Source organism: Podarcis erhardii, assembly GCF_964252035.2.
Source record: "Podarcis erhardii genome assembly, chromosome: 10".
Classification (NCBI taxonomy): domain Eukaryota; kingdom Metazoa; phylum Chordata; class Lepidosauria; order Squamata; family Lacertidae; genus Podarcis; species Podarcis erhardii.
In genome coordinates, this window is record NC_138500.1 from 36,162,149 (window position 1) to 36,306,327 (window position 144,179).

Sequence of the window (144,179 nt, forward strand, 5' to 3'; positions counted from 1 at the left end):
GTCTTCTGAACGTCAGGTAATTCTTTATCTCTTTGACATCTGATGGGAGGGCGTTCCACAGGGCGGGCGCCACTACCGAGAAGGCCCTCTGTCTGGTTCCCTGTAACCTCACTTCTCGCAATGAGGGAACCGCCAGAAGGCCCTCGGCGCTGGATCTCAGTGTCCGGGCTGAACGATGGGGGTGGAGACGCTCCTTCAGGTATACAGGACCGAGGCCGTTTAGGGCTTTAAAGGTCAGCACCAACACTTTGAATTGTGCTCGGAAACGTACTGGGAGCCAATGCAGATCTCTCAGAACCGGTGTTATGTGGTCCCGGCGGCCACTCCCAGTCACCAGTCTAGCTGCCGCATTCTGGATTAATTGCAGTTTCCGGGTCACCTTCAAAGGTAGCCCCACGTAGAGCGCATTGCAGTAGTCCAAGCGTGAGATAACTAGAGCATGCACCACTCTGGCGAGACAGTCCGCGGGGAGGTAGGGTCTTAGCCTGCGTACCAGGTGGAGCTGGTAGACAGCTGCCCTGGACACAGAGTTAATCTGCGCCTCCATGGACAGCTGTGAGTCCAAAATGACTCCCAGGCTGCGCACCTGGTCCTTCAGGGGCACAGTTACCCCATTCAGGACCAGGGAATCCTCCACACCTGCCCGCCTCCTGTCCCCCAAAAACAGTACTTCTGTCTTGTCAGGATTCAACCTCAATCTGTTAGCCGCCATCCAACCTCCAACCGCCTCCAGGCACTCACACAGGACCTTCACCGCCTTCACTGGTTCTGATTTAAAGGAGAGGTAGAGCTGGGTGTCATCTGCATACTGATGAACACCCAGTCCAAACCCCCTGATGATCTCTCCCAGCGGCTTCATATAGATATTAAAAAGCATGGGGGAGAGGACAGAACCCTGAGGCACCCCACAAGTGAGAGCCCAGGGGTCTGAACATTCATCCCCCACCACCACCTTCTGGACACGGCCCAGGAGGAAGGAGCGGAACCACTGTATAACAGTGCCCCCAGCTCCCAGCCCCTCTAGACGGTCCAGAAGGATGTTATGGTCGATGGTGTCAAAGGCCGCTGAGAGATCCAGCAGAACTAGGAAACAGCTCTCACCTTTGTCCCTAGCCCGCCGGAGATCATCAACCAGCGCGACCAAGGCAGTTTCAGTCCCATGGTGAGGCCTGAATCCCGATTGGAAGGGATCCAAATGGTCCGTTTCCTCCAGGCGTGCTTGGAGTTGTTCAGCAACCACCCGCTCAATCACCTTGCCCAAGAATGGCAGATTTGAGACTGGGCGATAGTTGGCCAAATTGGCCGGGTCTAAAGATGTTTTTTTAAGAAGCGGTTTAATGACCGCCTCTTTCAGCGGGTCTGGGAAGGCTCCCTCATGGAGGGAAGCGTTCACCACCCCGCAAAGCCCATCGCCCAGCCCTTCCCGGCTCGCTTTTATCAGCCAGGATGGGCAAGGATCAAGGAGACAGGTGGTCGGTTTCACTCGTCCAAGCAGCCTGTCCACATCCTCGGAGGTAACAGATTGGAATTGATCCCATGTAACAGGACCAGACAGAACTCTAGCACTCTCCCGCCCTGGCCCTGCTCCCACGGTGGAGTCTACCTCCTTCTGAATCTGAGCGATTTTATCTGCAAAAAACTTTGCAAAAGCATTGCAGGAGATCTTGGGGTCCCTACCAGGCCCCGTTGGTACAGGTGGTTCTGATAGATTGCGAACCACCTGAAAAAGTCTCCTGCTGCTGTTTTCTGCAGATGCAATGGAGGCGGTGAAGAAGGCCCTCTTCGCCGTCGCCATTGCCACTTGGTAGGCTCGACGTTGAGCTCTAACCCGTGTCCGGTCTGATTCAGAATGAGTTTTCCGCCACCGGCGCTCTAGCCGTCTCAACGATTGTTTCATCACCCTCAGCTCCGGGGAAAACCACGGGGCTGTCCGGGCTCCATGCAATCGGAGAGGGCGCTTCGGAGCCAGACAGTCAATAGCCCTGGTTAACTCCGCATTCCAGCGGGCCACCAGGGAATCAGCTGAAAGGCCATCAACTTGGGATAGAGCATCCCCTACCACTCTCTGGAAGCCAATTGGATCCATTAAGTGGCAGGGGCGGACCATCCGAATCGGTCCCACCTCCCTGCGGAGGGGAAGGGTTGCGGAGAAGTCCAGTTGCACCAGGAAGTGATCTGACCACAGCAGTGCATTAATTAGCAGAGACGTAAAACATTTGCTGTTGGTCTTACACAGGGGTCAGCAAACTTTTTCAGCAGGGGGCCGGTTCACTGTCCCCCAGACCTTGTGGGGGGCTCGACTATATTGGGGGGGGGATGAACGAATTCCTATGCCCCACAAAAAACCCAGAGATGTATTTTAAATAAAAGCACACATTCTACTCATGTAAAAATGCCAGGTAGGCCCCACAAATAACCCAGAGATGCATTTTCAATAAAAGGACGCATTCTACTCATGTAAAAACACGCTGATTCCCGGATTGTCCGCAGGTCAGATTTAGAAGGCGATTGGGCCGGAGCTGGCCCCCGGGCCTTAGTTTGCCTACCCATGGTCTTACACATACACACTCACCCTCCCTGATACTCAGACATAGAGAATCACTTTATTTCCTTGCCTCAGCTCTAACCAGAGACATGCCCAGATCAGGGTGACCAGATGTACGTAAGTCTACAAAGGTGGGGATTTTAGCTGCTGCTGCTGTTTGTCATGCTGGACCAAGTAAAGACTGTGGTTGTTCATCTGTACGGCTCTCTCAGCAGTCATGAGACCTGTCCTCTTTTGCATTTGGTCACCCTAACCCCCATGCCTGCACCACAATGTTTTAACTCACCTCATCTCACAGCTACAAACAACAGCCTGTCTTAGCATTAGCATTTTTGCTAACAGTGCCTCACCCTCAACCTAAATTCTGTCTTCCTGCTGAAAAGCAAACTCATATTAAGCAACATAGCCATTCTGCCCCCTAGTGGGATGCTCTTCATAACAACATTGTAAGAGATCAAGAACTGTGGAACCCATGGTGTTTTGTTTTGTTTTGTTTTGTGTTTTGTGTTTTGTGTTTTGTGTTTTGTGTTTTGTGTTTTGTGTTTTGTGTTTTGTGTTTTGTGTTTTGTGTTTTGTGTTTTGTGTTTTGTGTTTTGTGTTTTGTGTTTTGTTTTGTTTTGTTTTGTTTTGTTTTGTTTTGTTTGTCCCTATAGCACCTGTATTCCTAGAACCTGAGTCTCTATCCATCAGACATGGCCTCTGAGGGAGCAAAGACATGTTTTCGTAAAGGAATGCCTACTGTTCCTCCTATGCCTTTTAGTAAAGATAACCCATGTGAGATTCCAAGCTCAAAAGAACTTTGTCGATTTATGATGTGGAATGCTCAATTTTGCTGGGAAGGTCTACCACTGAGAGGGCCGGAAAAGTCAGACGTCAATAAGAGGAAGAGCTGTTGCATTATTCAGTGGAATGGTATTTTGTTGAACAGACAGACTGACAGCCCTGTTAAGCTGAAGAACTTGGATTTAATTAGTTCCATTTTAACAACTCCTTCAAAGTAGCTCTTGCCAATTGCTTGTTTTGCTCCAAGGAATGATGCTCAAGTACAATGCTGCTGGCCAACAGCAGAAGCAAAGCCACCACCTGCTGTGTCATCATGCCAGGAGTGCCTGCTGCAGTTATGGAAATGCCTTTGAGAGGGCAGAGACAGGAAGGAAGAGCACGATGCTCCCAGCCATATTGGACTTTTTTTTTTCTATTACAATGTGCACCTATTACTAAAAGGTGCTGTTGTTATGCTGCTCAGCATATGGTGAAATTGTGTGTGTAAGTGCATCACTCATCAGATGGGAGCTTTGTGGTCATCCTTTTTTTTTAACCTACCTAGATATATGTGAACAGGAAGCTGACTCTTTCCCAGTCACCCTACACACACAATTTTTTGACACAAACAACATGTATATTGTGTAAATTATTGTAATAATTTACAGTGGTACCTCGGATTACAAACACCTTGGGTTACAAACACTTCGGGTTCAGACTCTGCTAACCCGGAAGTTGTACCTCAAGTTAAGAACTTTACCTCAGGATGAGAGGCAGCAGCAGTGGGAGGCCCTTTTAGCTAAAGGGGTACCTCAGGTTAAGAACAGTTTCAGGTTAAGAACAGACCTCCGGAATGAATTAAGTTCGTAACCAGAGGTACCATTGTATATGAATCGTGTTTGGTTGCAATACTAAGCAGATTTTACCTGTTTAGGAGTTCAGGGTGGGGATTCAGGCAAGAGATTACTTCCGAGATCAGGATCAAGGTGTCAGACAATAGTCCTAAACACACTTGGAATAAAATTCTAGACACCACAGGGGCATATTACTAAAATCAATGTATTTAGGACTGGAGTGCCAAATTTTAATACCTGAGCTCTTATTCTGTTCTAGGGACTAGGCTTGCTGGCTGGAGCATTTCAGAATAAGTGATTTGTCAATTGTAGCCTTAGCATATCTCAGAGTGAGACACCTTTGATAATGACTGAGCCACAGAAAATGACAAGTTGTAACATATCCAGGCACTTTCACAAAAAGCTTAGACAAAAGGAAGGAAGTGAGCTCTCCTTTCTGTCTTTTCACTGCTTTTGCTTACATAAATAGTCTTAAATCACTTGGCTGAGACAGGGCACCTCACCCCATCTTCCGGCCACAAGGCAATAATATGCCAGCTCAAATGCTATTGAAGTCAATGGGGTATTCCTCAGAGGATTTCATGGTTTCGGGTTGCATACTAAATATATGCAGTGTTTGCATTGAACCTAGTCAGAGCCATCATAAAAATATGTCATCTACAGTTTTAATGGAAAAGGTTTTCTTAAAAAAAAATAAAAAATATTATGGTAAGCCATCATATGAGTATCGAGATTTCTTATATATCTCCATGGCAATGTAACCTATGTAAATAACCACTCATATTTATCCCAGCCTCTGGTTTTCCAAATTGCATTTTCCAAATGTCTCCTGGGCCATTCGAATAAAATAGGTTACGCTGACCATACGCACAAGCCACTCCTGGAAATGAAAGACTCACTCCAGCCTTACCTAACAGATTATTGTTTTGATTATGCCGGGTAAAATATTCTGTTCTCATTTACGTCAGGCCTGCAAACGTTTAATATCAGTAGTTCACAGCTCAAGAAAGTTTGACTTGGACAACGAATATTTATTTCTTGCTCTTCCAAAGTAAATGCCTCTGACAAAGGGCCTGGATCAGGCCCTCTGTTTCTGTGTCTGCAGGTGGAGGGGGCCAGTAAAGCAGGCACCAACTTTCCATATCCATTATAAATGTGCAGCCAGAACCATTATTTCAAGCAAAGTCTATTTATTAAAAAAAAGAAAACGAAAAATGAAGGGGAGGGAACAAAGAGTGGAGTCTTTAAATGTATTATATGCACTGCATTTTCTTCCTCTTCTTCCTCCTCCCCCCCATGCTTTTTCATATTAATTGCAAAGTACAAAATAGGTATTTTGGACTATGGTTTATGACCATATTTTATCTTTTATTAATTTTGCAGTGGCTTCTTTCGACTTTTCTCCTAGGAGCTTTCTCCCTGCTCCAAACGCCTCTCTCCCCTGCTGTTTGCATCTGCTGCATGTCTCTCTCGCTTGCTCTCCCCCTGCTGCATACATTCACTATTTCTCCTCCCCCACTCCCACAAGCCTAGTTGCCATCTATCTCTTTCCCACTCCCCGCTGTGTCTATCCATAGGTTCTCTCCCCCCTCTGATATGTGCATCCACTGTGTCTTTTCTCTCTGTTCCTGCTGGGCACATGCGCCATTTCTTCACAGCTCCCATAGATGCTTCCCAATACACTCCTCTGTCTCTGTACCTTTGCTTTTAGTCCTGCACACCTCATCCTTGCCTTAGTGTGACACCCGCCCCCAGATGCCTTGACCATTCTTTCCTCTTTCTGTGCTTGTTTTCACTCTGTGCAACTGTCCTCACATACCTGTGCTCCTTTTTTCCCCTTTTGGATAATGCCAAATGAAAACATTCCATAGCATTTCAGAATATATTTTTGTGTGTGTGTGTGTGTGTGTGTGTGTGTGTGTGCGTGCGTGTACACATGCACACACACGCACACACACTCCCTTTGCATTCTGAGATGTTATCGTGGGGTGACATCACTGAAATGAATTGCTTCTTTACTAAGGCTGTGTACATACTACACATTTAAAGTGCATTCTACACACACCTCAAAAAATCCTGGACTGTAGTATGTTAAGGGTCCTGGCAACCACTGCCATTCTAATCTGAAATACTTTAAAGTTGTGGCCTATGCATACTTACTTGGAATCATGTTCAATTATAAATCAGGTAAATGTGTTTAGAGTCAAGTACTTCCTATAGTTAGTCCTTGATTTATTTATTATCAATGCAATTTGTGCTTTAGAATCAGAAGCTTAAAGCAAAGACAATAGTTATCAAATCAATAGAGCAACTCTTGATGCATAATTCCATTGACAAATTCCTTCCATTGCCTGTACATTAGTTTCAAGTGTTCTGCCGAATCAAAATGGGTTGATAGAAAATTCATTGCCTAGAAACAGAATGGAAACACATTTAGTATTGCAAGATAAAACCACTACCTGGCTAGGTCCCCACTTCCAATCTTATTGACTCGCCTCCTCCTCCCTGCTGTCACTCCTTGCTGTTCAGCTGCCCTCTCCAAATAAGTGAGCAGCGATGGGAGCAAAGAGTAAAAGCAGCAGCAGCAGCAGCAGCCTCTGCTCACACTGCCCTCCTTCCTCTCCCTTCCTGGGCAGATTGGGCTCAGAGGCACAGCATGGCAGCAACAAAAGCCACAAGGAGAAGGGGATGGGGTACCGAGAAAGGGAGCCTTTTGCCCCCAATCTTCCCCTAAAGCTAGATCCAACCCTGACAAAAGGGCACACAGAGAAGCCAAGGGTGGGAGCCAGGGGGTGGATGCCAGGGAAAGCCCAGAAATAGATTTTAAAAATTCCCTCCAAATCTTGCTGAACTACAACTCCCATCATCCCTAGCCATTTACCATGTTTGCTCAGGCTCACTGGAGTCGCCATTCAGCAACATCCGGAGGGCCAAAGGTCTCTGCTTTACATCAAAACCAAAGGCATCCATGTTTACTCAGAAGTATAGCCAGTTGAGTTTAATAGGATTCATTTCTTGTTCCACGTTGTGGACTGAAGAGTTGCTGGCAGAGACATACATTGCAACCTTCTCTGTAGTCCTGGGGAAGCTCACCTGTCCCCCTTCTTAAGATTTTTGAGGGGGTGGGCATTTGACCAGATGAAGTGAAAGCTTTTACTGATCTCACTATTCCACTTTGTTCTCTCCTATGCCCATTTCTGAAATTCTTGCCTTCAAGCTCTTTAGAAAAAAACACACATTGCAAGCTAATTTGTATATTTTTGTTTTGGCACATAAAGATGACGTATAAGTACATTAAAAATATAAGTAAAATCTTCTTGGACTTTGGCTTGCATCAATAGACTCAGTTTTCAATATGTGTAACCCCACTAGAGGATGCTCAAAAGCTACTGCAGTTTTGATCCATAACAACTCAGTCCTTCATTTATATAGAGAAACAGCCCTGTCCTGCCCTGTCCAAATTCTTATAAGCTTTGTAGTTTCAGTAAGACAACATGTACTCTTTGCCATTATTAGCATTATTACACATGCTTCTCTATTTGCACACAAGCACAAGCAATAAAGACAAAGGTGTGAGTCATACAGCATCCTTGTGCAGATCTTCAGCCTTGAATCTACAAGGCAGGTCCTTTGAAACATCACAAAATCAGCACTGCCTGATGCATGTACAGGCAGGTTCTTGCTAACTGGTATTCCACTACACTGTTTGGGAATGCAAAAGCTAAAAAAAAATTAAAAAAATCATGAAAATGGTCAGAAAGCTAATTAACTGGAATATAACCCAATTTAGCTTAAAATTAAATACAGGCTGAAAGCAGGTTTAAAATGGGGTGCGAGTATGCAATTATGTAATTTTTTACTAAGTGCCAGACATTCAGTTTTCCAATACAATGATACCTCATTTGCTAGCCGAAGAAAAGAGATTACTAGAATTGAAAGAGCAAATCCAGAACCTTCCCGAGCGTGACTATGTGCAGAGTTAGCCAGTGGGTCAAACTGCAAGTAGCCACTGCATGGCCATCAAAATTGTCCTAATCAAAATTTAAGCAGTGGAAGAAGGCAGGAGGTATTGAGCACAGTTGTGGCCTAGAGAGTCCTCCCTGCTTACATTGACAGCCTGTATTCATGCCAGGGTGACTAGCCAATTAGCAACTGCAAAAATAGCAATGAGACCCCAGAAACTCAATTCAATGTTGTTTCGCTTCAAGATAATTACTTTGTAATGCAGGGATGGGGAACCTGTGGCCCAATAGAAGTTGTACTATAATTCCCACCATTAGTCATGCTGTCTTGGGTTGATGGGAGTTGCTTGCCCCCATCCCTGTTGGAAGGTATGACTAGCCATTATCTTAAAGGTAAAGGTAAAGGGACCCCTGACCATCAGATCCAGTCACAGACGACTCTGGGGTTGCGGCACTCATCTCGCTTTATTGGCCGAGGGAGCCGGGGTACAGCTTCCGGGTCATGTGGCCAGCATGACTAAGCAGCTTCTGGCGAACCAGAGCAGCGCACGGAAACGCCGTTTACCTTCTCGCCGGAGCGGTACCTATTTATCTACTTGCACTTTGACATGTTTTCAAGCTGCTAGGTTGGCAGGAGCTGGGACCGAGCAACAGGAGCTCACCCTGTCGCAGGGATTTGAACCGCCAACCTTCTGATCGACAAGCCCTAGGCTCTGTGGTTTAGACCATGGTGCCACCCATGTCCCACATCTTAGGTGAGTAGAATTGTTCAAGATTCAGAATTCAATGCAAGCAGTTAGTAAACTGTAAATATCCCAAGACTGTGAATGAAGAGGTGTTTCAGAACTACCCAGGAAATATTTGTAAATTAATTCTGTTGATTCACAGCAACAGTCGTGAATCAGTAAGCCTCAGCAATCCCTAGCCATATAAATAGGTTGGTGTTTGTGATTTCCCCAGTCACTGCCTCTCAGCCTAACCTACCTCACAGGGTTGTTGTGGGGAATAAATTAAAAAAGAGAGAACCATGTACACCACTTTGAGCTCCTTAGAGGAAAAAGTGGAATATAAATGCAATAAACAAATAAATAGTAAAACCTCCAAAATCTCTCTTCTTTGAAGTAGCAAACATACCCAAACACAACACCAAACTTCTACCTTAGCAAATAAGCTAACATACAAAGACAAGTAGACTAAAAAGAGCATTATCTTGGTCATCTAGAATTAGGTCACGGGCAGTTTTGAATTTCCTTCCACCTTTGCTAAATAAGACAGTCTTCACACAAGAATAAATTTCTATGCCCCAGAAGAATTAGCTGATCACAGGAGAGCATTCTAACAAAAATGACTGAAGCTCAGGATATGAATGTAAAACTGATTGCTTGACCTGCTCGGTAACACAGCTCATATCATGAATATGCACCTGAGAAGCTATTATGATTTTCACATCTTCCGTCTCAGCGACTACTATCCTATCAGTAATAACTTTTACCAGTCAAATCCCCATCTCTGTCTCAGACTTCCTAATGTTTATGGCTCGCTTCTTAGCCATAGAAAAAGAACGAAATTGTTTTTGCTTTCCGCTTTTCTTTTCTTTTCTTTTCCTCTTTCTTATGGACAGAGAATGTATCCCTCTGTTTGAAATGAGACTTGTGTCCAATTATCTATCCTGAGAAATCAGGCAACGTATTTGGGAACAAAATGAAATTTGCCATCCTGCATGCTCAGTAAAGCAGCCCCATAGGAAGATGCTGCCCCAATATTGGAGAGGAGCCCAAATATTTTGGGCAACACTGTTTCGAGCCATTTTATCCAAGGCTTAAAATGAACGTCATTCTAAAATTTTAAATGTCAATAGATAATTGACACCAGCAACTAGGATCTGTGACCAGATTTAAAAATAGGGTGGAGGCAGTATTCCTTCCTGCACAGAAGGTGGAGATAAATGGAGAGGTTTCACAATAGCAGGAAGTCAAAAGAAGGAGCCTCCATGGACCATTGCTTTTAAACATATTTATAGCTGACTGAGAGTCAGGAATGAACAGTGATGAAGCCAGATTTGCAGGCTATTCTAAGTAATGAAAATCCAACAAAAAAGTTCTGTAGAATTCCCAATGGATCTTTCCACACTAGAAAGTTCAGGAGACAAATTTCACATGACTTTGCCCAGAAAGGAGAAACGTGTATTGAAACTTCACTGAGAATGACAGTGTCACACTGAGCATCACATCTAGCTTGACCTACAGTGTGCTATGGCAGCATAAAAGGCAAATTCAAAATTAGGAATTGCTAGGGGAAAGTTTGAAACTAAAACTCAGTGCCACTGCAGACACACACAATGTCAATCACCTTTAAAAACAGAAGAGTGCTGTTGTTGCTGCGGCTCGAAAAACTTTAATCTTTCCCTCCAAATTAAATGTCCTCTGAAGGTGACCTTGTAGTCTGAGATGCCTGCTACCTCTAAGCTTGCTATAAAAATGGAGATTTTAAAGAGGTATCCCCAACCACAATTCTGACATAAAACAGCACTATATCTAATCCCACTAGATTATAAAGATATCAAACTTTATATGGGGTTTTTTTAAAAAAAATCTAAAACACACACATTCCCATATGCATAATGTTTGAGGCAAACTATTTGCTATTCTGCTCTCACCAAGATGCAGAAGGACCACATTCAGCAAAGTACCTGTGAGCAGCAACCCTAACACAGTGGAATTGCTTTCTTGCTTGAATGCTGGCTTAAGTGCTGCTACGCTAACTAGGAAGCTTGCATTCAACTCCAATGAAGCTGAAACTGTTTAAGACCCAAGGTGTGTTTACTGGGGCCAAAGCTAAACAGAAATCGATGGGGCTTACTTCCAAGTAAACAAGTTTAGGGTCAGTTGTGAGTTCCACTAATGTTGATGTGAAATAGTGGGATTTTATATTAATCAGGTTGGGTATAAGGAAATTGTTCAGCAAAAATAAAATCTACTTACCTTACCTAGTCCATTAAATTCTAGATTGCACATCTAGAAAATATTTTAAATGTCTTGTTTAAAACAGTTTATGCCAAAAACCCAGGCCTTTGGGTCAAATCTACCATCAAGAGGGGTGCTAGAAGAAGTGAAGTGAAAGTGACTGTGGCAACAAAACTGTTGAGATGCCAGTTTAGAGGTTAGAGGAATTAGTCGCTGATAGTAGCCCCTGCTCTTATCTGAAAAAGACCTTTCAAGAAAACTAGTTCCTGATTATATATGGCAGAATGATCAACTTTCTTGATTCCCAAAGTATGAGATGCCTTTCCTAAAATATCTTGATTAAATGGTAGCACTTATTTAAGCAGGCTTGGGGCGATCTGATGTTCTATCACAGCACTAGGCTAAACCTCTCTTCCCATCTCAACACTGTGATGAAGATTTAATTCAGCAGTAGAGGGAGATATGTCTGCTGTGTGTGAGGGAGTGAGACACAGACAGACAGACAGACAGACAGACAGACAGACAGAGACAGCTGGCATGGCATGAGGCTCCTTGGTTGGTTAGCCAAAAGCATATGCAGCCCTGCACCAAACCATCTCCATTAGTCATTGTCATTTCCTGATCTCTCCCTAGACGTTCACTTGACGTAGACTGGATGCACATGTGAAGGAAGGGAGCATAAGAATAGAAACTTAAGAACAGCCCTGGAGGATCAGACCAAATGCCTATCTGGTAAAGCATCCTGCATTCCACAGTTGCCCACCAGATGCCTAAGAGAAACCCAGAAACAGGGCATGGGCTCAACAGCCCATGATCCCAAACTACTGGTATTTACATGTATGCTGCCTTTGATCCTGGAGGTAACATATATCTAGCATGATGACTAATCATAGAAAAGCAGGCCCCATCCTTAGCCTACACACCTTCAGTGTACTGTCTGCTCAGAACCTAAATCCCTCAAAAGAGGACATGCATGGGCTCTTTGGTGTGATGGGGAGCCCTTTTTCAGGTTTCCCAGCCATATCTTCAGAGGCTATATATGTTCTGTTTACAGACAGAGTCTGTGAGACTAGTAAATTCAACATGCACAGATTTCTGCAGAGCTTTCTGTACAGCATCTAGCACTCTGTTGACACCATATGATATATTTATTCATTCAGCACTTGGCAGCATTATATATAAGGGAAACAATGTTTGTGTCCTAAGGCAAGATGTAATGAACAAGATAGATCTTTGGTCTGTACCAGTAGAGCTTGTGCGTTCTTATGTGCTTACAGTCTAAATGTCAGTGGATTAATATTTGGGACAGACCAAGGAAGACAGGGAAGGAAAGCAGAGGAAACAAAGCACAAATTGTATGTAAATAATATAGTGCCATACAAATTTAGGAAACAATTTGGGTCCTGTTTGAATCTATACTTGTTGCTGAATCAATTAAATCTATGCAAAATGACAAAGCTCTGTTGAATAGGGATCATATGATAAATCAATGATACTGAAGTTACATAAGGCAGAGTGATTTAATACCCAACTGTAAATCCAGCTGTCTGAATGAATTACCAGTTGCACACCCCCTACCAGTCTTCACCATATTAATGAATAGTTATATAAAGCTTTCTGGAACTAAGACTTGCCCAATTTCCCAGTGGCAGTAATGGCACATTTAAAACTTAGAAAAACCAACAACAACAAATAGTTGAGACACATATACTTGAGAGGTTGATTAATCCAAAACTCTACATAGCTAGCAACCAGGCAACAGCCATTCATATAATAGGCTATAGGAAAAGTGGTTTTATTTACAAGCAAGCATTTTACAGATAAGCATTTGCTCTGTATCGAACTTATTTTGTGATACAATAAATCTGAAAAGTTGATCTGCATCTCTATTAGTTATTAAATTGCCTAGAGAGATCCTTCTCTGACGGCATTTTGGATCAAATTTTCATACAGTCTCTGCTCTGCCTAATTGCTATGTACTGCTGGCAGCTTGCCTCAAAGCACAGAGCATATGGCATTCTCAGAGGAGAAGATATCATTTTCCCCCTTAAAACATTCAAGTCAGTTGGTCATTGTTACTCCTCTGTGGAATTATTGAAACAGCTGCTCCCTCCAACTTAGAAGGAAGACAATCTTTTGTCTTCCTTTATATAAAAATGATTTTCCTTTGCATAGATCTGTCAGGTAATGAACAATTGGTTTCAGGCTTTGAAACTTGCTTGTGGCACAGGTTTGATCCACAGAGTGAACAAAGAGAGCTGCCATGAAACATGCCATAATCCCCCCCCCTATATATTTTAGTTCAGTCTCATTAGTCTGGTTTACTTGCTGCAGTTCAAACAGGGGTGTCTGGCACTGGCTGCTGCAATGGAGTCATATGCTTACAGAAAGGAGGAATCTTTTGCACACTTTCTAATGGATTAGCTACAGGTGGGAAATCTAGGATTCTGGGCTTTGAGGAAGCCCCACCCACAAACAGCCTGAAGCTGGAAACCCAATTACGCTCTGACTGCCCTCCGTCTCTGTGTAGTCCTCAATATTATAGCTTATAAAGAGGTGTGGGATATAGCTATTAATGATAAATTAACATGGGGGGCTTTGCCCTGCCAGACTTAAAGTTGTACTATGAAGCCGCAGCTTTTTGCTGGCTAAAAGACTGGCTACTTCTCGAAGACACTGACGTGCTGGACCTGGAAGGTTTTAACAATGCTTTTGGTTGGCATGCATACTTATGGTATGATAAAGTTAAGATCAATAAGGCCTTTAAGAACCATATTGTCAGGAAAGCAGTGTTTAATGTCTGGACAAAATATAAAGACTTACTGGAAAATAAAACTCCAAGGTGGCTCTCACCTCTGGAGGCTAAGGCCCTAAAAAGACCCAATATGGAGGCCAAATGGCCAAAATATTGGGAAATATTAGAAAAAGATGGAGACAATTGGAAATTGCAGAGTTTGGAGAAAATGAAGGATAAGGTGCGAGACTGGTTACATTATGCTCAGATTAAAGAAGTTTTTAAAAATGATAAAAAGTTAGGGTTCCAGGTGGAGAAATCGAAGTTAGAAACTGAATTGTTAGAACCAAAGACTAAGGTTCTATCTAGAATGTATAACTTGCTGTTAAAATGGAATACACAAGACGAAATGGTTAAATCGGCTATGATAAAATGGGCACAGGACATTGGGCATAACATTATGTTTGAGGATTGGGAAAGGTTGTGGACCACTGGGCTGAACTTCACCGCATGTAATGCTCTGAAGGAAAATGTTATGAAAATGATATATAGATGGTACATGACCCCAGTTAAACTTGCTAAAATATACCATTCGTCTGATAATAAATGTTGGAAATGTAAAGAAAATGAAGGAACATTCTTTCACCTCTGGTGGACATGCCCTAAGGTGAAGGTCTTCTGGGAAATGATATATAATGAACTGAAAAAGGTATTTAAGTATACCTTCACAAAGAAACCAGAGGCCTTCCTCCTGGGTATTGTCGGCCAGAAGGTGTTAAAGAAGGATCGAACATTTTTCATGTATGCAACAACGGCAGCAAGGATTCTTATCGCAAAAAACTGGAAAACTCAAGATCTACCCACACTGGAAGAGTGGCAGATGCAGCTGATGGACTATATGCAACTGGCCGAGATGACCGGCAGAATCCGTGATCTGGGAGAAGAGAAGATGGAGGAAGACTGGGAGAAATTCAAAATGTATTTACAAAAACATTGTAATTTGGTTGAATCTTAAGAAGGATGCTGGATTATAAAAAACTGCTCACCACTAAATTAGATCTAAATTTGATGATAAGTTGAGACTAAAGAAAATATAAAATTTTTTGGGAAGAAGTGCTAGATTATATTTGAATGAATGGACATGAGATTGAAAACAAGTTGATAATTTGTGTGGAAAAATTTTTAACAATGCAAATGGGAGCGGGGGACGTGAGGGAGTCCAAAGAAGCAATGAAATTGTTATGACAGAAATAAGATTGTTTATTATGTGTGTATTTATATTTTAAAATCTTAATAAATATTTATTAAAAAAAAAAATAAAGCAGACATTTCAGGGGAACTTCCATTCCTCACTACTATGAGCTGAATAAAGAGCATGAAATCCAAAATAATAATAATAATAATAATAATAATAATAATGATAAATTAACATGTACCATTAAGGTAAGACAGGGAATATGCAGGAGCAATGATTTGGAGGGTGTTTGTAGAATGTGTACTGTTAAAATGGAAAGGGGGGAAACCATCGCAAGAGGTGTTGAAATTTCTGGAGGTTGGATAGTTACAATGGAATGGTCCTCAGTGGTGGGGTGAACATTTTTATTTATGATTATTACTTTGTCAAAAATTAAAATTAACATTAAAAATATATATAGCTGAAGTATTTATATCCTACCTCTCAATTTTATTTTCCAAGACAGCTCGCAACAATTTTTTTAAAAAATCCATATATGAAATGAAACAAAATTAACTAAAGCAATGGTACAAACAAGGGAAACAGTATAAATAAAGCAGAAGGGAAGCATGCCACTGAAACCATAAAACAGGTGTGGGAGCCACAGTCTCCCCTCCTCCTATTCCTGCTCTCTCATTACAATCCTTGCAGGTAAAGTCTTATCAGGACTGGGATCTTCAGAAATCCTCAGTAGCAGCCAAGACCTAACCAGTGCAGCATTTCCCCTGCTTCATCCCTTGCTTTCTTTACTACAAGGCTGGACAGCTCCCTGAATGGCTCAGTCTTTGGATGTTCTGGTCCTGCTGGACAGCTCCTCTTCCACAATGAGTAAAATTGTGTGCATGAATGGAATGGGCAAAAGGACCCATGCCACACAGAAACCTATGAAAACCAGGCCTTTATTCATTATTTTCCTTCTGATTTTTAAAAAAAGCTTATTGAATAAAATTATGTACATGTGATTACAGACACCTAGGAGAGAATTTTTCAAGGACAACTTTTTATCATACAAGCATGAATCACAACAATGACTATTGGAGAATATCTATCTATCTATCTATCTATCTATCTATCTCTATCTATCTATCTATCTATCTATCTATCTATCTATGGTATTTGTTAGGATGAGCATTCATGTAATGATTCCAATATCACATACATGTGTCAATACTTTTCATATCTCACAGAACATCATAGTGGTGACCCCTGTGATATCCTAAAGATTTATTTTACTTTTCTCTTTTTAGTTGCCAATAATGGTTTTCTAGAATGTACTTTAAATTTGTTCTTTAGAACATGGGCATGTCCAATATGTAGGCTGTGGGTTTCAGCTCCCCACTTCTTTGGATCCTTTCTTTCCAAAGTGAAGCTGGATTCCCCTCCAATACTATCTCACTCACACTGCGAATTTTCTATAAATTATTTTTATTTAAGAGTGGATTAATGAAAATAATAACCAAACTGAAGAAAGAACACAAGGTCTACATGAAGACGAATGGGTAAATAAGCAGAAGTCGCCCGATAATATAAAAAACAAATGGAAATATGAAAGTGAGAAAGTCAAAACATAATTACGCAGTAATAAGCACCATATGTGATCATCAGATGCTTCTGAAAGAAACAGAGGGAGATGGTATTTATGAATGTGAAACAAATCTTTCTGCTTCACATGTTTAGACAGGAATCCTTCCCACCATACATTCAGATAATTCAGACATTCGTTTGTCTGAATATGTTAGCACTGCAGCAGAAGTTAAAGTAAGCTTAGCAAGCTTCCTTTGCTAGTGCTTTCCCCAAGAAACTGAAGTGCTACTCCAGGGAGTGAGGCAGGACCTTGGCGCACCTTCTTTACAATGGAATGAATGCACACATACTAAGCATGAATTAGAGCGCAAAATTGAACTTTAAGTACCTGAAGTTTGCCTTTCTCCTGTTTATGTAGATAACCTTGAATTTGTAGCCCCCAATAAAGCTGACATGGAGGTTAAGCAGGACCCAATCCACCCTTACTTGTGAATTGTTAAGGCACTTACCTGGCTCCTAGAACACTGCTATATTCTGCTACAGTCTACATTCTTACAACTTCATGAAATGTACTGATTATGGCCCATACATTTGCTTAAGATAGTCATTCCCTGTAGCCCATAATCATTATTTGTGCACTAAATGTGAATGCCAAACACAGACATGCTTGGATACACCCCACACTTCTGGAATCCTATTAACCTGGAGGTCCACCAGTTCCAAGTGTGAGAAGCTTCTAGAAGCAACCCAAATCAGTAATGGTTCCTGTATGGTCCTACATCACAACCAATGGGATGTAAATTTGAAGATTAAGATGGCACAGATAGCATGCTGCCCACACCCTACTCTGCAATTGGCTGTTTATCAAGCCATAACAATTAACTAAAAATCATCAACCAGCTCCACACTCATGGCTATGTAATACTGAAATGGACAAGACAGCACAATGAGCTAAAATGTGGAATGATGGTGGAAACAAGTAGTAGGTTTTGTAATTTGTAATTTATTTCTTATGTGGATTCATTTTTGTTGGGATTTGTAAACCACTGTTCAAATATGAAGCAATATATAAATAAAATTAAATAATGACACCTACCTTGCAGACAAGTAGGAATAATTTCACAAGGAAGTAAAGTGGGAACTTTCCACTCTTGTCACTCCCTGTTATTTTCACTCAAGTTTCTACTCCATCCCATTTAAAAAAAGCTCTGCTTCTGCTTTCACTTCAGATGTTTGCCCCCATTCCAGCTCATAAGAGGGACTCTTCTGTCTCCATGAGATCCCTCACTGCCTGTAGGCACCTCCCTCCTCAAGGTGAAGCTTTTTTTATTTTGGCATTTGGGGGAGCAGAAGCTACAGTTTGCTTTTTGAGTGTACACTTGAAACTCCCATCCAGGTTACTGTGCATTCAGCATAAACACTTGAAAAACCAAATCTATTTTTGCAGGAAGACACTCAGCCCTTCATTTACCCCCAGTTTACTTCTTCCCTCACTCTCGGCTCCAGTATAATCAAACTGGAGTCACTGGAGCATGGTGGAACTACAGAATTGCCCCTCAGAGTCCGTCAGAGGGATGATTGGGAGATTTTTGCCCCTAGCTCAGTAGATACTCAACTACAAAGCAGAATAATACATTGTCTTGACTGAATATTGAATAGAATTCCTAGGGTTTATCATGGCGGAGCATTGAAAAGGCTGCCTGCTTTAACTATATAGCCACTTGCATAGTTGTTTAATAGCAAATTAGGTATGTCATGTGAACCTGTTTCTTTTCTGGTAAGGAAAAAAATACTTGTGGTTAACACCCAACCCTTTAAATGCTGTCACTGGTTTTGAGGTAGGGAAGGGAGAGCCAATCATAGTTTTTGAGAAGATTGATATTGTTTTTTGACTGGGAAGAATGGCAGGTCCAATAATAAATTGTGCAAGGGAGACAGGAGTTTGATGATGAAAAACTTCAAGTTGCAAGACTTCAAGAGATCAAAAAGAGGATTGTTTGAGAGCCTCGTTATATGTCTGACCTTTCTACAATCTTTCAAAAAGAGAACATTGGGAGGGGGGAACCCTAGTTCATTGCAGAGATTATAGGAATGCTGAAGAAATACCGAGAATCGTTACAGATCCAATCTAATTTGGAGAGAATGTGCACTGTAAAACGAGCACAAATCTATAAATGCAATCAACTTGGTTAGTTCTTTTCTTTTCTTTTTAATCAAGTTCTGTTGACCACACCATATGGAAGAATAATATTCTTTCCCCAATAGACTGACCTTCACCTAAGATTCTGGAATTTAAAAAAGAAGTCACAGCTTTGGAAACAAGAGCATGGGATAGAATTCTCCATAAATGTCACAGGTCATTGTCCCTCAGCAATTGTACTTAACTTTGCCATTGCTTCTGGCAAGATGCCACTAACACCAATACTACTTTCAAGCATACAGGATGACCATCTTAACATATGTTAGGAATGGGGCTCATCCCCTTACTATCTTAGAAAATGCTTTCCTGATGCTAGAACATGATGGATGAAGAATGGTTCAGATGTCAAGGAAAGGAATAAGGCTGGTGTGCCAAGCAGCAACCAATAGCAGCTTTCATTTACAGATTCCTGTTTCATGCACAATGCTAAACCATCACTTACTGCAAACATGTGAATGTGCAGCTTCCCAGAGAGGAGACTGCAGCTGCTGTGCTTCTCCCAAGGTCCTCTGCTGTTATGCTACCAGAGACTAAGCCATGGTTTGATTTAGCATGCTGTCCCACCCTAGGCTCACAATTTGTTTTGTCAGAGCTCATTGTTTGTCTGGAGAAGGCAAACCATGAGCCCAGGGTTCAGTCAGCATGCTAAGCCAAAGCATGGCTAGCCCTGGGAAGGACAGCAGCTAGAAGGTCACAGGAGACACAAAGCAGCTGTGATCTCTTCTCCAGGAATCCACACATATGTCCTAAGCCATGGTTTGATTTGGCTTGGAATGGCATTATATGCTAATGGAACCGTTCTCTCCTTGCTTTCCTCCCTATGCCTTGTGGCTCTGAAACTGTACACCACACACATTGTATTTGGTTGCAAATGAAAATGAGTGAAGGAGATATTGCAGATTGCAAACATTCAAAGTAACACTATGAGCTTGTTTGAATAAAAGAAACAGTATTCTCCTCATAAATAGTATGGGCCATGAAAGCTTCTCAGAAAGCAGCCCTTCTAGCCAAACCCAGCCAAGTGCTATCCAGATCCATCCATCCCAAGTATCTATGAGTGCTGCTCTCACAGGTGGTGACAGCGCTGCTCTACGGGACAGGTAAAAGTAGGTACCACTCATTGAAAGATGTGAAACTTAGAGGCAGGGGAACTTTGTGGCTTCCTCAGAGATGGGTATCCAAAAAGGGGAGGATCAAAATCTGTTCTTAAAGCTGCTCAACCTGAATTCATGAATCCAGATTGCATTGAATTAATCAGTTGTTCCCTAACTGTGCATTGTGTGAGAAAATAATTCCTTAGCACTGAATATTTAGAAGGCAGTTCACACCACCATCAACACCAACACATACTGTAAAGCAACAGAGATTTTTCATTTCTTCATTAGAGTAAGAAGAGACCAATAGTGCCATTAGGGATTCTGTGCACTATGGATGCCATATGTCTCCATCAACTAAATGCATTCTTAATGGAAAGCTCCTGTTGAGAGAAATCTGTACTAAAGATTTGGATGTTTTGTCCAGAAGCAAAAACCACTTTGCCCAGATTAGTTTTGAGTCTTGCTTCATCTGTGCATCTTTAGATGTAGGAACTGAATCTGTCCATTGGTTCATCTAGCTCAGCATTGTTTCAGCAGACTCGCAGTAGGTCTCCAGGATACAGGCAGGGTTCTCTCCTAGCCCTAGAGATGCCAGGGATTGAACCTGGGACCTTCTGCATGCAAAGCAGATGTACCACCACTGAGCTACAGGTCTTCCCCATCTTGAGATGCTCATAAGTGTTGGTGAAGAGAATGAGACGTTGACACGTCATCAACAGAATGTCCCATTATTTGACACAACCTATGCTTGACTCTTGGGACGTGGGTGGTGCTGTGGGTTAAACCACAGAGCCTAGGACTTGCTGATCAGAAGGTCGGCGATTCGAATCCCCGCGACAGGGTGAGCTCCCGTTGCTCGGTCCCTGCTCCTGCCAACCTAGCAGTTTGAAAGCACATCAAAGTGCAAGTAGATAAATAGGTACGACTCCGGAAGGAAGGTAAACGGTGTTTCCGTGCGCTGCTCTGGTTCACCAGAAGCGACTTAGTCATGCTGGCCACATGACTAAGAAGCTGTACACCGGCTCCCTTGGCCAATAAAGTGAGATGAGTGCCGCAACCCCAGAGTCGGTCACGACTGGACCTAACAGTCAGGGGTCCATTTACTTTTTACCTTTTTATGCTTGTCTCTTAAGATTCTAATATTTTGGAAGATTCAACATAGCCCGACAACTCTGTACTTTTAAACCTGATCTGAATTGGAGTACTCTAATATCAAAACATTTGTAGAAAAGATCTGATGTCTTTTGTTAACCTGCAAATGGCTTATCCAGTCAGAGGCTGGGAATGATTGCTTCTTTCAAACACTGCCATGTCTGGTCTGTGCAGTTGTCTTTCAGATTAGCTTTCTTAGACATCATTTACATTCTCTTCTCACTGAAAATTTAAAACTCAAACATATTTTTCTGTTTTGTGGGCATCTGGGGCAGGGAGGGAATTCTTCCACAGTGGATTTCAACAAAACCAAAAGTATGAAGTTCGTGCCTGCACTTTTGCCCTAGCAAAGTAAATGCAACAGCCCCATGACAACATTTGTGTTTGTGTGTGCACTCAGTGAGATTTATTTAGCCATGGAATAATTTTCATCAACACTGCATTTCCTTATCTGTTAATTTTTACCACCCCTTATCATAGTTTTTTCTTTGCTTTTTATGAAATGGGACTTGTGCAAAAATTTCAGTTCACAATGACCCCACCCCACCCCAATGAAGAGAATTATGCAGCCCTTTATTCAGAAGTATTTTGGATCATGGCTATCACATCACACAGTGCCACAAGGTGTGCTTATGCTCTGAACCTTCGCTATTTCTTTAAATATTTATATCTATCATAATACTGTGCATGTCTACTCAAAAGTAAATTGCACTGAAGTCAATGGAACTTATACCCAGGAGCCTGGGCCAACAGTCAAGTTCAGATGCCTATAGATATAGATATATAAACCTATGATAGTTAATGAGCTAGTTGTCATGTAATGGTAAAGAGACCCCTGATCATTAGGTCCAGTCACAGACGACTCTGGGGTTGCGGCGCTCATCTCGCTTTATTGGCCGAGGGAGCCGGTGTACAGCTTACGGGTCATGTCACCAGCATGACTAAGCTGCTTCTGGCAAACCAGAGCAGCACAGGGAAATGCCTTTTACCTTCCCACCGGAGCGGTACCTATTTATCTACTTGCACTTTGACGTGCTTTCGAACTGCTAGGTTGGCAGGACCAGTTGTCATGTAAGCATGATATATTAAGAAATGTGTTCAATTTTTCCTTGAGTGGTGTGTGTGTTTTCTCTATTTTTAACTCTATTTCAGTATTAGAACATGTACAGTACAATTCTACTGAGGTTTACTCAGAAATAAGCCCTACTAAATTCACCAGGACTCACTCCCAGGTACATGAGATTCATCCTCTTTGAGCTAAATAGGACCTTCGTCTAAGCATACAAGAATAGAGTGGTACTGTTAGAGAGTGTGCTGTTTTGGTACCCTCCACTTTTAAATGACCTCTTGACATTGTAAAGGCAAAACATGCCTCCTGCCTTTATGTGTTGTGGTAATTTAGTGATATGAAGGATAAATGGGCTTCTCCTGCTGCTATCTAGCTGATCAAAGAAAACTCTGTCATTTTGCAAGCCAAAAAAAAAAAAAAAAAAGAATTCCATATTTCAGGAATACTGCTGACACGATTTTATAGCCCAACACCAGTGATAAAATTCAGCTTGAAATCTCCTTACATATAAACATTACTTTTCTTCTCCTGGAGTTCTGTGAAAAGCAATCATGGTATTACTGTCAACCATGGTAAAAGTAATCTAACAAATATCCTCTGTGCTTACCTTTTTATTAGTGTTTCAGCAGCAGTGCTATATACTGCAGTTATGGTTGAGATGGCCATTCCATTCTAAGCCTCTATTTTCAAGGCTTACAATTTTCTTTTAAAAATTACCTTTTGCACTGAAATTTGTTGTGCCTAGTCAGCCTAACAATGATGATTCGTGTTTGTGTGTGAGAAAGAGAGAGAGAGAAAGAAAGAGAGAGTGCACATGCTGCTAGGTTTTGAAAGAAAAACCTTTTGGATATTTGGTGGGGAGGTTCTAGTCAAGATCTTTTTGATATTTTAATGCTATTTTGCTCTGCGCATCAATTAATCTAAAACTTACCACTCAGGAATCTGAACATCATGGTCTTTGCCCAAATTTGGGTTTAAAAAATGGACTGCATCATACATTTGTAGCATTCACTATGCATTAATTCATCTACAACAAACATAACAGGAGTACAATAATAAAAACTCCAAAAGTTCTACTATAGTGATTTAATTTTTCTCCAGTGTGCACAAACCACAGGAACTGATTAGATCAAGAACTGGGCTCCATTAGGAGAAAGGACTGGATATTCATTTAATAAACAGAAAAAGCATCAAGCAGCTAAATTGGCATCAAAACTAAAATTTAGATGTATTAATTTTTCGCAACCACCAACCACTCTTACATTTATCTCACATAACAGACCTATAATACATGTATAGAAATATGTCAGTGGGGCTTACTTTCAGGGCATATGCTAGTTCTTGCCAGATAACCCCAAACTGAAACCATACCAGCCCACAACTGGTACAGTGAGAAATACCGAACTTCTGAAAAGATGCAGACTGAGCAGGTTTGTCTCATTCCTTTCACCTTAATCTGCTATTATAATAAAAGTTTTGCATAACGTGTTCCTGTTTTGCTAGTCATGAGAAGCTATAAAGGGCACTGAAATTCTGCCCCAACCATAGGATTCCATCTCTCTTCTGGCTTGTTAAGATTCCAGCAGACATGGCCTATAAACCTTCAAGAACATCTTTGCCGCCACAAGAGCAAGAAACAGGCATTTTTTTATAAAAAGAAAAAAAGAAAAAGCTGAAGTTCTACAGCGGATAGCACATTTTGCTCATTTCCTGTACTCTAAAAGAACTCTATAGCATACAACACACAGGATGCAACCCTTAGGACCTAACCCATCTTACATGCAAATGAGTGCAGCCGAAACCTTATGACCCTTATTTTCTTTCCCGGGGAAAAATCACTTTGGGAGGGAGAGATTTGAAGTGAAGAAGTAAGAGGATGTCTAATTCTTTCCCTATGTGCCATTACTCCACTCTAAGCTTGCAATCCTAACCACGTCTGCTCAGAAGTAAGCCCCACTGAATTCCATGGAGCTTTCTCACAGCTATGTGGGACTAGGGTTGTAGTTTAAATCATCATCTAAGCTCCTCTCCCAAGCCCCATCAGGTTGCGAATGTATATTGAGAACCATTCAGTTCAGAGTGCTAAACTGAAGGTCAAACACTCTCTCTCTCTCTCTCTCTCTCTCTCTCTCTCTCTCTCTCTCTGTGTGTGTGTGTGTGTGTAAGTCTTCTCCATCTGTGCCATTTTCCAAATTGAATTATCTCCCTCAACCTGAAGCTGTGGGTGGGGAGGTGTTTTTCATCTTGAGAAGATCTAAGTGATTTCTGTACCTGATGAAACTATTTGATCCTTGAGTAGCATGACAGCTTGTAACGAAATCTGGGCAAGTCATTCTCTAATTTTAAGTGACTAGACAATACACATGTAGTTGACTTTGTCATAAATCATAGCATCAGGCTAATATGACTCACATCTGTGTCATATTAAGAAATTCTCTATGATCTAAAACAGTTCGTGTTGATCCATATGCGTGGTATGCCATAGCTTCTTGCCTCATGGAACCTCATCAGCTTCATTCTCTACTACTAGTGAGACCCCGCAACAAAATTTTGTAGCGTATCCTCACCTCCTATCAAATATTGTTGAACTTCAGCTCCCATCACCCCTGACCATTGGCCACACTGACTAGGCATGACATGAGCCCAAGAACTTCTGGAAGGCTATAAGTTCCTTGTTCCTTTCCTAACAGGTGTGTTGCTGTTCAGCCATACACTCCATTCCACTACCCATCTCTTCCATTCTACTTTTCTACTTGACATTCAACATTCCATGGCTACTGAGCATGCTCAGTTCGGAAAGTGATCAATGCAATCTTACAATGAAAAATTATACATTCACTTTCTGGCTGCATTCACATGGCATTATATTCCATTTCCCAATGTTTCCCTAACTGTTAATTTTTGGATTTCACATGATATAAAAGCCACTTCCAGAAATCTAGCAGAATGTGCAGGAAGTTTAGTGCTAATTTCTAGTTGAGCTGGTTTAAAAAAACAACAACATTTGCAACCATACTGAACCAGAAAATCACAGGAGGGAAGTGACAAAATTTGGGGAGGTATGCCAGCAGACAGCTCCTCCCTGTCATTTTCATGGCACAGATGTGTGGAAAGGGTGGGGAGTAGTGACGTTTTTCAATTATGTTCAAGGTCGTGTCGCACCGCTCCCACTGGTGTGAAAAATTCTTAACGTGATATGCCAGTAAATTGGTCAAAAAGCAACACTTCCATAATGCAACAGGCCCTGCAATGTGAAAGGAACATCGGGAAATGGGACAGAAGTACAGTGGTACCTCGGGTTAAGTACTTAATTCGTTCCGGAGGTCCGTTCTTAACTTGAAACTGTTCTTAACCTGAAGCACCACTTTAGCTAATGGGGCCTCCTGCTGCCGCCACGCCACCGGAGCCCGATTTCTGTTCTTACCCTGAAGCAAAGTTCTTAACCTGAAGCACTATTTCTGGGTTAGCGGAGTCTGTAACCTGAAGCGTATGTAACCCGAGGTACCACTGTACTACAATGAGGAAAACTGATGCAATGTTCCCCACATGCCTCATGATGCTGATTACTCAGTCAGTCTAGACCCCCTTTAGGAATCCTTCACTCCAGACATTTAATATGCATCCATTAGCACTCAGGCTTTCACAAGAGGTCATTACAGTTCAAAACACTCCACAATTTATTTTACTTACTTTGCTGCGCACTGCTGTAACTGTTTTAAAATCTGTTTTACCTCTATGCCCCATTATATGGAGGAAAACAAAAGAATAACTTAATACATCAAGATACACTGAGTTGTCATAAACTGTTTTAGGTTGCATCCTTCCATCTTCTAGCAGGGCAAGCACCCCAAAGGGAACAGCAATTCCATTCCTAGGAGTATTCAGAAACCCATGCATATATACCTGACGTGGCATAAATATGCAAACGGCACTTCATTTTACAATATAAAATGGGTAGAAGTGTGAGTAAGCATCTGGGTAAGCTGTGGCCTTCCAAATGCCTTTTACAATAAATGCATGGATAACTCCAATACTAAGACACATTAGGATCCTTGGCATCAACTTTTCCATTCAAAACAGAAGATGCAGACTGAACATTATAATACCATTTGAAAATTAAGGGAGGACACATTATTGGTAGGAAAAACATTCTTGGCCTTAAGCATTCAAAGTCTTCACACATCACAATTTCCCGGTTCCTCAAGGAAACCAAAAGACAATAAAATATTGTTGTGGTAGCCTAGCTTTGTTACAGCCATCAAGACAGATCAATGTTACTCTGTCTACCGCAGTCTCAAAGGGGGGGAAATGTTACAACATCCAATATTAAAAAGGTTGCAAGAGATTATTTTGTTAAAATAACACTACGGCGAAAGTGTCACAGCAAATTAAGCCCAAGGTTCTATGCCAACATACTGTACAATGTTAGCGTATTCAAGAGATTTAGATGACAGCGGATTTCAGCTTGAGGTCTATATTTGTTTTCTACACCACGACTCTTTTTCACTTCCCCTACTTTCAGCGGGAGGTGTGGAGCAAAATTTGCACAAGTCAAACCTTCAGAAAGCCAAAAATTTACAGTGCAGTCCTAGGCATATTTAGTTGGTCAGTGAAGGAGGTTAGCATGCAAAGGTTTTTAGCCTCACAATGCAATTCTATGCAACAGAGTTTGTTGGGACTAACTCTTGAGTAAGTGGGCATAAGATTACAGCCTTAAGCTTATGGTTCAGACAATGCTGGCATCCATCTGTCTCAGGAGACGATGGAGGAGTGTGCCTTTGGGAGTGAGATGTGTTTTTTCCCTTGTGAGCAGTGGATAAATTATTTTTACAAATATATATTATGTTTGTATGTATTATTATAGTTTATTACCTGCCCTTTATCCTGAGGTTCCAGGGTTGGTGCCAATTAAAACACAATTAATATGAAAACACAGCATTACACAATATCCAAAACAGTTTAAAACAAAATTCATAAATAGGTGGGTCCTAAAAATTTCCATCCCAGTTGCCAAAAGCCAATATAAAGAAGTGTGTCCTCATCGTTCACCAAAAACTGTATAATGAAGGTGCCAGGCACAACTCTGTGAGAAGTTTCACAACATAGGGGCTGCCACATAGGGGCTCCCAAGCATCATGCAATAGGTGACATGAGAAAAGTATGGTACTAAGAGTATGGCAAAGGTTTTGCTTCGTTTTACAGAGTGGCTCAGAACCGTGAACAGAGATTAAAACAGAGAGACCACAGGGCACCTCAGAAACAGGTCAGGTTTTCAAAATAAGTAAATAAAAATGCTCAGATACAAGGCAAATCTCGGGAGCTGTGCACATCTCTACTAAATTGTGTGGTGCTGCATGGATTGCCTGTACCTACAGGAACCTGTCCAGTAGTTCAGATATTAATTTAAGCCCTTCTCTGGTGCTTCTGCTTGAGGTGGTTATTGGACTCAAGGTCCTTCCTGTGCCTGAGTCCTAACTATTATGAAGCTACCTTCTAAGGAAGTCTTCTAGACAAGTCTCTGGGTGCCTTTGTTCCTACTCCTGAGGCTCCAGGCAGAGTATGCCTTCTTTATTCATGGTTTTGATAATTAAATTTGTAGTTTCCTTTGTTAGTTTAGGGAGTGAATTAGCTTGCCTTTGGGTTGATTTGTTCGGCTACTGGTTGGTATTACTGCAGCTTTCATTCTTACTATGTATGTATAAATGTTTATGGCTTGTATTTGATTACATTTTTATTTTATAATGTTGGTGCAGTCGCTTTACTTTTTAATTATTTTGTGCTGGCTGCTTTGGATGCCGTTTTTGGCAGGAGGACAAAAATTTGCAATATAATAATAATTTCAGTTATTTAAACTGAGTGAAGCACATTTATATTTAAAAATTTAATAAATATTTATAAAAAAAATAAAAATAAACTGAGTGAAGCACAACAGACCATAGGAACACAAGGTCCCCTGTTGCTTCTTTCAAGGTTTCATCAGCCTTAACTCTGTGAAGATTCATTCTCTGCCATTCTTAGCAAACCTCTATTCATATGCTTATGTTCTATGCATTTGTCTGGTCGGGTCTACTCCGAATCTGATCCTGCTACTGGAAGAAGAGCTTCCTTTCTTGCCACAAATGCAATCAACTTTGAAATTAAGGAATCATCAATAACTGCCTCCAAGAGGGATAAGCAATGTGGTTCCTACCCACCCACCCGAGGTTGTGGCATTCTTGGACACGTCCCTTGGTGTCCGCTCAGGGCATAAGCCTGAGATCTCCATGCCATGGATAGCACTAAAGTGCTGGTGAATTTTCATGAAGCATAAACTAATGCAGAAATATGAAGAACTGAACTAAAGACTTGGAAATTGAGAAACAGAAACTGACAGATTCATCCATCACTGGTCTGCTTGCATTGAATTGTCTTTGAAATAAGTGACTTGCCTTCTAAGAGGTGGTATACAAAATCCTCACTAGATATCCAGATTTAAGTTTGTGTTCTTTTTTCTTTCGCTCTTTCTTTCTTTCTTAAAAAAAAAAAGGAAAGAAATGTATTATTAATTTGTTTGGCCAAAAGGGCTTTCTGGAAATTCTGAAGGCAAAAGAGTGTCAGCTATGCTCTATTTGTATTAAGCATTGGCACTGGAATTTGTGAATTAAAACAGTTATCAAGTGCAAGTGAGTATGAAAGACACTCCCAGAGGGTTTTATTTGTGCCTGTAATATATCCTATTATGAAGTATATCCTTACTGCCACTTACTCATTTTCAACAATTAACAGTAAATAACAGAGGAAGTATGGGGTTGGAAGGCATTAATAACAGAACAACTTTGAAAATTGTGTTTCAAAGTTAAAAAGAACTCCAGGCATTAAAACACAGTTTAACAGATTATTTGGTATTATAAAACTGTGCCTATGGCTCGGGCATGCTGAATACTGGGAACCTGCAGAAGAATGAGAATATATATATATATATATATATGCAGGTTTTGGTGTCCTCGGGTGTCTTCCCGTGTAAAAGTTGGGGTGTCTAGGCGACGTTTCGACGAGGTCTCACTCGTCATCTTCAGGCTGGTGCTTTCGGCTTCTTGTTACTGGAACAGAGCTGGATCTCAGTGTTTGAGTTCCTATAAATACTGTAGAGGGGGTGTGGTGTGTAGCCTCCAATGTTCTGGGCAGAGAGGAAGTTCCCAGGCTAGTGTGCCTTTTCTTCTTTTGTTCCTTAATTACTTGAGAGATATCTTGAGTGATTTCTTGAGTGATATCCTGAGTACCACTTAGGTGGGTCATTAGGTGTGGATTAGTTGTTAAAGTCTTTGTGTCTTGACCTCTTGAACTTTGTGAAGAGTTTTCCTGAGAAGATGGCTGTACTGTATTTTGTTGTGCTCTGGCTTGGCTTCGTGTATAGGGGCGAGCTGTGGTTTTGTGGCTTGTGTCAGCCAGGTCTGTGTAGGGATTGCAGGGGGGTGCAGCATCCGGAGGTGCCACCATGGATTGGCTACTGGATGGTGTCTGTAATTCATCTGTGGAGAGGGTCTGGGTTTGGGTCTGGTGTGGTTGATTGGTGTTGGCGTTCTGTGTGCCTCTGGATCTGGTGTCAGTTTTTGTGGGGAGGGCTAATTTCCAGATGTCTGGCAAGCGGGATGTGTCGTCACGCTTGTTCATGTTGTGAGGGTGTTTCTCTATCTCGATGGCTTCCATGATTATTCTCTTGTGGTGATGTTCCGTGTTAAAGAGCAATTTGGAATCTGCAAAATTAATTTCGTGTCCTGTTTCTTTCATGTGTTGGAAAAGAGAGGAAGTTTTTTCTTCTTTTTTGACGGCATTCTTGTGTTCTGCGATACGTGCATTTATTCGTCTGTTTGTTTGTCCAATGTACGTGGCTGGGCAGACTTTGCAGGGTATTTCATAGATCCCTTGGTTTTCCAACTGGATTTTATCCTTGGGGTTTCTGAGGATATTGGCTATTTTTTGGTTGGTGCAAAAAATATTTTTTGGTTGGCATGGCCCTCCTTCCTTATATCAAGGGCACTACAGATAAAATTAGCAAAATCCTCCATAAACACAATATCAAAACAGCCTTTTGCACCAACCAAAAAATAGCCAATATCCTCAGAAACCCCAAGGATAAAATCCAGTTGGAAAACCAAGGGATCTATGAAATACCCTGCAAAGTCTGCCCAGCCACGTACATTGGACAAACAAACAGACGAATAAATGCACGTATCGCAGAACACAAGAATGCCGTCAAAAAAGAAGAAAAAACTTCCTCTCTTTTCCAACACATGAAAGAAACAGGACACGAAATTAATTTTGCAGATTCCAAATTGCTCTTTAACACGGAACATCACCACAAGAGAATAATCATGGAAGCCATCGAGATAGAGAAACACCCTCACAACATGAACAAGCGTGACGACACATCCCGCTTGCCAGACATCTGGAAATTAGCCCTCCCCACAAAAACTGACACCAGATCCAGAGGCACACAGAACGCCAACACCAATCAACCACACCAGACCCAAACCCAGACCCTCTCCACAGATGAATTACAGACACCATCCAGTAGCCAATCCATGGTGGCACCTCCGGATGCTGCACCCCCCTGCAATCCCTACACAGACCTGGCTGACACAAGCCACAAAACCACAGCTCGCCCCTATACACGAAGCCAAGCCAGAGCACAACAAAATACAGTACAGCCATCTTCTCAGGAAAACTCTTCACAAAGTTCAAGAGGTCAAGACACAAAGACTTTAACAACTAATCCACACCTAATGACCCACCTAAGTGGTACTCAGGATATCACTCAAGAAATCACTCAAGATATCTCTCAAGTAATTAAGGAACAAAAGAAGAAAAGGCACACTAGCCTGGGAACTTCCTCTCTGCCCAGAACATTGGAGGCTACACACCACACCCCCTCTACAGTATTTATAGGAACTCAAACACTGAGATCCAGCTCTGTTCCAGTAACAAGAAGCCGAAAGCACCAGCCTGAAGATGACGAGTGAGACCTCGTCGAAACGTCGCCTAGACACCCCAACTTTTACACGGGAAGACACCCGAGGACACCAAAACCTGCATTCCTGTACCCGTGAAAATCTACGAAAGCAAATATATATATATATATATATATGCTTTCGTAGATTTCCAGTAACAAGAAGCCGAAAGCACCAGCCTGAAGATGACGAGTGAGACCTCGTCGAAACGTCGCCTAGACACCCCAACTTTTACACGGGAAGACACCCGAGGACACCAAAACCTGCATATATATATATATATATATATATATATATATATATAAAACAAATGCTTTGATAACATTTGAAAAATTATCCCTAAGAGTATAGCTCTGTGTTACATTTTATTTAGCTATTCATTCTGTCAGGCAGGGTGCTTTAGGAAGCCACAGGCACATAAACACTGCCTATTTGGGGGGAGAGAAGCAAGAATTATGCACATTTCACCTTGTTCCTTTCATTGCTTTTTGCTCAGATGAAAATGCTCAAAACATGGATGGTAAGGAGCCAAAGGAGAAACTGAATCAGCACCGAATGCCCAAAAAAGTAGGAACAAGTAGGAATAGTGAGTGATTATTAATCACCTGCCTTCCCCCCCCCCAATTAACTAATTAAGCCATTAAATATAAACACATGTCCATATCCTCAGGAACTCAGGATAGATCCCATTTTGCAATACTGAAGGGACTGCGAGACAATCTACATTACTTTAAGGATGCTACCATTCATTTTTACAATTACTATATTTCACATTAACATTCAAATACCGGAAACAAAACAGTATCGGGGGAAAAAAGGAGGGCACCTTTGGTTGTCAGAGCTCTTCCTTAGTCTCCCCAAGCCTGCACCTACTCCCCCAAATTACGGCTTGCTGGGCTGCACAAAATGGAGGATAGAAAGGGAAGAGAGTCTGACAAAGTGGAATTGCAGGGGTTGGGCTAGGTGACCCTTGGGGTCCTTTCCAATGCTACAATCCTATGATTCTAAGTGATGTGAAGCAATAACTACTGGACACTGACAATCATCCTAATGAACAAGGCAAAGGGTGGTATGCCTGGATGCAGTTAACATGACTGGGTGCAATGATGGGACATCCATGGTGCCACAAGAACCAGAACAACATTATTGCTCCATGTGCTACATACATCACACTGCATGTCCAGATATATGTATGTGTTTCTATTCCTAGTCTATTCCCTGGTAAACTGTATGATGAACTTTGATTGATTTAAAGCATTTTAATACACTCCTTTGTCCCTTTTGGGATTTCTGGGTGCTATACAGTCAATAAATATAAGAACAATACAGTTGTACCTTGGATCCCGAACGCCTTGGTAATGGAACATTTTGACTCCCAAACACCACAAACGCAGAAGTGATTGTTCCAGTTTGCAAACATTCTTTGGAACCCAAACATCCAACGGGGCTTCCACAGCTTCTGATTGGCTGCAGGAGCTTCCTGCAGCCAATCAGAAGCTGCACTTTGGTTTCCAAACTTTTTGGAAGTTGAATGGCCTTTTGGAACGGATTCTGTTTGACTTCCAAGGTACGACTGTACAATCAATGCAAACAATAAAATTACTTTAAAACGCCTGTAAAAACAAAACATTACCTGGCATTGCAGCTTTGGTGCCAGACAGGCAGCTCTAGGGAGCATGCTCCAAAGATGGGTCACCACCACGAAAAAAGCCTCCTTCATTGTTCAGTACTGTACTTCCTGTAGAGGAGGCACCTGAAAGGGTGTATCAGCTGAGGATCCCTTTCAGATATTTGGATGTCAAGCCATTTTAGGTCTCTTAATTATAATTGGGTCCAGGCACAGTGGAATATGGCCAGTCAACACCCTGGCAGCCACATTCCTGAAGCTTCTGGGTTGTCTTCAAGAGCAGATTTACATATGGCACCTTGTAATAATCCAACCATGAGGTTGCCAGATCATGTAACACCAGGACCAGATTATCCTGGCTACAGTTGGAGGGTCATTAGCTCCGGAAGAGGTCTCTTTGGTACTAGAGTTCTTGCATGCATACAAAGGAGAGAGAAATGGGTGACAAAGTAGGTAAAGACACAGCTGGGCCAAAAGGGAGCTTCTAGGCACCCTTAATCACCTGATCAGAAGCAGCTGCAAAGCTCAGTGCAAGGGGCTTTGCAAGCCCTGATGATCAGCTGGTCAAAGTTCTGTGCCTTTACCTGAAAATTTGATTATTTTTTCAAACCATGCAGACAAAAGAAGGTCACCTGATGTCACTGCAGATCTGCCATCCAGATCCTGTTCCCTGCTCCTGGTTCTGATTTCTATTGCTTCTCTTTATTTGCATTCAGTTTTCCAAGGTTGGGACTCATATCTCCCATTTCTCCTGGCATTCTCCTTTCCTGCCGAGCTTGTCGTTGCAGCTTATATTTGTTTCCCTGCACACTAAAATGGCTGCAGCTTCGTTGAAAGTTGCTCTCATTCTGAAATCTAAAATGGAGCCTTTGGGTAGAGAGCCCAAGATCAGGTTGAAAGGGACCGAGCATGCCACATGATGCATGCACTCAAGATGAAGGGTGTCATAATCACAGTGACATGCGGGAAAAGATTATTTTAACAAAGGCTTGGACCTGCCTCAAGGAGCTATTCAACAGCTACTTACCTTCAAGGGGACCACGCCATTCCTGAACCATCATTGAATAGCCACTTTAGGATTATCTAAGAAGTGCTCTTCCGAAGCCATTTCAATCCAAGTCATTTCAACAAGCAAGCAAGCAAATAAAAAGCTTAACAAGGAAGCATTTCTCATCATCCACTTTCTGTTCCCCAATCATATTGCAGTGCCTGCTTGAATACTGTGTCACTTCTCTACATTTTACTTCAGTCTACAGGACGGCGGAAACTTCCAAATGGCCCATATTAACTAAAGCCTAAATTAGAAATACAATGGCCAAACTGCAAAATGACTGGCCAAGACACAAGCAGTCTTAAAAGGCTTACCAAGCATACCAAATATACCAAGGTAGGTAGGCAATGAGCTGCTGACTCTGCAATACACAGGAGGTAAGATTACTTGCTAGTCTCCTTCACCAATGCAATCCATTCTGGAATCGCACTGTAAGCAGGAGTTGGGCTCATTCGGACATTAGAGCTCCCCTTCTTTAATGCAGGGAGAATTCAACCATTGTAACAGCCTGTGCAGGGTAGTAACAGAGTGTTGGGACTACAAGTGGGAAACCCAGGTTCAAAACCTCATTCAGCCATAAAACTCACATTAGAATCCAGTCATTATCTCACACCTACCACAAGCCCTGTTATGAGAATAAATTGGGAGGTGCAAGCAGACAACTTGGCCTCATTGTACGGAAGTTGGATATAAATGTAATAAACAGCAATAAATTGAAAGACTGGAGGAGGAGACCAGGTTTCATTATGTGGCAATCTAGTTACCCTTTTGAGGACCAAGCATAATCTTATGGTAAGAAGTGTTGCTTTATATGAGTCAGACAAGCAGCTCATCTATCCCTGTACTGCCAAAAGAACTAATATACCCTGTACCATGATGATTGCAAGCTGCTGGGCTCTCGTACGAATATCAGGACCATGTGGGTGGGTCTTTCCCATGGAATCAGCACATTTCTATATCTGTTTGTGATTATTTTTTAGTCTGCATGAAGTTTAGTAGAACTTTCTTCATTTCTTCATGTAATCTTGCCCAGTATAATGTATTTTTGTATGTTATTTTCACTAATATCTTCTATTTTATGCACACCTTACCCCAGTATATGCATTTTTTTTGTACATGCTACTTGACTACAGAACTGCATTGCAAAATTCAGAGAGGTGCAAATTTCAAAGGATGCCTGTGTTTCAGGCATCCTAATTCATTTAGCTGCACCAATTATGTAGGTTCACCTTTACATGTAAACTGATTTGAATTTCTCCCCCATCCCTATTGGTAACAGAAGTGGGGGGGGGGGAGTACAAAGAGACTGAAAAGTGTGGCATGTTCCACTTTTTGAATTAATCTGAACATTCTCCTAGTCAAACTAGAATTCAGGTACCCATTAAAATTTCTAAAGGAACAGGAGTCTATCCCTATGTCAGAATACAAATTCATGAAAGATAAAGCTAACTATGGGTACTAGTAATTATGGCTATATTATCTCCAGTTCTATGGAGGACTGAACTATGCACCAGATTCAGCCAAGGTCCAAATCCAAAGCCTGATCAGGCCTATTCAGACGGATTCAGGCCTTGTTCAAGTCAGGTTGGCACAGCCTCAGATTTCTGCAGCCCAGTTTGAGTGTCCCACCCAAGGCTCTCCTGGGGCAGGATGTCAGGCAAGAAGGAGGGCCTGGCATAAGTGAGAAAAGGGTCGAGAAACTGCGGAAAGGTGAGGACAATTGGATGGCTGCATCTTCACAGGAGAAGGTTGAGTGCCTTTCCCAGCAGGCCTCTATTCCTTCATGTTCTTGCTCCCTTTGCAGAATCAGATCTACCTTGCATGCATGGGAAGCCACTCACAAAGGTGCAGCAACCAGTACTGTACAGGATCCACCTACTCTTAAGTGAGTGGATCTGGTCCTGTGGGGTGCTAGTGCACCCCACCTTTTTCAAAAAAGAAAAAAGAAAAACCTTTGAAACCCCTTAGCACCATTACCCCCAAATGAATTTGGGGACAGGTTTGGGGTGAGTAGATCCCAAGGCAGCATATGGTGAATTGGCCTGATCCAGAGGCCGAATATTGGGGCCACAGGATGGACTTGGTGCAATGCGTCATAACACATAGACTACATTTTGTAAATTAAGAACACAATCCTATATATGTCGATTGAATTCAATGGTGCTTGCTCGCAACTCCCAGCTAAGAGTGAAGAGGACTGTAACTTAACACACACACTGCTGCCAGGCAAGGACTATCAACCACATCTCATTTTCTTCCTCTTTTTGTAGCAGGCTGGGGCTGTATATAAACTGTCACATTGAAAAGCACTTTGTTTATATAGATGCTTTGCACAGTGAAAGCTTCCAGATTAAAATTGTAAAGTGCATTTTACCTCTTTGCTAGTCTTAATTTTCTATTATGGAGGCATTCTTTCTGATAACATATCACATAGCCTGTAGAATCTTAGTGTAGGCTTGTCATAATATCTACATTTCCCCCAGGGCTCTTAAGACATATTAAAATCTGCCTTCTTTCTTGACATTACTAATATCTAGAAGTCTGCAGGTTTTGCGTTACATTGAATCTCTTGCCTTTCTAGCAATACACTTAACTGCATTATTTGTCAGAAATACCTTGTGGCACATATTCAGGAAGCCACAGACTGAAATACAAATGCCAGGGTGATCATGAAGCAGTTAAAGTAATGATTGTTCCCATTTTACTGTTTTTCATTGCATTTCAAATGATAATGCCATTCTGCTTGCACCTTTAAAAGGAGGCTGCCTGGACACCTGAAAGATTAAAAACAACAGGTGGGACATAAATTCATTAGTCTGTGCTCCATCATTGCCCTAGATTAATAATAGACTTCTCTTACAATAGAATCTCTCATTATTTTTCACTTTTCTCCTGTCCTTCCTTGTCTGTTCTATATGACTATCCCTTTCCTTTTCAACAAGGTTCTTTATTCGCTTTCTATTTTAGTCAACTTTCTATTTGCCTGCAAGTATTACTCCATTATTTCAGAGCATGGCTTTTTGCCCTCCGATTTCTCCATCTCCTTGACTTGGAAAACAGGCTAACTTGCACACCTTTTCACAAATACGGTTTCACATTCTTCATTAGCTCTGCATTTTGCTCCCCTCCTTTCTGTCATTAATCTCCTATGATGTCCTACCTAGATGGAAACACAGAAGAAGAAGAAGAAGAGTTTGGATTTGATATCCCGCCTTTCACTCCCTTTAAGGAGTCTCAAAGCGGCTAACATTCTCCTTTCCCTTCCTCCCCCACAACAAACACTCTGTGAGGTGAGTGGGGCTGAGAGACTTCACAGAAGTGTGACTGGCCCAAGGTCACCCAGCAGCTGCATGTGGAGGAGCGGAGACGCGAACCCGGTTCCCCAGATTAGGAGACTACCGCTCTTAACCACTACACCACACTGGCTCCAGGCATATACATAACTATCAGTGTTCCGCTCTGCATCTCCACACAACATACACATGTTCTTAATTTAGATGCATGTATTAATTAAAGGCAGTAATTCAATTACAAGATAACTGCCTTACAGAGAAATAGTGGGACTGTGCAGTGTGAACTGGGCCTCTTATGCACTGCATTCTTCCCATCACCTGGAAACTAATTAGCAAGACATAATCACATACTTCCTGTTTAGCAAACACACTGGTCTCATAGGAGCAAATGATTTGTATCCTGAATCACTAGCCACTGCTTATTTGTAATTATCATATAAATGAGAGGCTTTGGATGACCTCCTATTCCTCATCCATTTTCTTAGACAATGAAGATGCACTCATTTCACCAGGGTGTGTGTGTGTGTAGACCTGAGGCAATTTGAATTATTTAGCCCCTTGGAACATTTTTAAATTACTTGGAAAGGGCTCTACTGCTAATATTAGCAAAACTAGGCTAGTAATTTTTAATACTGAGTCACATAAGAATATCGAAAATGAGAACGGGCAATTTATGCAAATGAAATTTCATAGGTGTCTGCTGGCCTACTGTTAATACATTTTTTATTTTTATTTTTATTTTTGCAATGTCTTACAGCAGTAAGGGGCATGTTTGAGCAGTAGTTACTTTTCCACAGGCAAGTTAACAATATATGCCTAACTTCCTTTTCCAAACAATTTTGAGGGGGTCAGAAAGATTTGCTTGCAATCTCAGTTCAGGCAGGTCACCGAGTCCAGCATCCGAAGCAGCACAAATTAATGAGGTATCTCTGAATTTTAATAATTTGAGCCCCACAGCCCTGCAAAGTTCATACAGTAGCTGACAGCAAGGCAGCCAGGGAGCAAATCAAAAGGCAGCAGAAACCAGGCATCACACCTCACAAGTGACTGCTGGCGAAGAGGGGAGCACAGGGGTGCCAACACCTCCAGCACAACTGTGATTCCTCATGCCAATTATATATGACAACAAAGGAAAGAGAGAGACCAGCAGGCTTCATCTTCTCAATTGGCCACCTACTGGTAGCTGACTGTGAAACACCACAAAATGGAGGACGCCAGAGAGTCTCTTGACCTGTTTGTTACCAAACTCTGTAACTCAATAGGTTTCCTATATGAATGACTGCATTGTGCCAGACTGCTTTTAGGTGAGGTTGCTGGGTCTACAAGGCTCCTGTAAAAAAGTGGAATGAAAGGTGGAAATTCCACCAGGCAGTTTCTCAGAACATCACAGCACCTGGATGCTCACGGTGGCTATGGTCCCTACTTTATAGGGTACAGTCCTCTATTTGAAGGGCTATTTTTCACTTTCATTGTTCTGTATGGGACAATGACAATAAAGATATCTATCTATCTATTTTAAGTACAAAAATAACCATAGTCTGAATTTTTGATGAGCACCTAATATGTACTTTTTCCAATGGCATTCTCCAGTTTTAATATGACTGCTAGCCTTTCCATGTGCCTGATTTTTTAGTTGCTTTAACTTCTACATTTTTAAATTTGGAGTTTATTAGAACATAGTTTATTGTATTTTTTTCATTTGCCATAATGATTATTTAATAGGTAGGATAAGAAGACAGAAAGTCCTCTCAGGGTCTAGACCTATCAACTCTGTCTTAAGTTTAGCTCATAGTTAGCTCCATGAAGTTTGAAGTTTTGACAGTTAATTAGCAAAACATGAGGATGCATCTTATCAATTATCATTTAAGAATGCAGAAGCACATGGTATTCTAGATCCTACTGCCCATTCTGCTTTGTCAAATACCTGAGTGAAGTTGCAGGTCCTGAATGAAGATAAATCTCAGCAGAGCTATCAACGTTTTAACAGGCCTGCTTCCTGTGCTTCTGTAAAAAGACACAGGATACAGTTATAACGCTGGCAACCTTGTACTTGAACCAAGTTATTGCATGTTTATTTAGAAGTATGTGCACATGGTTCAAATGGGACCAACTTCCAAGGAAATGTCATATGGGCTTCAAGTAAGTTGTGTGTGCACTTAAATAAACAGACAAATATGTTTCTGTTCTATAAGCAACGAAAAAGGCATGTGGACTCATGACCAAATGGGCTTACTCACATGAAACTGGGTATAGGATTGCTACAAAAGGCTGCATTATTTATACACTTGCCTGGAAGCACATCTCACTGAACTCAACAAGTCCTACGTTTGCAAAGGATTAGATGGTTAATAGATGGTCAACAAATAATCCAGAACCAACTCAATGCAACTTAAAAGGATAATTCATGTATAAGAGCATGAAGACTTGGGCCTCTGGCTTGTCACACACACCGTTGTAGCTACACAGTCCCTTCTGCTTTCCCCCTTTCTCCCAATTCTCTTTAGGACAACATATTTTTTAAAAATCTGGTTGTCACACATACAGTGGTACCTCGGGTTACATACGCTTCAGGTTACATACGCTTCAGGTTACAGACTCCGCTAACCCAGAAATAGTGCTTCAGATTAAGAACTTTGCTTCAGGATGAGAACAGAAATCGTGCTCCAGCGGCGCGGTGGCAGCAGAAGGCCCCATTAGCTAAAGTGGTGCTTCAGGTTAAGAACAGTTTCAGGTTAAGTACGGACCTCTGGAACGAATTAAGTACTTAACCTGAGGTACCACTGTACAGTTAAAGAAATCTTCCAAAATATTCATCTTCTTGGTAACTACTTCCTGAGTTGGATTCAGAACAAGAAACTTAGTCTAATAGTATTTCCTTGTCCATCCACCATCTTTCTAGTAACCCTTTCCTGCTTTCTCCTTGAACATAATTCAAGTCATGAGAGTCAGAGTACAGAAACTCTAATGGGACAAACTAGTAACCACATCAACTGCAGTTATAAAGGCACAACACCTTTAAAAGCAATCATTAAAAGTCTGGACATATCAAATCAATTTCTGTACAGTATACTGGAACAAGATTACTCAGAGCCATAAACTAAAGAGAGATAATTTAATGTATATTATTAACCAATGCTGTTTTTGTTAATGTGTTTATTTATTTATTTTACTATTATATATGAAAAGGCCAACTTAAATTACTGGGCAATTTCTAAATCTAGTTAAAACGAGATCGCTATCTGACCACAAGTCATGTAGCCAGAATTTATTAGCTACCGAAGGCAAGCACCTTAAGATCTAATGCAGCTTTTAATTAAGAAAGGGGGGGGCATGTTGCCAGCCAGATTTAATGGAATTGGATCAAAACCAGAACTCAAAGGCCAATTAACAATTTATGTAATGAAGGAAGAAATATTTCTAGCACTCTGCTGCAGAATGGGAACAGGTCAGAGAACAACAGAACACACTTTCCCTTTTATTATGTTTACTGATTTTTCTTCTCAAAGGAGAGATGTTGCAACATGCACATTTCCTTTATGTGTAGATGAAGGTCTGGCTGGCATTGTTAAAGCCCTGTAGAATCTTATTTTTAAAGGTTACAAAAAAGGAAAACTTTAATATAGAAATATACCCCCCCAAAAAGCTTGAAATATTTCACAATGAAAACAGAGATATTTGTGTATTTTTAACCCATCCTTAGGTCCCCTCCCTCAGCATCTTCTACCTACCTACCTTGAGATGAGATGAGAATTCTTAGAAGACATTTTTTTACTTAAAAAAAAGGTTCAGATTTTTCCTCTTTTTTTGACTCCCCCAAAAGAAGCCCACTCTACAGAATTTCCCTGAATATTCCCCACCACTTTTTATGGCTGCCACCATTTGTTCTGCCGCAGCGCTCCACCATGTTGCGAAGTCTAGGGCACTGTGAAGAATGCAGAAATGGTCACTAGACTACAAACACAGTTGCTGCTGCTGTCATATGTAACGTAAGAACATAAGAACCTGTTGAAGCAAGACAGTGATCCATCTAGACAAGCATCCTGAGGCCAGCTAGATGCCTGTGGAAAACCCACAAGCAACAGCCTTCTCCCCCTCCTGTAGTTTCAAGTAACTGGTATACAGAAGCATTACAGCCTCTGACCATGGGGACAGAACATCCCTTATCATCCATGATTTTGTCTATCCTTCCTTGAAAGCTGCCCAAGTCAGTTGCCATCGCTTCCTGCTATAGGAGCAAGTTCCATAGTTTAACTAGACACTTTTATTTGTCCTACATCTTCCATCATTCAGCGTCTACAAGTACTAGTATTATGAAAGAGGGAGAAAAGCTCTTCTTTATCCACTTTCTCTATGCCAGGTAGAATTTTAAATTCTGTCATGTCACCTCTTATTCACCTTTTCTCCAAGCTAAAAGGTCCCAAACGCTGCAACCTTCCCTCATATTCCACACCCATGGTTGTTCTGTTTGCCCTTCAATGAACCTTTTGCAGCAACACGCTATCATTTTGGAGGTGAGATAATGGCACGCAGCAAATACGGTCACACCATTGATTTGTATAACACCATTATGATATCAGCAGTTTTATTTTCAGTTCGTTTCCTAATGGTACCTAGCATGGAATTTGCCTTTTTCATGGCTGCCACACACTGGGTCGACATCTTCATCAAGCTATCTACTATAACCCCAAGGTCTCATTCCTGGTCAATGACTGCCAGTTTAGACCCCATGAGTGTATATGTGAAATTAAGATATATATATTTTGCCCCAACATGCATCATGTTACACTTGTTTACACTGAATTGCACTTGTCATTTTCCCACCCATTCACAGAGTTTGGAGAGGCTCTTTCGGAGCTCTTCACAATCTCTTTTTGGTTTAACGACCCTGAACAATCTAGCATTATGAGCAAACTTGGCCATCTCACTGCTGTCTCCTAATTCTAGATCATTGAGGAACAAGTGTAGTCACAATAAAATAAAACTAAAAGGTTTGAGGGGGAGGAACAAGAGAGTTATACTACTGTCCATGCTAATGGTGAGCCCCATCTCCCACAAAACTGTTGGAGAATATGTCCTCCCCCACCCAGTTTCTTTGCCCAGAGGCAGAGGCACCAACTTTACAAGATGACTGAGGGGCCCCGCCACAATGTCCTGACATCACAAGGAACCAGGAGGTAGGACCAAATGCCCTTTGAACATTGAAGGGGGGGCAGCCCATAAAAAATGGCTGGGGGAGAAAATGCCTCAGCCCCTAGGAGCTGGTATCTATGCCCAGAGGCTACTCTGTCACTTAGGGGGCATTACATTACATTACATTACATTACATTACATTACATTACATTACATTACATTACATTATTGTGATGAACTCCATGATATTTGAAGGGGAATATGTGCCTGCAGTCACAAAGGAAACATGCTTCTACGTGTTACAATAATTGCCAGAGCATGTATTTTTAGACACGTGTCTCCCTTTAAAGTACTATGGTACTATTTTTGGTGCAAACCAGAGAGACGTGGTTTGTACCACTTTTCTGAACACCACGTATCTGATTATAATGATATATCCATTTTTAAAGGGGGGCAAGAACAAACAGGAGAATCACTTAAACACATTTGCATTGAATTTTACAGTACATGTAAAGAACTAGTGACCTTTCTTTACTGACAGTATTACATGTTTGTTCCTTCATGCTCCATGCTTTCTCCAGAATTTGGACTTGAACAGAAATAAAAGGATAAAACATGATTGGTCTATGTGTATTATTCTGAACTGAGATCAAGTAGCTTTTTCTATACAAAATATATCTGTCATTATTTCAAAGCACGTGTTAATAGTATCTTTCATGAGGAATGCCAATAAGTGAAAGCCCAACATATAAAGTTATTACACCAGAGTGCAACTTTAAAGCCTGACTTTCACCCAACCAACTTTCACGAGGGCAGGAAAACAATGAATAAACAGGTTGCAATGTGTATGAGCTTTGCAAATAAGGCACAAAAGTAACAATGAATTTTTACTCAAAAATAAGTCTTGCTATGTTCAATGGGGTTTGCTCCAAATTAGGTGTACGTATGGCTGCAGCCTTGCAGTGTAATCCTAAGCATGCCTATTCAAAAGTAAGTCCAACTAAATTCAGTGAGGACTTGTTCTTTGTATGTTTAGGATTGCTTAGTTATTATTTGTCAATTGCCTAATTGTCTGGTGGCAACTGTTACTTGCCACGGGGAGTCAAGTGAACAGCTTTTATGAGGTTTGTCACACATGTTGGAAAACAGTAGCATTTTTCTTTTCCTTAATATAAGGATGTCAAGAAAGATCCATTTCCATATATCTGCATCCCCAAGCTTGTGTTTTATTCTCAGTGCCTTCTGGATATGCTCAGCATAGGAGCATGTGTGTGCTATGCAGGGTGTCTAAGCTTGGCCTCCCTTCAGCTTGGTTAATTACAAGAGGTTAAGCAGATACTTAGCATTCTGTCCCTCATAATTATCTGGTGTATGAATCCAAGCTTAGTGCTCATTATTGCCATTGTACTTGAAAATGTACTCTGTTGTCCTCAGACAGATTTCAACAGAGGAAAAACCTTCCATCAGGGACTTTCAAGTGATCTAGGAAATGATCTTCTCAAGAAGGCCATAGAGGAAAGGACCACCCTTCATTTTAGGCCACTCAGAAATCACTATCCACCGACACTCCTAGGCCACCAACGGGTAAACAAGTGTCCTCTCTGTTCCTTATGCTACCTTGGTAATACTGTACACTTAAGATCATTGACCATTCCATCCACATTCCAGACACCAGCATATTAACTAATGCCATGTACACTATCACTTGCCATCAATGCCCTTCAGGAGTTTTCATCAGCCAAACAAGAAAGTCACTCTGCACAAGAATAAACGGGCAGTAATCTGACTTTCAGAATAGAAATGTACAGATATGAGTCAGGGAACATTTTCAATCTCCCCAAACATTCCCTTTCTGACCTCAAGGTCACTCTACTTAACAAGACCATTTCAGAGGGCAATTGGAATTCATTCCAGTGTTCGATTTTATTTCCCAGGGTTTTTAACAAGGATTATGGGTTATATTTTATCACTAGAAAAACAAGAGTTTTCTATTTTAAGTATAATCTGATAACATTCTTTATATGTTTAGTGCTTCAGCACTGATTCACATTATCTATGGTTTTCACGTTGTTAACTTGGGCTGTTCTTCACTGTACCTCATCAACCCCACATGTATAGACATCTCTTTTTCAGTCCATTTCACTCATGTGATGAAGCAAGAAGTTGCTTATGAACATCCATACCGCAATGTATCAATTTGAAGACTTTGTGTCTTTTAATACCTGTGCAATCACTACAGAAGAATCTCAGTTTCTGTTGCTTTACAATAAGGAGGGCTTGAACAACCTGACCGAATTTCAGAAGACCAATATGAGTCAGAGGAGCTGAAATAAACCCTTGTTCATTTACCTTTCCTCTCTATTATTTAGGCTACCTGGGTCAGATCAGTTAGTTATCTGCCAAACTAAACACAATGTAACTCAGAGAAGGCCTGGGAAATGGTTTTTAACCCTTCCTGCAGCTTATGGATTGGGAATAGGTAATGTTTTCAATGTATGTGTAATCAATCAGGTATTCATTATAGACAAAGGCAGAAATATTTCTCAGCTCTCTTCCAAGTAGAACAAGCATCATTAGTGCACTTAGGGCACTTAAAACACATCTGTCAGAGTCACCCGTGGTCCCAGCTCACAAGAGACCAAAGTCCACTCCAGCTTATGAACAAAAGCTTTTATTGAAGAACATTATCAGCTTCACATCCGAGCTCCGTGACTCTACGTCTGTTACCCTTAGACCGCTGAAGTCCCCTCTGAGTCGGTCCCCCCTCTACACCAGTTTAAGAGGCTTGTACTGGTCCACCTCTTTCTCTCTTTCCTTTTCCGCAGGGTCTTTCTGCCCCCCCTGTGTTCTCTCCCTTCGGGACTCTCCAGAGGCTGAATCCTCTGCCGCCTCCTCCCCCCTCCTTCGGGCTTTGGGACCAGGCTCCTCCCCAGGACTCTCTTCATTTCCGTGCGCCTCCCATTTTGAACTTGGCGTGCGTACGTTGCTCCTGACCTTCCCTTCGACAGTTACACTGCCCTCGATACTACTTTCCTCCCCTTCCGGCAGGACGTTTTGCCCTGATCTCCTTCCCCTCTCTGCTTCCTGTTCTGCTCCTTCTGACACACTGGTCACTCCTCCCCCCTCACTCCGTTCCAGCAGAGCAGCCGGTCTCGCTCTCCAACTCCCACTGGGGGTTCCCCCTTCGTTTCCCTGCTCCTGACTGCTTCCCCCTCTAGCTCCCCTTGGCTTGACCAGAGGGGCTCCCTTTTGGGAGTCCTCCGATTCAATGGATGGACTCATGGACAATCTTGGGTCATTGTCATCCTCTTCCTCGTCACTCTGGAATCCTTCCCCCTCACTCTCTGTCTCCTCCCTCATCTGCGCCTCTCTCCCTGAACCCCTGACAACATCCAAACATGTTAACGTGTTTTAAGCTGATAAAGTGTACACCAGTGGTTGTGGTGCTAAACCTGCAATCAATGTTAGGTATATTCGGAGGAGGAGGAGAAGGGGAAGAAGAATGAGGGGGGAGGGAAAGAGAGAGGAGTCTTTCACTAACATGGCTGGTTTTGAGCAATTATTTATCCCTTCTGCTGAGAAGTACTAATAAAGCTAAAGGGACCCCTGACCTTTAGGTTCAGTTGTGACCGACTCTGGGGTTGCGGCGCTCATCTCGCTTTATTGGCCAAGGGAGCCGGTGTACAGCTTCCGGGTCATGTGGCCAGCATGACTAAGCCACTTCTGGCAAACCAGAGCAGCACACGGAAACGCTGTTTACCTTCCCACTGGAGTAGTACCTATTTATCTACTTGCACTTTGATGTGCTTTCAAACTGCTAGGTTGGCAGGAGCAGGGACCGAGCAACGGGAGCTCACTCTGTCGCAGGGATTCGAACCACCGACCTTCTGATCGGCAAGTCCTAGGCTCTGTGGTTTAACCCAATACATTTGGATAATTATTTTATTTTATTTTATTTTATTTTATTTTATTTTATTTTATTTTATTTTATTTTATTTTATTTTATTTTATTTTATTTTATTTTATTTTATTTTATTTTATTTTATTTTATTTTATTTTATTTTATTTTATTTTATTTTATTTTATTTTATTTTATTTTCATACCCTGCCCATCTGTCTGGGTTGCCTTGGCCACTAGCAGTAATGATCCTGAGGGAGTAAGGAAAACTGATCCCAGCACTCTGGAGAACATGAACTTGTTGGCTTCTTGAATCAATGGCCACTTCAGAAAATTGTAGATAGATTCCTAGCTAGGTTGCGATTCTTATTGTTTTAATTTGATTGCTGAAGTACTGTAGCTTGGAGCGTGAGAATCCATCCTTCTTGCTTTTACGTCATGTTGCTCAAAAAGTTAATTTTGCCAGCTGAGCAACAACCACTTGTTCTTGGTAACTCAACTTCCTGCACTTTTGGTAATATTGGGCAAAATCCAAAGTGAGCAGAACATCATTTAATCTGGCCAAGGCATGTGCTAATTAAGAGAAGAAGAGGCAATTTTCACAGAGTCCCCTTCCTTTTGCAGCCTCGTCCACTCCAAATAGCCTGGAAGATGCCACAGTGGGCTGTGGGCTGCAGGGCAGAGTTGGGAAAAATGGCTCCCCTTCTCTTATGTGTTCAGACTCCTACACTAGATCAAAAGTCATTCAACAAGGAGAATAGTAGCACTGGATTTCACCCAATATTTTCAGGGTGTGGAACTTAGCAACAGTGGCCTTTAAAATAGCAATAACCACAACACACAGTTAATGACTTTTGCCCTGGAAAGTCACATAACAACTAGCTTTCAAGATAAATTATTTCTAATTATAGAAGAGACTCATTTTCAAACCTGAGTCGCTGAATCCAGTCATATGAAATACACTCCGGAATGCATATTTCAGGCATTTCCAAAATGCAGCCAAATGGTTTCTTCCAATATTAAAATAATACATCATTGTTAAGTGACTATTAGGTACCACAGATTTACAGCACAATTCATTGAGGCCTTAAGCAGCAAAATGATGTAATCAATGGACAAATTCTCACATTCCTACTAGTACTAAATAACGTCCTCAATTTCCTAAGACAGAGAAAACAGCTGCAGATAGTCTTGAAGGCAAGTCTAGTAAAAGCTTCTACAATCACTCCAGCCTAGTGAAAACAGTCATTAAAAAGCAAAACAACCCGAATGCAGGCAAAGAGTAGACAACACAATGCTCCTTAGATATGCAAATGATTTAATTCAAACCCACCCAACAAAATAAACTAAAAACAGGGGAAAGCCAGTTGGACCAAATTCTAGAACAAATTTTACTATTCTTGAATCAGAGTCAGGATTTCTCAGTAGTAAGGGAAAACACACACACACACACGAAAATCATTGCTCATCTTTCTGCAGATGAACGTAAATCAACAGCAAATGTTTTAATGCACACATGACTGAATGTGGCAACATTCTATTAATTACACATATACCATTATAACTCCTTGTTTTGGAGTCTGATGTAGCTTTTCAAGCAATTAGTTTGGGTCCCCTATGAGGACCATGAAAAAGATCACAAAGGATGTTTAATTTACTTTTACATAAGATGACTTTAATGCTCACAAAGTGGTGGGTTGCTATGTAATGCAGGGGTGGCTAAGCTTTTCTGCCCCAAGGGCCACATTCGTTCTCTGCCAACTCTCCAGGGTCCACATGTCAGTGGTGGATGTGACCACCCCCCACTCACACATGCACACACATTTGACATACATACAGATAAGCTGAGTAAGACACATTATTGCACCTCCATGCTCATTAAAAGACTGATTTGATGACCAAGGAGGCAATGATTTGCATCCCCATCAGGATGCTGGGATTTAGATGTCTCTGACTCCCCCAGTGCTATGTCTATTTTTAAAAAAGAATTATTGTGCTGCCAACATCAAGTTCAATGGGGCTTTATGTTGAGGCATGGGCATATCAATACCTAATAGTTTCCTCAGAGTTTGCAAGCATACCCCACACTGTCCTCAGCAAGATAATCCTCTCTATAATTGCAAAGCACATTGTAAATACACACACAAAATAATCTGATGCCATCATGATGTGGGATTCCTCACCTCTATTGGTAGAAGCCAATGTTCCAACTCATGTCAGGGGCTTAAAAATTGGCCTACACAGGATTGCAATTTTTGGCTATGCAAATCAGCATGGCACACTTTCAAAGCAAAAATAACAAAACAAGCAAACACGAAAATACTGGAAATATCCAACAGTGTAAGTACACACATGAGATTTATGAATGACTCGGAGGGTTCTCACAACTTCAGCTTTTCCACACAGGCATCAGCTGTAATCCCACTGGCCCACCGAACCCCTCTCACAGCCCACTGTTATGTAACTATAGGATCAGCTCTTTCCTTCATCACTACTCTTGCTCAACACTAGCTGCAGGCAATGCTGGAAAATCAAAAACCCATTCTGTGTTAGAGGAAGAGGGCAATTCCAAGTCAGCCTTGTTTTTATCATGTCAGGAAAGACATGTGGATGTAGAACTGGATGGCTTAAAGGACCTGATGATGAGGTATATTCAACCCGCCTGCAATGAGAAAGGCTTCTTGAAACATAAACTGTTCCAGGAAATGTAACCCATATCATCCGTTATACAGATCTGCACACAGACAGCTGTTACAGGTCAATAAATAGCTATGCTAAAGAGGATAGCTGGGTGGGGAATCTCTGTTTAAGTACTCAAACAAATATAGATGCATCAAGAAAGCATCAGAACACCTTTTCAGCCAGTCTGTTATTCAATAAGAAGCAATTCCTTCTTGAACATAGACATGACCTTAGGAAATCCCTTAGCATCCAGAAAAATTCAATTAATTAAACAGCTGCAGTTTCTTAGGGGGTTCAAACAACTCCATCTTCATTAATATTCAACCTCCAGTTGGGTGCCACATACATAAATACATACATACAGTATGAATCTCCTATCAACAATCATGCACATGAGATAAGCTTGATGTTACTTTCAGTTGTCTTTAAAAAAAAAAGAATGAAGGCATATAGGCAGACAGAGGAAGACGGTATCCTAATCCATCAATATTTACACTGCCCATTGTATAAACACACAAAACCCACTAAGTTCAGTTGTCCTTTTATTTCTAAGTACAAATGTTTGAGGGAAAATATTGGTTATAATTACTTAATTAACCTACACCCATGTGGGTGTTATTTAAGTCCATTCATTTCAATAGGTCTTATCTGATTATGACTAAGCTGAGTATCACCCCACAATTCCTACAAGAGTGTCTCATTTGGAGGAAATTTATCTATACTATATTAGTACTTCCACAAGCAGAAGATCAGGTGATTTTTCTTTTCTTTAAAGCTGCACTTTACTATTTGCACAGACTCATTTTCTCACATTTCCCAATTTCTTTCACAACAGCTTAAACAGAGACCTTTTAAAAACACTCCTTAAAGTTTAAATGCTGAATTTAGAGAATATGTACACTGCTTCTTTACAACGATGTTTCACACTATTCAGAAGCTTTCCCTTTGCACTCAATAATTAAAATCTAACAGTAACAACAAATTAGAAAGGTTAGCATTACCATTTTGCACTGCAATGGGATTCTCACACAATTACTGCTTCCTCCCTAGTTAAGAACAAGGAATTGAAACATTGCTATAACAACAATGATTAAGACACAAGAAAAAAGAAGAAAAATTAAGACACTATCTTTGAAATGCTTCTTGCCTGGAAACTGACCTTTTCAAGTTTGTTCCAGTAGCATTTTACCAGCTCCTAATTACGGTTCAATATTCTTCCTTTCCTACCAGCGCATGAATAATACTAATAATAAAAGAAGCCAACAGCTATCACAGCTGATTTAGAAATTCAGATTCTTAACTGTAGCAATGGAGATGGTTTTTAAAAAGGCAGAATGCCAGTCATGGGATCTTACTAGACTATTAGTAAAGCACTGACCGCAGCAGGACAGCAAATTGATCAACAATGCAAAAAGCTGACAAAGAAAGTCACACCGAAAGCTATGCACTACTTTGCAGTTTGTGGGGCTTTTGTTATGAAATTTTGCTGCCTAACTGAATTTCACCTCTGATTGTTAGAGGAAAATTCTAGATTTTCTTTCAAGGTCCAGCTAGCCATTAAAAGAGAAAGACAGAGAGTCCTTTTTTCACCATTCAGAAAACCTTCATTTCAAAGACCATTAGTAACAGCCCTCCTCAGAGATAGGACCTTCTGTACAAAGAATAGCTACAGGGAGAGAATGTACACTTTTTCTTCTTTTGTTTTTAAAGAAAGAGAGAAAGAAAAGTGGATTTAGAAGAAAAGGTTTCAGCTTTCATTGGGTAGTTGTTATAACAGTGCTCATTACCAGCTTTTCCAAGTTGCTATTTTTAACTTGATAACTTCAAGGATGCTCATAATATAGCGGTGAAAATAAAAATTCTCAGCTAGTGCTAATTGCCTTTCCTTTACGTGCATAAAACCTGTGTAAATCCCAGAATTAGATTTCAGCCCATCATGATGTTTTCCCATTTAAGCCACCTTCAAAATGCTCAATTATGCAAAGGCAAGTTGCAGTGTTTTTAATTTATTAATGGTCTTGCTGTCGGCATATGATAGTATCAGTAATACCAAAGGCACTTTTGTTCCTCTTACTAATCAGAGGTTTGGGACTATAAAAATAATCATGTTTTCAGCACTGTCATAAAATGTGGAATAAACTTGACGAGGCATGTGACTTTCAGCATGCTTGCTGGGGGAATCGGCTGGAAGGCTCTGGAAAACAGAGCGTTAGCTATGATGGTTCTTATAAATCAAATATTGGTATTTAGTACATTTGCCTGCTTAAGCAGAAATGGGAACAAACAAGCAATTCATAGCAGGAAACAGATGCTAGGATGTCAGCATGTAAATTATATTAAGATCTGGAGTAATTCCACAACTAACGGTTTACTGAGGCATTGGTGTAAATAGCTTTTAATTTATAATACATCTACAACAATGAAAACACGCTGCGTGAAACATAACCCTCAATGGACATAATAGAGAAATGCATTCTTAAAATACAAAGTATCATTGTATATAGATAAAGATTCATAGATGTATTAAAGAGATTGCATTCTTACTTTATCTATCATTAATAAAGAACTACCAACAATTCAATCATGCTCCGAACAAGCTAGAAAAACTAAACTTCCCAGGAAGAACAAGAGAAAATATGAAGACACTCATTTATAGTAGAGGAAGTAAAGAAACGGCACCAAGCTTTAATTATCATGTGATTTTTTTCAGTGTTATTGAACACAATCTGGAAAAGGATTTGAGTTTTCCAGAAACTGTGGGTTGCTTACTACCCTTTCATTTCAGGAAAATAATTGATTTCCAGGTGTCCCGTTAGAGTCACACTGCAGTATGGGAAAGGGTTCCAGCTTCTGTGGATAAGGTAAAAGATTTTTGGATTTTCAAATACTTATAATATACCTCCAATATTCAAACCATTTACAACAGCTTTTCCACTAAAATATCCCATTCAGAGGGTTTCTTATATACAATAGCTGTTTCATTTTCCAAAAATGAAATTGCATGTAATTAGTGTTCAAAACATTCCAAGCATTTAAAACAACTTACATCATTATTCCACAAACAATAAACAGACAACAAGTTATGTATATGTATTCCTATGTTGCTTTTTTCAGTTTGATGCACCCAGTCTGCTGCATTCCTATATCCTGTACACCTGGACAAAAAAAATACCTCTCCGAAGCTCCTGTTTGCATAGGCATCCATGTAGGATTCCCTCAAAATGCAAATATATTTAAAGATGCAATTTTTGTCAGGATTGTGGTATGGGGCCCCTGAAATTGTGCAGGTTTTCCCATGGCGGCAATTTACATAACAAAAAGGATGCACGTTCATATCAGGTCCAGTTTGGCCCTGATACATTCTTCACAATGGCAGCAAACCAGGTAATAAACCACTCTATATTAGTAGTGCTACATATATTTGCCACAAGTGACATGGGTGGCACTGTGGGTTAAACCACAGAGCCTAAGACTTGCCGATCAGAAGGTCAGCGGTTCGAATCCCCGTGATGGGGTGAGCTCCCGTTGCTCAGTCCCTGCTCCTGCCAACCTAGCAGTTTGAAAGCACGTCAAAGTGCAAGTAGATAAATAGGTACCACTCTGGCAGGAAGGTAAACGGCATTTCCATGCACTGCTCTGGTTCGCCAGAAGTGGCTTAGTCATGCTGGCCACATGACCCGGAAGCTGTACGCCGGCTCCCTCGGCCAATAAAGCCAGCTGAGCGCCGCAACCCCAGAGTCGGCCACAAGTGGACCTAATGGTCAGGGGTCCCTTTACCTTTACCTATATTTGCCACAAGGAGACTGTTTTTGACACATGCAACATATGCACCAAGTCTAACCTGTGACGGATTCCAGGAATAAGTGTAGGTCTTGCGTTGAAATTACATATTGAAAGCCATTACCATGATGAGTCATTAATTCTTTTGATTCACTGAGTACTGATTTTGTTTTCTAAATCAAATCTTTTCAGACTTCCTTAGGTTACTTCCCCCACACCTTCCATAACCCTTTTAAAAATACATTTTGTGTAATTTTTGAGGGTTCTTTGGGATGGGTGACTGTCAAGTTATGTTGCAGTTATAGATTCATACTTTGACATTATCATTATAGTATTAGTTTGTGTCAGTTTATGGTGGTTTATTATATATGGTTTTTGCTTTTCTATACATTTTGACTCAAGATTCTATATATGAAAACTGGTATTTCTCAATGTCATGGGGGGGGATACAAAAATCTCTTCATCCGTGATAGATTTATGAAGAGAACTATTGCTCCATTATTTCTTCCTGACATATCTCAAGATTATTGAATGTGCTGGCTTCGAGGCTTGATATTCCAACTTTATAAGAAGCTTATAATCTTGGATGTCCAGGTTTTATAAGCAACTCCCAAGTCAGCTGCCTCTCATCTTTAGATTATTGCACTGATAGCCTGTTTTAATGGGGTGCCTCTTCACGCTCAGCATAGCAAAATATGATAGAGAGTTTCCAAAATATCACTCCTTGGAATTTGCTACCTGTACATTGTATTCTCCATGTCAAGAATGCACTAGTCAGACATCATCTAGAGTATTCTCTCCACTATCTGGGCACTGTTTTAATAAGGATATAAACAAACTCGAACAGGTTCAGAGAAGAACAGCAAAGATTGCCAGCGGTATGGAAAATAGGTTCTAAAGGCTGTTTAGCCTGGTAAAGAGAAGACCAAGGGGGACATGATAGTACTCTTTCCATATCTGAAGAGCACACATAGCTATCAACTTTCAGATTTGAAAATAAGGGATCAGCAGCCTCACCTATCCTGGGGACAGTCTATGGGATATCTAACAATCCGGGATAGCAGCGGGAAACAGCGCTGGAATAAGGGAATTTCCCGCAAAAAAGGGAAGATTGACAGCTATGGTCACACAGTTGAGGTCAAATCCCTGTTCTCTGCTGCCTCAGAGGGCAGGATTACAGCTAATGGGCTAAACTTGCAGAAAAGTAGATTTAAGTTCAGCATTCTTTATTTCTATTTATTTGTTTTAAACTCTTTGTAGGCCGCCTTTTCAGGCAATGCTTGTCGAAGGCAGCCCAAACCAATAAAAATACAAATATGAAACCATCAAGTCCACTCCGTCCCACCAAAATAAAATGCAGTAAAAACATACTTGGTCAATTAAAACATTTCCCCCCACAACACTAGTATCCATGGTGCAGCCAATAAAATATCGACCAAGAAAAAAGTTTCTATAGAGCCTTCCAAAACCCTGCTATAGATCCACTGGCAGGGAGTGGCTCTGTGAAGGGAATGGGGTTTCCTGACAACCCTCAGCACCCTTAGCAAGCTGCAGGTCCCAGGATCCTTTGAGTCTTTGACTGTTTAAAGTAGTATGATACAGCTTTAAATGTATAGTGCAGATGAAGCCACTGTCTCTCGCAGGGCTATCGTGTGAATTAGCTGGGTGGGTAAAGAGTAAAAATAAATGGTTGTAGGCAATGCTATGTACACATAGTTCCACTGCTGCAACAGGACTTGTGTTTCCTCTCCTCCCCCTCCTCATACACCCCAAATCTACCCTAGATGATCCCCCAAACTCCCGGGACCTGATTTGAAGGAGGGAAGAGGTGAGGAAGAGGAAGTTTCATTGTGCACATGGAAGTTCATTGCATCAGCAGAGCTGCATTGCTAAATACGGCCCAAAGAGTATTATCATCAGCATTTGGGCAGAATTTTAAAGGTAAATGTTCACCCAGGCATTTGATGGCTAAAATATACTGGTTCTAGCAAAGTTGACTCCCAGAAGTGCAAGCTGGATTTAGAAGAGGCAGAGGAACCAGAGACCAAATTGCAAACATGCGCTGGATTATGGAGAAAGCTAGAGAGTTCCAGAAAGACATATACTTCTGCTTCATTGACTATGCAAAAGCCTTTGACTGTGTTGACCACAGCAAACTATGGCAAGTTCTTAAAGAAATGGGAGTGCCTGATCACCTCATCTGTCTCCTGAGAAATCTCTATGTGGGTCAAGAAGCTACAGTTAGAACTGGATATGGAACAACTGATTGGTTCAAAATTGGGAAAGGAGTACGACAAGGCTGCATTTTGTCTCCCTGTTTATTTAACTTATATGCAGAATTCATCATGCGAAAGGCTGGGCTGGATGAATCCCAAGCTGGAATTGAGATTGCTGGAAGAAATATCAACAACCTCAGATATGCAGATGACACAACCTTGATGGCAGAAAGTGAGGAGGAATTAAAGAACCTTTTATTGAGGGTGAAAGAGGAGAGCGCAAAATAGGGTCTGAAGCTCAACATCAAAAAAACAAAGATCATGGCCACCGGTCCCATCACCTCCTGGCAAATAGAAAGGGAAGAAATGGAGGCAGTGAGAGATTTTACATTCTTGGGCTCCATGATCACTGCAGATGGTGACAGCAGCCACGAAATTAAGAGACGCCTGCTTCTTGGGAGGAAAGCAATGACAAACCTAGACAGCATCTTAAAAAGTAGAGACATCACCTTGCCAACAAAGGTCCGTATAGTAAAAGCTATGGTTTTCTCAGTAGTGATGTATGGAAGTGAGAGCTGGACCATAAAGAAGGCTGATCGCCGAAGAATTGATGCTTTTGAATTATGGTGCTGGAGGAGACTCTTGAGAGTCCCATGGACTGCAAGAAGATCAAACGTATCCATTCTTAAGGAAATCAGCCCTGAGTGCTCACTGGAAGGACAGATCCTGAAGCTGAGGCTCCAATACTTTGGCCACCTCATGAGAAGAAAAGACTCCCTGGAAAAGACCCTGATGTTGGGAAAGATGGAGGGCACAAGGAGAAGGGGACAACAGAGGACGAGATGGTTGGATAGTGTCTTCAAAGCTACAAACATGAGTCTGACCAAACTGCGGGAGGCAGTGGAAGACAGAAGTGCCTGGCGTGCTCTGGTCCACGGGGTCACGAAGAGTCAGACACGACTAAACGACTAAACAACAACAAAGCAAAGTTGAAATTGTTTAACTATGAACATAGGATATTTGATTGTTGTTGCTTTCTAAAAAAATATATTTTGTACTGGTTTGCTGTTTTATTGTTTGATACCCTGGGGTTGTTTGGGAGGAAGGGTGGGATAGAAAATTAAGAAATACCGTAAATATAAACAGCAAGCACAGGTATTATATCCTATTCTTCCTCCTCCCATAAACACACACACACACATACATACATACATACATACACACAAACACACACACACTATTACTGCCATAAAGGTAGCCTATTATTTTTTTCTTGTTTATTATGAATAATGGTGAAGTTTGGAAACTGCCTGGTTTTCTCAGGTAGACAAACCAATAGAAACCCTCCAAACTCTACCTATAACAATATATACCAAAGCAAAAATTGCCTTTTTTCACATACGCAAATATTTTAAAAGAACCAAATAGGAAGAAGGAAAGAAACAGTGAGTCCCAACTACTGCTCACAATACCCATTATATTGCTAGAAAACATTCAATTATCACCATGATTGAAAGCAGTAGGGAAAACAGGGACTTGGCTATGATACATCAGAACAAAAAATGACTGCAATGCAGCTTGAATTCAGCTCTGTGGTAGCATCTCTGCTGCACCATCCTTGACTCTTGAGTGAATGTCTTTGCCTGTTTAGTTTAGACTGACTATACCAGAAGGGATGTAATAAGCTGCTGAGATAATATAATAATAGGTTTGCAATCTCTTTGCCACCACTGAGAATCCAGGGGCAAAGCAACTCTTCATTTTTGACAGAGCCTGTGGACAGAAATCTTTCAGTGACCAGTGGGGAACAAAATAATGAAACTTTCAATAAACTCTGAAGGAAACTCTGGATGAAGAATCTGGATAATTTTGTTGAAGCACTTTATAAATAGGTTAATGGTGGCTTCACTTGTTCCACCTTAACAGCTGGCTTTAGGTTTATATCCTATTAATTTTCACATGAACTCACATGTCCCCCAGATATAAGTTCTACCTGGATGTTGAATATATCATCTCCCAAATTCCAAGGTATTAAAGCTAACAGGAACTCCAAGGCAAATTGTTTCCCCAAGCCCCACAAGGGCCATTGAAGGCCAATTCCTCTGTGAGAAAGAACCAAAAGAAGCAGTAAATACACCATCACACACCTTCGCCTGATTCATCTGGTCTGTATCCCACGCTCACACCACCACAGTGATTATATAAAACCAACTGTCCTATGAAATAAAAGGAAGCAGAGTTCAGCTGATCTGCCCCACGCCTGGTCATGTGAGGCCAAGTACCTCGTGTGAGAGAACCAGGAAAAAGAGAACATGTCTTCTTCTGGTTCAACTGGATTGACTACCCCTTTCCCTCACCTCTCAAGTAATCAGACAAACTGCTTTGTAGCCAGTCATCCATCAAACAAAGCTCAGCACAGCAAAGCTGAAGCAATGGAAAAGACATAAACACACAAGGGAATGTGAGGGGAAATCTCATTCAGTAAATCTCATTCAGTCCACCAGGTGAACATTCCTCTGAGCCATCACCAACCACTGATACTCTTGAGAAGGCACACTTCATAGAGCATACCTGACTATGGTGATATAAAACAAAATAAAAAAATTCCTTCCAGTAGCACCTTATGGTGATATAGTATGAAGTTGCCCTTTACATCTTCTCTTAAGACAGCTGGGAATAATAGCCGGTTGAAGGAAGTCAGGTCTATGAAAAGAAGTAACAATGGAGAATTAATTGGTCTAGGCATACTTGTTCAGTGTTGCTATGGTTGTTGCTTCTTATTTTAGAATAAAGTCTTTGTGATCTACGTCTGCTGTGATTCTTGGACATAGCACTAGCACATAGCTGAACTATGGTTTCAAAAGAGAATTAGACAAATTCAAAGATGATCAAGCTATCAATGGTTATTACTCAATTTGCCTATAAGCTGCCTCTAGAATCTACTTTTTCACATAGTACACAATAAACTAATGGGGTTCACTGCCACAATATGTGATGATAGCCACTAACTTCTACTACTTTGAAAGTGGATCAAATACACTGAAAATAAGGCTAACATTGGCTACTAATCTTGATGTTATATGCAACCACCATCTTAGGAGGCTGAGAAAAAAACATAGGAAAGGGCTACTCCTCTCATGTTAGGTTAGCTGTTGTGGGGAACAGGATACTTCATTTGTATTTAGTCTGATCAGCAAGACTTTTCTTATTAATGCCTTTGAATGTGGGAAAACCTGAAAGATTTCAGTTGTATGATCTGAATCTGACCATAAACTGATTCTGAATGGTGGTCTATCTAGCCACACATTCTCAACATTCTTAGTTAATATTTAATTGGAGACTCCAATAATCAGACCTGGAACCATTACAGCGGAGAATGTAAGACTGTGTAAAACCAAGATTCTTCCCCAACCTCTCTTCCAGTTTGGCATAACAGTTTGTAACTGGGACCTACTCCTTGGAAAAGTTCTGTTACACTATTCAACTGCAATCTTTCTATGGGAAGATGTTTATCAGTTTTTCCCAGTCTGCTTCCCTTTCATTTTATGATATTTGCTGTTTGAAGCATGGGACCCTTTTTCTAGAAAGACAAAACTTGGTCTTATTAAAAACTGAGAAGATCGTTGGCCCTTTGACAGAACTACAGATTCCCTTAATACTAAAGGATAACATCTTATCTCACAGGCAGGATTTTCAGCTCTACATCTCACTTCTCCTAAGTCTCCACCATATCTATGCAGAGTTTTTCTTGCTGTTGCTCAGATCTGATAATCCATTTGTGTAGACTACTGTTGACTTAACACTTAAAGGGGTTCAGAGGAAACATAAAAAACATCACAGCATTCTGGAATATTCTACGTGCATGCTATCTCTATTTCAAATTAAATGCCTGCTTCACTCCCACTCTCGACAATGATAAAATTGCTTGATTCATAAACTTCATGTTGACATTTTATTATATCATAAAAAAGGATTGAGTGCTGTTCAAGGTTATATCCTTACATCTGTCTGACCTATAACTTATCTGGAATTATCTTATTTCACTTTACAGACCAAAAGTGTTTCTTTCAGAAAACTGAAGAGATTGTGCTTTTCCAGAATAATTTGCCAAGTTATACAGAAAGGAAGACTATTTTCTGTCAGTCTGGCAGAATACTAAATGGTTTACTGAAGACCATTTCAGTTGTCAAATTCCTTAAAAAAACACACGCCAGAATTTGAATAATAGCATAGCAACCTCTTCCACTCTAGACTGACCTGATAAAATCCGCCCTTTCCTTTATTGTAGTTAAAGGTCACTTCAACATACCTTTACATTATTACAGAGATTCCTGAGTTTATTTCATCACCCCAAACTGGGAACTCTAGAGCAAGAATGTGATTGTCTGGTCAGGTAGCCATGGGGCAGCCATGTTGGCAGGAGAGTAGAGTGCCCCCACCCCCAGGATCCGGGCAATTCAGAGATGGGTTCAGAAGCTTACTCTTTGTTAAATTCTTCCTCCTAGAGGCCTGGCACACAAATCAATATGGATTTGTGGGCACAGTGGTTACACGCTGTCATGTGGGTGGTGTCTACACCATTTGAATGAGAGGGTGGAATGGAATTTGAGACATGATGGGGGACGAATTCATGCTATCAGTCATGTCATGTATTACAGCCAAGAGCCTTCTGATTATATCATCATACAACTTGGTGAAAATGATCTAGACAGGCAAAAGGGAATCATCCTTAGCCTTACATGCTAATTGGACACCATGAAAGCTGAATTCCCACAGATGGTGGTCATCAGGCTGGAACTCCTCAGGGGTTGGGGCTGGGGGGACATAAACCCTGGCATGGTCAATGAAGCCCAGAGAAGGTCAACAAAATGATTCATTGGAAGCTGCTAGTTCTCAGAGAACTAACCGGTGAGGCAACATCCATCAGTACTGTATAATTCAGAAGAGATTAATTGGGCAATGTGCATCTCTCTGGGGCAGGCAATGAGGCCTGGTTGGTGGACATTCACAGTGGTCTGTGTGGATGGTTACAGGAGCTTCAGATGTGGCAGTGAGTTGGGGCATTCCCCTCAACTCTTGTGGCGGGAGAGGCACTGGGCTGGATCCTTAGGAGGCAGGGAAGAGAAGAGAAAGGATAGCCTGCCCCATCCCATCAGGGGATCACCATTAGGTGGTGCTTTCTGCCCATAATCCCAGTCAGGGGGTGACGGGTCATAGCACTTGTTACCATTGACCTGACAGGGTCAATGGGAAGCAGTTTGTACCATAAGGGGACTCCAAATTTTGGCCAACTCTCATCCATGAACTTGCAGCATATCAAGCAGGCTGGTTGATCATTTGATATGTGCCCAATGCCCATGCCAAACTTATTCTTCTGTAAACAACAAAGTTGTGGCCTAATTTTAATCCAACACTTGGTGTCTTGGTCTTTACCACCTGCTCCTCCACCCCATGGCTTTACTGTGCCTGAAGCCACAAGGAGACCAGCTTCTCAAAAAGAGCTTTTCAGGGCCAAAAAATATGCAATAGTTCTAGATTGTGTGTGGACTACATGGAAAAAAGCAAGTACAGTGGTGCCTCGCAAGACGAAAAGAATCCGTTCCGCGAGTCTCTTCGTCTAGCGGTTTTTTCGTCTTGCGAAGCAAGCCCATTGACGGCTTATCGGATTAGCGCTATTAGCGGCTTTTAGCGGCTTTTAGCGGCTTATCGGCTTAGCGGATAAGCGGACAAGCGGCTTAGAAAAAGGGGGGGCGGAAAAAAAACCCGCAGGAACTCGCAAGACATTTTCGTCTTGCGAAGCAAGCCCATAGGAAATTCGTTTTGCGAAGCACCTCCAAAACGGAAAACTCTTTCGTCTAGCGAGTTTTCCGTCTTGCGAGGCATTCGTCTTGCGGGGCACCACTGTACTGAGTCTCCATTGATTCTAGAATAAAATATTGTGCATACGAAACCCTAGTGTCCAGTAAATACGTATCATTGCTATCATTTCCCTAACACATACATCTTAACATGTAAAAAAATTAATAAAAATTGCAGTTGAATTTACTGTTATATGGAGATCATAGGTGTAATAAGAGCCCTGTCATACTAAGCTTATATTTCACAAAGAGTTCTTCTTCCACCACAGATTTTGAGGCTGTTGCAGCTGTCCAGATCAGAGTTGCTACCCAGATTCCCTGAAAGCAAACTGAGGAAATAGTACATCAATATTTGCATCTGACACAATGCCCTGCACATGGTATTGTTTCAGGGCACTGCAGGGGCAGGAAAATGGCACTGTCACACACACAAAAGATGATGAAGAATATTCAGAGAAAATTCTACAATGTGCCCTTCCTTTTCTTGGGTGAGAACTAGAAAAAATATCAGATTTCTTCTATTCGGTTTAAGCCAATGGAGCCAGAACTTTGAGAGTACATTTGCACACAGCTTTATTTAGCACTGTTCTATCATGATACATTCAGTCAACATAATGGAGAGCTAATACCTTGATCCTAAACATGGTTATTCAGAAGTCCACTGAGCTCAAGTATGCAGAAGTCTTCTGCTCTTGTTTTGGAGACAACTTTGGTCATTTGTAAAAGTTCATTAAAAATCAGCTCATAAACGTGTTGTATGTAGAAAAATAAATGAGAAATGGAAGAAGGGACATAATTTTCATGCTTGTTATACTAACTCAACTTCTATGAAGGTTTTGCCAGTGATGATGACCCACTAGATTATTATCCCTGGGCAAAACACAATATATAGTAATGTATTCTTAAATGCTGAACACCAGCTAGCACCTTCTGAAGATAAAGACAGATGTGTTGCCATGAAAGCAGAAACTCATTATGATTAACAACCTTTCAGCATCTCCAATCAAAGAGGGAGCCTAATAAGGGGGGGGAAATGGAGGAAATATTGAAGCTTCTACAAAGTAGAAAGATCATTTGGTGCCAGTCCTATTTATATACTTTTAAAGCTACTTAATGTGATGCAAGAGAAAATAAAAGAGGAAGAATGTAGCTAAATCTGGAGCAAATAGCAATTCTGGCACTGAGAATTAGGGATGTCTAAACTCCCATACTACTGATATATCACTCTCTCACTGATTCCCAAATAAAATATAGATTTTGTTTCAACATAGTCTTGTAAATTAATTTGCTTTGCTCAGCTGCATTGAACATGTTCACAGGTTAATGGGTAGAGGATCATTCCAACAAAGGGCTACAGATTGAGATATTCTGCAGGAAATAACAGTATTTATAAACCATAATGCTCCCCAGCAAACAAAACAACCACTCTCAAGCTTGTCCTGAACACATCAACCACCCAGACACCAATTTAAACTCTAAATTACAGGGCATATTACCCTTATGGTATTCAGCGGACTTGAGATTTTCTTTGTAATTGTGATAATGGTTGCTGTAGGAATCAAATTGAAGCCTGTTTTTATTAGTTTTCCTGACTCTACTGTAAGAGGATAAGTTTGTAAGATTTCTAGTCATTGAATATCACAGAATTTGGACAGATTTGAAAACAGAATTTGTTGTATGTCTTGAGAGGAGCTGGGAAAGTCGAAAAACATGGACAGCCAATGAAGCACAATGTTGAAAGATTCTGGACAAATAAAAGAAAGTGCTTCTTCACTCAGCACATGGTCACCTAGATGGCTTTAAAAGAGTATTAGACAAATTCATAGAGAAGACTGCCAATGGCTACTAACTCAGATGGCTCTGCTCTGCTTCCAAATACAGTGGTACCTCGGGTTACAGACGCTTCAGGTTACAGACGCTTCAGGTTACAGACGCTTCAGGTTACAGACTCCACTAATCCAGAAATAGTACCTCGGGTTAAGAACTTTGCTTCAGGATGAGAACAGAAAACGTGCTCCGGTGGCGTGGCGGCAGCAGGAGGCCCCATTAGCTAAAGTGGTACCTCAGGTTAAGAACAGTTTCAGGTTAAGAATGGACCTCCAGAACAAATTTCTTAACCCGAGGTACCACTGTACCAGTTGCTGGAGGCTACATGCTAGAGAGTGATGTTGTTTGTATCCTAGAGTTTGGGCTGCACTCCCACCTTTGGTTCCTTTGGTTACTGGCTCCTCCTTCCTCTTGACTGCCTGTTTCATCTCACACTTGGATCATTTCTGCAAGCTTGCTTCCCTCCCTTGGGGTTGCTCACCCAACCCCTTGCCACTGGGAGAGGTTCCTTGCCACTGGGAGAGGTTCCAAAACAATTACATTCTTGGAGAGGAAATTAAAGAACTTTCAGCTTCCCAGTGCGGCAAACAGCAGCTTGCCTATTTGATGTCTCCAGTGTTAATACTAGCCAGTTGGTTTCAAAATGGTTGCTTTCTTACTGAAGCTAGAGGGCGAAACGGTTTCTCAAAGAAACTTTGTGATAAAGTGGGGGAGGGGTGGACTCGAGATGATAGGTGGGTTGGATTTTTTTGTAGAGTATATTCACTTCAGTGTAAATACAGAGACCAAATAAGCTTCCTTTAATTTCCATAATGAAATTGTTTTTGTAAAGTTAAAAATACTGTAATGAGGCCCAAACGGTGTGCTTTCAGAGGCTCCCATGGTGAAGCAAATGAGATTTTAGCTTCTCTAATTGGGCATACTGCAAGCTGGGCTTGATGCTGTCCTCAGCACAGGATGTCTGTTATCCCTAACAAAAAGAGGTCTACAGCTGTCAGCATAATACTATACGGCTTTTCAGGAGCCAAGCCATCAGGCACAGGACTGCAGCTCTGACTGGGACCACCCAAAGGGAAAGATCAAGTAGAGAGTAGCTCCGCTCTTCCTTGATTAAGAAGTTATTCGTAAGGTAATTTGTTTACAGCTATCAAAGAGAGGCTTTCAAAGCAACTGTTGAGAATTCCCAGAATTCTCTGAAAGTATTTTTATTTGATTAAGTAATGAATATGGATGTTTTATTCTCCCCTCTCCTGTGAATTAAATCTCATTACCTGTCAACACAGGTTTTTGGAGCCTTACTGTTCCTGGAGAAAACTCAAGCTAGAAAGCATTGTGCGGTTGTGCGCATTGCTGAAGTCTGCTGTCTGTCATGTACAAGTCCATAAGCCTGAAAGACCATGGATTTTTTTATATAACAATATCAACTAAAACGTTCACATCTGAGATGTGCGCATGAAGCCATGCTATCTGAAAATGAAGTAATCTAAAGATCTGAGTTCAAAGCAAGCTTGGGAATTGTATGCTACTACTATGCAGAACACAAATGAAAAACAGAATTCAATAAAATGAGTGAAAAATTGGAGCAGTATGGGTGTTACTCTCTCCCGACAAGTAGCTACTTCTGATGACTATATATAACAATGTGTGAATCAACACATAAAGGAGGCAATTGTCTTCCCCAGCCCTTTGAACTAGAAATTCCCAGAGTTTGTCAAGGCCAGATTCCACAGTTTCAAGTTTGCTAATGAATACCCTTCCAAGTCTTCGCATTTGGGTCGGCCTTTTTATATTATATATATTGTGTGATGTGGGTGTGGGTGTGGGTGTGTGGGTGTAGTTTCATATTGAATCATACAATAAACGTTACCGAATAAACAGTATCTCGTCTTAAATGTACTGTTACAGTAAATACGGCATTCAGAAAGCATCAAAGGAAGGATACAGCATTTCAAATGGAGAAATTATCATCCACAGCCTCTCCAAAAACCAGATTGGATGCCTTTAGTTATCATGTTTATAAAAGTCAAAAGTGGAAACCAGACTGTGACAAATGCATCAAGTTTGGTGTTGTCACCTTTCCATTAAAGCCAGGTGCCAAATGCAGCTGCACCAGTTGTTATTGGAGAAGTCAGGAGACCTTTCCCAATGTCCTGCTACAGTCATTCTGGTGGGCACAAGGAGAAATATAAAGAGATCCTTATGAAGTTGTTTATAGTAAAAAAACAAAGAGAAGAACTAAGGAAGAAGACTTGGGAACTGGTTGGCATGTAATCTGGGGATGTGGTTGCAGATAGAATCGCAAAAGTGAGTACATTGGGACAAAGTCACTGCATGTAGAGGTAGACGTCTCAGTCAGTGCAGTCCCTCTAGCAGTTGGGTGGCAATGGGAAGTTAATGAAGCTCCATTCTAGTGAAACAGCCCAGACACCTGCAGCAAAGTAAAGATGGTCTAAGTTGTAGCAGGATAACACACAATCCATTTGTACCACTAGATAACATCTTTATAACTTTCTGAGGTTGCTGGCTGTTAACTAGGCAAATACAAAGGCACAAGTTTTGTCTATGTTTTGGCTTCTAATTTGTTAGTGGAAATGCATTATTGCCTTATGAACAACAGTATTCTGTTGTATTCTAACTGGTGTTAGGTTGCTGTGGCTTCATTTACAACATTTTAAAACAACTCCATAAAAAATGGATTGGAGAAATTATGAGCCTTTAATGATGACTAAAAACAGTAACCAGCTAAGGGGTTTTTTTGGGGGGGGGGTTGCGATTGTGGAAATTAACAGTGAAAATCAGTAACCAGCTAAGGTTTCTTTTGCGATTGTGGGAATTAACAATGGAAATCTTGAAATGCTTTATTAATTTTAAAGGACTTGTTTCAGCACAAATTCTCTGAGACTCACACTTTATATAATTACTTAATTGCTACCTTCTACTAAAATTATTCATGATATTGCTAGTGAAATGTTTCAACAGTATGGCATAACATATAAATTTAAAATGTGTGCTATGCACACCTACTGACTATCATGGGAGAGGGTATTAAGCAATATATCTGCATTACGGTTCCTTCTACAACATGTCAAAACACTGACAAAATGTGGAGCGTGAAGCTGAGGGCAAATGTAAGCACACTAAACCTAATTTGTTGCTGGCACTAGTCATGGAATTGACTATAATTGGCAAGTGGTTACTGATTTTGAGAAATAATTGCGCTGCCATTATCCAGAGAACACTGCCAAAAGCAGACATACCTCAATAAAATACTTATATGAATTTCTTCTAACATTTCTATTTACTTCAGATTGCCATTTGCCCCTTTTTTTCAATTTCACTTCATTTTCAATCAATCATTCTTTATATGATTGAAACTAATGAATGTAAACAATTAAATTTGTTATTTTTTCAGAGATGGTTTGGATAAACATATCTCAACTTGATAAGCCAAGATATGAACAAGTCTTTCCACTTTGTAGCATGAGTGAACAAACCAGCAAGTATTTAATTACTGCAAAACTATGGTTACTAGCTTTCAAAGAGCTCACAAGATTAAACCGACTTCGAACCATGGTTTAATATCCCTGCATGTTCTGAGGCTGGCAACGAGTTCCCACTTCGGCCAAAATGGAAAACTATGGTTATTTTCTAGTTTGTTTGCTTGCACCATGAAGGGAGAGTTGATGGTGCTGCATGCCTGGGCAAAAGGTTGCTTCATATTTCCACTTATTGAACTATGATCATCTAAACACTACGATTTACAGTCCCCAATCCAGGTTAACCCACCAACAAAAGCTCACATGACTGGTAATGATATACATCCGCATTTGCATCTCAAAGCCAGCAGCCAGTTCAATGGTGCACTGATGAGCAGAGCATAACAGGTATGAAATGCACATCCACATTAGCTAAATGTTTTCTGCATGTAGGGCTCCTTTTCTATAATCAGTCAGCCCAAGGTTTATTACGGTCAACCAACAACACTGTGTCTTGGGGAAATTGTCTTTACGTTCAACATCATGTGGCATCTGTTCATGTGATGCCAGATGCAGGAAGATCCAACAAGAAAAGGTAGTGGGGATGGCATCCAACCACTTTGGACCTTGGACCTTGGACCCCACCCACAATTGGCTTTAGTCTCAACACACTGCCAGAAAGTGGCCCCCAACAGATTACGTAAGAAGAGCCCTGCTGGACCAGGTCAAAGGCCCATTTAATTCAGCATCCTGTTCTCAGAGTGACCAGTCAGATGCCCATGGGTAGCCCACAAGCAGGGTATGGCTTCAATAGCACTCTCCTCACTTGCACTTGTCAGCAACTGGCATCCATAGGCACACTGCCTCTGACTGTGGATGTACAACATATCCATGATGGCAAGTCACCAATAGCCTTATCTCTAATGCTCAAACATATCTCAGATTACCTAAAATGGAATGGAGCCCTCAACACCAAAAACTCTGTTCTACTTCCATTTGTGTGGCATCAACATTTGTGGACTACAGCCTACTTCATCAGATGCATGGAACGTTACCTTGAGTTAGCAGGTGTTTGTAAGATACAACTCAGGATAACACACAATACACCTGATGAAGTGAACTGTAGCCCACAAAAGATTACTCCATAATAAATTAATTGGGCTTTGAGGTGCCTCATGAGTCTGTGGTGTTTTTGCATCAACCAACTAACACAATCTCCCCTCTGGGAATTCTCTGTAGTGTATCTTTCCCCCCTTTACTCTACTTTTCTTTTCTCTTCAAAAGTTAATTTTAAATAGACTTTATAAATGACATTTCACTGAATTATTTTTATGTAAAGTGCTTCAGGCAACCAGTTAAGAGCTATATAAATAAAAATGATTAAGCAATTAATATTAACAAAAAGAAGTTACAACTGCCACACTGCTGTGGGTGGTGAATAATGTCACACTGATGGAAGATTTGTTATGATATTAGTCAATTAAAGCTGTCTATAAATGATCTTGTTTTTACTATTGCCACACCCACTTCCACTAAACAATAATAAATTGCATTTTGGATTATTTGGGGTAAGACGAGTGTTGCTGTCATTTAAGTTCAAGGGCCAGCATTTCTTCTGTAGCTTCTGAAGTGATTGAATTGACTTTTCTTGATCATACAACTTAGTTCTCTTAAGTTCCAGTAAAAGAGTTTACTCCTGAAGCCTTTCTCACGAATGAGTATACCACACGGCTGTGGAGGTTTAGGATCAGAGCTTTCCTTCTCCTAGATGAATAATCTTCCCAGGTTGATGAGCCCCATCTGCCCCTTGCTTTCTTCTACAGAATGTGCAGAAACCATCTTCTTGACTGTGGGACCCACAACTGGTCTTGTCTGATCAATCCACCAGACCCTGTCTTCACATCCATGGGAAGTCCCTAACTCACTGAGGGTTTGAGGCCCATCTGCTACCTCACCTGGTTTAGCCAGCCAGTCGAAGCTGTTCTCTGACTGTGTCCACTGTCACATGGTCTACCAGGTTCAATTGCTTTGTGGAGACAATTCTAATGGGGGAAATGGAAAGTGGGGAATGAGTAACATTCTTCCTCCACTCCAGATTGCCCTCACCACAAGCAGTTTGAGCAAAGAAAAGCTATTCGTGGTGAGGCCAATCTGGAGCAAACGGGTCATTTGGGCTACAGTTAAAGGCATTTGCATACAATGTATACTTTGGGCCATGCATGTACTAAAAAGCACATCAGGGACACAGAAACATGTTCTACTTTTTATTGTGGGTTAAGAGTAGCAGATTTGACAGTAGGACCATCTGCCATTACTTCTCTTTTGTATCATGATGCCAGCCCAGTCAAAAGCAATTAAATGTGTTTTGCCATTAAAATATGGAGATAATTATGATGAATTACAGTTTTAAAATGGCCTTCAAAATTATGCATATGCTAGGTATATTCCTCACAGCTACTGAGGTAAAAAAGAATTTAAAAAAATCCTGCCCTTGTGAAATATTCCATCTATTTTATTAATGATGTTAGCTCTGTAATGAGATACCTACAAGGAAGTTTCAGAGATGAAGAACCTGTCAGTCATTAGCAATCTATTTATAACTCAGAAAGTTTCTTTGCGAAGGAGATAACAGAGCCACAGCATTCTTCTTGCTTGCTGTTGGACAAACTATACATTGTCCAAAGCTCTGTGTTGTTATTTTTCATCATGTCACAAAATCAATACAGTGTAAAAAATACCACAAGGAAACGGCAAAAGGAGGGAAATTATATCTGTTTTCAATTAGGTAGTCCTATGAGTGTGTCTTCAAATATTATTCATAATTTTAATTGAAGTTCTTTGAACTCTGTCAAAATTGTCCAAAGCCTTCAGGCAATACTTTCCACATCAGGTCGTGAAGAAACCCTGAACATCTGCTGAGGATCCCTGTTTGCTATGCAGTACAGTGGTACCTCGGGTTAAGTACTTAATTCGTTCCGGAGGTCCGTACTTAACCTGAAACTGTTCTTAACCTGAGCACCACTTTAGCTAATGGGGCTTCCTGCTGCTGCCATGCCGCCAGAGCACGATTTCTGTTCTTACCCTGAAGCAAAGTTCTTAACCTGAGGCACTATTTCTGGGTTAGCGGAGTGTGTAACCTGAAGCGTATGTAACCTGAAGCTTATGTAATCCGAGGTACCACTGTACTCTGCAGCATGTTCTAAGCCCTCATTTGGCTCACTGCTGCCCCACCCCACTTACAGACACCATTGGCTTAGACCATTTGTATGGAATGCAAAACCTTGCTCGGTGCCATCACATCAGCATCTCATATATTTCATGTTGAGCCTCAATTACAGATGAGAGAGAAATTCAATTCAGCTGGCATTTAAAGGTGAACCTACATAAGTCACACTTTACAAAATAAAATGCAAAACAAAACACAGCTGTCCTTCAAAATTCACACTTCTTTGTATCTTGCAATGCAGTTCTGCATATGTTGGTGAAAATGACATACATTATATACAGGGAAGATTGCTTTGCAAAAAAATGTGCATCTGAGCCAAAATTGTATACAAATATATGAGGAGAAATGAGCACTGAAACGAGCACTTTAAAATGCAAATGTGAAGAGCTGAAGACTGGAAAAAGAAGATACAGAGAGAAACCAAAACTGGCAGATCCACACATCCCTAGCCTCCATGTAACCCCACAATCAAAGTAAACAATACACCAAATCCATAGGAACGTTGGGAGCTGCCTTTTACAGGTCAGACCATGGGTCTACCTAACTCAGTAGTATAATTCCTTATACTAACTGGTAGCACCTTTCCCAGGATTTCAGACAGGGGACAGGATGTCAGGATTGAACCTGGGACCTTCTGTGTGCAAAGCAATTGCTCTACAGCCGAGGTACAACCCTTCCCAGGGCCAGCCCAAGACATTTTGGCATCTGAGGCGAACCACAAAATGGCATCTCCCTCCTCCCCAGCCATGCAAGAAAGGGTGAGCAGAGATCTACATGGGTAACAAGGGAGGAATAAGGATCTACATAGGGGGCTCAGACCAGCAGAGCTTCCTATCCATCAATAGGTCATTGTAGAGGTGGCATGAGGGGGAAGGGCTGCCGAGGAGGTGGCAGATCCAACCTCCAAGGAGCTCACCACAGCTGTCACTGCCACGATGGCAGCTGCCATGGGCAATGCATTCCTTGGAGGCCAGATCTGCTGCCTCAGGATCCTGCCAACTGAGGATCTTAGCTCACCTTGTCTTATGAGTGTGCTAGCCCTGGCCAGAGGGGGGAGGTTTAACTCTGCCTTCTCTGTGCCACAATTCTGGTAAAAACCCCTTCCCCTTGGAGCCACTACAGTGGTACCTCGGGTTACATACGCTTCAGGTTACATACGCTTCAGGTTACAGACTCCGCTAACCCAGAAATAGTACCTCAGGTTAAGAACTTTGCTTCAGGATGAGAACAGAAATCGTGCTCCGGCGGCGCGGCAGCAGTGGAGGCCCCATTAGCTAAAGTGGTGCTTCAGGTTAAGAACAGTTTCAGGTTAAGTACAGACCTCCGGAATGAATTAAGTACTTAACCCGAGGTACCACTGTATTCTTCTTCCCAGAAGGAAGCTGAATTTGTGGCCATGGCAGCCTCCTTTCCTGAAGAAACAGCAGCTTCCAGGGGTGGAGAGTTCACAGGCATTGCAATTTTCCTTGGGACCACAACACAAATGTTGAAGAATACTATTTGGAATATCAAAAAATGTGAAGTGTGTGTGTCTGTGTTGTGTGTAAAAGTGCATGACTCAGTTCTAAAAAAAGTGCAACGCCAATCCAGCTGCCACAAAAGATTACTTAGAAAAAGACACACAATCTTTGTAGATTTCACTGCTTTATTTAAAAAATACAGTGACACCGAGGTGTCATTTGTTTGTGTGTGATTTTAAAACATTGATATAATATATTCCATCTCGCTCCACTGTTTTTGGCTTTGTCTTCCTAGTTAACAGCTGCCAATGCACTGCCATACTTTTTACCCCCTGGCAGATCAGGCAAATTGCTCCCAACAGGACAGCTGCCAATCAACATAATGGCAAAAGGTGTTAGGTGGGCAACAAGGATCAGTCTTCTGCACACAGAACACTGAAAAATCTTTTCAAAACACTCACTTTCAACAGACCAAGGCCTGGGGCTATTTTTTGGGGTGGGGGAGCCCTCATGTTAACATTTACCAATGTAAATTTAGTATCTCTTCAACTTCCATAATTAATTTTTCAAAATAATGTGAATGTTTTAATAAGCAGGCTATTGCTATATAATTTTTTGATTAGGCATTCATCTGAAAAGCTCCTTAATCAAATACTATTGAAGAAAATCAGTGTTCAGATTATCTGTTCATTTGCAAGGTTAATTTTTTCATGCTATTCTGAGAACTGCTTTTTATTATTTGGCATGGTACATGGTATCTGTGCTTGCCCTGTATATTAATTCATTCCATCAACAATTTCAAAGGAGTCACTCAGGATTTCAGGATTAAAAATCTCATATCACAGAGAATTGTAGCTTGATGAGAAAAGTCTTTCAGGCCATAAATATTTCTGAAAAATACTGTTTCACCAATGAAATATTAATCAGGATGCTTCTGTTATATGAGTCATAGGGAAGAAAGAGTTTGCACCTCTTGTCGTATAATTAACTGACTCACAACCTTTGACTAATGAAAACACTGCATGGCACTCAAAAGCTTCAGTTTTATTTAACAGGATTGGTACAATATATATATATATATATGAAACCACAATCACTCTGATTTATTTATCCATAATCAGATCTGGAAAGCAAGTCATTATATTTTAAAAGTTGCCTAGAACAAAGTTATCCCAAACACATTAAATAATTAAATTTTTAAAAATTAATAAGAAGAATTTAGCTTACCTTAGATAGAGCTTTGAATCCGTCTATGAAGGAAAGCAGAGGTTTCACATAGACATCTTGTGAGCTTGTCTGCCCCATGAGGATGAGAAGAAGAGAAGTATTTCGTCTCCCTAGTTTGCAAAGGAAAAAGGAAAAAAGAGCAGATACTCAGGGAGACTTAAATATACAAGGAGTTTAGGTTTCAGTCAGTCTAACATCGTCATCTTTCAAATATCATTCATAACCTAACAAGTTTGTGAAGAAGTTTCACTGAGGCAGTGATAACTCAGACACTATAGAACATCGATGGTGCCCTACAGAGGTTTTGGATGACTGGCTGAGACTGAAGGGAGTTGTAGTCCAAAACCTCTGGAAGGCCAGAGGATGGAGAATAAATTAGATTAAATTCTCATATTAAGGCAAACTGATCTAATCACAAACAGTCCAAAACAACACACAATTCAAAATGCGCCTCTCATTCAAAATTTGCACTTCTCCAAATTTTGTAATGCAGTTCTCTATTCAAAAAATGTATACAAAAATGCATATACGAGGATAAAGTGTGAATAAAAATGCATATATTAATGAAAATAATATACAAATGTTTATAGACATTGTGGAAATTTTATTAGGGGAATGATATCATATTGTGGGAAATTGCTTTGCAAAAATTGCATATCAGGAAAAATGGGATAGAAAATGTATTCGGAGAAATTCACACTGAAATGCTGAGGCAGGACTTCTTTGTTTAAAAATTAAAAACTGAAGATTTAATTGTTAACTGTCAATTATTAAAGATAGCATCCCTTTGATCCTTTGCCAAGTCATCATTTTTCTTAGTCACTGTATTATGAATTGATCCAAGATGCATGTCACCTCAACCCACCCACTGCAAGCTGGTCTTGCTTCTCAATAAACAAGCAGCCCTCGTGACCAATGGGGAAGGAGTTATTAGCATGCAAGAGCCAATCAGAACACAAGCAAGCTATTCTATGCCCGCAATTTCTGTATGCGAGAGGCGAAAGTTTCAGTCTGAGACCCAGTTTGAGTTAGATAGTTTCATTCATTCATTCATTCATTCATTCATTCGTTTACTGATTTATTGATATTTGACTTCTTACCCACCCTTCACCATAATGTCCCAGGGTACGTTGCAGGGATTTAAAAATACAAAATAATTTTAAAACCAATCACAAACCAGAAGAATTGAGGCTGCAATTTCAAACCCTTCCCCCTTTGTGCTGGGCCATGAGAGAGGGGGTGGACCAGACACCAGTGTCTCTCCCCCCAGTTCTGTCACTGCCCTCTATCTGCAGGACGGGGCCACCATCCCACGCCCAGAACACTTTGAGCAGGTCACACAGGGAACTGCATGCTGGTGGACCCAACTGCTACACGAGCTCAAGATTAGTGTAGCTATAGGCTGCCTGCCATCTTCTGCTAGTATAGGTGGCAGGGCTGCTCCATTCAGCTCAACCACTGCCTGTTTGGGCTTTCGACTGCAGCCTAAGTCTGTAGAGCAGCCATCAGTCCAGCAGACTCCAGTGAGATGTATGCACAATGGCAGGTGCTAAAAGAAATGCAGAAAAGGAAGCGTGTATATAAGCAGCAGCAGCAGCAGCCTGAATCCCAGCACCTTTTGGTGTGGATAAAAGATTTATCCACATAAAACCATTTATCCAAATAACAGAGCCTGACTTAACAATAATACCCCAAATTGTTGCTGTTTAACTGCCATTTAACAGCCACACTCTAGGGATGCGTCCAATCAATACCCGCACTCTTACTATTGCATTGCAAATCCCTTTTATCCCTGATAAAAGCATCATCACTTAATCTTTACGTGATTCTTGTGCATATGCACTGCCTCCTCCTGCAACTGGGAGGCAAATTGATGGGGGGGAAACATTTGCATCATTGCATCTGTTCAAATGTACTCCCATCAGTTTAATGGAGCCCTATTACATCAGTTCAAGGAGAGAACATTGAAATAGGAGTAAGAGTAGCCATGTTCTGGGGTTATAAACTCGCCACACCTAGCTTCGGCTTCAATCTCTGTTTAAATTCAGCTTGCTTTTGTTTTGTTTTTGAAGAGGTGGTTCTGAAAATAATGGCGGAAGTGTGGGGTTAATGGCCAGAAAGAAAGCCAGCCCATGGCACAAATCAAACAGTGTTTAGGACTAGTTTATTAGCAAAATGTAGCCAACATCTGGAGGGCACCATGTTGGCTACCCCTGCTCTGATTTATTGTTAATCACAAACATTGCTAGGCAATGCCCCATCTATATTGACAGATGCTTAGAAATCCAGCAGTTATTCATTGGATTTGAGGCCAAGACAATTTAAAATAAATTGACTCTTCCATCACAATTAGAGGGCATGCCAATCACAATGAATCTCATTCACACTGAGTTGCAGCCTCAAATATTTGGGCGCCGCAATGCAAGCCCTATGGGCATCTGAAAGGTCTTATGACTTGTGGGATCAGGAAATCTAGAGCAGGGAAGCATGAGTTTGAAATTGTGGGAAAGGTTTTGTTACTCAAACATTTATGAAGTATTCATCAGAGTAAATAGGGCAGGATCCAGGTTGAGGAGACCGTAGGAAAGCTCCCTCTGGTGGGACCCCTCTGCCATTGGGGGGCCCCGGTGGACTTAACTGGCAGTGAACAGCAGTACAGTGGTACCTCAGGTTACAAACGCTTCAGGTTACAGATGCTTCAGGTTACAGATTCTGCTAACCCAGAAATAGTACCTTGGGTTAAGAACTTTGCTTCAGGATGAGAACCGAAATCGTGCTCCGGCAGCACGGCAGCAGCGGGAGGCCCCATTAGCTAAAGTGATGCTTCAGGTTAAGAACAGTTTCAGGTTAAGAATGGACCTCCAGAACGAATTAAGTTCTTAACCCGAGGTACCACTGTACTCCAAACTGCCCTAAACTTCTTAGCCGTGGCACCATTTTAACTTACCCCAATGGCCTCCCTATTGTGTTGTTCTGAAGCACTGAGGATAATTAAAATGGAAAATAATCCTACCTGCCTGTTGCTAATCAGTACACCAGAAAGAGTTTGATTGGTGTGAGGGGGGGATGTACGTGACTGAATTTTCTGGAGAGCTATAACCCCCATAACTTCCCAAGGATACCCAGTACTTATGTTGGGACAGAACACTAAGTGTCAGTAAAGTATTCTGAGAAGCTAAGGGTATTAATGTTCATTAAGTAAAATAAGCAGGGATGACTTTAAATAGGGATGGTGACATCTGTCCTTTGAGCATCAAATATACACTCTTTCCGGTGAGTTCTGGTTGAAAAAAAGCCGTTCTTAACACTCTAGTAAGCAGATTTTTCAAATTCTTCCGGACAACGTTCCAGATATCATTGTGGGGTGGCGGGCAGTGTTAAATGAAATTGTCACATAATGTGTTTTAGAAATCCTGAATTATTCATCTGTTGTTCATAAATTTCTGATATTTTGTGGGAAAATATCCCCCCACATACACCAATATGCTAATGGCCCCTTTGCACAGAAGGGCTCCTTCCCTTAATTTTCCAATCCCCCATCCCTGTTCTGAACTGGAGGTAGTTTTAAAAAAGAGGATTTCTTTAAAGCCAAATTTGTATTTTTTGTTGTTTATTTCATCCTTTCTTCTCACAGGATCATAAACAGCAGCATGAAATAAATATGGAAAACTGCAAAACAGCTTTACTTTACGAATGTGGATTTTAAAGACCAAACATTTATGTTAAGAAATAAAAACACCCCCACAGTGCTTAAGACTGCAGAACATTTGTAACACACTTAATTTGTTTTCCTTTGCTAAAATGTTTTTTCAAAATACATTGAAAAGCACTTTTCTGCAATGCATATAAAACAGAGGTGGGAGAACTAAACCTTAAAATAAAAAAAAAGTTTCATCATCTGTAGCAGAATATGGAACCACAACAGCATCCTAATAAGTTGCCAGAAACAGACTTGGAATGTAATGTAACTTTTAAAATGCATTTATGCAACAAAGTGTGTTTTCCTCTGATACATCCCAGGAGGAACTTGCAGACTGCACTCTGACTGGAGGAATCATAGATAAGATCACCTTCCAAAGTGCTCTGCAATGCATCCTAAAAGAAAGAATTGTAGGAGTCACCCCAAGAGCACCTGATAGGTAAATTTGCAAGAACAGGGAGGCAGATACGACTGTCGCCAAATGATGGAGGAGGAGTTTTCAGGCCAGGATCATCAGCCTTGGGTTTTTGTGGGGAGGTCAAGGGGAGAGATGCTATTGTAATATTTTTCTCAAGGTGCAGGACTCCAAAGGATGCCTTTGTGTGGGTGTTCCTATAGTTGTTGTATGATAATGTCACTGCAAATCCAGGAAATGTGTTGCAATTTTCTCAGCGAACAAGGAAAAGTAAACGCAACATACAATTTCCAAGTAGGCTTTCTCTCTAAACTGACAGAAGCATTCCTGATTCACCTTGTGTTAAATAGGAAAATAAGCACCTAGTCCCCTTCAGAGTACACTATAAGCTTTTTTTGTTTTTAATTATAATAATTTCTTGCTCTTAACCTCGATGGGAGCTAATTATCTTGCATAAGCTCATATTAAATTTTCAGATACTTTAATTCTGAAAGGTGCATGAGTCAGAGAGAAAGGAAAAGTCAGGAGGATAAAGAATGCTAATAAGCATGTTCAAACAGCCAAAGGAAAACACAGATATTATATTGATATTTAAGTTTACAAAGGAAGCACATGATCTCTTATGATTCACAGGAATCAAAAGTGGAAAGGCTGGCTTCCCCAGACCCATCAATCTTCATTTTCCCTTCAACCCTCAATGCTACACCAGCTCTCTAACCTTCGCTCCCACCTGAAAAAAGAAAGATTGCATGTTGTTGTTTAGTCGTTTAGTCGTGTCCGACTCTTCGTGACCCCATGGACCAGAGCATGCCAGGCACTCCTGTCTTCCACTGCCTCCCGCAGTTTGGTCAAACTCATGTTGGTAGCTTCGAGAACACTGTCCAACCATCTCGTCCTCTGCCATCCCCTTCTCCTTGTGCCCGCCATCTTTCCCACCAACATCAGGGTCTTTTCCAGGGAGTCTTCTCTCCTCATGAGGTGGCCAAAGTATTGGAGCCTCAGCTTCACGATCTGTCCTTCCAGTGAGCACTCAGGGCTGATTTCCTTAAGATTGCATAGGGCTTAAGATTGCATAGGGCTTAAGATTGCATAGGGATTGCTTATTCCTTGCTGTTGTGCCAAGAAAACAGCAGCGCATCAGCACATGGCACCATTGGGCTCACTGCTATTATCTGTCATGTGCTGCTTAACTATTTTCCCCTGGCCTAGACCTCCAAGCAACACCAAGCCAGAGGCACACTTAGGCATTGGTGAAACCTGTTTTGCTGCCTGAGGCAAAACAGAAAGGTGCCACATCCACTGCCACCCCATCACCAAAGACTTGCTTACCGGGGTCATGTGGTAGTTTCCAGTGGGATTCCATGATGTCTCACAGAACTCTCACAGCACCTTGCAGAGCTCCATGAGATCTTGCCAGAAGCAACTCTGGGGTGCTGCCATGTGGGATTCCGCTGCCTGATGTAGGCTGCTTCAGTTCTCCTCATGGACAGCTTGTCTCTGCTGCCTAGGGCTGATAAGAGTTGGAGCCAACAACTTCTGGAAGGCCACAGGTTTCCCACTCCTGTATTCGACAGACTTTAGAAATTATTTTTGATGGTGAGTTAGTTGTTCCATAACAAGATGGCCCCATTATAGTCTGCACCACGATTGAATCCCTGTGCTGTGTTTTGGTCTTTCCAGTATGCAGCGATTTCTGTTCTGTGGGGAGATGATAAACTAGTTCCTTGTATGATGCTTCTGCTTAGTCTTCTGGAAAAGCATCCAGTAATGCTCCTCTAAGATCCATATGAGTTATTTGTTCTGTGATGTTCAGCCTCAACATTTGCCTTCCAATAACATTAATAACTGGACATGAATATCACATGTGGATACAAGCCCCATATCGTCTCCAACAACTGTTGGATCACAGGTTGAATAAGTTTTTGAAACTTGACAGGGTTAAAGGTGCTAGCTAGTTAATACCTTCAACTCTTGGCAATAATGGATTTCATAGGTCTACACAGAAACATTCAACCCACTGGGGTTTATTAAAAAAAATATTGTTCAACTGCTGCCAGATTCCCAAATGGATTTTATTCCTTTAGAAGTGCTGCAGGTGCCAATTTTTAAGTGCCAATTTTTGTAACATGTTGGGAGGTTGAAACAAGTAACTTCTCAAAACGAGTTAACAAGTGTGCTACTGTCTGAAAGAAAATCTTATTGCTAACCATGTTGGGTTACTTTCTGAAAAGCAAACTCCTAGGTTTTCTATGTCCAATTCACCTCTCTCTTGCCAGTCATTCATAGACATAAACATAGAATTGTAGAGTTGGAAAGGGGCCATGAGGATCATCTAGTCCAACTCCCTGCAGTGGCAGTTGAACCCACAAACCTGAGATTAAGAGTCACATGCTCTTTGAGCTGGGCTATCCATCAGTGCTAATATGAACTTTCTATAACGTGGCACCCACCTACTACATTAGCCACAGCCAAAGGCATGAAATTAGGGGAATCCAGTCTATATATGCTGAGGAACCTCTTCCCTTTCATGTAGGCTATATCACTGAACATCCCAAATGCTGTGCATGCTGAAAGGAACCTAATATTTTATTGCTCACAAGAGAGCAGAACTCTATAGATTGCTTCCTACCCAGATAATAAATTCTCAGATATGCCAAATTTATGAAAGCAAGCCTTACCAGAGTCAACTGCAAAATGAATTACCAAGTGCCCTGCTCAACTTATTTCCTACTCTTAATTAAGATAAAGCAAGTCCTCTCTGAATTAATCTTTAAATAGCTTAATATCAGACATTAGGGTAGATCACATTATTAAAAATTATATGATCTGGGTCAATAGCAGCAATCATTACAAGGGTTATAGAACTCACTTCAGTGGCAGTGTGTAGCCTGTTTTCTCTTCCCCTTTCTGCCTTTGATAGAAAAGGAGGATAATGATCCTGCGGAAAGAACTGTTAGGGCAAATTATCAATGGCAGACTCGCAAATTTCAAAAGCACCCTATGCGATGCTAAAATTTGCTGCTGCCCCCTTGCTTCTCATGCTCAATCTGACACCATTTCTACACCAACCCCTGTGGTAACGGCACCCAGTGCAGCTGAACCAGTCACACTGCCCTAAAGCCACTTCTGAAAGCATCACATGATATTCTGGGAAGCTGGAAATCAACTGTTTTGCCCCTGCTTTTTTTCTCATGGTCTTTCTTGTGGGATGTAATCCATTGGAGCAGTCAAATACAACATTCTTGTTTCCCTAGAGTGGACACAGGCAGGGGGATGTTACTCCAGTCAGTATAACTTCCTGTTTCACAGGTCTGGAGTGTCCTTCCCTTGCATGTGACCAGGGAGATGGGCGTGACCCTGGCTGACTCCATAAAAGAGCCGAGTCACACTGCCATCTGTCTTTCTTGATGCCATGCTGCTCTTCTGAAGCCATTTTCTTCTCTTGATGCTGTTCTCTTAATGTATTTTGCTCATGGGCTCAGTCCCCATATGGGATGAACCCACAATTTGTTCTGTAACTACTAGCTAAAGCCTGCCCTCAGGCATCATACTCTGAACCGAATGTTAGTAAACTTCTTGTTACTTTTAAGGAAAGACTCTTGTGTCTTTATTATGTTAAGAGGGATAAAAGGGGACACCAGGAATAATCTTCACTAAAGAGATTCAAACGAAGCTGCAAACTAGCTTCCTGCTGTATTGAGGGGAATTTGCTCTGCTACATGACTCACTAGCGTGAGTGAAGGAAGGATAATATTCAATCAATATAGCCTCGCCTAATAACCTTAACATTCCCACATTTCTTCCCTGTACTTTCTGTGAGGCTTACTGTGTTTGTGTTGTGTATGCCCGATACTGCTTTCCCAATCCACAATCCTCTAATAATTGTACATTAATTCCTCTCATTTTCTTCCAGCACCTTTCATTCTATTGGGGGGAGGGGAGTTGGAGGGCCACATGGCAGTGGACTGTCCCATGACAGTCCAATAACAGATGATAGGGACACCCCTTACTTCCCTTTATGTGCCTTTATGTCCTTTTATGTGCTTCCTGGCTGGGTGCTACTTGCTGTAGGCAGCTACAGGGCAAATCTGGACATAATTTAAGCACATTTGTTTTTAAAATGCTTAGACTGGTGGCCACGTCTCTTTAAAGCTTTTCCTGGTGCCATTTTCCTGTCCAATATCCCCTCCCCCCAAAAAAGCTGTTGTTTGTGTTATGTATGTATGTACAGAGCTTTTTTTCTTTAAAAAAATGTTTAGGGGTATTCTCTTTTCCTACTCATATTGAAAAACTGCCCCTCAATGAAGCCAAACTAAGATTCACAAAATGTTTAGGGGTATATGTACCCCTGCGTCCCCCCCAGAAAAAAAGCACTATGTATGTATATACGTATGTACATGTGTGTATGTAAACACATACACAAGTGTTTTTATGCAATGTCGCCAGCAAATAAAGATTTTATGGCCCCATTCTTCACATGAGCTGTACCTGAAGATAATATGCTCATTCTAATGGAATGTGTTACCTTGTACCATCCAGATAAACACTGCAAAGAACTGAACAGTGGAAGATAGTAATTAATTCTCCCAGCACGCCAGGTCTGAAACAACAACGTATATGAAGGACTACACGTGTGTAATGGATTTTATACTTATTAGATGTAACAGAGGTGCTGTTTGTAAGGAGGAAGATGTAGTCAGCTGCAAGAATGATGTAACGAAGATTGACGGATGACAACTGAACCCTAAATAAGAAATGATGCTGCTTTGGGAGGAAACGATCAACATATGTTTGCAACAGGGGCAGGAAACCTGATTTTAAGACACTGTATTAAATTAAAGTAATTTGGTTGGATTTGTAATAATTTGGAAAATTAATTTTAAAAATTGGGGGGGGGGAGAGATAATATGCTCACTCTGAGGCATGTTCCTGGTTTGAATTTTGCTTTCAGTGACCTCCTGTGCAGAATGTGAAGCAGCCAGTGCAGTCCTCTCCACACTCCCCTTTCTACAAGTTAAGGCACAAGATTGAGACAACAAAGAAAATCAGACTGCAATCCTGTACACATTTACCTGGTCAGAAGGTCCATCGAAAATAATGAGACTTAATTCTGAGTAAACGTCTGCATTGCAAAAGACTTTTATCCTGTATCTAGCAACCAGTTCCAAACGAAGCAGCCTCTCTTATCAGGAAAGAAAGCAGAATCCACTTGCACTTCTCTTTACGCGTAGAGATCTGTCCTCTTCATTAAAATGCATAGGGAGGCCAGGATGCTAAAGTGATCCTCCTGTATAATGGATTGCAAAGTGCTAGTTTGGGACATTTCTTTTTAAAAAACTCGTGACCAGTTATCTTAAGAAATATAGAGAATAATTATATCGACCTATTATTTAAATATACCTCTTTTTTTAATAAGTAAGCATTTCAGGCTTCTTACATGACACATGGAAATGATGCAAAGTTCATAAAAAGAGGAATTTGTGTGTTTATTTTTTAATTTCTGTCTTGCATAGGCCACAGTGGTTGGAAAACGTAAACACTGGATGTCGTACTTTTATCCTACTTATTAACAAAACAAACAAAAATGGAACCAAAATTCATAATTGCCTGGGCATCCACAATACACATCATAGCTTGTCCAGCTTGTAACATTGGCTGGGCTGTGAATCATATATCATTTCCACCCATAAAATCTTATTGAGCTATGAATATAAATTGAGCCTATGCGCACAGGTGGCAAGCAAGCAGCTGATCAGGCTGTTCCTAGGCATATGCACAAAAGTTCCTTAATGCTAGCCTTCCTGCCCATGAAACCCTTGCTGAAATTCATATTGATCCTTGTGAAGGTTGATCCCTATGAACTACAAAAATAATTACTTGTAAGTAAGTGTGTGTGCAGAAAACCTTTAAGGTTAATCTTTACTCTTATGTATTTATTTAAGTAAATGTATAACCAGCCTGGACCATAGAGAGCTGGACCATAAAGAAGGCTGATCGCCGAAGAATTGATGCTTTTGAATTATGGTGCTGAAGGAGACTCTTGAGAGTCCCGTGGACTGCAAGAAGATCAAACATATCCATTCTTAAGGAAATCAGCCCTGAGTGCTCACTGGAAGGACAGATCCTGAAGCTGAGGCTCCAATACTTTGGCCACCTCATGAGAAGAGAAGACTCCCTGGAAAAGACCCTGATGTTGGGAAAGATTGAGGGCACAAGGAGAAGGGGACGACAGAGGACAAGATGGTTGGACAGTGTTCTCGAAGCTACAAACATGAGTCTGACCAAACTGTGGGAGGCAGTGGAAGACAGGAGTACCTGGCGTGCTCTGGTCCGTGGGGTCACGAAGAGTCGGACACAACTAAACGACTAAACAACAACAACAACATAACCAGCCTTTCCATTGGGACCACAATGTTCATGGCAGCTTCCGACAAATCAAAAAAGAATTACAAAATAAATAAGAAAAACAGCTTGAGAACAGGTCAAATGCCTTGTTCCCTACCACCACCTTGGAATCAATGAAGGGGAATTTTTTACAACAGTTCTGGTCCTGGCATGTTTGTTGCCAACTCTATGGAACTGAGGTGCTACAATTCAGGGTGCTACAATCCAACAATATTATACCAAATAACCTATATACCAAATGTTGCTTTGCTCCAAACTTAGAGAACCCTTTTCCTGGGCCAGGAGCAAATGCCACACTAGGCCAGTAGCTTACTACAAGGAATGAAGCAGAATGAGATGTGTGGATCTGATACTTAATGTGCTGCTTGTTGGTGCTGGGGAGTTATTTTGTGTTTCTGGGAGGTGGAGAGGAAGCCATCTAATAAGAAGCAGGCAGAAAGCGAAATAAAGATGAAGCAATTAAATTCCACGAGCAACAAATGTTTCCATGGCATGAATGAAAGATGTACTGAAATGTATGACATTCATTCCCTTGCATGAAGACTCGGCGTTTCCCAAAAAATCATTTTTCTTGAAAGAGCAAGACAGTCATGACACTCGAGGGGGAAAAAAAGTGCAACAGCTGAACACGAGGTGCTTATAAATGACAGCAAAACGTGTTCAAACTATTAATCATGTCTGTGGCATGTCCCCCCCCCCCCGGCCCCCACTCCTCTAATGTTCCCTTTATTTTGCTTTTAAAATGAGTTTGCTTGTTCTTTTTTCAAAACCTTTGATGTGCAGTTCTAGACTCAGTCCTGGTCCTTCGTGGATGTTTTGCAAATTTTTGTCACTGTTGTTTCTAGGGACAGATGTCTGTCCATCACACTGTCATTTTTGTACCCCTTTCTAAAGTTACTCTACCTTCTAGACCCCCGCAGTTCAGCACCAACTATAGGTGGGTGGTTCATGCAAATCTCCTTGAGAGTTTGCATAAAAGTGGCCGTGGGAACTTGCATACTGCCTTTGAGTGGGCTAGCCACTGCTAGTCCACCCCACTTTCATGCTTCCTTGTCTGGCAGTTCAGTGGACATCAGAAGGAGCTTCACAGAGAGAGAGATGCTTGAGTAAAACCACCACACACAAGGAGGGACCCGAACTAGGCAGCAGGACATCAGGGATGTGTGGAAGTGAGTGCGAGTCCTCAAAGTGCTCTATGAACATGCTTTCAACACATGGAGGGATCTACATAGGTGCTGAATTTTAGGGGCCCAGAAAGTTGAGTAACTCTAGAAAGGGGTTCAAAAGGTTTGGGAAATAGTACTACTACTACTATTACACTTATTAGTCACTTTTCTCACAGAAGTGACCCAAACCAACTTACAAAAACAATACTAAAACCAGTTATAACAAACAGAACCAATCAAAGTCTAAAAACACATCTAAACAGACAAGACTGGTCTTACAGATCCTGCCTTGCAAAAAGAGGCCACAAATACCTCAAACCTTTCAAATTAAGGGCCAAAAGTCTGGGTAAAAAGAAATGTTTTTGCCTACAAATAGATAAAAAAGAGATAAGGATTATGACAAGTATACTGTACCTCCCTGGAAAGAGAAATCCACAAGCAGCGAGCCACCACTGGAAAGGAGCATTTTCATGTTGACACTGTGGATCTCCCATAGAAGGGACACGCAGAGAAGGGCCTCAGTTGATGATCACAGAGTCCTTAGCTGCATGTGGGGGTGGGAGGAGAATGGGGATCCTAAGACACATAAGGTTTTACAGCGTGGAAACAAATTGGTAGCCAGTGCAATTGTGCCTGAATAGGTGCTATATGTCAGGACCATTCTTCCCCTGTCAACAGTTTGGCCACCCAATTCTGCACCAGCTATAGATCCTGAATGATCTTCAAAGGGAGCCCCACAAAGAACACATTGCAGTAATCCAACCTAGAGGTTACCAGAGTGTAGTTAGGATGTCTCTGTCCAGATAATAATAATAATAATAATAATAATAATAATAATAATAATAATAATAATTTATTTATATCCCGTCCTCCCCAGCCGAAGCCGGGCTCAGGGCGGCTAACAACAATAAAACAGTACAAAAGTACAGCACAAACAACACTCTAAAATCATTCATTATAAAATTAATTAATAGTGGAACAGCTGGGCCACCAGTCGAAGCTGATGGAAGGCACTCTGCACCACCGAGGCTACTTGAGTCCCAGTAAGGGATTCAGAAGTACCCCAGGCTACCTGCTCCTTCAGAGGGAATGTAACCCCACCCAGAGCAGGCTACACCCCATCTATCCAATGGGATGACTTTCACAGATAGTGTGTATCTGTCTCTTGAAACAATAATAAAAAAGATTTGCAAATCTACAACTGGGGGCAGAACTACAGAAAAAACAAGAAAGAAAGAAAGAAAGAAAGAAAGAAAGAAAGAAAGAGAGGGAGGGAGGGAGGGAGGGAGGGAGGGAGGGAGGGAGGGAGGAAGGAAGGAAGGAAGGAAGGAAGGAAGGAAGGAAGGAAGGAAGGAAGGGTAAATCTGGATCAAAACAGGCCCCAAACAAGGAGTTAATACTGTTCTCACTGGCAGAGCAGAGATCCACCAAATACTGGAAAACTTCTGTGGTTACATGGCTTGCTACTGTTTGGCAAATAACTCTTACAGAAAACTTTTAATGCATCAAAGCAGAGTTGCAAAAGGCATTATTAAAGAGGATCACTTCTTGAAACATGGCTTCTGTCTTGTACCCAGAGGAGAAAGCAGCACAGTGCCTTTGTCCAAAAAACCATTTTTCTACCTGGATAACTTTCTCTTTCCAAATTCCCAAGTATGTAGCTGATGAAATTACACTTTAATAGTTTGGTCATTGGTGCTATAGCAAACCATTTCTAATAAACTCCTTTCCCCCCACCGTGTTTTGAGCTGTTAGTAAAGAATTATCACCTTCCTTCTTCCCACACCATGGATAGGTCTCTTGGTGACCTCCAGACTATCGATAGTGATGACCTCTTTTGAACCCAGTTTGTTGCTAAGACTCTAGTCTTCTTTTTATTTAGTTGTTGATTCCTTCCGTTCTTTATACTCCTCTTCTTTTCATTCTTCACTCCCATGGTCATTTCTCTTTGTGAAAAATATCATGCCAAACAATAGCACTACCTGTTCTCTGTTGCCTCTGCCTGACTGGAAAGCTTTTTTCAAGACAAATGATTAGAGGCAAACGTTGTCTGGCAAGCAGAGCAGGGGAGCGAGAATGCAAAGTTCTACCATGAAGGAATTCAAATGCTATATGGTTACTAGCAAATAAATCAGTTATATTATTTTACTGGTTGCTAGTGCCTTTTGATGCCCAAATTAAAATGCTACTATGGCTATTTTTGAAGCCCTAAGCTGTTTGGGAACCAGGCCACTTAAAGGAGTACGTGAATGTATGAAAAGAAGAGAATAAAGTTAAAACAGAGATTTTTCTTTTCATTTGTTGAGGGGACCCAAAAGTATGTGTTTTGTGATTGATATAACACACTAAACCAACATAAGTTTTATTGTCCTAAACTTATGGGATTTTGTTCCTAACATAAAGTTTTTTTGTCAATTCACTAAATGAGAAAGAAAAACTATCAATATAATAAACATTTATTAACCCATTGTCTACTTTCTTGGAGAGGTATTTAACTGAACTTGGATAAATTCTGATACATCTTGTATGTCATGCTTCTGGTTGTTTTCCTCACATGTAAAATGCCATTGTGAAAAACTCTTGCCAGATAATTAAACTTTAGGAAATTATCTTCTAAATAATATAGAACCTGTATATGAACATGACAAATAAGTCTGGAAGTTGACATTTTCATTGAATTAGCCTACTATATATTTTGGAAAGGTTTTTGTCTCTTTGTTCACCATGCATTTAGAGCCCTCTTAAAATATTATAGGGGACGAGGGTGGCGCTGTGGGTTAAACCACAGAGCCTAGGACTTGCCGATCAAAAGGTTGGCGGTTTGAATCCCCATGACGGGGTGAGCTCCCGTTGCTCGGTCCTTGCTCCTGCCAACCTAGCAGTTTGAAAGCAGGTCAATGTGCAAGTAGATAAATAGGTACTGCTCCAGCGGGAAGGTAAATGGCATTTCCGTGAGCTGCTCTGGTTTGCCAGAAGCGGCTTAGTCATGCTGGCCACATGACCCGGAAGCTGTACGCCGGCTCCCTCAGCCAATAAAGGGAGATGAGCACCGCAACCCCAGAGTCGGCCACGACTGGACCTAATGGTCAGGGGTCCCTTTACCCTTTACCTAAAATATTATAGCAAAATCCTGCATGTTGGTCCTTGAGATAATAGAGCAGGTCTTTGTCTATATTTGGATACAATTGGATGCTATTTTGAATCAAGACAGTGGACTGAACCTTTCAAAACTCCAATGATTTTAACCTCTGATTCCAAAACCGCACTATTCCCCCCCCCTCCCCTGTTTTCCAAACAATGCCAGGAACTTTCCTTTAGCACAGTATAAACAAATCATTCTACACATATTATTGGTTGATTTTGAAACTGTCTCAAAGAAGCATATCTGGCTTAAACCACACTGGGACTGATTCATGTTAAATAAACCTATGTGCATCAAATTGAATTTGATGTTCTCTGATATGCCTGTAACTGTTATGTATTCAGTGGTCTGCCTGAGCTTGAGTCTGGACTAAGGAATCTGGGCTCCTGAGTTCTGATTTGATACATGATATCCAATCACAAAACATTTCAGGATTTGGGCCTCTGCTATTGGCCCTTAAACTCATGATTCACAGCTTGGAAGTTTAGACAGCCAATCACGTTGGGAGTGGGAGTGGCCCAGTCCTTCAGAAATGTATATAAGCAGTTGCTTTGTCCCTGTTGTTCAGTTCCGTAATTCAGTAAAGGTTCTTGCTGTTATCACTGTGTCTTGCCTTGTGGGAACCCACCTACACCTTAGTAACACTGTTCACTCTACCAGTGTGGTGTGCTTGCTTCAGTTTTGCATCCACAGCCAAGCAGGGTGGCAGAGTTGTGAGAATACTGCACTTAAAAGCAGGGAGACCCAGGTTCACATCTTCACTCAGCAATGAAGTTCATGGGGTGGTTGTGGACCAAGTATTCTCTGTCTCAGCCTGGCCAACCTCAGTCACAGGACAGTTGTGAAGATAAAAGAGAGAAAGAAAAGCCCTTGTAGGTCATCCTGAACTCCTTGGAAGAAAGAGTGGGATAAAAATGGAATATTTTTTAAAGAAATAATATTATGCATCAGCTTCCTTGAATTTCACATGACATTGTTTCAGCAGTTTTTAATGCAGTCATTATATCCTGGAAATAGATATATTTGTCAGGAATTATATATCATCATGAAAAATACTGCAACAAAACTATATCTGCAATTATAACAATATTTCATAATCCTGCAGCAAGGAAAAACAAAGGTTCATAATTCAAAGTATGGTTTCATTTAAAATATTTACCACCACTCCCTATTAAATATGGATTAGCTAACATCCTTCTTCCCACCCTTTTACCACTTGTTAATTGTTTCAACATAATTGCATATATGTTTCTGCACTAAAAGTTGTTATGCATAATTTGCTATGCATTAAAAAGTACTCCCAAAAAATTAAGTGTACAAAAAAGTTAACAATCAAATTACATGGCCTATTGCACACTTCTAGCAAACATCTCTCTTCCTTCTTTTATTAAAGTCTACTATTAATACTAGGTGATTGTGACAGCTGTGCTTTCATAAACCAGGTTAAGAAGGAAATAGGGTTTTATTACTTTTCCAAAGACAAATAGATAAGTTTAAAGTAAGGGAAGTCTTATCTAATTTCTACCAGTTGTAAGAAAAGTACCTGAAGTACAAAAAGAAAAGTTATTTGGACAGAAGTAGCAAAAACAGTCTTCCCCAACACCCTCTCATTCTCTCTCGCTTCCTCTGTGTGTCTGTGTCTGATGTGCCACTATCTTGTGACATTTTGCTCAATCCCAACAAAGATATTCCCAAACTGTGGGTTTTTGATCTTTTTCTATAGAACAACATGACTCTTTTTGCTTTTTAATGCTATTTCTGGTAAGGGAGCAATTCAAACCCACCATTACTCAATTTGTACAAATTGTTTTATATGTCTATCAGAGCTAAGCATAGTTTTGGATAATGGCTGTATTTCAACAACAGTCAAACCTATACATGTCATTTTTATTTCATTACTCATTTGCTCCATGTTTTCCTATGGAAATCAATGGACTTCAACCATTCTGCATTTAGAGAAGGTGTACAATTCTGAATTCCACAAAGCTACACTGCACCTACTACTAGGAATACATTTTTATTACCTACAAGCAGCTCAAGTTACATATAGTGTATTCAAAATAATTATCATGCTGGCGGTTGTGGACAGTATTTTCTCTTATCTTACAAAGATCTACTGATAAGAACTTTTATGCATTTCAGGAAGATGCTACTCTGGTGAGTAAGTGGGAATGTGTTGTACGTATTACCAAAAGGCATGCATTTAGGTTTACTCTCAGAGGAAAAGTACCTTGAAACTTGCTTATGTTTTCAGCCTGCGGCTCAAAATGTCTTAGCTAGCAAATGAGGTTTGCCTGACTGTTTAGCTCTAAACAAGTTCATTTGTTAAAACAGAATAACCTTGTTTGTCCTTCTCTATATGAAACAACTTCCTGCAACACAGTGCAGTTTTTCAAATCACTGAAGACATTATCTGTCCTCCTGTAGGGATTGCCAATGATCCATCTTTCCTCTTTCCAGACTATAGACAGACTGCATCATGCCAGTTTTTACACACTCTTACAAAGCTTGGGTGCCATCCCCACTCTCTGCTGAGCTGTGGCAATATATGGGGAGGGGGGACGACTTCCAGGCACTTACCCAGGGTTTGTGGTCTTTCAAGAATCAAGACTTGGTGGAGGCTGTTGTAGCTTTAAGTGATATGATTTGTTCATATATTTACACCTGAAATTAGATGGAGGGGGTACAGATCTTACAGCATGGTCTTCTCAAGAACGGCTTGTTCCACAGAGCAATGCTGCACTGGAGTCCAAGGCATCTCTCCCAGCCTGCCGAAAATGGTGCTCCTCTCTTGTTCCCAGCTAGAGACTCAAGGCTCCTGCCAAACAGTGGTGTAGGAAGGGTGGGTGTGGTGAGTGTCAACCGCACCGGGTGTCATCAATGAGGGAGTGTCAAAATGGCAAAAATATGAAGTTGGGGGTTTTTTATAAAAAAAATGGGCTCGCAACAAAACGTGGCTGGCACTGGGTGCCACACTGCAGGGCCTGCAGCGTGCCCGAGCCAGACATCTCTCCTGGGACTGACATGGTGGCTTGGTCGCCTGCAGGCTCCACACTGCCTGAAACAGCAGCGTGGGGAGAATTTCCCTAACTCTCCCCGCCCCCAGGTGCCGGGTGCGTGCGTCGCCCCGGGCATCCGAGCCGCTAGCAACGCCACTGCTGCCAAACACACTCTTTTCCTGTCACACACAGACCATCCCCTTGGCAACCTCTGTGACTGGTGAGCTGGTTCTTGGACTGGAACCACTATTACCACAGTATTGTAATGAAGGGTGCAGGGAAGGAACATGCCCATATCAGAACTGTTGGGAGGTAGAGGGGAAGATGACTGATGAGGGCGGACTTGAATTGCCCTGCAGTTCAACCAGACTGGTGGCTGGTTACTGGCTAGCTGATTAGCTAACAGCCCATGCTCATGCTAGGAGCTTCCATCCAGTCAGCAACCACATGTTGCATTGTGATGACTGAGTCAATCCCTGCTTACTCTGTTGCCATTGGTTGTTAGAAAGTGTGGGCTTGCCCTTCTCCTCTTGATGGTCTTGGAATAGGCGCTGGTGGCAAATGGTGGCCACCAGAGAACCACCTCAATGGACACTGCTGCCCAGAGCCTCACTGTTTCTGGTAGTTTATACCCAGGTAAATGTGCATAGTGTTGCAGACTTAGAACATCTGTCTGTCTTCATCCCAAATTCAGGTTCAAGCCACACTGTTAAAAATATATAACTTGGCTTGGCCTGACTCCAAGTTTATCCATAAACAGGAGCAAGGGGTGAATGCGAGATTGGGTATGGTTATTTATATACTTTATAGAACTTGAAAGGTGTAGTCAAATAACGATCAAAAAAATCAATAAAGAAGGATCTACATTTTCATTTTCATAGAATCTCAGGCTTCCTTTTGTAATATTCCATTTGAGAAGCAGCTATCAGTAGTAAGATATTTCCAGGTAGCAAACCTTTATCCACTAACCTAGAAGTAAGTCCCTTTGAATTCTCTATGACTTACTTAAACTGACATATATAGGATTATTGCCTAGCTTCTGGCACTGTTACAGGCATGGCTGTATCACCTTCTAAATTATTTCCATTCCCCACACATGAGAGAAAACATAAAACATTGCCAATTGGAATGAATAACAGGATTATTTTGGGTTTCTATATAAGTTTCATAATTCTTACATTTTTTATTTTATATGTAACAGCAGAAGCAGTTAAGAATTTAGCAGGAAGAAAAAATGAGTAAAAAGAGTAGCTTCAATTTGTAATGCTGCTTCCTTCTTATCTTAGGAGGCTGCTCATTATATAAATTAAACAACTGGGGAAATTATTCTTTAAAGCAATTGGTTTATAAATCAACTAAGTATATATCACTTTAAGACACGCACGCACCATAGCAATTTCTGACCTTTTGATGTCAGAAGGTGTAATCAATCCACGTTGATTATTTGCTTTAATGTGTGCTGGCAACTAAAGTTTAAATGCCAAATAGTGTTTCTTACTTCACATGTGAGAGTCTGAGGGGCATTTATTGTAAAAGTTAAACAGAGTGACAGCTTGCCTTGGTTGATGTGCAAAGTTCTTGATGGTGCTAGTTTACTTTCTCCCATAATAAGCAGTTAATAGAAATTCACTGACCTGCAGTGCAGGCTTAATTTATCACGAACAGCAAGTTGATTTAACAGGATTGGAACGCAGTAGAACAATAGATTTTTTGTTGTTGTTGCACCTCCTGGTGATCTTTAGACATTTTGTCAGTAAAGAAAATCAGTCTTAACATCCGGGAAGGCCTGTGTGACTTTGAATAATTAGGCTACATCTGCAAAGGTAATTGATCGATATACACCAAATCAGAGCCAATGAGAAATTAGAAGATATCTGTTGATTATTTCCTTTCAGCTGAAACCTTTTCAGTGCATAATGGTGCCACTGCTTGATTATGTTTGACAAATGAGTTCGGTATGTTTAATATCTCAGGAAAAAGACATTGACCTGTTTTGCACATTATACTTAAGCCAAACCATGGCATAGTGCAGACACACGGCCGTACACATTCTAGGAGAGGAAACTATGACCACTTTGTTCCTCTCCAGTCTTTCTGCTGCACTAAGTCATGGTTTGGCTTAACATGTCATCTAAATTCCAGCTCATGGTTTAGCGCTCTGTGACAAACCACAAGCTCGAAGCCATAGAACAAGCTTTAGTTTTAGATCATGGTTAATGTGGGGAGTGCATTTCTCCAACATTTCTCTGATGAAAATAGGGACGTCCCATTCCATAATGATAATTTAACTATTTATACCCCACAATCTTACTGGGTTGCCCCAGCCTATATGGGCAGCTGCCAACATATGTAAAAACATAATAAAACATTAAACATTTTTTTAAAAAACTTCCGTATACAGGATTGCTGTCAGACGGCTTCGAGGTCGGATAACTCCATACCCTCCAGTGAAAATAGGGACATCCTACCATACCCTCCAACGTTTCTCTGATGAAAATAGGGATGTCCTAAGGAAAAGCCTGACATTCCAGGATCAATTCAGAAACCGGGATGACTTCTCTAAATCCAGAACATTCCTGGTAAATAGGGACACCACGCCACAGTCGTTGTGTTCCACTATTAACTGAGATATTAAAACAAGTGCAATTAAAATACGCTAGAGATTCTCCATGGAGCTTTCCACTTCAAGTATCACTGCTTCTATATCCATTGTTATTTAAGAAATAAAAGCTGAAGAAACCTTGCACAGTCAAGATGAGAAATGTCAAAGCAGACAGAAGCAAGTCAGCCTGCCTTGAATACCTCACTTTCTGTTCAAAGGCTGACACATGCTTTGCCATTTGAACTAAATTACTTTCCTCCCTATTCATCAGTTGTTTAAAATCATTATTTCGCATTCTGGATCATTCTTAATTAGCCAAGTAAGAGAACATACCTAATTATATTTTCTCTTTGCTGTTTAATTAACAAAGTGTTACATTGTATTGAAACTTCTTGCCTCAGCATTGCAGTTGGTACTCATTATGTAATACATTAGAAGGCAGAAAAATCACAAATAAAGTGGCAAGAGGGGTGGGGTGGTTAAAGAGGATGCGCAGGGCAGAATAATATTTTTGTATAGGGCTTTTCTTTAGGGGGTACAAGTTTCTGTGTTATAATTAATTATGGCACTTTAATCTTAGTCTTCTGCCTTGTGTTGAATTTTAGATTGTAAGATGCGTAGCACAGGGACCTGTCGTCCTATGTATAACCCAGAGGAGGAGGAGAAAATACTTCCAAAATTCACATGTGTGCATGTGAATGTGTGCTACCAGGGCATTTTTCTAAGAAAGCCTTTTTAGAAAGGTGCAGAATTTCTACTCCAGTGGATAAGGCTGTTTTTGCCCACTACCACCTTGGGTGGATGTACTGCTGAAGAACAGCAAGGGAAGAGTGAAGCTGGTGATGATCCCTAGAAGTGTCACAGAATGGGAATGGTATGAGAGGACGGCTGATGCCCAGTTGGGGCGAGCAGTGGCAAGCCTACATTTTTGGGGCCCTGAATCTTGAACTCTTATGAAGGCCCCTTCGCAACCAGCAATGAGATCTGGGTAACCACTGTTATCTTCTTCAATGGGGTTGTTCCATGACAGATCACCACACCTTTACAGCATCTGTACTACTAACTGTCAAACTTGGGGGTTGTTGAAATATATACAAAAAAAAAATTAATCAATTTGAGTCATGCCACTCAAGTTGGGTCTATTAGACCCCAAAATTTTAAGCAATGTGGACTAGAGTTGCTTCTGTGGCTCCTCTGGGATTGCCGGCCCTGAAGCTGAAGCTTCAATATTGGATGGTGCCTTCAGAGCACATCTGTGGACATTTTGTCGAAAGCAGTATATCTTTTATCTAAGACACGAGATGCTCTACCTGTAAAACTACAGGATTGAGCAGGCCATTGGAGTGGCGTTGGACCACCAGAACCCCTTCCAACTTTAATCCAATGATTCTATGTTGTAAGACCTGCAGGGTAAACAGTATCAAAACCGTATCAAAACCAAGCCAGACAAACCTTAGGACAACATGATGAGCAAATTATCTTAGGCAAAGTGAACAAAAACTACAGCCTCATTTGTATATTGTCCAGTGTGTCTATAAAATTTATGATTCTGATAGTTGTGATAGCTCACAAGCATATAGCAGTGGTCACTATCACCGGCGAATTGCTGATTTAGATGTCTTGTGACAGCATGGCCATTTCAAAGTTCTTATGAAACAAGATTAGCTGGTTTCCTAAATCTGACCAGCAAATCAATATAAGCAACTTGGTAATGTGCATCTTAAAACAGAAAAATAGAAAACAGATATTTTTGAGAAATACAGCACTGTCTTCCAGATGTAGCCACTGTTGAAACTGCCCAGCAACCCAGTGAAAAACGAAGACATTTCAACATTTTCAAATGTTATTCATTTATTTCTGGATGCTAAAAGGTGTAAGAATCAATAGGTCAGGTTTTTTCAGTTTACGTATAATAATTGCTACAGTAAATTAGACAGGTGTAAGATGATGTTAATGGACACTAAATATCATGCATATTTATACTTTTCTTTTGAATCCTCCCCCACAGCCAAGTAAAAAGGTTTCCAAATTTCATAATTAGAATTTTATCCAGCTTCTTTCTAAGTTGCATAAGTGGTTGAGGGAAAATAATTACTAGGATTCTCTCCATAAAATGTATCTTCTGCCCTTCATATAATCTCCCTGTAATGTTAAATTCAAGATAGTGTGTGATAAACTCCAACTAGACTAAACGTGAAGTACTATACACATTTTCTTTAGGAGTAAGTCTAACTGAATACTTACTTCTGAATTACAGTCTCCATAAGAGTACTGTAATTGTGTTAGTCTACTGCAGAAAAAAATGGTATTGTAGCATCTTGAAGACTAAACAATTTATTGTGACATAAGGTTTTGGGGACTTCAGTATACTGCACCAGATGTATGAGCCATTATCCAAAGTTGCAGGTGTATGTGGTGGGGGATTGTAAACAGTGAAGTCAGAAGGAAAGGAAATGTGGAAAAGTTTTTGGGGTTTTGGGGTTTTGGGTTTTTTGTTTTGTGTTTTGTGTTTTTTTAAAAAAGGTTAAGGACCCCTGACACTTAAGTCCAGTCACATACAACTCTGGGGTTGTGGCGCTCATCTCACTTTACAGGCCGAGGGAGCCGGCTTTTGTCCACAGTTTTTCCGGGTCATGTGGCCAACATGACTAAGCCGCTTCTGGCGAAACCAGAGCAGTGCATGGAAATGCCATTTACCTTCCCACTGGAGCGGTACCTATTTATCTACTTGCACTCTGACATGCTTTCGAACTGCTAGGTTGGCAGGAGCAGGGACCGAGCAATGGGAGCTCATCCCGTCGCAGGGATTTGAACCACCGACCTTCTGATCGGCAAACCCAAGAGGCTCAGTGGTTTAGACCAAAGCGCCACCTGTGTCCCTGTGGAAAAGTATAGACAGTGATATTACATTATTAGCAGTGACTAGTTAACACACACACACACACAAGCCAGTTGTTGATAATAACACAGACCATATTGGCTGTAGAGACCAATATGGGAGAGACATGTTTTGTTGCAGTTGGGGCAGATGAAGGTGCCCAGTAGTTGTGGTACTACAAAGATGCACCATAGTCTTTCTTCTCTCTGTGCTCCTCCCAGTGGTCATTCCTCCTCTGGTCACATTGCCAGCTTTCATGTCACATTTGCAGATATCTTTGTAATGCAGAATTAGCACAGACATTCTGTCATTGGTAAGCCAATTAACATATGTCAATCCACAAGAGATAACACTGAATCTCTTGATGCATTTTAATTCAGCAGTTTCACATGGTAATCTCCTTCGAAAGTTCCTCTGTTCCAGTATGGCCAATTTAGGGTCAGTTGCAGAGCATCCCAAGAGGCTGAAATATTCACCCACCAGTTTGGGGGGATTGCCATTTTTTATACCAGACTTGTTTCTGTTTACTCTTTGGTGTACAGACTGGCTAGTTTGTGCTATGTAGAATGACAAAGGACATCGCTGGCAGAGGAAGGAATGGAAGACAAGTGAGTGATCAGTGTTATGGATGACATTATTAGGTTCTGCAATCATGTTACTAGAGTAGACATAGGGACAGAGTCACATCTGGGTCTATGCACAGTATGTGAAAGGGAAATTGTCCAGGATGAACTGTAGGTCATTAATTATAGTTTTGAGTGTTTTTAATTGGAAGCGGTAAGTAAAAAGTGGTGGTCTGTCATTTTCTTTTCTAAGTCTACCCTGTAGTATATTATTCCTGGAAACCTATGTGGCTTTGCGGATCTATTTATTTACTTTGTTGAGTAGATATTGTAGTCTGAAGAACACCTGAAGTAATTTTTAAGTACTCCAATCGAACTCAGTAGGGCTTCGTTTTGAGAGACATGTATAGGATTGCAGTGTTAAACATCCTTCTTTATTCACATCTATAACTGCTAAATAAGGAGTCCATACAGGAATCTTGAAAGTTTTGAGCTTAAATGAGGCTTTGGGGAGGTACAAACCTATGTGCATTAGGATGAAAGATAGGCTATAAATGTAATGAATACATATAAAATATAGTCTAGAGCATAAACACATATTTGAAAAAATGCTTAGCTGATAAGCCGCCCAATATAGAAAAGAAATATTGAACACTAACTCCTACTGATATATAAAAAAGTATAAAGACGTACTTCCATCATGATAATTAAACCTAAAGGCATTTTTCTATAAGCGGTGAAGAAGTTTCATGATCCAAACTATTAAAAGAAAAAAGAAAAAAGAAAAGAAAGTTATAATGAAATAATCTGGAGAAATTGATTTTTCTCTGAAAACTAAAGTAATAGGTCTAGGAGACACCATAGCATTAGAATGACCATTACAAGGAGTTGATAGAACATGACTTATTCCTCTAACTACCTTTTATTTGTTGCTGTAATGGTCTAGATTCTTGATGCTAATTCTGCCAGACGGCAGTGGGATATGACCTGCCTTCCCACTGCTTGATATAAATCTCCACTGATACAAATTGAGTTCAGCCGCAGTGAACTCAAATGCTAATGCTGGTAACATAAGGCAACCTGCTGTTTGTTACCAGAAAGTTTTTAACACTGCCATACTCCCACACACTCCCTTTCACAGTGTAAATCAAAGTGGCACCACAGCATTAAGGGCTGTAGCTAGATTTACATAAGACAACAGTGCACATAAATAAGGCATCCATCAGCATCAACATTTTGTGATGATGATTCCCCTCCCCCCGCCTCAAGGTTAGTGCTTATTTCCCCGAAACAAGAGGTGCCAAAGGCTCAGGCCTATGAGGAGGAATCACACCCTGTAATCTGAATACTTATCCTATGAGCTGAGACAACATTACTCAGAGGTCATTTTTCTGATAATTTCTTTGCGATTCGTTTCCCCTCAACTCCCTGCCCCCCATAAAAAGAATTTCCCTGCTTTTTGTTTGTGGGGGTCGCCATTTTCCCACTCATTCGTTCATTTATCTGGAAGTCTGTTTTCCACACACACAAAATCATGCTCCAAGTGGTTTGCGACAAAGGAACAGGGATGCATTTCAAACACTGTAAAAAAACAATTTCATAACACTATAACAAAACAATAGCAAATATGATAACATACTTAAAAAAAAAACCACCACAATCCAATACAATAAATATAACCAGATTACTGAAACAACATGCAGCAACCAGCAGCAGAAACAACAAGGGAGCATCACATTTTCATCTTAAGAAACACCGCTTCCATGACATTGCTCCTTGCAATGTCCCTGAACAATGCTAAGTTCAGGGCGGTGTGGGGGTGCTAAATCGTGACCAGGAGGCTAATACTGTTGTTTTCACCGTTGCTTGAAGTGATGGTCCAAAAACCCCCCACAGAAAATACCCTTTGTTGGGGGGCGGGGAGAAAAAAGTTTAGCAATGGTAAATTAGGAGCACCACTCCAATAAGTTGTTGAAACATTTCATCTTTCAGCTACCCACTTCAGCCCGAACATAAGTATGAACTATAATGGCTGTATGGTTGGCCATGACAGGGATCTGCATAACCTGCAGGATTAATTTCACTAAATCTGTTTCCTAGCCAGGAAGACAGATTTCCATAGAAAATTAATTTCTCCTTGTTTCAGTTTCAGACTCCAAAATGTCAATTAAAAACCCCAGAGGTCTTTGTGCATATGTATTTAGCACATCCAAGCACTCACAAGGCTCTGGATCCAGAATGAAAATACAGGGAGGGATGGAATCTCACATAACCTCATTAGCTAGGAGAAATTAGGCAAAATACATGAGGCAAAAAAATACAAGGGAAATTGCTCTAGCAGTTGACCTGGAGCATGTTTCAGCTTTTTAAGCAAGCAATTTGCAAACATTGTTTGAAGTATTCTCTTTTTAAAGAAAGAAAATCACACATACAGAAATTTGAAACCTCATTTCAGGCTGTATTGCTATAACTTTAAGCACAGCATCTGAGGAACAGAAACAAGCCTACATCCAATTAGAGGCAGAGGTTGTTTATAACCAGCCTAGAGTCCATAAAATCCTGAACATTTTGGAACTTCTAAAGAGAAACAAAAAATATTTTATTATTTCAACTTAATTCTTATCTATACCAAATTTATAGCTAATAAAGAATGGGTCAACCAGCCACCTAAACACATTTTTAAATTATGGTTTCTTTTTCTAGGTTTTTAACTGTTTCTATTTTATCTGTAAGCCACCTTGAGTCCCAGTCAGGAGAAAAGGCAAGGAACAACAAATGTCCTAAAGTCCTTTTGACTAAAAGCCTCGCTACCCAACACTTGGTAAGCTTCCTGACGGTGTGGGGAGTGACTGTGGTGGCAGGGAAGGCAGTAGAGCTTGGTGGTGACTATAAGCTACTCACTCACTTGCAGTCTAACCTACTTCCTAAGACTGGTTTGAGGAAGTTGAAGCAGTCATAGGGAAAACCTTGAACACTGCCCTGAGTTCCTTGAAGACTGAGCAAGATAGAAACATAGATCAATTAAAATACATCTGTGAAGTTTACAAGTGGGACATAAAGTTAATCGCATCCCACTGTTGCCTGTAACTCACACCTGGAATTCAGTAAGGGAGTCTTTCAGGCTTTTTAATATGTAGGTGATATATATAATTACATCTCTGAAGTTTAAGTGTTATGTTCCCATCTCTAAAATAGGCAGATGCTTTCTGGAAAGTTTTCTACATGCAGTTCTCTACTTCTTGGCAATATAATGCACATTGTGTATGACTTTACTTTGCTTACAGGGTGGCTGAGTGCATTGCAAAGGATGCTGCAGGTGAGACCCCAGAGGCATTTTGCCCTGTCCCACAATGGGAAGGAGGGTGTCTGAGCATGATTGAAAGCAGAGGGCAAGAAGCCACCATTCCTTTTCTATTTTAGCGTCGCTTCCTCTTCATCTTTCTGAATTGCATCATGGTCCTGCACAGTCCCATTATTTCTCTCTCTCTCTGCATTTCCCATTCTGCATTCACCCTGGTGGTGCTCATATGTGCTCCTCTCTTCACACTGTCACCTTTATGTTAATAACTTCTCTTGCTCTTTCACCTTCATCGCCCTGTTTCTTTTGCATTCCCATTAGGATGTTCTGTCTCAGCCTGAGAATGGCAAAGGCACAGGTCTCATCTTTCCTTTCAATATGCCCACAAGCTGCAGCCACACACACACACCATTTCTTGTGGTCAATGCCTCTCCAGTATGTCATCCTGACTCTTTTCTTCCCCCAACAAACTGGGGCATCTCCCCCTTTTCCCACCTTTATTCGCTGCTAAAACCTTCTTTGATTGCTTAATCGCTCACCAGCCTTCCTTTTCTGTTGTTGCTTCTCTGAAGTCATCTGAAGTGGTCTCGCTTTCTCTGAACTACCGTATTTCTTCTCTTTCCTCCTTTTCTAATTTTTCACAAACCTATTGCGTATTTGGATCCCAGTATTCCCTTTTGCCACTATCCTGTGTTTTCCATTTACCTTGAACACCCTTCAATACTCTTTCTAGCAAACTCACGTCCTTTTAAAACCTCTCTTTCTGCAGTGGAAAATTCCACAAATGGCTCCCCTCTGTGCTGTTTACTGACAATGTCCTCTCTCAAACCCCCATCCTTAACTTTTGCTCACCCCCATCCTTCCCTCTTCACTTGCATTCAGTATTACATAGGGGAGACTTCACATATGTTGCACTCATTGTGACACAGGAAGAGGCTGTACCCTGATGACAACAGCAGCAGCATCTTCTGCAATGTTAGTGGGGCAGACCCAGTGCTTTTTTCTGGGGGAACACAGGGGTACTCATATCCCTAAAAATTTTGTGAATCTAAGTTTGGCCTCATTGAGGGGCAGTATTTCAATATGAGTAGGAAAATGAGAGTAGCCCTAAACATTTTTTTAGAAAAGAAAAAAAGCACTGGGCAGACCTATTGGGAATGACATAACCAGTTTCTCAAAACTCATCTGCCTCCCCCCCCCCCCATCATCTCTAGATCATTTTGTAGGCATTAGGGTGCCTGGGACTAATCCCCATGACACTGCACAGTATGTGTGTATACTATGCCACCACCTTGCTGCCTTGCAATGGCTTTCAACGCTGTATATAGAGCCTTTCTCCAGTCCTGATGGAAATGCAGTATTGCCAATCACTGGTTTCCCTCTACTAACGCTAAAGGGTCAATACCCAGTCCTGTATTCTGTTTACAACCGATGAGGGAGGTCATATTTGTTCTTCCTTAGGGTAGCTTGCATACCAAATTGTCATGTAGGATGCCATCACGTAACTTGCTACGAATTGGAGCTTGCATCCCATTGTGACTAGCAAGTGTAAGGAGTGCAGTGGGGGCAAAGTGTTAATGCCCCCCCCTTCCCCTGCACCATGGTTCTGGCCCAGTTTGCCCCCTCCAGGCTATTTGCTTAGCAACAATCAGCACGAAACTACATGTCAAAAGGTCTAGGTGGCCTCAAGATGTGCACGTGCTGTGTCCGAAATAATATTTTTAGTTGGTGTATTTTCACTCCTCCTTCAGTGACACATTAATCTTTTTTTTTAATAATTTTTATTAACCGGCCAATCAAATCAAATCAAATCACATCACAAATTCCGAATTACAAAGCCAAATTTTAAATTTTGTTGAGGGGACCCATATTTCAAGATCCGAAGGGGGATTCTGATCATCTTCTTGCTACTGCGTTAATGTCCAAATCAGTCCAAACAAAGTTCATAATTCTATCCAGTCTTATCTTGCTGTTTCCACATCAATCACCTCTTGTTCATATATTTTCTCTTTTTTCTTTATGATCTCTTCTGATAGTCTTCTTAAGCCGATAAACACCAATAATAATCCTGTGTGAATTTTTCCGTTCTTCCAATCCTCGAATCAAGATGGTTTCCATATATCATCGCCTTCATAGATAACAGCACTCTTTCCATCATTAATTACAGAACTGTCGTTCTTAAGTCCCACTGAGGAGTTTCACCCACAATATAAAAACAGCTCTATTTCTCTATTTCTCCTCTCAGACTTAAGTCCTCTGACAGATCTTCCGAATATGGCAACGGCACTTTTAACTGCGTCATTCCAAAGCCCTTATACATTCCACGCTCTTCTCAAAACATGTTTTGGTTTGAAAGTTTATCTCCACACAGCCTTAAATCCACAGCTTAAGTCCTTAAAACGACATTTCTGACTTGGGGGGGGGGTCTTGTTTAATCACATATAAGAAAGAAAGTAAGGTTTTTTCCCCCTCCCCCATCAGTCCCTTTGCCATACCGAGTCTTTGCGTATCTTCTCGTGATTTATACTTGCTCCTTTGACTCTTCTTGTTTTATCAGAGATCTCTTCTGTTAGCAGTCTTTACTCCCCCTTCTTCCTTGAAATATGTGCATTCGCTTCATCCAAATTGTTTCTTTTGAAGTTCTTGCAGCTAGTGGCGCAGATCAGAGACAGCGTCCAGGAGCGCCGAAATCCCACAGGAGGGCATTGTGCCTAGTGCCCCCATCCCCACAAATTCGGGGGTGGTATAGGGCACAGCAGGCAAGGGCAGTCCCACCCCACAATCCTGGGGGGGGGGGTAGGGAGGCTATTTACTCCCATCACAGCCTCCAAATTACCTCGTGTGGGTCAGAGAGATGTTATTGTCAGCCATCTTCTGATGCGCTCCCTAGTGGCCCCCCTGACACATTAATCTTTAGCACTTTACTCAGAACCACAGGAAATACTCTCCTTGACCATGTTTGCAAGGTCTGGCACTTTGTCCCATGCACACACAATCCAAGGTCACATATCCTGAGCAAACTGTTAAGCTCAGTCTTTCCCAAAGTTTGCTTTTAAATGCACTAATGAAATATTTCTTTTCCTGAGCAGTCAGTTCTGAAATCTCCTTGAAGAAGATTTCAAATAATGTCAGCTTTATTAATGTGGGAAAGTTTTGCTTTGGCTAATAGTGGCTTGCGGCCATTTGTCTGCCATGAGGTAAATATTTAGCAGCAAGTTAAGTCAATTCAAAACCAGTAGAGAAGCTTTTTGGTCTCTAGCAAGTTCCCTTCCTTTACCCAGTCTAGTTGCTGGCTCAGAATTCAGTTACTAATTAAGGACAGAAATTAATGCAACTGCTGCACTATTCTTACTAAGGACTGGGGGGAAATCTGCTTTCTTGCTAATTTACCATAAGGTGGTTTTAAAATGCACATTACCAGAAAATTTTCATCATACATTTAAGGAACTCTTGGCTACAGATCAGACTATGTTTTTATAGAAAGGAAGTATTGCATATTGCAGAGTCTGCTCTACTTTATACAACCAAAACTTGCACACCAAAGTTAGTGAATATGCAAGTGTATTAAATATTAATCTTTTGTTAGATTGCTTGTTTTCCATTTCTGTACTAAATGTGGCCAATAACTATCCACACTTGTTTCCTTGTAGCTGCTGAGCTGGTGTTCAGGTAACCGGTTACCAAGACAACATATTGGCAAGGGATTATAGCAGACACTTGTATGTGTATAACTCTGAATAATGCAAACAATGTTAAGTGATACATTTTTCATTATGCTAACATAATGCACCATGTGATGCCATCTACTCCTTGCCTGTTGAACATGCCCTTATTAAGAATCCAGTTTCAAACCTTACCGGTGGGTATAATGATTGCTTTATTAAAACAATAAAAATACTGGTTCATACACTTTTTCAGATGAGTTCCATACACAGTTGGTGAAACATCTGTTCAACTTACTGTAATTCACTTTTAGAAGAAAATAATCATTGCCAAAAAAGCACACATTTTCTTATACTAAGGGGGTGGGGGACAGTGATCACTCAATCGTCTGTGTGGGCTTATGAAAGGATACACCCACAATGACGTTTACAAATGGTTAGTGACATATTTAAGCGGCCTTCTGCAGCCTGGGAAGTGTTGGTTTACAAATTTTCAATGTTCCTTCAAAATTACTGGAGTGGCAGCAATGCAGAATGTAAATTGCAAATTGCAAACCATTACTAAAAAGGATGCGGGTGGCGCTGTGGGTTAAACCACAGAGCCTAGGACTTGCTGATCAGAAGGTCGGCAGTTCGAATCCCTGGGTGAGCTCCCGTTGCTTGGTCCCTGATCCTGCCAACCTAGCAGTTCGAAAGCACGTCAAAGTGCAAGTAGATAAATAGGTATCGCTCCAGCGGGAAGGTAAACGGCATTTCCGTGTGCTGCTCTGGTTCGCGAGAAGCGGCTTAGTCATGCTGGCCACCTGACCCGGAAGCTGTACGCCGGCTCCCTCAGCCAGTAAAGCGAGATGAGCGCCACAACCCCAGAATCGGCCACGACTGGACCTAATGGTCAGGGGTCACTTTACCTTTACCTTTACTAAAAAGGAAAGCTTAATTTGACCCCATCAAATGAGCTTGAACATCCACTAGAGGTTGAGAGATCAAAGCTGCAGGATAAATAAAAGGGGCATCTTGTAGTGGAAGGGAGTAGTCAGAAATAAGTCCTGATGGTGCACACAGCAAGCCGCATAGTCTAAGCAGAAGGTGCTAATGACAACAGTCCCAAGGACAATGCTAGAGAGGAGTCGGACATTCTAGTGATCAAATGCACATTCAGGTCCAATACTAGGAGAAAGATTCAAAGTCAAACCGTAAGGCCAGGTTCCCATCTCTGAAGAAGATCCAGGGTTGGAATCTTAGGGTCAGTCCCAAAATCGCAGTCCAGTGGCGCTCCCAAAACAGTCAAGCTGTGGTCTATCAATGGCAAAAACTGAGCAGGCAGAGTCTCTGCCTTGCTTCTCTTTTTGTTCCTCCCAATCTTATTGGAGGCACCTGAGCTTGCTCCAGCTGAGTAGCTGTGTCTCTCCACTTAACAAAGCCTGTGATTGTCACCTGCCCTGAGATTAAACAACCTGAGTGATCACAAACCTCTTCCTAGACCTAACAAATCCCATAATCTTCACCTCATCAGCTGTGCTGTCTTCTCTCGCCTGCCTCAGTCCCTTAAAGCATACTTACCACACCTTAGAGCCGATCATGTTTGCCAAGAAGGGGTCACCTCCAGTTCTGGGGATGTTTCGACTTCCTCTGGCCCCCATGAACTATCAGTTGCCCCTTCAACATCCTCTGAAGTCCACTGAATACCTCCTAAGCCCCCAACTTCCTCTTCCCCATTTTCAGCTTGTCCCAGTCAGTGGCAGAGCAAGCCGATTGGGCACCTGGGGTAGTACATGCCCAGCACCCAGGGGCAGGGGCAGCCACTTACGGGGCAGGGCATGCCGGGGCAGAATGCTCTGCAGAGCCTCCGAGAAGTCCGCCTGCATCCTCCCACTCAACTGCCCTACGGCTGAGGGGGAGGCAGCAGGCAGACTGTTTGGGGCAGAGCCAGCAGGCACCCAAGTCACCGTGTCACTCCCAGTAGACACATGGCTCAGGCACGCTGCAGGCCCCGCAGTGAGTGCCACCTGGCATTTTGTCACCCCCCTCAGTGGTGACATCCAGGGCAGCCTGCCCCAACCCCCTTCCTCCGCCCCTGGTCCCAGTGTGTACCAATCATGGCCTCACCAGGATCTTCTTCCTCCTCTTCAGTGTCCTGCCAGTTCATGACACCAGTGTAGGCAAACCAAGTCTGAAGTTTAAGTTACCTCCTTATTTGGAACAGCAAAATATCACTATAAGGTAGCACCAGAGGTTGTTGTTTCCCGGCTTTCATTATCTCTTCTTCTGAATGCAGCCCCTTGTGATGAAATGCATAGTTACCTACATTATGCAAAAACAATAGAAAGATAGCAGTTTCCAGGGCATGCTGAAATATCAGTCTGAGCACATGAATGTGCATTGGGGGGGGTATTTCCCACAGGAGGACGATGGAAAAGCTCGTAGTAATGTTCCCCATTCAGAAGTTATTATTTATTTATACCCTTATACACTGCTCATCCTCCAAAGACTTCCAAACAGCTTGCAAGGGATTCCTGGGTTGTCTGCCACCCAGGAGACCGCTTGCTGTATCATGTGCCTTCAGAACATTTTCTCAACCCCAAAAACTAAAGCTGCTCAATTGTTAACATGCTTTGGGACCGTAGCATAAATAAGAGAGCAATGGTGTACATTTACGCACACTATTTGCATGACATTCTCTGTATATTTGTGCAGATATAAGTCAGTGGTACAACCTGCTCATCCTATAGTGTCCACCCTAATTGGCCATAGCTCTTTGGGCTCTCAGGGTTTTGTTTCCCTAGTCCCAAATCCCTCTGAAAGCCTGAGGAGATACTTTGAAGTGGAGATTACTGAAATGGAGACTTTTCACATGCAAAACATTGTGTCCTCTAGTGGGTTCTATACTTTCCTCATGTGATCCCTGAAATCTGCATTACATACATACATACATACATACATACATACATACATACTTCTTAAGGCACTGCAGAGTCTGTAAACAATGGAGCTTATGTCCTGCTTGTGGGAATAGAGGGAGAAAACATTACTGGAACTAAAATGGGCCACAACTTGGTTAATAAGCATTGCATGAAAAACATAACGACTTTAACCTAAGGTCAGTGCATACCTCCCAGCATTTTGGGAGAATAAATCGAGGCACCCCCCTCCCACCCTTGCCTGCTCGCTACTGCCTCCCCCCCCCCCTCCTACCTTTATCTGCAGCTTCCTCCTCCCCCTCCACAGCCTTGGTAAACACCATGCTGGCCTAGGGGGGAGCCTCAGCAAGGGGGAAGCCTCTGCCTCCTCCCCTGCTGGGACCACACAGAAAGTAGGAAGAAGAGTGGTGACATGCAGGGGCAATGTAAGATTTCATTCTGGTTTTTTATCCTGCGCTCTGGCGCGAGACAACTGACTGTGTGGCCAGACCACAGGAGCCAAAATGGGACATCCAGGATCAGGATCAGAAGCTGTAGTTTGGAATCAACTGTCTGGCACAACAGTCGGTTTCCAAAAGTCTAGCCTGGCTTACTCTTTGCTGATGACATGCTGAGCTACCTATGCTGAGATTTTTGTTGGTTGGTTTTACATACCAATATTTGAGAGAGTAGGGGGAGTAGGAAGAGGAGAAGACAAGTTCTCCTCAACATTCATGCTCAGGAAATATTCTATAAATTATATTGGAGGAGGAAAGTATTGCTGTTCTTGACCTTATCTGAAGAGTGAGCATTTTCCAAGTTGGATGGTTTGTTTTCCCCTCCCTACGAAGTTCTATTTTGCATAAACAACCATCATCATTGCACTCTTTGATGCAGTGTAGAGATAATTTGATGAGAGGCTTATACAGATAACCTTTAGAATTTTCCTCTGTGGCACAAGTATCTATTTTTATAGAAACATAAATAGGAAAACAGAACATAGAGTGCTAGATACTTTTACTATGCAGAGATCTTCAGTGATACTCTTTTTAATTAGATCTTTGTTCCGCATCCTAATTAAGCAAGTATTATCTTACTTCCACTGTCCTGCCACTCTTCATCAACCTCTCACTTCCAGCAAAATCGTTTCTGGCTCTTGAATTTGCTGTTTTCTATGTACAAAGGCACCCTCTCAAGATTGTTCAAGCAAAAAGAAGAAGCAAGATGCCTGCATCTCTCTCTTGAGCATAATTGCCAACAAAACAGTTTAAAGTTGCTTTATATTTAACATAAATGTGATGAACTCTTCCCTTCTGTTGTTTGCAATTATAATACAGTGGAACCTCGGGTTGCGAATGTGATCTGTGTGGGAGGCACGTTCACAACCCACAGCGTTCGCACCTGCAGCGTCACGTCTGCGCAGTACTTCCGAGTTTGGCGCGTCTGTAACCCGAAAACGTGCAACCCGCAGCTATCGCAACCCAAGGTATGACTGTACTGACTTCCACAGTAAACTTAAAGGTATCCAAACAGAGCCACCAGGAGAGGGGTATAGGAGTATATCTGCACAAGACCAGGACCAATGAGAGGAGGATGCAGACTCCAATAACAATAAAAAAGGAAGGTGGTACCATGTACAGAATGAAAGTGATGAAGAAAGCTATGAAATTATGAAGCATGAGCCCATTCCCACCCTTTTGTGTTTTTAGCCAGTGTTTCCAGCTTCAGCTCTGATTGTTGAGTGCTATATAGACAAACAGGGAAGGCCTAAAACAGACTTCAAAATGATCCAGGAAGTTCCTTCTTTAGACATTGGTGCCATAGCACCAATATGCCATGTCCACATCCAAATCCCCCCATACATGGCTGCCAAAGCAAAATACATCAAGAGGTAGAATTACTGTAACACGTTGTGTATTAAATATCTGACTGTAAGCACTATATAGTGGCTGTGTTCAGACAATGGTTTAGCATATGAGAACAGACCTAGTCTGACTCGTGCCTTCTGCATTCCCCATGGAGAAGCCACTCACTATTTCTTAGCCTAACCTTCCTCACAAGGTTGTTTTGAGGATTAAAAAGAAAGGGCGAGAAGCATAAGCACCACCTTGTGTTCTCTGGAGAAAAAAGTGGGAGATAAGTGTAATAAATAAAGGAATAATCCTGAAGTGGAGAAGCAGTTCTTGGCATCAGGCAACAACATATCTAAGCTTGCAGAATGCAAGCTGTGCGTAATAGTATAATATGCATTCATAACAAATTACAAGTTTCAAGATTATAATTTAGATCAGTCAAAAGACATTCCTGCAGACTGTTGTTGTTGGCATCTGTCTGTCTCAGGAGACAATGGAAGAGTGTGCCTTCAGGGGTAAAGTCAAACTATTGGAAAGTTACAGTGGCTGCTATGGCTGTAGAGATCGATACGGGAGAAACAGATTTTATTGCAGGTGGGGCAGATGATGGCATCCAGTTTTGCTGCTACACGTGCACCAGAGTGTTTCTTCTCTATGCTCTCCTCCCAGGGGTCATTCCTTCCCTGGTCACTACTGTGGATACACAACTTAACTGTCTGTCTCCAAAATGTAACATTCTTCAAACCGTAACAGTAGAATTATAAGCAGAATGCAAGGTATGATAATAGAAATGCTTCATTATTCATTTGATTCCAAAGGTAAAAGCAATTTCACACAAATCTTCTGCAGTTCTTACAATCTTAGCAATACAAAGCTGCACACATTAAATATAACCTATTGCATATAAAATTGAAGAGACAGCTGAGTTTTTAATATTTTCAATAGTTTTAGTGTCTTCAGAAGCATAAGTAGAGAATGCTTTTGTACAATACTGACTTTTATTTGATTATTAGTTTTAATACATATATACAAAGTATTCTGCACTGGTTTATGCTGAGGTGTGCAATCATAATATATTTATGAAGTTTGAGAGAAATTCCTCCTTCTTTCCCTCCCACCCAATCCGATTCATTATCTACAATAAAGTCCTTGCAAAGTTTTCAAAAATTCTGGATGTTTCTCTGTTCTCTGAAAGTTCCAGAACAACAACCTGAATATGGGGGTTATTTATTTTAATTCTTGGGAGCTTTCTGGCCATGTATATTCATATCTGCACATGCAGCTTCCATCTCTTTTAAACAAGCAATCTGCTATTCAGACAGAAAGGTGCCAGACGACAAGGAAAGCACTGGAGTGAATTACAAATTCCCTGTTTTTGCTGTAATATTCAAAACGTGAACTTCAAAGCTCACCTGTAGCAAGAGCTGAACATTCCAGGGGCTCCCCCCCCCCTCATTGCAGCACATCACCTCTGAGGGTATTCTCTCCATCCACCTGAGTTTCTTGTACATGAGGGGGCAGGGATGTGCACCCCCAGGCATTATTACCTCTGCCAGGAACGATCTCCCCTCACCCCCAGATGACATGCTTAGTCTAGAATACACCACACCTGCTCTGTGCACTGGCAGCATATTGAATGTTTGCTCTCCATGGCAAGAGAGAGGACATTCTCTGTGGTGGCATTATGGCACTATGAAAGATTGTTCCACACTCAGGGAGCAGTCAAGCAGACAGCAGAGCAGCGTGGTGTTAATGTCGCCTTTAACAAAGAACGAGAGCAGAGAAGGAGGTGAAGGCTCAAACCGGTGTAAGGATTGACTAGGTCATTAGACATCTGGGGATGGAAATGGACATTTCTGAAATTAAACTGCTGTAAACCAGTTGTTATAAATATTGGGAGGGGGGGGGGTTGTGAACTGAGATGAACAGCCTCTATTATCAAGGGACATTTTGTGAAGAAATATGAAGCCCAGTAATAAATAACTGTTGAAAAAGAAATGCAGGATAAAAATATGGGGGGAAGGAAGACATAAAAACCTTGAGGGTATTGACTTGCTTGTTGAAAGGAGAGGGAGAGGGAGAGGCAGTATGCCCTCTTCCACTAAACTAGGAAGACCCAACTGGTAAGGTCCAACTGGCACTTGGTCGTCCCCTCCTCATATAATTGCATCAGTCACCAGTTGCCCTAATTCTGTGCAAGGATATGATGAGACTTTCATGCCCTATCCATTTCCCTCTCCAATCGGCCTCATAAACTGGCACCTCTGGCCCTAACTGTTGCCCTACGAAAAATTTCATCGCACACCACTGCATAGAAGGTACCGGTGGGCATCCTGACACCAGCCTGGATATATCCATAATGAAGAAATTCTATTTAAAATGAGTATTTTCTTGAATTTATCAACAGCTAAGCAATCTGCATAATTGATTTGAAATGCTCCCTTTCCTTCCAAACACTGTAACTCCCTACCTTATTCTCACTTCACCTCCAGATTTATTATCTGCAGTTTTAACATGCTGTTTACCTTCATTTCCTGATGCTAAATAAATATGTTAATTAAAAAATTCAAACCCCTGATGCACACCCTGGAAACACTACAATTTATAATTAACTTATTTATTTCCAAATTTGTAAATCGAACACTCATACCAGTCTCTGTGAATTTAGATCAACAGATTTTCAACACTGCCAAAAACTGTTTACATTCTTTCATTAGTTTTAAATCCATGTAGTAATCTTCATATCCAAGCTCATTTGAGTTACCTTTTTCCATGAAGACTGCACTTGGTAGGTTATCAAAATAACGTAATGAACTCCAGACATCTATATCAGACAAAATACCTGCAGACGCTTAATCTTTTTAAAATTAAGCTGCTTCATCAGTTATGCAAATCTCTTACATTTTGCATCAGCAAACCAATGGGCCATAACAAGTCTGTGGACTCTAATAAAATGGTAGGTAATTAGAGACATTCACAGAAATTGCAGCACAGATGTTTATCTAAAGTATTTGAGACTCTTCAACTTTTTTGATACTTATATTTTTATACCCTTGTATTTGAAGAGTCAAATAATTTTCAGCCACTCAGTTTATAACATTGTAGAGCTTATTCTTTTACAGTAAGCTAAAAATATTATATTGCCTAAACTGTTATTTCAAAAGTTCACTCAGAGTTAGTGATGAACCCTTGTATTCTGACAGAGTTCAACAGTGTTCTCCCTTTTCCCACGCAAAGTATCTTTAAACATATGGGTATTTGGCTTCATTGTTTTTAAAATAATTTCTATAGAATGTCTCCCTAAACTCTTCCCTGTGTGCTAGACTGTGCAGTTATTAACTTACCCCCTTGTGTGCTGATGATACTTTTACAAGGGTCCTTTGGGAAAGCAAATCCAGAGCTTCTCACTTCCTTAATAAGACCTGGGCTTAAGGAAAGAGGTCCTTGTCAGTAAGACATAGAAATCCTTCAAATAACCAGACAACCTAGTGGTTTTGACTAGAGTTTTAACCTGACTGGGTTGGGGGAAAACTTTGTAAAAAGGGGGGGTGTCTGCCAGCCTGTAGATAATGTTCCCTCCTGATTGCTCACTGGGTGCAATACTTCAGCTTCACCAAGTCCAGCTGGGGCATTATTAGATGTCATATCTATCCTACTCCACTCCAAGGGAAAGAAAGAAAGAAAGAAAGAAAGAAAGAAAGAAAGAAAGAAAGAAAGAAAGAAAGAAAGAAAGAAAGAAAGAAAGAAAAGTCTCTCCCACCTTCCACAGCAAGTCAGCAGGACTTAGGAAATAGTGGTAGCTCCACTCAGGGCTTTTTTTCAGCCAGAATTTGCCGGAACTCAGTTCCAGCACCTCTTAGGTGGGTGCCATTGCTATTATAAGAGAACAAGGAAGATGTTCATGATGAGTTCTGGCACCTCTTTTTCTATAAAAATAGCACTGGCTCCACCACAGAATCTCCTACACACACACACACACACACACACACACACACACACACACACAAACACCAATCATTCTGCCAACGTTTCAGAAAATTACTTCAGTCACAGCTGTTGACTATTATGCTTCACAAAAAAATGGAAATCCCTAAACTCTCAAATTTTTAAAAGACTGAATCAAAATCAGTAACAGGAAACCACTTTGTAAGCCAGCCTTAGAACCTGAAAAATCATTAGGTATAATTAAGGCAGGCTTCATGGACTTCCAGCTTAGTGACCTTCATGAAATTCCCTTATATGACAGACGATTCTTATTCCTCTTTTGTAGCATATATTATAGGTGGCTGAGGCTTAGTTGTCTACGCAACGCATCACATACTCTGGCCTTTGATTAATTTACCACAAGCATTTGAAACGCAGGCATTTTCTTGCAACAGCTTTATGAAATAAAGCTTAACAGCAACAAAAATAAGTAATTTTTGGCCTGCTACGTCATCTGTTATAATTAATATTCATGGTAGTAGATTCCCCTGTTGGATAAACATTGTAACATATCACAAGATTTGCAGTTCATCTGTTTTCATAGTCAAATAAGAACAGGAACAGCAAGTGCCTTGACACAGAACCACAAGCATTTTGCTGACATACAAACAAGAAATATTCATGAAAAGCTGACGTTTTCCGCAGTGTTATTCTGATGAATCTGTGTTTATGATGGATCCATTTCCTGCTCCTAGACACTTTTCCAGATGTATCTTACATGATAACCCATCTGTGGTTTTATCCTGGATTAATCAGATATTTTACTCTCTCCTAGTTGTTTTGGCCTTCTGAATATAGAGCTGCAGAAAGTATTTTTTTCACAGTTGTCTAGAACATATAGATATGTGGTTGCCAAGCTTTTGAGGCCGAGGGGTACATTTGGAATTTTGAGAGACTGTCATTGACACCAGTCACAAAATGGCTGCCACAAGGGGCACAAAATGGCTTCCCACAAAATTGGGAATACTCTTATTTTTTATAACAAAGCATAAATTGATTGGTTGACCTAATTGGTCAACATCATTCAAATCCGCATTCCGTCATGAAGTTCACTGGGAGATTTAAGATCAATCACTGTCTCTCAGCCTTACTTACTTCACAGAATTGTTGTGAGGATATAATGGAGTAGGGGAGAACAATGTATGCTGCCTTGAGCTGTGTGGAGATTATCATTATTATAATAAAATTTTAAAATATACACCCTTTTGGGCAAGAAAAAACAACAAGACAAGCCTCAAGGAAAGAGGAAATGCAGCCCATTTGCTGCTGCCTCCCACACTGTAAATCAAAATGCAAGAAAGAGCAAGAAGGCAGCCATTTCTCTGCTAGTCATCAAAATGGCCTCCAGAGCTAGGAGGAAGCTAAAAGAAGAAGGAAGACAAACCACAAGTACAAAACCATCCCTGACATCGGTCACATTCAGCAACAAGTGTAGACACAACTCTAACTAATTGAGTAATTGAGAATGGTAAATTACTGTCCTATCCCTCTTAATTGGAGAGGGGCATAAGTTTGCAGCCACTGTTCTTATCCTTTTAAACCACACTCCCAATTCTGCCTTTCTCTTTTCTCTTTTACCTCATCATAGTTATGATGGCCTAGCTCTTGAATTAGCTTGAATTATGTCACTACAACACAGGGCAAAGCACAGAGAAGTCCGTATCTGGGGACCATATAGGAAAGGGAAATCTGAAGGCTTTGCATAATAGTTTGGACAACTGTCCTAAATTCTTTCCCCCCACAATAGCCTGGCAGCAACAGTTCAGACGAAAATCCTAAGGGAGCACAGAAACCATTTTTGGCATTTCCCATGAGGTCAAATTTCAATTGTTTTTACAAAATTCAGCCACAAGAAATTGTGAACTAGAAAACCAGTGAGGTTGTAGGTGTGTCTCTTTGACGGTACATTCCAGTGCACTATACTTGGAAACAGGTTCCATTAAGCTCAATGGGACTTACTCCTAGGTGTAGAAATGTGGCCTTATGTTTATGGTGAATTTTTTGTATACAGTCGTACCTCGTTTTGAGGCCGGGATCCATTCCAGAGCCCCAGCCGCTAGCCAAAAAGGACACAGGGCAAAGCGCCGCGCTTGTGCGCGGAGCGATTTGCGCTTCTGCACATGCACGAGCAGCATACCTGGAAGTAACCCATTCCAGTACTTCTGGGTTTGCCGCGGGTGTTCGCCGGAATGGACGCTAGACAAGGCGGACGTTTGCGGAGGTATTACTGTATTTCTTGATCTTGGTTTTTGTTAGTAACTTGCTTATTATTATTTTTGTGTAGTAATGTGGGATTTAAAGACCAGACATTGAAAATGTGACACTAGTCCAGGAGAATCACTGAAGCCATTTCATTATTCACTTGGCTTAACTCTGGGATTGAGAAGTACTGTAAAAAAAACTACATCACAGAGCTGTGGAGTCTCAGGACCACCATTTCTCAGTGGCCCCTGCAATACCCACATGTGACCTAGAGAATAGGGTTGGTTTCCTCACAAGGAGAAAGGACTAGAACCTTGGACCAGGCATGTAATTGCTGGTGAAGCACCCAGGGGGCTCTCAAAGGGGGAGTGGAAGATCCTTAGTAGTAATTTAGAATCAAATAAATAATGTAACTTTATGTTAATTTACATTTACTTGTGTGATACAAAGTGAATAGGGGTTTTCAGTTTAGAGTTTTGTTGATTATTGATCATAATTGCTAAAAAGAAAATACAAAATGTGAGCGAAATATGCATGGTTATTGCCACCAAAGAAACATTTCACATCCCAAATCCTAGCACTGTCTTTTTCATATAACCACAGTTTGTGCACAAAGGCAAAATAAATATTTAAATCAATATTAAGAGTATTGCTGTTTAAAAAAAAATATTTGTGTGTTAAAGCCTGTGCAAGATCTATGCTGGAGTGGACAACAGTTGCATAGCCTGTTCTTCACAGCCAGCTGGCATACTCTTCAGGGGTAACTGATGCATTAAATTGTAAAAATGACGCTTTTCTGTTGTTTTGGACAAACTATGAAAACAATAATTTGAGGGGCCAAATTTTCCTTGGCAAAGCTTCAGTCCTCATACTCCAATCCAGGTGAGGCTCCTAAAATGTATTTTCCTTTATTGAGAGCGAAAGGTTGAGGGGAAACATCAGGGCGGGAAACATCTCCCTGTATGTTCTGCTTGACAAAATTATATTGAATGTGATTGAATTGTACTAGCACAAAAGCAGAGCTCAGTTTTAAAAATCAAGTCAACCAGTGTGTCTTGACATTCTTAAAATGTGAGGAATGTCTAAAATAGTACTAGGATATATATATATATATATATATATATATATATATATATATATATATTTGCTTTCGTAGATTTTCACGGGTACAGGAATGCAGGTTTTGGTGTCCTCGGGTGTCCACGGGAAGACACCCGAGGACACCAAAAAAAAATATATATATATATATATATCTTTCACACACACACACACACACACACACACACACCACTCACACCCTCCTTTACATTACCCTGAGGATCAAATTAGACAGTAATGTGTCTAATATGCAAATGATTTTTAAAATGCTAATTGTATCAGAGAGGGGGGACAGATAATTACTAGAATCAGAAAAGCCACAAAGATAACATATAAGCTTTTCTTCCTATGTTGTGGTAACTGAGGAAAAACCTCTTCTGAACCTGCTGCAAACAAGGGATTTTCTCTCAATGCAACTACCTTCAGAGAAGGGATTTTCCGCAAGAAAAGGGGGAAGAGAGAGTTAACTTCCCTCTTAATGCTTGCTCTGATCCTATTAATTACCAGTCCGCTCCCCCTTCCCAAAGCATTTTGCATTGTTTAAAACCTGCATGTGAAATGCAAAGACACATTTAATGTCACATCTAGTTGGACCCTGAGGTCATTGTAGAAAGGGCAGGAACAAATGAAATATTAAGTCTATACAACAATTTTCTATTATTATTAAATAATTGTTTTGAAACAACAAAATATATAAGCTTCTTGCTTCTTGATTAACTGCATATCTTTGAGATGTGCTGCTCTTACAGCATACTCCTGAGAGATGTTGACCATTAACGGCCAGCGACTATATTCAGCTAGGGCCACCCTTCGCAAATGTGGAGCCCTCCAGTTGTTTTGAACTGAAACTTCCATCATCTTTGACCACTGACTCTCCTGCTTGGAGCTGATGGACGCTGGCGGCCAACAACATCCAGAGGCCGCCATGTTGGGGAAGGCTGATCTAGGAAGTGCAGCAGCCAAGCAATTGGTCCATTTCCTGACACACCTGGAAATTACTGGGTGAGGTCTTGCTTGGACTTATTCTGCAGGGTTGCCTCCAGTTCTTCCATTTGAAAATGGGAACTTGAGCTTCTAGAATAGAGAAATCAAAGGAACTGGATTTGTTACTAAACACTTCACTCCCGTTTAATTTTAGAACTGATCTGGGGGTTTTTAAAAAATAAAAATAAAAATAAAGAAATACAGTGGTACCTCAGGTTAAGTACTTAATTCGTTCCGGAGGTCCGTTCTTAACCTGAAACTGTTCTTAACCTGAAGCACCACTTTAGCTAATGGGGCCTCCTGCTGCCGCCGTGCCAGCAGAGCCTGATTTCTGTTCTTATCCTGAAGCAAGGTTCTTAACCTGAAGCACTATTTCTGGGTTAACGGAGTGTGTCACCTGAAGCGTATGCAACCTGAAGCGTATGTAACCTGAGGTACCACTGTACTTGTTAATGAGTGGCATTAAAATGCTGTTAAGAAATAAGGATAATTAAACCCTTCAAAACTATCTAGCACACCCTCATTTTAGATCATCCAAAAATTTCTGGAATGCCTATTTTTAGAGACCACAAGTGTTTCCTGCCTGATCTTTGACCTTGAACTATGCAGTAGGATTATCAAGCCACTGCTACCAGTTACTGAACTCTGCCTCCCAAAATGCAAATGGGATGAAAGCAAGGCTGATTGTCAGCTATTTCTCTCATCCCATAGCCAGAGGCATAAAGATCAAAAGTAAAGAAGAAAAAGGAGCAGGGTCACAAGCTGTTGCATCAGCCAGTGACCTCCCCTTCAAACAGCATATACTGAAGATCACTAAAGTGGATTATTTCACTCTCAACACCCTCAACGACACTGAACAGTGAAACCACCAGCAAAAGGTTTAAAAGGGTAAAGTGGATTAACTTGAACCAGACAGTTAAATCTAAAATACGTGTGATCATATTTACATTCCATGGTAGAGTGTTTCAGTGTCCATCTCCACAGAGCAGCACTTCACAGCCATTTGTGATCACCCCATTTGTCTGTTTGCGTATTTGCTCATTTAAAATTTTCTCTTCGTTTTTCACACAGAAGCCCCATATTTAATTCTGCTCCCTCCCTCAATCTGCCCTCTCCTGTCCTACCCCTCTTCACACGATATTCCTCCTCCCACAAATAACTGAAGGAGGAAAATAAGATAGGCTTTCAGAATATTCAAATCCATGTGTTATATCCCTCACCTTGGGTTTTTGTTTTTGTTTAGGTATGATAAAGGTATGGTATGATATTCTCAAACTCACAAGCTAGAGCAACAAGGGTCAGCCTTTGTGGGGTACATGTGATACAAAGAGGAAGTACAAAATACTAGACACTACTACTCTACCGTGTGCCTCAGAACTACAGACTGCTCCAAAAGTGTGGGAATTGTTTCTTCTTTAGTCTACTGATCCAGAGAGCAGGTGGCAACACAATATGGGAGACTACGAAGGAGAACTGGAATGGCTGTAACATAGCCAGGTAGCGGCAGACCTTGGGGCCTCTAATTCCAGTGGTACCCTCTGTGACACCTAAATTTGGTGCTCCCCCTGCCTCTCGCCATCTATTCTACACCATAGTTGTGACACCCCCAAGGCTTGTGCTCCCCTAAATCTGCCTCTGAGCCAGGTCCAGTGAAGTGCCACAGTCTCCAATTGCCACCTGCTGCTGCTGAGGGCCTGGGTCCTGCTCTTTAAAAATCAGAAGATACTTCCACATAATATAATAAAAAGGACCACAGTCCTAATGCACACATTTTCAAAGCAGAAAAATCATTTCCACCAGCAAATCTCTAACCCAATCTTCCCCTGCACACATGATGTTATTTTACAGTGGTACCTCGGGTTGCATACGCTTCAGGTTACAGACTCCACTAACCCAGAAATAGTAGCTCGGGTTAAGAACTTTGCTTCAGGATGAGAACAGAAATCGTGCTCCGCCGGCGTGGCGGCAGCAGGAGGCCCCATTAGCTAAAGTAGTGCTTCAGGTTAAGAACAGTTTCAGGTTAAGAATGGACCTCCGGAATGAATTAAGTACTTAACCTGAGGTACCACTGTATGTTAATAGTAGTATTAGTAGTAGCAGATTTATTACCTGCTCTTCAACAGCAGGTCCTGGGCCATGCTACAACATTTAATTGGGCCTGGAAATTAACCATTAGCCAATGCAGCTGGTTTATAACAGGGGTTGTATGAGTTATAAGGCAACTGGCTAATGCATTTTGGACCTATTGGAGTTTCCAAGTCATCTTCAAGGGAAGCCCACATGGAGAGCTATTTGCAATAATCCAGTCTGGAAGTTACCAGCACATGAAGTGCCATGACCAAGTCATATTTTTCCAAAAGAAGCTGTTGCTGGCAAATCAGCCATAGCTAGAAATAGGCACAGAGGGTGGGGGGATTTAACAATGTACGATTGAGATAGGAAAAAAATTCTAATCAGTAATTGATCTGAAATAATAGGCCATGTAATATTGTCTTATATAACATCAACATCCCAAGAGTGAAATATAATGATGTACCCAAGAAGCAACTTTTCACTTTCTTCCCACTCAGAGTTTACATTACAGTGTACCCATTAAACATTTTCCTGAGGATAGAATTTTTAAAAAACAACAACTGTAAATTGTAGCACCTTTAATTAAAATCTGCTGTATACATTTAAACTCAAGGGATCACTTCGTGTTTGCCCACCAAAACTTGCAGATTTCTTTATCATCTGCAGACTTGTGTCTTCTCTTACAGCTCATTCATTTAAATGATTTGGGTTTACGAACGGTTAGCTTCCATTAAGGCAGATATAGCAGCAGTTATTCATGGGGAGGGCCAGTTCAGACAGAACATTCACTTTTGTTCCCCCAGATCCAATAAAGAGCTCCAGCAATCCCAGTGCAATATGTTGCCTACAGATATTAGAAAAGGAGAAAGAAGTATTTTTGTTTTGGTCGGAAAGCAAGTTTATGAAGATAAGGAAATCAGTTTCAAAATTAATATCATTCTACTGTGGTAGGCTAAGATATTAAGACTGATGTGTGAAAAAATCTACATCCATCATTGGCCCAGCTGAAACTGCGGTATTGTTTTTCGCTTGGGGAATGGGACTGAACACTGAACATAAATGCACCTAGCAGCATGCAAGTGATGCTGTATGAGAGCTGAGTGATGGTTGATGCAAGATTCACGCAAGCTGCATGATTCACACAACTGGCATGATACATCTTTTGTTTGCGGGGGGGGGGTCAAGGAAGAATTGCTTAATATTCTAATATTGCACAAAGAAACATAATCAGGATGCCAGTTTTCAAGGCCTGGTCCGCAGCCTCCAGCACATAAAGCATTACTGAAGCCTTATTTACCTAGGGATCCATTAGCCTTGCCATCCCCTGGACCATGGAGGGAACAAAAGTACCAGGAAAGCAACTTCTTCTTTGGAGAAAAGAGTTTATTGCAATCTGCGCAGAGTGACAACCAGCAGGATCCCTCCTGAAAGACTGGCTGTAAAGCAAAACACTTCAGCAGACTTTCTTATACTTTTCTGAACACTCTTCCCCCTCCCATACCCTTTCCAGATTTGCCCAATCAGCTGGCAAATGTTCAACTTATTCCCTTATATGGCACATCCTTATACGTGCCTTTCTGCTAGCTAAGCACTCCCCCTCCCCTCTTGCTTACACGTGTCTTTTCTTATCTTTGCATTAGTAAGCATAAGACAGGAAGAAGGGGCCTGGTTAAATCTGCAAACAGCAGCTAAAATGTTTTTGCAAGCTAAGAAATGGACTTTTGACCTGCCAGACAAATTTAGCTGGCGATGTGCTAATCGTCTGGTAAATTTGCAGAAGTGAGATTAGCACAGGAATTTTTACTGCAGACAGCATTTGAGAGCAATCTTTCTTAGGTACAAAATACAAGGCACAGAGAGTATTGAAAGAAATCCTTCCCATCTCCCTTTACTCCCTCCTCTTCTTTTGAACAATCTATTACTTAGATTCGTTCTGGGGTAAGGGTCTATATTCTCTCATTACAGCAATCACGCGAGGTCCCATCATGCGAGACATCATTTTTCCCATCATATTCTGCAAGCATTGCATCAAGCAGGGAATACAAAAGCAGAGAAGCAAAAGGATTATAAGTGGCCCTGCTATAAATACCATAATATTCCTGATCCAACCACCATCGGGCAGCCAAGAATATAACCAATTCCATGGATCACCTTCTGTAATTTTTAGCGGGTTTTCAGCTATCATTGTTTCCATGTGGTCAATGGTGGCCGAAATGCTGACATTATTATCTGGGATAAACATGCAGCAATGAGAATGAATTAACGCACAAACTCCTCCCTTCGAGGCCAACATTACATCTAAAGCATAACGATTTTGCAAAACGACCTCCCTCATAGCAGACACTTCTTGGTTGAGGTCCTTTAATGCCTTAATGGTATCATTAAATAGTCCTTCTGTCCAATTGGCGAGCAAATGAAGATCTTTATAATTCATGGCTGCCCCTAAGGAGGGTAGTAGGGCCCGCGATATCTGGGTCCCAACATAGTGGTTAATAGGTGCGTTCACTGCCCTGCGGTTACGCAGTCTGAGAGATGTTGGTAACTCTCCTATTTTATATAAAAGGGGAACCACCACTCCTAGGGTACAAACTCCAGTAAGATCTCGGGGAACGGATTTAAATGCTGCATCGCCACAAATTAGCCAGAGCTCTTCCGGAAGAAGGCGACTGATGTTTTGGTGTTGCTCCGACCACTTGAAAGCTTGTGAAAACAGAAGGCTTACGTGCCATAGCTCCTGGGTAAAATTTAATAGGGTCTGAACAGAGGAATTGGAAATAGAGCTTTTGTGGAGGTGGTGCATATCAGTCATTAACTTGGCGCTAGTATCGGATTGATAACACCGGGAGGTATTTCCATAATTAACGAAGGCAGAGCAGGCCCTATCAAATACAAAATTCAATACATGTAAGCAATCAGGGTAAATCCCTCGTGGGGTTGACCCTTCAGAAAATTTTAAACAAATAAAAGCTGGCTCGGACAGGGCCAATTTTACGGGCGGCCACTGAGCTTCTTCAGGGTTTTTTCTATTTTCTATATTGAAGATATTATCAATGGGAATTCCATGTAGCATCAAACCTGGCCTTTTAGCATAAGGTGGTATGTGCATACACAGCCAACAATTGGAAAGATTTAACATTGTGGTGAACTTGAACATATCCTTGATATAAATATTGTCTTTCCACATCTTATGATAATTTTCTCCTCGTGATATTTTACTCAATAATCTAGTTCCCATCTGACCATGTTCACCAGGTGCAGCACCCTCCTTGTCTCCTGCAACTAGGAGAACGAGGAACACTAGGAGGATCATCAAGGGGATAGAAGGATCGGGCCGTCGTCTCCCGCAGAGCCTATGACGCTCATGTCAGCAGAAAAAGAGACACATCCATGTGGCAAGGGCAGTTGAAATAACTCCCATCCACCATCCCCAATCACTCCATGGTTCCTCCCAGCAATATTCAGGGGGTGTGCTCATTGTTGAAGAGCCCACTGATATTCGTGCTCGATTACCTGTTGAGCCTCAAGGATGAGAGCCCACCGGTGAGCTGATGCTCCCACTATGTGGGTCAACTTTTCTACTAACCCTGTTGGGTGGATTGAACTCTCGTGCTGCCTCCCTACTGACCAGAGCATATGGAAGCTGAAATCCTGGGGTGGCAACTCTTACTGGCACTTGTTCAGCAATTTCAATGCACACCTGGTTAAGGCTCCCACCCCTGCAACACTTGCATTAAGATAGGTTCCGTCCCATCTAGCGCCTGGATCAAGAGTAGGACCTGGTCTATCAGATGAGGTTGGTACAGTGCTCTACCCCCCAGATAACAGTTGACTACCCTCCCACAACAGCAAGAGCGGTCCAGAACTTGATAGAATTCGACCGCTTCTGCAACTTCCCGTATGAGCACTACCCACGCGTGCTGGACAGTGGTGTGGGAGAGGAGCCACAACGGGGCAGTGGGGTGTTTCAATACGGCAACCTCATCAAACCCCAGTTTCCAATAGCCAAAGAGCACGCCATCTCTTACCACCGGCAAGACGAACCATTCGTAGCAGAGGCCAGCAGGCCAGTAAGGGCGGTATGGCTCAGTGGGGTCAGGGCTGTGGGGCATAGAGCAGATAACACACACACACACAAAAAGGAAAAGTCCTTATGAAAGTATTAAATGTCCTGGTGGACTTCCTGGATCAGTCCCTAGCACGGGTTTTCACGTTGGGGACGCTGCCCGCGGGCGCCCCTCCCATCCAATTCTTCAGCTGTGCGTAGAGATATCAGCTTCCGGTGTGATATCAGCAGAGCGGTCGTCAGTGGAGGGTCTGGAGATGGTCAGCCGAAGGGGTTAATCGGGATTTAGTTGCACAGTCCAATCTGTAGTGGTCACTCTGGTGTGGTGGACCCAAGGGGTGATGCCGGCAACTTTCACGGCTGTGGGTGTGGAGAGCAGGACGGTATAAGGTCCCTTCCAGCACGATTGTAGCTGCGTCCGTGCCCAATCTTTTACCCACACTTCATCACCTGGCTCGAACTGATTCAGCCAATACACAGGGGTTGTGAGCCTGGGTCCACCTGTTGAGACAAAAGAAAACTCGGAAGAATGTCTGGACATAATTATTCAATTGCATATCCTGACCAGCATGTGGGGACAACATTCTGACATATGGGACCGGTCTCCCAAACACAATTTAATGGGAGATTGCGGACCCTGAGTAATGCCAGAGGTAACATTGTCACCCAATTAGACCCAGTTTCCTGTGTCAGCTTGGATAGCCGATTCTGGGGTCTGTATGCTGTATGCAACTTTCAGTTGATTTGTAGTGCCTTAGCTAATTCCTGCAACATTAAATGAACAAAGGCTGGTCCATTATCAGCTTCTGCCCCTTTGCCAGGTTTAGGGCTCTGGTGAGCGCTGTTATTTCTGCCAATTGTGCTGATATTCCAGGTGGGAGTGGCTTTGCCTCCACTACCTAATCTTCCAGGGCTACCACTGCATAACCTGCCTTCCAGTGTCCAGCCTCAATGAAGCTGCTTCCATCCATAAACCATGATGGCCACTGGGGTCTGCTTCATCTTTAAGGTCAGGCCTGCTAGAGTACACCTCATCCATTACTTCAATGCAGTCATGCGTGGGCTCCTCACCTACTCCTACCGGTAATGGGGTAGCTGGGTTGGGGGCTGTGGTGACTTGGAATTTCAAACGCGGATGTAATAATAGCATCTGACATTTCCTCATTTTAGCCTGGGAGAGGAAATAGGTGCCTCTCGGCAGATGGCATGCTGATTCTTTCCTAAGCGGCCTCGCCCTCCTCCCCGGGCGGTTTCTCCTAACGGTGGACCTCCCGTCCTCAGGGCCATCACTTCTCCTTTTTCTTCTGGGCCTCTTCCTCCCTCTGATTATAAGTGGTTTGGGCTATTTCTAACATCCATTTCAGGGTGTGGCCCATCTGGATTTTTCGGCGAATATCGGGCGCTGCCTGGGCTACAAAGGCAGTTTTTATGATAGGGACATTGGCAGCCTTATCTGGGTCCACAGGGGCATACTGGCGGTAGGCTTCCTTCAGCCTCTTTAAGTAGGCTCCAGGGGCCTCCTCTGTCCCTTTCACTATTTTTCTGGCCTTCACAAAATTGGTGGGTTTTCTGGCTGCCCTCCTCATGCCATTTAAGACATTCTGGCGATAAGTGGTGAGGGTATTTTGCCCTTCAGTGGTCTGATTTGCTGGGTTTTCCTCAAACGAAGGGTTTTGGTTCCTCTAATTACAAACTTCTGCACTAGAGAAGGGGGCATGTTGAACTGTATAAGTTCTATTGGGCACCACCCCATCAGGTCCCGCGGGGGCCGGAGGGTCATATACTCTACGTAGAGGCATCACTCTGGCCGCGCCCTTTTCCTGTGCTTCATGTGCCCTATGGAGGGTCACTCTCTTCACTGCCTTCCCCACTCTTTCTGCCACTTTCTTCTCTGTTCCCCTATATATCCTGCTGTTCTTAACAAATGGGGACTGACGTTCACTTCTCCTGCATAAAGTTCCACAGACTTTCTCAAACGTTCTGCCTGTTCCTCTGTCCATGTCTTTCCATCACTTGTCAATTTAACCAATCTTCCTACAAATGCCTCATCCTCATCATCCTCTTCTCTTTCTTCCCTTTCTTCATCTTTGCCCAGATCTAACAATGCATTGTCCACGGGATTGGGGCTGGGCCATCTGCTCCCTGTGGCGGGGGTGGTGCCAGGGCTGTTGCCGGGGCATAAGGCGGTGGGGGCATTAAAACTTTATCTTCTTCCCTCTCTGAATCCTGGAGGACTGGGGGTTGTCCTCCTATCTTCCTGACTGAGCAGATTCAGCTGCCTGAGGCTTCTTGGCAGCATGACTTCAGCTGGGGGGGGGGGTTCTTTTCCACATTGGTCTTCCATGTGGAGATATAGGGGATTTGATCAGAATGGACATTCAAAATGTTCTGATCTAATGGATTAATGAATTGCAAATCAAGGGTCCCGGTGGACGGCCAATTTATTCTTTTGGGTGGGCCAATCTAATTTACACAATGTCCTCATCCTCCCCTCATCAGCTTAAATCCCCAAAAAGCATTCCAAAGGGGTACTTTTACTTTGGCCAGAACCCTTTTTCCAAATACTCCGCTCCTATTCACAGTAAAAATTCTCTCACACACTCAATCGCTTGGCCGGGCCAATCTAAATCGCACACCAAACCAAACACAAGACAGTATGACAATAACTAAAACCTCAACAAAATCCAACTATTAAAACATAACATAATACCTGGTACACACACACCACACAGAACACACCAAAAAATCACAATATATATATATATATCCCTCCCTCTTCTGTTCCCAACTTCTGCTGGCGGCACTCTCCTGCACAACCAGTCCCCTTATTTTGCTGGCGGCATTCTCCTGCACAACCAGTCCCCTTTGTTTCCCTTTTATTTAACCTTACTGGCACACTTCTACCACAGCCAGTTCCCTTTTCCTGGCGGCACTTTATTTGCCACGGCCAGGTGAGGCTGATCAGGCCTCGCCCTTTCCCTCGGGCTGCCCTTTCCGTCGGGCTTACCTTTTCCGCTGCGGACCCCTCCTGGCCAGTTCTCTTTTCTCCCTCGACCTGTGTCTCCACTCCGGAGCGGTGTGGCTGGTTCCCCCCACGAATTGGCAGGGTGCGCGCTTGGAGCCTGCACCACCGATCCGAGCTGTTCACCGAGGTCGAGCCTGGCCCTCCGGTCCGTATTGGGGAGGAGGCTGATCCCGGACGAGCCCCCAAAGAAATGAAGCCTTATTTACCTAGGGATCCATTAGCCTTGCCATCCCCTGGACCATGGAGGGAACAAAAGTACCAGGAAAGCAACTTCTTCTTTGGAGAAAAGAGTTTATTGCAATCTGCGCAGAGTGACAACCAGCAGGATCCCTCCTGAAAGACTGGCTGTAAAGCAAAACACTTCAGCAGACTTTCTTATACTTTTCTGAACACTCTTCCCCCTCCCATACCCTTTCCAGATTTGCCCAATCAGCTGGCAAATGTTCAACTTATTCCCTTATATGGCACATCCTTATACGTGCCTTTCTGCTAGCTAAGCACTCCCCCTCCCCTCTTGCTTACACGTGTCTTTTCTTATCTTTGCATTAGTAAGCATAAGACAGGAAGAAGGGGCCTGGTTAAATCTGCAAACAGCAGCTAAAATGTTTTTGCAAGCTAAGAAATGGACTTTTGACCTGCCAGACAAATTTAGCTGGCGATGTGCTAATCGTCTGGTAAATTTGCAGAAGTGAGATTAGCACAGGAATTTTTACTGCAGACAGCATTTGAGAGCAATCTTTCTTAGGTACAAAATACAAGGCACAGAGAGTATTGAAAGAAATCCTTCCCATCTCCCTTTACTACTACAAAGAGCCGCAGGATAGAAACTGGAACTTAAAAGACTTTTGTTTCACTGGGATTTTCTACAAGGCGTTATGCCATAATCCTTGACACAAACCCAGAGTATACAGAGCTTAGACCTATTGCCCTCCTATCTACACCCTTGCCACATGGATTTTTCATTTGTGATAGATCCACGGGCTTTCTTCTTCTTCTTTTAGATAAGTCCTGATGGGCTGACCTATACTTCCATTACCTCCAAGATTATTGTGATGTCCTTGATGACAACTTGGAAGCCTTAGCTAGTCAAAATGCAGCGATGGGCAAATCTTAGTCCCTCCTGCTGGACTCACATTCCCTTTAGCCTTAGAAGTAAGGCCAGTCATTGAGGATTATGGGAGTTGTAGTGCAGCAACACCTGGAGGCTCTCAGGTTAGCTTCTTTTGATCTAAAGCCTTTTGTGGCCTTGGACTCTCCTACCTTAAGGAGAACCTTTTCCAAAGCAGCGCACTCACCATTTGAAGTCAGGTGTCTGCCCATTCTGTCCATGTCACAGATCCAGACAGGAGCAGCAAAATAACATGGCCAGGCTATTTTGGTCCTTGCTACTGGAGGGATTAGGAAAGATTGCCTTTTGATACTGTTTTGGAAAGACTGTAAGGCTTTTTCTTTTCAGTAGCGCTTTCAATGAGTGTTGAATTCTTTTGGTGGTCTTGTTTTTATTTGATTTTACTGTTCTTAGAAGTTACTTCAGAAAAGGATCGATGTTATGTGCTTTTAAAACAAAGTACAAAAAAGCAAAGTCAGGGCAAGCAAAGCATACAGTTTGGCTTTTGTTTTCCTTCAGATCCAGCTCAGGTACAGCTAGGATTTAGAGTGCATGAACACTGGATGGTACTCAACTAAATAAATGTGTGAACAGAACAACTTCCACTTGCACAATGGGACTTCCCCTGCTCTCCTCCCTCAACACAAGCTGTCTGCCATCCACAAATCTGCTCCTGAACAATTTTAGGGGACACAAAGGGGGAAGTCTTATTGAACAAGCATAAGTCATTCCACGCCTGCAAAGTGCTACTTAACACAAAGTTGAATGCAACCCACTATATTGGAAAGGGTTTACAATATTCCCCCCCCCTCCCCAAAATAATGTCTAAATCCTTACGGTTTAAAATACATATTGTTCATAAGAAAGTCTAATTTCATTATTGAAATTAGACAGGATAGTAGAGAATCATGTGAATGTTGAATGGAATGGCCATGAAAGAATCATTAAAATTCAAATAACTATCTGTGTTTTAGAGTTTTTGTTGTCCCCAAAGGCACTTTTATCACCACTGTGTAAAAATTGGGATGAATATATATATTTAGAGATATTTAGAAAGGTATTTTAGAAAAATAATAATTTTAAAATATACATTTTCCACCTTGGGCCTCAAGCTATGGCCATGCAAAACTGGCGACCAAGAATATAGTCCCAAGGCACATGAGGCCGCCATTTTGCTCAACGTAATCAGGTCTGGGTCTGGTCACAGTCTAGGTGGGTGACCATCCTGGGTCCCATGACCGAAGGAATGCAGGATAGGAATGCCATAAAATAAATGAGAACAAAGTAGAAGGAACAGGGAATAGCAAAAAATGTAAAATTTCTCACATGTACAGCAACGGTGCTCACAAACACATATCAATAATTCCTTCCCATAACCAAGAAGTGCTCATTAATGCCTCTTATTAACTGAAGTAAGGTGAAACTTAAAACATAGGCTAGCTCTGCCCTCTTCTGGAGGCATATTGTGAGCAACAAAATTTCACAAAAATAAGAGCTCTTCCAATTTTGGAAGAACTAGACATCATACTAGAATGTTAATTTTAAAAAATAACACTCAAGGTATGGCCTTTATAAAAAATGTATATCAGGATAAAGTTATTCGAAGATACAAGGAGTGGCAAAGCATTAAAAGTTTCCATTCAATAAACTTGTATATATAAAGGCAACATCTTCAAGAGCTATTATTCTAATACTCTATAGGTTGAAGGTATTTCACTACACATCTGCAAGGCTGAAATCCTACACCAAAGTGTAAGCCTCACTGACTACAGTGGAGTTTATTTTTGAGTAGATGCGTAAGACTGCGCTATAAAAATCTCTTAAGACAATCTGTGGTTATGAGTCCCAGACAATTCGTCGTCATTGCTCCGGAGTACATTGCAACCACAGGCAATTCCAAAAGCGATGGCAACTCCACTTAGGCATCACACGTCCATGAGAATGCTTCTACATTTTGCAGCAGTCTTTAGGACAAGGGCAGGGAACCAACCAGAAATTATTGCCAGCCTATGCCTTGTATCCTCCTGTGACAGATGTAGTGACAGCAAGTTGGTCTTGCTCATTCTTTCCTAACTCCCACAGGTAGTGATAGACATCTGTTCTGTCTGTGGAAAAAGTCTCAGATGCAGAACCCTGTCACTTAGTGAAGAACTGTCTAAAATGGGGGGGGGGGGAATTCCATGTGAGCCTTCCCTCTCTTGTGCTCAAGAGGCATCTATGCCATCTATGGGCTTCTCCTGCCCCATCCATATGCCGTGTGCGCAAACATATTCATGGCCTCACATGTGGCTCATTTACACATTTAACTGCTCAAAGAATCCAGCGACACATAGAGCTTTTGCCCTGGGATTCTCAGAGTGTCTCTCTGTGGCACAGAGAGTTATTGCTATTAGTAGTGGCACTGGTGCTGTTTACATGATCTCCAGAGGTGAAGGAAAAAGAGCGAGTTCGACAAGAGTTGTTAGCACTCATTCAAGAACCATTTGATCCTCTGAAGATGCATCAACATATCCACTTGATCATGAATGAAAAGGCTCTCCTGGCATGATGGGTGAGCTGGGCGGTTTTGATCTATACACATCTGGATACTAGGTACAGAGCGCCAGGCTAGAATGAGAGCTTGAGGGGTGTGTGTGTGTGTGTGTGTGTGTGTGTGTGTGTGTGTCTTGCCATCCATACTTAACACGATTGCCAGCTAAACATTCATAAATATGCAAGCTGAATACAAGTAATTCAAAATCAGTTAATTACAAAGCACCATATTACGTATTATCGTTATGAGAAGTCACTGCCACAGCACCCCTTCGGACAACCTGTTTATTGACCGTTCATTCCAATTTGCTGTAGGGTGTTGATAGGGCTTCCTGGTAATCACTCATTTGTCCCAAACATCTCAGTACATTTCCCCTGTCAGTCTCCTAACCACACACACACAAAAACCAGTGGTGATTTTATAAGTGGATTTGTTGTGCAAAGGCAACAGAGCACTTTGATCCACTTTAATTGTTGAAACTTAGATTTTCAGTGTGCATAAGCAAAGGAGGACGAATGCTCATTTTCATGAAAACCAAGTTTTCCAAGTATGCAGAAATCACTCTCCGTTTTTTGTGATCCTGTTTCACTTACAAACTTATATGCAATCAACCCCATTTACGGTATATGGAACTGTATGTAGTTCTTCCTTGATTCCAGTCTTGCCTCCTGAAGCCCAAAATGAATGCCATCAGTTCTGGAGTGGCCCTCAGGATGCACAATTCCTCTTCTGTCGACTGTGGGGGTTCTTTAAAGGTAAAGGTAAAGGTAAAGGTAAAGGGACCCCTGACCATTAGGTCCAGTCGCAGACGACTCTGGGGTTGCGGCGCTCATCTCACTTTACTGGCCGAGGGAGCCAGCATACAGCTTCTGGGTCATGTGGCCAGCATGACTAAGCCACTTCTGGCAAACCAGAGCAGTGCATGGAAATGCCGTTTACCTTCCCGCCGGAGCGGTACCTATTTATCTACTTGCACTTTGATTCTTTAAGCGGTTCTTTAAGCGGGGTTAAATAGTGCCAGCTAATGGCAGTTAACAGCAATACACACTTTGGTGCTATCTACTGGACTGTTAACATTTTAATTACAAAGGTAGAACTCTTGGTAAATTTATCCAGTTGGAATACTAAATTTTGGAGTCACCCAAACACTTGCTAGTTCGTAAAAGGAAAGTAATTTCCCCTCCCCTTCCCCTGACATAGCAGTCAAAAATAAAAAGGAAAAGGGCATCTAGCTATCACAATTAGGAGCAAGCACTTAGGTTAATTAAAACATCCTACTCTTTCCCAGTTACAATGTGTGACTGACGTGATCATCTAAAATTTTAATTTTCTCTTAAAATAGAACAGCTAATAAGCCTGCCATAAACCTTTCAGACCAAAGAGCTTCAGCACACCAGGACACCCGGGCAGAATTGAAAAATGCAGGTAAGGAGGATAGTATGCATCACACAGGGCCCTGACTTGCTTTATTTATACATCACAATGTGAGATCAAAGTGATACGGTAGCGTGGGAGGGGTTACCATGCATTTGGATTCTGTGCAAATCTGTTGTTTCAGAGAGTAATGAGTTGAAATGGGGAAATCTTATCCAGTCTCTCTGTCTTTTGGCACCTTGCTCCTTCTCTACATCTCTTAAACGGACTGGCCATTTTGCATTTGTATCAGGGGCTCAGACTAATACCCCTCACGTGCTGGAAGGAAGGCGGGGAAGAGCCCATCAGCCCCTTCCTGCCATATCCACTGGCTTTACAACCCCACACATTTGGCAAGAATGAGAAAGGGCTGTGTGCATATCAATGTGCAATGAGCTCTTTCATTTAAATTGGTGTGTGTGTGTGGGTTCCTTACATTCAGTTCATGTGTTGATTTGTACCTAGGGTTGTCAATTGCCTGCTGTGGGGGTGCATGCTTTGAAAGTATGAAGGGAGTCAAGCTGAACCCACCTACCACCTACAAATTCATCCATCCCTATTTGCAAACCTGCTGGTTTCTGTATTCTGAAATGCACATTGTTGTTTTAAATCTGAACAATGTCTATGTACATTGGTAAAAAGGTAAAGGTACCCCTGCCCGTACGGGCCAGTCTTGCCAGACTCTAGGGTTGTGCGCTCATCTCACTCAAGAGGCCGGGAGCCAGCGCTGTCCGCAGACACTTCCGGGTCACGTGGCCAGCGTGACAAGCTGCATCTGGCGAGCCAGCGCAGCACACGGAACGCCGTTTACCTTCCCGCTGTTAAGCGGTCCCTATTTATCTACTTGCACCCGGGGGTGCTTTCGAACTGCTAGGTTGGCAGGTGCTGGGACCGAACGACGGGAGCGCACCCCGCCGCGGGGATTCGAACCACCGACCATGCGATCGGCAAGTCCTAGGCGCTGAGGTTTTACCCACAGCGCCACCCGCGTCCCTATGTACATTGGTAGTAAACCACTAATGGGAATAGGTTTCCTTCTCTTCCAAGACATGGAAACATTGATTCTTCCATTAATACAGGAAACTTCTAATGGTTCAGACTCTCTCTTTTTCCCAGTATGGCTTACTCCAACTGGCAGTGGCGCTCCAGCCGAAGCCTTTTCAGCTACTGATGATGGCATGCTAAGCAGAACTGTATCTTGGCTGTTATGTAGTACAATGCCAGTGTGAAGATTTAAAGCCAAACATGTATGCAAAAAGGAGAAGAGAATAAATACCATCATTCTTTCCCACATATTTCTTTCATAACCATGAAGTTTCGTGGCCTTTAGCTATTCTGCCACAGAAGCAGTACTACTGAAACAAGACGTTTCAGGAGCAGCAACTTAAAATGCAGGTGTTTTTTGTGTTTGCTGCTTTCACGGACAGGTGCCCCACTAGAAATAAGTGACCCTTCAACCACGTCCAGATAAGCGCCTGTCAACTTTGTACAGAATAAAAGTCCTAAAGGGCGGTGGGGAAAGGGGGGAGCAGCAACACTGGGCATATCATTTGGTGCTCTTGCAAGAGCAGATATTATAATCAAATTCCCTTACTCCCCCACCCCCACCCCCCAAGCTTGAGCCTGGCTTTCAAACCATTCTATATTAAGCAACTACATGCTTCACTTTCAAAGCGGAGGTTAGAGATATCCCTGCCACTTACATCATTGTTTCTATGGCAACTAAACGTACTTCAGAAAGACAGACTGTATGGTTTTGGTCCTGTTAAAATAAACAGAAAGCCCCAAAAGGGAGGCATGGAAGCTGGGAAGACTTTGCTGTTAGTTCAGGGATATGCATCACTCCTGAGCAGCAGAAAGAATTCCTGGTGGATGCCAAATGCTTTTTCTAATTTTATACAGCATCCATCACCATTTCTTGTTTCTGCTGCCTATTTTGTTAATTAAAAGAAAAAGATGGCTTCCCCCCCTTCCTGAAAGACATGTTACTATGGAAACAATGGATTTGCTTGATATAGATATCCCTTGGGTTCACCCCGAGTAAGAAATGAAGCTAAATAAAAGGGCAAGTCAAGCAACAGGGAGTCGATATAGAAGCTGGTGGAGAACCCAGCGATAAAAAACACACACCAAAACATAATGCACTTATAAGGAGGCTCAGCATATTTGTGGCAGGTGTACAACTGGGAGTAGGAAGTCTTTCCACAAAGAATCATAGAATTGTAGAGTTGGAAGGGAAAACCAAGGGTCATCTAGTCCAACCCCCTGTATTGCAGGAATCCTGCCACATTCCAGAGCTGATGCACGCTCTATCAGCAGAATTCACACAGCAAAAGATGCACGCAGGAGAGCATTATTTAGAAGTTTATTCAGCGTTGGTCAGAACAAAGGAAAAAACATGACTGCCTGCTTGCGTGTTCAGGCACAGAGAGAGACGAAAGCAAAGACACAACAGAAACATCCTGTGAACAGGAAATACGCAGACTCTGTGATTCACAAAGCCTGCTGCCTTTTAAGGTGGAACGGAAATATCCTAACAGGTTCCTGGGTGGGCTTGAATCACCAGCAATGGTTCAGCCACATGCACTGACCCATTGTGCCACAAGAGGGTAACAGTAAGAGGCACAGGTTAGAGTTTAAAGGTGGGTTTAAAACTCGAAACCTAGAATCTGTATTCCCTATTACACTTTAGCCTAGGGATCGAGAAATCTGGCTGCCAACCCCAAACCTCCTCCCTCCCTGCTTTTTAAAGGCTTTTCACATGAAGGAAACAATTGTGTCAGTGTTGTGCACAATCACTGAATAGCAGTAAGGCAAGTTTCCCTTATACTCACAGAGATCAATTTACACTGGCTTATTTAGCCAGTTTATTCCAGTCCTCCTCCTCCATCACAATATGCAGATCTTCCTCCCAGGTGCTTTTCAATCCTAACAGTGGACCAGTCTGTATCTCCAGTAATATTTTTTAGAACACAGAGACAACTCCCATATCCTCACTACCCCTACCATAACCACAATTTGCCCAAAATTTGTCAATGGACTGCATGGGATCTGGCATTTTGGTCAATAAGGAACATAAGGTTACAGAACTCTGGACAACTTAATCATTATACAAGATGCAGATTTCCTCTTTTTCATATCAAAGATACAAATTCATTTTATATGAACATCCCCTTTATTTTTGATTCGTGTATTGTTTTATCCATCTTCTTTTGTTCGAATAAAATAGAATTGTTTAAGAAGGGAACTAGGTAGCCTGAGAGTTTCCTGAAAATGATTCGGTTTAAAGGCCCAAACTACAGCATAATTCATGTATGGTATGTGTTGTGGAGCCTGTTCCTCCTAATGTGTTTAAGAAGAGTTGTCATTACATTAATGCACCCCCTTCCTCTCAAGCTCTCAGCTCCTGGAATTGACAAGATAAAAGTCTCGTGATGGCTTTTCTATCAAAAGGAAACATGGGAATAGAAACTAGTTTTCCTCTAAAGATAAAGTTGAATATGACAACTTATAACATATCATTTAAAAAATCCTGACTAGTGCCAATTGTTATATTTTGATGGCAGATGCCAGTGCATTTTATGCTATCGGCCCCCAAACTGAACAGAGTAGGTTATACATTGAAAAATAAACTGATATGACATTTTAAAAGCCAGCAGTGTGTAGTTGGTTAAGGATTTAATCCTATGGTCCTTGGGAAGGTAGTAGCTCAGGGTCCAGAGGCTCTGATTTCAGAGGGAGATCCGATGTCGGAGCTTGCCACTCTGCCACCTCCTCCATTGTCACTGCCCAGCAGTGACACTGCCCAGTTCTGTTGGTAGAGCCAAAAAAGGGTCATGTTGCAATGTGGTTTTAATGCAAACCAAGGACAGTCCCCAGGAACATCCTTAAACCTTTTTTTTGAGGGGGGGGGATTAGACATGTTTCTGAAACAGGATGAATTTTAAAGAAATGAATGAATGAAGTTAAGGGAGGAGTGCAAGTGTGTTCCTTTGCCTTCACTTCCATCCTGTTGGCTCCAGTCCACCTAAGGACTGCAGACTAAGTGAATTGAGCCCTCATTATGCCTTCTACTCATCTTTTCTCATAAGCACACAGAAGTCAATACACCCAAGTATGAACAATGTGCAGCCCTGTTCACCGCGACTTATTTTAATCATTTGTTTTAGGCTGGCTTTCATGTGGGGTCCAGATCTTCCATGTGTGTGATTAGCCATCACAGCAAAACACTAAAAATGTTAATTACTGAATACTGCTATTCTGTTTCAAAACTGAATAGCTTCTAAACATAAACTTTCACTCACTTTTGAATGGAGTAGATCTCATATTCTGCAGCAAACAAGCTTTCTGCCTGCCTTCTGAGCGGTTAACCTAGAAGCATATCAGCATTGTAAGAGAGATGCAAGAAGAAATCCACTGGTGAAGCCCAAGTTTTCCGTAAGAGTTTATGAGAACAAAAAAGCACCTCCATGTCCCAATTATAGAGAAAAAGAAAATTATAACAAGCCAAAGGTGAGGCATGTAATTGAACACAGAAATATATGCTTTAATTTTAAATTCTCGATGTTATTGCACCTAAAGTCAAAGGTTTAACACATAAAACCAAAACAAAAGCATTTAATGTGCTCCTGTGAAAGTTTTAAAACTAAAAGTACTCAATGTTTCTCCCCCTATAAGGGTATTTCTCGATTTTATGTCTACATATTAGCATTTTAATGTCCCATTGATTTTGATCTATGCAGCATGCAAAAGCAAAGTAGTATATCTTACAAATTCTCTTGCATCAAACTTTAAAATGCTTCCAGTTACAGGTAGGTAGCCGTGTTGGTCTGCCATAGTCAAAACAAAATAAAAAAATTCCTTCCAGTTGCACCTTAAAGACCAACTAAGTTAGTTCTTGGTATGAGCTTTCGTGTGCATGCACACTTCTTCAGATACAGTGTATCTGAAGAAGTGTGCATGCACACGAAAGCTCATACCAAGAACTAACTTAGTTGGTCTTTAAGGTGCTACTGAAGAAGTGTGCATGCACACGAAAGCTCATACCAAGAACTAACTTAGTTGGTCTTTAAGGTGCTACTGGAAGGAATTTTTTTATTTTGTTTTAAAATGCTTTACATACTAAAATGAGGGCAAATGAAGACAAGTACTATTTTGACGTGTGCTATCTCAAAGTTTTATATCTCTGCCAAAACAGTATGCATTCTTTCTGTACAAAGCTGCAGCTGAATCATGCACTTAAATGCTTTACTTTCGACAGTAATTCCCATAGGTATGATTGCATATAGTCATCGGCAATTTCAGTTTTAGGAACATCAATCCTGTATTACTCCCCTGAGGTCTGGATGATTGCTGCATAGTTTCATGACGTAGTAGGAAAACAAGGGAAGTCTGCACAGTCAAAGGTTACCTCTAAATATAAGGAACATCCAACACTGGGGTCAAAAAGTTTCTTTTCTCCAAAATTCCAGGGAAGTACTCAGGGTCAAGTCTGCTACCATGAAAACAAAAGCATGGCACCTTAAAAAGTAAGCTTGCGGTAGCACAAGTGGAAGGCACCTTTTCTCTTTTGCTCCTCTCTGCACCCCTGGAAAAATGCTTTTTAGGGACTGGGAGGTCTCTTGAACTATAGGGCCTGCATCATATTGGGCTGCTATGGGAGAGGGGAATCTCCCAAACGTGGGCAGAGAGATCTTGTGTCAGTTAGCTGTACACATACAAGAAACACATCGCTAGCTTCATTTAGTGCACCTTCCTCTTTCACAAACAACTGAGTGACCATGATGGTCAGCAGAAGTTATTGGATGTTGTCAAGTTTCATAATGTCCTTCATAACACAGTATTTATAAATAAAAAGAGCAGAGCAGAAGCTATGATCCTCAACATACTTCCTGAAATCCTAAAAAAATGGGGTGAAGTAAGTCCTAGTGAACATCAAATTACCAAGTAGACTTGTTTACCTTTAAGGGTAGATCCTCCCAAGGCAACTATGTGCATAACAATTACACTATTGATATTGTTAATATAGATTTTGGGCTTCTAAGAAATTATGGCATCAGAGAACAGCAATGATGAGAAAGCCAGGCTGCAAGGGTTGGTCATTCCCTCCACCCAATCTAAAGCCCTTCCCAAAGCAAAAACTGGGTTGAAATGCTTAAGGCTGTTCCTTAATGATAATTCTCTGAAGACAAGCCAAGTTTTGTGGTCAACTTGAGATGTTCATGATAATCTTACAGTGCAATTCTATAGACATGTCTACCTAGAAGTCAGTCTCATTAAGCTCAAAGGGACTTACTTCAATGAAGGCTGGCGTGACTGCAGTCTTAGCTTCAAAGACTGTTCAAAATGTTGTCATGGCACAGGGCAACAACTTTTCATTTTAAAAATTAGTTTGCCTACTGTCTGAACAGGCTGCATGTGAACCACAAAGTAAGCACTCAATTTACAATGCAAAAATGGTAAAATGAAGCCAGATAAAAGTATGCCAAGAGAGTTTGAGTCAAATAGGAATATGATTTTGATTTTCAGCTCTTGACTAGTCATACAATGGTAAATATATCTTTCCAACCACAACTGCAGACTGGGTAAAATGACAGATGTTCTCATGACTCTTAGGACTTCACTGGACCTGTGCTAAAATGAGAGCTTGAGGACCAAGCTGAAAGTCAGAAACAGAGGACTGGTATTAGTCAAGGATGTTTATGCAACTTTACAAATTGTTTATTCAGTCGGAACAAATTATCAGTATGCCATAAAATTATGTAAATATGCAACTCAGTTGTAACAAAAATCTAAGATTGCATCCTACACCTACAAAGTAACATTTATAGGAAAAAGTCAGTAGCAAAAGAGAATATACAATAAAAACTGCATGTGAAACATTTATGTTTTTTCTAGCCAAAGGAAACAAAACCAAGACATTGTCATAGAAGTCTTCATTGCAAAAAAAAATAACTGAAATGCATAATAAATTTATCAGAACAAAGCAATTCTTATACAAAATACATTTCCTATTTAGTTTCCCTTTATAAAAAGGCACTTTGTTTATAGCTAAAATTGATTAATACTCTTGTTAAGCCTCTCTTTATAACCAATGTATTTCAAGTTTTCCATAAAAACCCTTTGATATAAACATTATTAGTGCATATTTTTGTATTAATCAGTTAACTATTGCCTTTTCTATTTTAAAATACGGTTCTTTAGTGCTGGGAAAAACACTGAGTTTACACATACTACTTAAGTGTCAGACATATGACATCAGTGTGCCATAGCACAATAAAAAAAATTCAACTCATTTTCCTTGCATGAACACAGACTTTTTAGAAGTGGGCTTGCAATCTTTTATTTTCCTCACGTAATCTCTCAATTTCAGCTACTAAGCCGTCGTTTACAGAATATCTTTCAAGTAAGGCATGCATTTCATTCTAGAGGGGAAAAGAACAGAACATTGCATTACTAGAGAAACAGATTTTCAAACCCGACTATGCATTTTTATATAGAATACTAATGTTGGAATCAAGGTGGTCAGAAGATATTGGCCCCAGTTCACATGCCATAGCAAGCCACAGGCTGAAATAAACTCTGGTTTACTGTGATTGAGCAGTATGCTCATATACGCTACTCAACTGCACCCACCTTGTCCGTCCCCCCCCCCCCGCTTTGGCAAAACCTCCCAGAGTGGCTGGCTTAGCATTACATGTGAACAAGTGCTCATGGGTTCTCTCTCTCCAAACTACAAGAAGGAACATTCTCTGGTTTGTGTCTCACATTGGCAAAGGGTGGGTGCAACTGAGCAGTGTACATGGTAAACAATCTTTTTCAGACTATGGCTTATTGTGACATGCAAACTGGGCCACTGTAATTTTTCCACAGAAAGATATCCACCCATCCATCCCCTTTGAAAATTTGAAGTCAATCACCAAGAATGTAGGAAGTCTGTCTCAAGCACTTCTTTCTCAGCAAAGCAATCTAGTTTCCCTTCCACCCCAAGTATGTGATATTACACTCATCAGACAGTACTATTCTGTGCCCAGCTTTTAAGAAACAACAGATTGCAAGTTAGTTTGCAGTGTCACTTAGCAAAAATTATAGTATTCCAAACCTAGCAAACCAAGGTTCTCAATAATCTCATTGCTGTTTCTAGGATCTTAAAATGAACAAGCAATCCAGAGTAGGGTTTTCAGCTGAAATGCTTTTAAAACATCTGCACATTTCTGTATATATTTTATACATACCAGCTGCACGTGAAATTGTTTGATCATCTCCACTTGCAAATTCACAATGTCACGATGGCAGGCTTCCCTGAAGGAACAAATACCATGCACCTTCAATTCCTGTTCGCAAGTTTACCCATTTCTCTTTGGTTCTTAAATTAAAGGTGATTTTCAGGGCAAGACTAAACATCGAAATTCAGTGATAATCCATATCTTTATTGGGGCCCACAAGAACTAAGATGACATTAGGGAAAGCATAGCACCTTCGCACCAATTAATTTCCAGTACAGTGGTACCACAGGTATTCGTTCTGGAGGTCCGTTCTTAACCTGAAACTGTTCTTAACCTGAGGTAGCACTTTAGCTAATGGGGCTTCCTGCTGCAGCTGCACCTCCACCGCGCCTTTTCTGTTCTCATCCTGAAGTAAAGTTCTTAACCCGAGGAACTACTTCTGGGTTAGCGGAGTCTGTAACCTGAGGCGTCTGTAACCGAAGGTACCACTGTACTGGGTTCTTAATGAGTCATAGGATCACAGAATTATAGAGTTCAAAGTGACCCCAAGGGTCATCTAATCATCTAAGGTTAAGGGCACAGTTGAAATATCTGATATTTTATTATTTTTGATGCACCAGCTATGGTCTGGTGCAGTAGAGAGGCCCATATTGGACTCAGTGCCACAGCTTGCCAGTAGCTAGACTGGCTTGATAGCCAGTAGATTCTTGAGTAGCTCAGCTCTACTCCCATCCTGCCCCGAAACACCCCATTTCAGAGATATGCACCAGCTGCCACTAGTAACTTCCATCCACCCACAATTTACATGGGAGCACACAGAACCTCCATGGCTAGGCAGAGGGGCACCATCAACTTAAATGCCTTCCAGCATAACAGATCAGGGGTTTGGATTACCACTCAGTAATGCCATAGACTCTGTTTGCTATAAAAAGGTAAAGGACCCCTGACAGTTAAGTCCAGTCGCAGACGACTCTGGGGTTGCGGCACTCATTTTGCTTTACAGGCCGAGGGAGCCAGCGTTTGTCCGCAGACAGTTTTTCTGGGTCATGTGGCCAGCATGACTAAGCCGCTTCTGGTGCAATGGAACACCGAAACCAGAGCAGCACACAGAAATACCATTTACCTTCCTGCCAGAGTGGTACCTATCTATCTACTTGCACTTTTTGGCGTGCTTTAGAACTGCTAGTTTGGCAGGAGCTGAGACTGAGAGTCGCGAGGATTTGAACCGCTGACCTTCTGATTGGCAAGCCCAAGAGGCTCAGTGGTTTAGACCACAGCGTCACCTGCATCCCTTTCTGTTTGCTATAGACTATGGTAAATGGAATAGAGACAAACTTTGGAAGTGAAGAACAAAGTACTAGAACCCCCTCCTCCCTTTGCTTTTTTTTACAAGTCACTCCTTCCAGCCAAGAGGCAATGGCCAGTTTCACAACACCAGGTGCAAGCAGAATGCTCTGCTATAAGCAAAAGCTAAACAAGGCTAATAATAAGAACAGAAAAGGAGAAATCTGATGACAACCCAAGTAAGTATTAGTCAACCAATACTGAAAATGTACTATTTCAGATTCCAGGAAATGAAGCACACTGAGTGTTTTTTGCTATAAAATTTATTTTATTATAAATTGGGAAAATGTAATTGCTCCAGATGCACATTGGAACAGATTCCAACAAACATTCTTCATTTACAATAAAAGCTTCATGATATGTGCCTACAGATGCACCTGTAAACTGTTGCTCTGTGGCAGATTGTATTTACTCGAGATGAAGAGAATCTAAGCCATTTTCTGGCTGTTTAAAATGTGCAAGAGCAGCACACTCCAGGGGCTTTGTGAATTAACATACCAACTTCTTGAATTAATTCATACAAAAGTTTGATTACTTCCTGATTGAGTTGTACTACAACAGCACACTGAAATGTGGTGGGGTTTTTGCTCATAAACAAGTAACAAGGCTAAGAAAAGATATAGTGATGTCATAGAACGTCACAATGACAAGAGAAGCACTTAAGACACAAATCCAGAGCTAACCCCACTGCTTTCTTAAAATCACTCAAAGACAATTAGTTTTCCTGGGGCAGAAAGAATGCTGAAGTGTATATTTGGTAGGTATATTAATTTGATCTATTTCTGATTTGATGCTGAAATGCCAGCCAATTTTATAGCACCCTGCTAACCTTTTCTTTTTTAAGTCGGAGTTGCAGAGGCCCATGCCACCCACAGACTATGAAGAATGAAGCCAGTAATTTGGAGCATTCATATTCACCACAGGGTTGTTGTCAAAACAGCATATTTGAGGCAGGCTTGCAATGCAGCCCAGAGTTAATACTGCAGGTCAGAGGAAGGGAGAGGCTGGTTCAGAGTCTGCCAAAATTCTCCCATACCTCTCAGGTTGCAGCAAAGGTCACCTTATCCTCTCAAACCTCATCCCTGGCCAAATCTAGTACTTGACTGCATGAAGCTCATGCTCTATTGACTTGCGTGGGAACTGGACACACTTTTAAATATTCATAAAGAAGACGTTCCTTAAGACAGACCCAAGCTAGAGCTGAGATTAGTGCCTTTGATGTATCTTCTGTTTCTTCACACACACACCCTCAGCCACAAGTAACCCACACACTCCAGAGATACACTGCAACACCTCATTGTCGGGCTCCGCTAAAATTATTATTTTGCTCAGGCTTTATAAACTGATAACTATAGTCAAAGTGTCGATACAACTCAACTTACCTGAAGTTATCCAGAGTTTCTTGTATCATATTCTGAATGAAATTAATTTGAACGGATGATAAAGGTGCATTCAATCTGCTGCTTCCAAGAGTGTCTGCTATTTTTTCCGATAGCGAATTGGCAACTCCAGCAGTAACCGAAGAAGTTATCTTTGAAGCTACGCAAAGTAAAGTATGAGCATTTCATTTTAACTTGGGGCAAGAAAAGGGGACCCAAAAAGATACAGACAACTAATATATAAACAGGCAAGATGGGCACACCACAGCACACAAGTCACATTATTTCTAATCACCACCTATATTTATGAAATGAAAACGTTACGTTCTTGACTGTTCATAAGTGCTGGGATTTAAGAATTTAAAAGCAGGCGCATGACTGGAAATGTGATTGAAGTGCTGGAGTGATTGAAGACCATCCCGGAAAATTACGCAAACTAATTGGCAGAGTACACCATGTGCACAAAGACAGAAACATTAGATTATGCTACATTTTTATTCAGTAGTACATCATAAATTTTATATATTCAAAAAATATTTAGAGACTGTTGCACTCCCATTACATTCACCCAGGATGCCAAGTCATTAGCCAGTTGATTGTGCTCCATAACAGAAAGGTGAGATTTAGACCTACTTGCTGAGGTAGGACCGTTCACTGGCGATTCATAGGTCAGTTGTGCCTGGAGGTTCTTAATAAGCCTCTCTCGGGGATCAGGACTCCTGATTATGTTGGCCAACGGGGAGGTATTCATACTTGTAAACTCAGAGCTGGAGGAACTCAACTTTGTACAGAAGGGGGAAAATAAATGTGAAAGCCAACACAGCCCCACAAATATAAACATTTCTTGCCTGATAAGTAGTACACTCAGTCATGTGCTGGGCCCTTTGGGACAATCAAAATCAGCACTATCTAGCAACAACAAAAGCTGTTTAAAGATGGGAGAAAGCTTATTATCTCAATCCACCCCAAGCTGCAGCTTCTAGGAGTCACAGGTGAGAGCTGAGTGCAGAGTGGAGACCAAAGGTAGATAAACTACCCCAGAAGAAGCATGACGTGTCCCCTGCGAGAAGCACTATCCCTCTCCTAACACCCCAAAACTGAAAGGGGGTGGGGGGATGTGCATGCATTACGGTGCTCCTAATCTCATGACTATGGTTAGGAAGCAAACAGCCCATGCCTAGAAGGCACTACTATCCAACATATGCATGTTTCTACGCAGCAAAAAGCAGAAACAACAAACAAAAATGCAAGGCGGACAGCTCAAGTCACAGGCAATTAGAATTACAGCATTACCTGTTTGAAATGTTCTCTGGACTCTTGTCTTCCATGATTAGTTTTCTTAGCATCAACATCTGGATTCTCATCATCCTCTTTGATAGGAGAGCCAACAAATATATTAAGTGGACTAGAATGCATTACTTGTGGGCCAGATCCTACTGGATTTTTTCTTACAGGCAATGCAGTGCTGAACTGGGAAAGAAAATCCAGACTGGAAAGGTAAGGTTGAAAATCCATACCTAGAATGAAAAGCAAAGTCAGACACTTGTGTATTTTTTATTATTTTATTTGTTTCATTTCCATACCACTTTATATTTTAAAGGATTATATATTTGTACTGTTTCAACCAAGAATGTTTCCTGAACACAGGTTTAGCATGCACAGTGTAGCAAATATTACATCCCACGCCCCAGTTTGTTTTTACTCACCTTCATTTATTGCTACTTATTCTGATTTCCTGTAGCATTAAACCAATTTAGTGTCAGGCTGGGCCCTCAAGAGATACTAAAAATGTACTACAGTAAGTGCTTACCATCACTCTTTCCGGGAACATCTTCACTTGTTTTACAAACTGCAACATCTATAGGACAAAGCAATAAATACTGACTGTAAAAAGGGAGGGAAATCCTATACAGGTAGAATCTGAGTAACAGCTCTACCTGATCTTTTGTTCAAACAGTAAACAATTACTGCTTAAGTTTTTAATACAGTAGGCATGGTTTGGGGATTATGACTGACCACTATCTAAAGAGGCACCTTATTAATTTGGCTATAATATTTTATTTTATTTTAATAGCATATGCTCTATATACGATGGGCATGACTGCAAGCATTAAGGGTCTTAACTGCAGGATGTAATAGGATGGAGTCCTTTCCAGCACATGTATCTATACAATCTTTTTCCAATGTCAACTTACCATCTCGAAGTGGAGAGAACAAGTCACCTAAACTATTTCTCCCCAAATCATCAGCTGGATTAGAAGTATTCCCATGATCAATTTCTTTGGAAGGAATTACATCCAAACTGCAGCTGCGTGGGAATCCTAGAAGAGGAACACATCCATTATCCTGAATAAGAGAGTCATTTTAAATGACAAATTAAGCTTTCTTCACAAAATCTATTAGACACCAGCACTTTCCAATTCCATAAGCAACATAAATGTTTATGCATAGAAGAGTCCTACAGGAAGAACAAGACAAGTTTAATATAGTTCAGCCAGGGTATTTAAGCACCCTAAAAGAAGCTTTAGAAACGTAGAAGGCTGCCAATAAATAAACTGGAAACAAGTCCCATAGGAACCAATAGAATTTGGTTCTGAGGGAAGATGTCAAGGATTTGGAAGGAAGTAAAAGCTACTGCCATTATCAATAAGCCTCTGACAACAGGTCTAGCAAACACACTAAGGTACAACAAAACCTGTTGTTTTATCACATTAACTGTGTGGACAATAAAATTACTCAGCAGCACCCTATCCTCCAAAACTGCGATAAGAGGATTCCGCCTTAAGCTTTAATGCTAGCATTACCTAGCAATAAAGATAGCTTTACTTCAATTTGGCACCCAAAGTGCTTGACAGAACTCCCACTCACATTTCCACAAGGAGGTGAACAGGTATGAACTCCATTCATCAAGACAGATTAAGCTGTCAGCTTGAGCTTAGTGAGAAAGCATCACACTTAATTGAATGTTTTATATGTACCGAAAAGGATCACAACATACAGATATTTTTTAATGTTTTTATAAAATAGTTAAGATCTAGAATCACGTTCTTCATCTTTATTTCAGTCACTTGTGCAGTGGTCTGGGGAAAAAATTAAGTCAGTCGCTAGCAACGATGAATGAACACATGGTTTGAGCTTTCCAAATCTGTATTCTGGGTGCCCTTTGGGATGAACTCTGCCAAGAGACGGATAGGAAGAGTATAACCCTGGTCCTCTTGGCCCCCTCAGTGGCTTTCAGTGTTATCAACCATGGCATCCTTCTGAAAAAGCTGTCTGGCTCAGTGTTGGAGATACCGTCTCACAGTGGTTCTACTGATACCTGGATAGCGGATTC

The 144,179-nt window shown here is 41.5% G+C and overlaps 1 protein-coding gene and 2 long non-coding RNA genes across 8 annotated transcripts in view; 1 reads left to right on the forward strand and 2 right to left on the reverse strand.

Annotated features, from left to right (window-relative positions):
• Positions 1 to 28,485: 28,485 nt before the first annotated feature.
• On the reverse strand, positions 28,486 to 99,870 carry LOC309351021. Of its 4 annotated transcripts, XR_014160657.1 has the most exons (9): positions 99,745 to 99,870; positions 98,610 to 98,699; positions 96,398 to 96,463; positions 91,296 to 91,476; positions 71,835 to 71,944; positions 38,979 to 39,058; positions 36,836 to 36,921; positions 36,377 to 36,535; positions 28,486 to 28,607 (listed from the first exon to the last, which is right to left on the reverse strand). It is a non-coding gene; the product is annotated as an uncharacterized lncRNA (long non-coding RNA). The 4 variants fall into 4 exon arrangements; XR_014160655.1 differs by lacking the exon at positions 96,398 to 96,463; XR_014160656.1 differs by lacking the exon at positions 36,836 to 36,921.
• On the forward strand, positions 89,936 to 102,858 carry LOC309351027. 2 transcript variants are annotated; one of them, XR_014160663.1, is made up of 4 exons: positions 89,936 to 90,297; positions 95,684 to 95,749; positions 98,408 to 98,525; positions 102,653 to 102,858. It is a non-coding gene; the product is annotated as an uncharacterized lncRNA (long non-coding RNA). The 2 variants fall into 2 exon arrangements; XR_014160664.1 differs by lacking the exon at positions 102,653 to 102,858 and adding an exon at positions 102,089 to 102,199.
• A 32,191-nt stretch (positions 102,859 to 135,049) lies between these two features.
• NEDD1 (NEDD1 gamma-tubulin ring complex targeting factor) overlaps positions 135,050 to 144,179 on the reverse strand; it is a 29,440-nt gene continuing 20,310 nt past the window's right edge. For both annotated transcript variants that reach the window (XM_081878251.1, XM_081878250.1), the window contains 7 exons: positions 143,041 to 143,166; positions 142,656 to 142,703; positions 142,139 to 142,362; positions 141,479 to 141,626; positions 140,849 to 141,005; positions 138,132 to 138,198; positions 135,050 to 137,321 (listed from right to left, as the gene is read on the reverse strand). In XM_081878251.1, coding sequence (XP_081734377.1) covers positions 137,217 to 137,321; positions 138,132 to 138,198; positions 140,849 to 141,005; positions 141,479 to 141,626; positions 142,139 to 142,362; positions 142,656 to 142,703; positions 143,041 to 143,166 — 875 coding nt within the window. In that variant the 3' untranslated portion in view covers positions 135,050 to 137,216. The remainder of the gene's footprint in view (positions 137,322 to 138,131; positions 138,199 to 140,848; positions 141,006 to 141,478; positions 141,627 to 142,138; positions 142,363 to 142,655; positions 142,704 to 143,040; positions 143,167 to 144,179) is intronic.